This window comes from Gobio gobio (genome assembly GCF_949357685.1).
Source record: "Gobio gobio genome assembly, chromosome: 7".
Classification (NCBI taxonomy): Eukaryota; Metazoa; Chordata; class Actinopteri; order Cypriniformes; family Gobionidae; genus Gobio; species Gobio gobio.
The window spans coordinates 5629569-5773747 of NC_137103.1; the positions used below are offsets into that span (position 1 = coordinate 5629569).

The 144179-nt window shown below is 41.4% G+C and overlaps 3 protein-coding genes and 1 long non-coding RNA gene across 4 annotated transcripts; all 4 read left to right on the plus strand.

Annotated features, from left to right (window-relative positions):
- Positions 1–16516: 16516 nt before the first annotated feature.
- On the plus strand, positions 16517–66983 carry LOC307128683 (E3 ubiquitin/ISG15 ligase TRIM25-like). Its single transcript, XM_079820626.1, has 12 exons — positions 16517–17161; positions 18632–18727; positions 18814–19047; positions 27977–28142; positions 28296–28331; positions 28549–28802; positions 38119–38733; positions 39302–39397; positions 39484–39717; positions 65743–65908; positions 66062–66097; positions 66315–66983. The coding sequence occupies exons 1-12, from the start codon at positions 16589–16591 to the stop codon at positions 66863–66865; spliced, it is 3057 nt and encodes a 1018-aa protein (XP_079676752.1). The 5' UTR covers positions 16517–16588; the 3' UTR covers positions 66866–66983.
- Positions 66984–104236: 37253 nt separating this feature from the next.
- On the plus strand, positions 104237–115526 carry LOC307128967 (membrane-spanning 4-domains subfamily A member 4A-like). Its single transcript, XM_079821059.1, has 6 exons — positions 104237–104420; positions 105785–105910; positions 105999–106055; positions 106488–106628; positions 109143–109280; positions 115212–115526. Exons 1-6 carry the CDS (start codon positions 104256–104258, stop codon positions 115218–115220), a joined length of 636 nt encoding a protein of 211 aa, XP_079677185.1. The 5' UTR covers positions 104237–104255; the 3' UTR covers positions 115221–115526.
- A 19447-nt stretch (positions 115527–134973) lies between these two features.
- Positions 134974–144009, plus strand: ndufa4l2a (NDUFA4 mitochondrial complex associated like 2a). Its single transcript, XM_079821061.1, has 4 exons — positions 134974–135094; positions 135504–135589; positions 135958–136018; positions 142887–144009. Exons 1-4 carry the CDS (start codon positions 135053–135055, stop codon positions 142941–142943), a joined length of 246 nt encoding a protein of 81 aa, XP_079677187.1. The 5' UTR covers positions 134974–135052; the 3' UTR covers positions 142944–144009.
- On the plus strand, positions 137456–141027 carry LOC307128970. Its single transcript, XR_013816836.1, has 3 exons — positions 137456–138093; positions 138221–138500; positions 139456–141027. It is a non-coding gene; the product is annotated as an uncharacterized lncRNA (long non-coding RNA).
- Positions 144010–144179: the final 170 nt, after the last annotated feature.

Here is a 144179-nt window from a genome sequence, read left to right on the forward strand (position 1 = left end):
CTGTCCAGCTTCCCCAATTTGTCCACAGATCCGAAACTCTCTCCTTAGAGTCACCTCAGGCAGTGCAGGTGATGTCACTGTAATAGCTTTGGTCTCCTCCCTCAGCCGTTGTTCCATTGCAACAATCTCCTCCTCAAGTGACTGACGAGCTTGTGCTTGTTCCATCTGCAGTCTGGAATACTTGTCTTTCAACATGTCTAACTCATTAGTTTCATCTGGTGTAATGTTTGATGCAGCTCTGGTTGACTGTATCAGCGAGTCTATTAGCGACAATAGATCCTCCAGACATTGAAGAAACACCTCTTTATCCTCTGCTTCTTCAATATTATCCAGCGTTTTCTCCACCAAACTGATGAGAGCACGTCGTGTTTCTTTTTCAAACCCTCCAAACGGCTCATCACACTTTAGGTGTTTACAAACTGGAACGAGATCAGAGTTGTTCAACTTCAGTAGCACTACACTGATTTGATCACGCAGCTCATCTATGCTTGCCATTGTCCACCCCTCTGTTGTGTAGATTCGTCACTGGAGCTTACTCGTTGTAACTTGTAGGTCCTGGCTGGCTCGCCAAAATATGTAACACTTCCCAGTGTGCAGTCAATAAAACACACCGGATGGTTGCACATTTAAAGTAGATTTATTCTGTAAAACAGAGATTAGAGGGTTTCAGTTGCAGCGCAAACCACCACACTATAATTCGCGAGGAAATCTCTTTCAAACTCACGCGAGACTCACGCGAGAGCACAGTGTCATAACATTGCTTTTTAACATGCAAATATCCTCATTGCAGCATTAAATAATTGTAACAGTATCTGTTTTAGTCTCTTTAAACAACATTCGTGTTATAATGAACATCTAAACACACAGTTAAACTCAAATAAACGCATAGCACGGTTAAGAGAACACATACATGGTTAACATTCTATGCAAACGCTTCAGGAAAATACATACGATAACAACATAAACATTCATACACCAGTCTCACACCAGCCTACCTGTAAAACAGAGATTAGAGGGTTTCAGTTGCAGCGCAAACCACCACACTATAATTCGCGAGGAAATCTCTTTCAAACTCACGCGAGAGCACAGTGTCATCACCCCTCCATGCAGCATTGCCGCCACCTACTGGCGTTCTATGAGACTAACATTTTAACACTACAGTTAACTATAGAGCTATGGTATGGTCTTTAAAGGCTCATATCACTGGAGTGCAATATTCAATATATCAATTTATCATTGCGCTACACTGGTGAATGAATCGCCAGTGCTCAGATACCTACAATTAAATATACAAATATTATTGTATCAAAAATACTACAATATCACAGCTATAATTATAGCACACCAACTCCCTGTAAACCGTGTGTGTGTGTGCGCGCGGACCCTAGACATACTGCCAGTCTCTGTTCAGGATTGGAAATTGGTGGTCTTCTTTTTAATATGTGGCTCCAGTATCGCTAGCAAAGCATCAAACGGAGCCACTGACATTCAACTTTGAATTGGTCTGGATAATCCCGCAGCTACTTGATAAGGATGTGGAAGACGGCATTTTGTGTTGTTTTGCGTTTTTTTTTCATAACGCATTCATAAATACGCATCGGACTCAGTGTGCAAGGTCTCTGTGCGTGACAAATTTTTCGGATCACGAATACGAAAAAACGCATGCGAAAATTTCGGGCTCAGTGTGCAAAGGCCTTTAAAGTCCCTATTATCAGTGATTTCCCTGAGCCGCAGCCCCGCCCCTCCCCCTCCCGCTCAGCGGAGTTACAGCAGAGCCAGGGCCGGATTAACAATTTCCTGTGCCCTGGGCAACAAGACTCAAGGGCCCTCCCTGCCCCTGCCCCAAAGCAACAATTGCAAAGTCGCTATCACCAAGAGCATAGAGCCTATACTTCTATACTAACAAATCAGGCTTCTGCAATGCTCAGTGGAGATGTATGTAATAGCCTCAGCATAAAGTGCTTTCAAGAGACAGAACACTAATGATGCACTAATGTTTAACATAACTTTTTACAATTAATCTTTCACAGAACTTGGTGGCTACAGAGTAATTATTAAATGTTTCAATATAGCCAATCAATTATCTTTTGACTGCAACAGTGAAATAAAGCAGACAGCTAGGGAAGCCTTAACTTAAAACCAGAGATTTTTTATTTCTAAAATGCTACAATGTGAAATTGTGGCTATTTTTGGAATTTGTTTCATAATGTCAACTAATTTCAATTCCTTTTCTCTTTTAAATGTTCTTTTAGCGCTCCTGCTTAAATTTCAGACAGTGTTGCCAGATTGGGTTGACGATTTCCAGCCCAAAAGCTCACTAAAACCCACCCAATTCAAGAAAAAAACGCCCAAAATTTGAACTGCCAAAATAATGTGATATAATTGTATTGCCATGTCAATCAAAGCTGATTAGCACCATTTTATCTCCTTAAAACAAAATAACGATGTCAAAAAAACAAAAAAAAATTCCCAGGAAAATTGATCAAAAAAGGGGAAAATCATTCATGCATGACTAAAATGTCAAAGTGGAAACTGTCAAAATCACAAAATTAACCGATGATTTTAACCCATAGAAAAATACATGCATCATTTTCAAATGTCAACAGTAAGAATAAACTTATTTAAGTGCAAAAAGTGCCCAATATAATCGGAATAAACAATGTAATTAGCAGGCATTACACACACATTACTGCACACACCACAGCCAAAATGTGTCATTCACTGATACTGCTGATAGTCCTACAACAAAAAATGAACAACGAGAATGCGTTTACCTTTGTGTCGTGCTTTAACTTCAGATAGAACTACAGTAACGTTATATCTTTCGTGAAGTACATATTTATAGAACACAACGTAGAACTTAACACAGTCCAAATGGATTAATCGTTGATTCAACCCTCTTTCAGCAGCTGTTGGGACGAGTACAGCGCAGTCTGGACGGTTTAAAAGGTACAGATCTCCTGGTCAGGCCAGTGTCCACATGATGATGGACAGGAGTCATATATTCGATTTAAATTCAAGTCATTCAATAAAGAGTCTTTGAGTCACAGGTGTAATCCACGTTTTGGAAGTTGGTTCACTCTCCCACTCATTAATGTAGATAACTTTCTTTATATTTATGCATAGCGATCATTTGATATCCAGCTACAATTTCGCGCTGAAAACCTGTCATGAATGAGCGCGAGTCGCGACTCCATGCTGATCGCTGATTGGCTGAAAGTGTGTGCTCGTCGGTGACGTCAACACCAACGCCAGCTGACTCTACGCTGAACGCTGAGCCAGTGTGTGTCATGATGCACACTTGAGTTTGTTATTAACCAATTATTCTATAAAATTTAGATGTTTGAAAACCACCAAACTGACTCCAAACCAGCCCAAACCCATTTTTAACCGCACAATCAAATTCAAAACCGCCCAATCTGGCAACACTGATTTCAGAGCGTCAATCACGTGATTCGACCTGACAGCTCGTCCTTGCTGTAGGAAGCTACAGACACTGTTTTTGACGTGATTTAACATTATGGGCCCTATTTTAACGATCTGAAACGCAAGTGTAAAAACGCGAAGCGCAAGTAACTTTGTGGGCGGGTCTCGGCGCTGTTGCTATTTTCCCGGCGGGATAAATGGCTCTTGCGCCCGGCGCAAATCTAAAATGGGTTGGTCTGAAGTAGCTTCATTATTCATAGGTGTGGTTTGGGCGTAACGTGAATAAACCAATCCGAGCGTCATCCAACATTCCCTTTAAAAGCAGGTGCGCAAGTTCCATAATGGATTGCTATTATTATGGCGTATTTACCAGGCGCACGCCAGGAGTGGTTCACAGCCGAGGAGACTGATGTGCTTGTTAGAGCAGTGAAAGACAGAGAAGTGAAGTTGTAATGTTGTACATTATGGTAAAGGTGATTTCACAGTCTTTTTTTTTTCAGTCTTTCAGTTTTTTCAGTAGGCTGTAAGCTAGATTTATGCCTATTTTTTCACATCTTCGTGGCACACCACAATGATTTCCGTCATGTGTTAATATTTTTTTAGTGTAACAATTTATGATTTGCAAAAATAACTGTTGCATCTGTGTAGATTACATGAGCAAAGTGTATGCGCGTTGTGCACGCTACACATTATGGTCAAGCATGCGCCCTTAAAATAGCATAATGAACAACGCGCAACGCGCCACTGACTTTAGACTAGGTTTTTTCTGGTCAGTGGCGCAATTGTTTAATGGAACAGCAAAATAGCACCAGGGATTGTTTGCGCCGGAACACGCCTCCTTTTTTGCGCTGAACCGCCCAGGTAGCGCAAGTTCATTCACTAGTTTAGCGACGTGCTTCTGTGGAGGGAAAAGCGCGCTTTGCGCGGGTGCAAAATAGGAATGACACATGCGTCGGTGTACAAAGTCAATTGCGCTGGGTGCAAGATAGGGCCCAATATGTTGATCGAACGGGTTGCAAAAATCTGCATATAATTAGGAAAGTGAGGATTGCGTTTATGCGTGATCTAACATAATATTTGATGGTGCCCAGGGCCCCTTAGATGTCATGAGCCCCTGGGCAAGTGACCAGTTGCCCTAATGGTTAATCCGGCCCTGACGGTTGCTAAGGGGCGGAAAACGAATGTTGTGGGAGGAGCCTATTTTACTAAAATGGCTATAACTGAACAACAAAATGAGAGTGTATCTTTACCAAACTTGGTACACATGTGTATGGGCTGAGTCTTTGGTCACAATAAAAAAAATTGCGACGATTGAACACTTGGTGGCGCTATAACACGAAAAATATTACATCCTTTCTATGGAGATGTCCCTAGCCTTTACAGAATTATTACACGTGAAAAACACTTTAGGGTTACAATTTCTTCATATTTTAAAATGAAACCATATGTTATTTGAACGATTCAGAAATAAATACAATGACATTTGTGAATAAAACAAATCCACAAATGTTTTTATGTCACAAACACAACTCTTCATTTGTGAATGGCTTCTTCTGCATTGGTGGATCTCTTCTTGCACATTTGTAAATCGTAGCACGTGGATTTTGAAACATTTCTAGCGTCTACACCATAGACAGTAAAATAAATGGACACAGCGACCCCATAGACTTCACGGAGAACAATTGAAGTCAGGTAGAAGCATCACTTCCTGATGGCTGAGCAGCCTCAGACTGAGCTTGAGGACGTAGATGTGACGTGATCAGCTTGTCTGACAGTTGTAAGTCTTCTAGTAGTTGTGCAGCGTAAAATCTGAATCACGTTGTTGAAATATTTTGTCCCGTTGCTTCTGGCTCTCTATAGGCTTCTCCTCATGCTTCTCCCTTGACTTTATCAGACTTTACGCCTCCACGTCCCCCCGATCGCCTCATAGACAGTAAAAGATTGCCTGTGAGCTTCTCCTCGGGTCTATACGGTAATTTCTCTACTATGCGACGAGAGACGTGTGGTTATGACGCAATCGTAGCCTATTTTTTACAAAAACGGCTTCTATGGGGCGATAGTGTCAGATACAAGGGCTGCGTCCCAATTCGCCTACTTATACTACGTCCTAAAAGTATGTGCTCTTTTTGTGAAGAAAAAGTACATACTTTTGAGTGTGTAGCAGAAGAGTATGTAAGCTTTGGGACATACTACTTTGTCATCTTTAACGGACTCTGTTACGTGCGTCCCGTCACCGTTTAAACTGTCAATCATCGTCACAGTTAAAATCCCCCACTTTAAATTTAATTTCCTACCGTATCGGAGAGAAATGTAGTCGCTCGTTGATCTGCCTTTCGTGGGTCTTTAGACTCCTCTCGTGTGTTTGCAAAGTTAATGGCCAAACGTATCATTACAAAAGTTCTCAATGCTGCTGCAGGTGAAATATAATGTGGATAATATTGAATAAATATATTTTCGTCAGGTTAAATACTGATAATTGCTCACTCAAACCACTTTATCTAACCCTCTCCACTTAACCGCCAGACTAGCGTAACCGTCATATTTGTAGTTTTTTAACACTTTTTATCCGCGTTTGTAGTTCTAATTGAATCCTCGTCCATCTCGCAATGGGTTGTGGGCAATATCAGCCGTTAGAGTGCGCATCGATCTGCACTTCGGATTCTGACCGGAAATAGTAGACCATCCGGGAATCTTTGGAATACTCTTTTCAACATACTACGATTTGGGACATACTAATTCTTTTTTCGAATACTATTTAGCACGGATAGTATGCGAATTGGGACGCAGCAAAGGTAATGGAGCCTTTTATATGCTGTTGTGTTTGTTTAGAAATAAAATATATAAATTAAACGTATTATTATTATTATTATTATTATTAACACAACTGAAGATGCATTTTAGATTTCATTTGTCTATTGACCAATTTAGGATTGTTTGTGTTGGATGAAACACAAAATAACAAGTCCGCTATCAAAGTATACACATCAACCTTTTGATATATATTTACTTTTTTCACATAAATGACAGATCTAACATTAAATGTGGATGTTACAGGGACTGATGAACACACACACAGCCTTATCCAGTGGAGAGTGGCTAATGAAGCTTTCTTCACTGGAAAGAGAAATGCTGCAATAAAAGGCTTCGAGTAAGTATACCATAGAAAAGAATAGAATTTATTACAGCACTTTTTGATTCTTGATCTCTCCTCACTTGTTGCAGAGCTTTTGTGGTGGAGCAGGGCCTGAAGGGAAAAGTAGTGGCCACATTTGTAAAAACAAAAATGGGGAAACCTAAAACAGAAAAATAAAGTATAATGTTTTTGTTACTACTAATGCAACAGTTAATGACGTAATGGTGTAATTAAAATGAGTGACTTTGTATTGTGTTTGAACATTTCTGCAGGATCTGAAATGTCCACAGACAGGGCTGAGCACTGAGGGTGGAGAGAAGCCCACAGAAGCTCCTGGAAGTGGTTCAGTGCCATGGATGAGGCAGTTGGGGCAGACCCTCCATCACTCCTCCTGCCCTAATTGCCTCATCTGGCCCGGATGTTGCTGTGGCCTCTTCATCCTCTGAGCCCTGAGCCAGTGAGGGGGGTAAAGAGAAAAAGAGGAGCTAATCCGGGAGATGGAGGAAAGGGAGGCTGAGAGAGAGAGAGAGAGAGAGAGAGAGAGAGAGAGAGACCGACCAGGGAAAGGGATAAACAATATCCTGCCCTTCTTGATTTAATTGCAAAAAAAATTTCTTTTTAATACATTTTTTTTTTAATGGAAAGCATCCTCAAATCAATCGCACACATATCTGTAGAAAACAAGCATTCATACTCCAAAAAAGTATTTATACTTTTTTTTATAGTCAACATACAATTATAATAATTAAATATATCTCAGAACAAACAACATATTTTATTTGTATGCATTCCAGACATTTGATATATTTGCTGATATTTTCTTGAGGTTGATATAAGTTAATTGAATTGATTATCTGATCATGACTGTTGTAAGACACCAAACACTTCAAACATAAGCAGAGCATTATTATCTTCTATTATCTCACCACTAAATGTATATAGAATGCGAACACAGCTCAGGGATACCCAAGTCTGATCCTAAAATAACTTGATGACATGTTCAGGTGTGTTTGATTAGGACAGGTTCAGGCAATCGTCTCTCCTCTCTCTCTGTTGCTTCTTGCTCTCTCTCAGCCTCCCTCTCCTCCATCTCCAGGATTAGGTCCTTCAGCTTTCTCAGACGCAATGCTGATGTTTTCCAGCTGCTGTTTGAGAGCTGCCGGTTTAACACTGTGATACACGACCTGGAACAACAGTTGCAAAACGCCTGCTCTCATCATGTGTTCATTACCGATTCCAAACCGCTTTCACACTTGAAATGTTACAAGGAAAGATCACCCAAAAATGAAAATCATTTTTTATTTACCATATAAAAAATATGGTAATAGAATGGATAATTAGTGTAAGATTTTTGCCCATCTTTTGGAAAATACAGTTTTAAAATAAAAAATAAAAGGATTTTTACCAGTAAATGGCTGCAGAGCTCCACTATTTGCTATGTGCTATTTGACTGACTGAAAGACATCTTTTCACAAGTATTTTTCAGTTGGATTGATATCTAAATGTTAGGAAATCACAATTATAACAATTAAAATTAATTAATTTTGTCAAAGTGTATCATTTTTTTGTACTGAAATCTTTTTTTTTTCAATGTTATTTTATGATTTGAATCAAACCTGAACAAGAGAAAAGTTGGAGTCTTTAGAGTTTTTTCTGATTTCATCTGTTTTTCTTATAATCTACAAATGTAATCTACACTTCAGTGACTAACTGTAACAGAACAAAAATGAACAGAAATGAACAGTTAAATTACATATTGAGTAAAAAAATACACAACATGAACTTCAAAATGCAATGAACTGAACAGCAATAATAATCAATAACGTGTGTGTGTGTGTGTGTGTGTGTGTGTGTGTGTGTGTGTGTGTGTGTGTGTGTGTGTGTGTGTGTGTGTGTGTGTGTGTGTGTGTGTGTGTGTGTGTGTGTGAGAGAGAACAGTGTAAAATTCCATCCATTAGCCCAAAAACCGAAAACTAATGACTTGGTCAAAAGGAATTCTGATTGTAAGCCTTTTCAGCCTTTCGGTGAAGTTTTCTGACTTTATTGATATCTCATTTTAAATCTGACTCCATTAATAATTTTATCTGACTCCAATTCTAAGTGACTCCATAAAGTGTGCTACATTTAGAGTTTATCAGCTGATTTTATGATTAGTTGTGATTTAATTTAGATCGTTGATTTTCTTTGTATCTTCCTAGTTTTTATATTCGTTCATCGAGAGACCCTAAATCGCAGAGAGACAGACGCGTCCGGTTCGCGCGCTCACGGGCACAAAATGGTTACTTCTGTGATTAGTCAGAGGATGTAGGGTGAATATTTTACCTTTTAAGTGGTTGCACATGCTCACTCAACAAAAAGTGTAATTTTAGTAATATCTACGGACTACAACTTGCTAACCCAGCGATAGTCAGAAATCGGAATATCGCGCACGCTGCGCTCCATGCTTCAGTCGTGGCGTCATCGGTTTGATCTATCATAACCCTAGATATTTCGGTAATAAAGGACTCTACATCGATCCATACTAGAATAATGATTTCGGAACCAAACAAGAGAAATCAAGGTTAACATTTATTTTGGCCAGACAGGAAAAGTAAATACGTAAACAAGAATCCATGGTACACAACTGATCAGCGTAAAAACATAAAACACAATTGCAAAGCAATATGAAAATAATTTAAAAGAGTCATCATGTCTGGCACATCTACATGCAGTTTGCACGGGGGGTCTGACTACAGAATATTCCCCCAGAGAGTTAGAACATCCAGCCTTAAATACTCCAACTAGAACAAAAGGGCTGTAAATATTTGCAACACCCCCACCTGGTTTTGGGGGAGTGGATCAGATATCTTTGAAGAGACTACTCAAAGGAGAACTGAATTCTCATTAGTTTTCCAATCTTTCTAATACTACCAGTGACTGCAGTAAAAACTGAGACCATTTTACCATTCGCACTGAGACCTTTAGAAAGACATCAAACATGAAAGGGATAAAACAATAGATTTACAAAATACATCATCACTGATATATCTGCATTTGGTGACTTGAAACCAGGACAAGGAGAAGGCAAAATGGGGAGGGGGGAGGAAAGTTTGTCAGGGTGTTGTCACAGTTTCTGTGAGATCTTTTCCTCAAGATTAGTGACTTTTATTGTTCAATTACTGAGGTGTGTAGCTCAGCTTTTGTCTTAGCACCAAAACCGACTCTTACAACAGGATCATTTTACATTGTGGATGTTTTATGCATTGTTGGAAGTGTGCCACTTAATTTCTGTATGCGTGTTCTGTGTTGTTTCTGTTTTTGAGGAGGAATTTTGTCCATTTTCTTTTGTCCAGACCCTGAGTGTGACTTTTTTGTCACACAAACATAAAAACAGATTGTTGACAACCGTACAAAGTCTCATGCCATTTGGACAAAGGGAACATGTTTTTTATTTGAGCAAACGTGCTTTGGGGTCAGAAAAGGGTTAACACTGGGGATTTTACTGTGTAACCATATGATTTTTTTTTTTATAATTCTTTAAATAATTTATTTAAAAAGTAATTTATTAAAATTAATTTGGAAAATTGTCCTTGTCTTTAAATACGAAAACGTAGTTAGAAAAAGTAACTTGATTTGTAACTGTAACAGTTTTGGGTCTTGTTTGTGTTCATGTCTTTGTAATTATGCTCCTTGTCATGTTTCCTGGTTTTGTCATGTGTTATTGTTTGTCATGGTTTTATGTCTGTTCAAGTCAAGTCATCGTTTGTGTTGCATCTGTTCACTCTGTTCATGTTTTGGATTCACTGTAAATAAACTGCACTTGGGTTCATCACAACTTGCCTCCAGTGGACTAACGTCACAGAATACTCGACCATCTGCAATGAACCAATGAGAACATAACACATGAAGACAAGGGAATCACATGACAATGATCACATGACAAACAGGAACACATGACAAAACCAGAAAACATGAAAAGGAGCATAATTACAAAGACATGAACATAAACAAGACCCAAAAAACTGTTACAGTAACACATTCACAAGTTTTGCTGTGGTCTTGCTGGGATGATACCAACACTCAAAAGACAACATATGCTGGTCCACCAACACTCCAGCATCCCATGCTGCTCCCAACATGCAAAACAAACCTTATACTGGAGACCAGCAATGCTGGAAGAGCCCTCACAGCTGACTCAACTTCTGATGATAACACCTGTCAAACATTCATTATCCTCAATGGAATATCCGTCTGTTCCCTTTCGAAAGGGAACTCGTGCTGCGTCTCCTAGGGGTTATTATGGGGAATGCCTCCGACATGACGGTGTCTGAAGCATGAGTCCAAACCTGACAATGAACTTGACATTGACACCTGTGAAATACGTTATCCAGGGACGGACTGGGACTAAAAAATGGCCCTGGACTTTGACTAGGCCCGGCCCAAAGCAATCGGCGCGCCGAAACTCAACAACAAAAACATTAGCTACTGCATGTGGCATTTTACAGCTACATTTTTTAAGTTTAGCTGCTTTAACTACTGTAATCATTAAATGCTGCTTTGAAACAATGTGTATTGTGAAAAGCGCTATACAAATAAATTTGAATTTGAATTAAAAATGTAGCAACCTGAATATCACTTCCTTACATCATCCCTAGCAAGTAACTGTCTTTCTACTCTCATGTTCCATACTTACTTGCCCTGGATCTGCCTGTGGAACCAGCTCATCTTTCTGTCCCTCATCATCATCACTGATGGCATGTTGCTGCATAGCTGTCTCACTTCTTCACTGCTGCTAATATTTAACTGCGAGGTGCTGATGCTGGCTGTGCTGCTAAATGTAGTTTGCGACATTTAGCGGCTTCAGTATCTAAATTCCGCAATTTTTTTTTCTCTCGCCTTCTCAGCCCCACCCTTTTCTTTCCGTTTTTTACCCCCGGCTGCGTTATGCATATTGTTTGTTTGTTTCTATGCTTCTTCTATCTCAGTGTTTCCCAACCTTTTTTCAGTCATGGCACCCTTTGAAAATTCTCCATTTTGTGGCACCCCCTATCTTACGTTACGCTATAGGGGTATAACGGTACAGATTGCGCACGGTTCCGTTTGTATCACGGTTTAAGTTCACGGTTTCGGTACGGTTCAGTATTTGCGATGTTCAGGGAAAAAAGGACTAATGTCAAATAAAAAGAAAGAAAATAATAAGAACAAATAATTTAAATACAAGCAGCAGCACAAATAAATACCATTGAGCAAAGATACTAATAAAATAAACTATGCTTTTCAGGTTTTTCAGGTACGTCTAACATTAGTTTTCAGGTACAGAAATTGATCAAATGTAAAATAACATTGCATATTTGACTGTATAAATTAAAGATTAATCCTATTAAACTTACAAAAGCTATTCAATCAAAGGCAGTGAGTGATGTCCTTGTCTTTTGTTGTTTGACATTAAACAGACAGCAGTAAAGGCTACTGCCCCTTTAAGACCTAATGCTACTGCCCCTTTAAGACCTAATGCTACTGCCCCTTTAAAACCTAATGCTACTGCCCCTTTAAGACCTAATGCTACTGCCCCTTTAAGACCTAATGCTACTGCCGCTTTAAGACCTAATGCTCGGATATGCTTCGTCTTTCTTGACTGTATAAAGTTTACTTAAGGCATATACAGACTATGTCTGCTAGAATACTCATCAAGATGGACATGTTGACATACTTTTTGTGTGAGTTTGTCCGTTCAAGAGCGAGACTTGAAAGAGAACTCAATATTTGTGCGCTGAGAGACGTGTGCGCACTTTTGGATGAGCGCACAGAGACACATTTTCTCACAGCGCGTGCGACTTCTCATTCGCGTCTTCTGGCGCTACACCCGGGTGATGACGGCGAAAATGACTGGTCATATTCGAACATACGGCGAAACTCGAACAAAGTTTACAAAGAGAGAATGATTTGAAAAATTTTAATATATATATATACACACTGTATTTATTTGAAGGACTTTTACACGGCACCCTTGCTCTCGTCAGACGGCACCCTGGGCACCCCGGTTGGGAAACACTGTTCTATCTAACGTCTTTGCTGTTGGTTTCTTCCGTCTCGTCCACTTCTTCTTCTCCTTACTTGGTGGCCACGGCCAGTGCAGCTGGCCGTACTGGAGGACCGGACGTTCTGTGATTCTCCAGATCACACAGATGGCCAGTCCGCCCCTGACGTCATCCTCTTCTTGTTTTCAGGAGACTGTTTGGTTTGTACATGAGGGAGTTTAAAGCCCTATTCGGACGTGATTAATTTTACAAGATTAGATGGAGTAAAGTAATTTCACCACAGGATGTCTGTAATATTAATGGCCAATTCACACAGGATAAGAAATCTCAGAAAAACCTGCAGAAGTGGGAGGGGTAACTCAATTTACACACTGCTGTCACCTCCCTGTCATCGTGTACGTATTAAGTTGCATATGATCTATATACAACCTATATTTAACAGGTCCTATTGAACGATTTATTAATTCTATTAATTCAATTTTGATTGGATTCTTTTGGTAAAAGTCACTTACCTAAAGCTAAAAGAAGTTTTGTGCTTTCTAACAAGTGCCTTCGACCTTTTTGAGCTTTTTTTTTATTTATTTGAATGGTAAGCAGAAGAATAAGCAGAGTTTTGCCACACACTTGCCCCACTGCCGCAACTGAATGCTCCGTATTTGAAAAACCGTGGAAAACTACTTTTAAACAAAAAAATGACGGAATATTTACGTACATATTTACAGCGGGTCTATTCAGACGGGATAAGTATTACCCGAGGTAATTTTTCAGGACCTCAGGACCAGTAGTATTTACTGCCATTGTCCGTAATGATTATTGAGATGGCACATTTGGACGGTACTAAAATCACTGAGAAGCTCTGGTAATAATTACCCCACCTCTCCATGTCAAACTAATCCCGTCCGAATAGGGCTTAAGACACTCATAGCGACGCATTTGTGTCTGTTCTCGTGTGATTCCTTTCAGAGTTAGAAATTAGAAAGTTGAACTAATGCGGTTGATTAGAGGGGGTTAAAATGCACACTTTTTCATGATGCAGTCGCAGAAATTGTTCCACCTGGGCTTGAATCTCTCCTGAGGGATGAGAGTTGAGGGATGAGAGTTGAGTGCCTGCACTCCACAGCTTGGGTCCTGTGGCCGCCATTATGACGAGGCGGGATTGAGCGTGGGCTTGGTAGGCAGAGCAGAGACGAGTCAAACAGGATTTTTTTTTCACCTCCTCTTGTTGCCTCAAATATTAATATTGTTAACTATGTATGTTTCTATTCCTGAGGAATTAGAAAACTGTAGTAATTGTTGTTGTTGTTATTATTATTAATAATATTATTATTATATAATTTAGGAGTTATGGAAAGTTATGAGAACGACTTTATGGAAAATATTTTATTCTGGTCATAACTGCCCTGCTCCTGTGAATAACAGAGCTCCGCTTGGATAGCAGTATCCAGACGTTAGGCTTTTTCTGTAAGCCTCCTTGTTAAGCTGTCCTGAGCGTTGGCCGTTGTTAGGTCTCCTCTGGCTTTAGAGAGTTGTGCTGATGTCTCCGTCCTCAGTGCTCCGCTAGGCAGTATGCTAGGTTGCTCTGTGAGCCTCTTTGGCTATAAACTGGCGTTATAGAAGGTCATTCTTCTGAGGCTCCCGCTCCCTGGAGCTCCATCCAGACAGCAAGTTTGAGTTGTTAGGATTTGAGAAGCCTCCTTGGTAAGCTGTTGTGAGCGTAGGATGACGTTAGGCCGCCTCTCGCTTGAGAGAGTCGTCATGCTGAGGTCTCTGTCCTCAGAGCTCAGCTAGGCAGAACGCTAGGTTGTTAGGCTCTCTGTGAGCCTCTTTAGCTTCTGAATTTACAAAAGTGGAGAGTTGTCAGGCATCCTCTCATTATAGAGAGTCACTCTTTTAAGGCCTCTGCTCCCTAGAGCTCTGCCTGAATAACTGTTCCCCTTGGGCTTTGCAAAGCCTCCTTGGTTAGCTGTTTTGATTGTAGGACCCCAACAGGCCTCCTCTCACTTCAGAGAGTTGCCATATTCAGGCCTCCATCCCCAGAGCTCGGCAAGCAGTAGTGCTGAGTTTGGGCTCTTTGTGAGCCTCCTTGGTCACTGCTCTTGAACTGGAGCGTTGTTAGGCCTCCTCTAACTATAGAGAGTTGTTCTATTAGAGGCCTTCGCTCCTCTGAGCCCCACCCATTATTGTATCAAGCTGCTTGCCCTGTTATGTCGCTTCCTTGACAGGCGTAGGACTTGGTGTATTCAGCCATAGGCGTTGCTAGGCTTCCTCTCGCTAGAGAGAGTGATCTTACTGAGGTCTCCACTTCCCAGAGCTCCGCTAGGACAGCATTATGAGTTGTAGGCTCTTTGTGAGTCTCCTTGTAAGATGTCCTGAGTGTGGGGCATTGTTAGGTCTCCTCCTGATTTAGAGAATTGTCATGTTAAGGCCTCAGCTCCAAGAGCTCGGCTAGGCAGTTTGATAAGTTGTTAGGCTTTTTGTGAGCCTCCTTGGCTGCTTGGGCTTCATTGCTAGGCCTCCTCTCACTAGAGAGTTTTCTTATTGAGGCGTCCGCTCCCCAGCGCTCCGCTAGATAGCAATTGTGACTCTGAGCAGCACGAGTTCCCTTTCGAAAGGTTATGCATATAACCATGGTTCCCTGAGAATGGGGAACGAGACGCTGCGTCCCTTTGCCATGCTTTCGTTATTTCTACACACGTCTCCTTCAGACAAGAAGTGGATGATGTATTTCACAGGTGTGCTTTTATACTCATGGTCGCACCAGAGGTGGCGTTATAGGCTGCCGTCTGCCAATGTCAAGTTCATTGTCATGTTCATGTTCATGTTCATGTCATTCTTCATTTTACAATAATGGTCCAGGTCACTAGTAGTTCCTGCAGAGTGACTAAGTAATGCTTGTAATTAGTGATGCACTTTATGACTTTGAGATTAAAAAAAGACAATTTCTCACATCTCAAACACGTCAATGTTGTGATTAGTAATTCATTAGTAATTCTTTATAATTTGTTATAGTTATCTATTAGTTTTTAGTGATGCCAATCCCATTCAGTAATTATTGATTACCTAATAATGAACTATCTTAGTCCTAAATTTGATATTACTTACTGATTAGTTAAGCTTCTTTCTATATTAGTTAATAGTAGTAGCTGAAGTGTTGATGTAGTTCTACTCATTAGTCTGCATTACTTCCTCTATAGTTACCTATTAATGGCAGACCATTATTCTAAAGCGTTAATGCTTGTTGTTGTCTACAAATCCATCTTGGAAGTAGCAATTATAAAAAATGTTTGCATCAAATACAATACATATACAGTTTAATGTCTACAGTGGATAGTGTCTGGAGCTCATGCTGTAGTTTATCAGGGTTTCTGTAAGAAATAATGTTGTTAATAACACATCACCTTTACAATCAGAGATTAGACACTAGATGAGATCAGTGAATCAACCGCTAAATGATGTTTATGTTACAAATTAACCTTTCAACAAAACATACATATACAATTTAAATATGGAAAACAGAAGCTCAAGGGCCAATCAAGTCAATTGACCTTTATTTCTATAGCGCTTTATACAATACAGATTGTTTCAACACAGCTTTACAGAGATAAAACAGTAAAATAATGATCAATGATGCAAACAAGTCCATTCTGCGGTAAAGCTGCTCTATAAAGAAAATAGTGTCATTGTTCAGCTGAAGTCAGTTCAGAGTTCATTCAGTTCAGTTCAGTAACTGTGTCTATAAAGTAGATCTGGAGGTTTGTTCAACAGAGTTTAGTTCCAGTTGTAACTGAACACACCTTATTTAACTAATAAAGGTTTTTGCATTTGCTATTGTAGAATCTGAACTCAGCATGAATGAGGCTTTATGACGCTTTATAGACTTGCAGATAAACCGGTTCTGCACACGTCACTCAAACACAGAACCAGGAAGCAGAAATCACATGACTTCAGGGAAAGAGAAACTGAAGTGTAGTCGAGCTGGTGTGTGTTTGTGTCTCTGTGTTCATTCAGTAAAATGGCAGAAGCCAGATTTTCTCAGGATGAGTTCATGTGTTCAGTGTGTCTGGATCTCCTGAAGGATCCAGTGACCATCTCGTGTGGACACAGTTACTGTAAGAGCTGTATTACAGGCTGCTGGGATCAGGAGGATCAGATGAGAGTCTACAGCTGCCCTCAGTGCAGACAGACCTTCAGTCCAAGACCTGCTTTAGCTAAAAACACCATGATGGCTGAAGTGGTGGAGAAACTGAAGAAGACTAAACTTCCTGCTGACTGTTACGCTGGAGCTGGAGATGTGCAGTGTGACGTCTGTACTGGAAGAAAACACAAAGCCGTCAAGTCCTGTCTGGTGTGTCTGGAGTCTTACTGTCAAACTCATTTTGACCGTCATGAGGACTATCACTCCCGTAAGCCACATAAAGTGACCGATGCCACTGGGCGACTGCAGGAGATGATCTGCCAAACTCATGATAAACTCCTGGAGGTTTTCTGCCGCACTGACCAGAAGTTTATATGTCTGCTGTGTACGATGGACGAACATAAAAACCACGACACTGTATCAGCCGCAGCCCAGAGGACAGAGAAACAGGTATGAAATCACACACTGATCAAATAATGCTGACACTATTTATACTGGCACCATATGATCAGGAAACATCATTCACACTGCAGACGTCAGCAGAAGTCAACAGGAGCTGGAAGTGGACTTTCACCGCTGAGCGTACAGATGTTAAGAGAAGACTTTGTTTGTGTCACTTTAAGCAGTAAAAGACTCATAAGATGTAGTTCAAGACTGTGCAGATCTGAAGGAAACAATGTCAAGATATGAGACATGAGAAAGTTAAAGATATGAAACTATGAGATATATAATCTATAATAACTTAAGGGGTTAGTTTACCCAAAAATGAAAATTCTGTCATTAATTACTCACCCTCATGTCGTTGGACACCCGTAAGACCTCCGTTCATATTCGGAACACAAATGAAGATATTTTAGTGTAAAGCTGATGCTGAGAAAGGCTTCAGATAGGCCTCCATTGGCATTCAGCACATTTACACTCACAAGACCCATAAAAGGCTCTTAAAACGTCGTTACAAAGTCCATCTCACCACAGTGACTCTACAATAATTTTACGAAGCGACGACAATAGTTTTTGTGCGCAAAAAAAATCAAAATAACGACTTTATTCAACTTGTTCTCGTCTTCCGTGTGTGCCTCCACGACGCATGCGTGAGAATATGACGTAGCGCCGGCGTTCGGGAATCCATGAAATGCACACTTTAGTCCCATTTTGAGAACTACGCCGAGACCTAAAGCACGATCAATGTAGAATTCAACAGCTTAGACACGCGCGTCTTCCTCTGCTTGTACACAAATCTCTTCTGGGTCATGTGTCCGAACGCCGGCGCTACGTCATATTCTCGCGCATGCGTCGTGGAGGCACACACGGAAGACAAGAACAAGTTGGTTAAAGGTGTTATTTAGATTTTATTTGCACACAAAAACTATTGTCGTCGCATCGTAAAATTATTGTAGAGTCACTGTGGTGAGATGGACTTTGTGACGACGTTTTAAGTGCCTTTTATGGGTCTTGTGAGTGTAAATGTACTGAATGCCAATGGAGGCCTATCTGAAGCCTTTCTCAGCATCAGCTTTACACTAAAATATCTTCATCTGTGTTCCGAATATGAACGGAGGTCTGACGGGTGTCCAACGACATGAGGGTGAGGAATTAATGACAGAATTTTCATTTTTGGGTGAACTAACCCTTTAAGTGGATAAAATGATCTTCATTGTGTGTTATAAATCATCATAATCTTAATAGTTATAACCACACATAGGTAAGTATTATTACTGTTGTTCTGATTATTCATGAGATGACACAACACATTATAAGGTTGTTTATAAGGCATTATGCATGTGTTATAATGCACTAAGAATATCCTTATAATGGATTATAAACACAAGCTTCATAGAAAGTGTTAGCAAGCAAAAGCTCCCATGATGCTCTAGTGTGCGCAGTATAAAGTGGCGTCTCTGTCATTGGTTTGTGCTGCAGAAGCGGCTGAAGGAGACGCAGAGGTCGTTCCAGCAGAGAATCCAGCAGAGAGAGAAAGATCTTCAGCAGCTGAGAGAGGCTGTGGAGGCTCATAAGGTGAGTCTGGAGAAGAAGAGAAGTTTGAGAAGTGTCAGTCAGGACTCACTGAAGCCACTGTGTGATTGTGATGTGTGTCCTAACAGCGCTCTGCACAGACAGCAGTGGAGGACAGTGAGAGGATCTTCACTGAGCTCATCCGCTCCATTGAGAGAAGCCGCTCTGAGGCCACACAGCGGATCAGAGATCAGGAAAAGACTGCAGTGAGTCGAGCTGAAGGACGACTGGAGCGACTGGAGCAGGAGATCAATGATCTGAGGAGGAGAGACGCTGAGCTGGAGCAGCTTTCACACACACAGGATCACGTCCATTTCCTGCAGGTAACAGAGATCTAGAAGAACAAGAGACTCACAGAGAAACATTTCATGAGAGCAGAATGTACGGTGGCTGAGAGAGCTCAACGCGCTGCAAATGAAGAAAACACATGCAAATAGAAAAAACACCAGCAAATAAAGAAAACATCTTCATCAGTTTTACAACATATGCGCTGCAAAAGTTCACAACATGCAAATACAAAAACGCAGCTGCAAATAGGCCTGCTCATAATGCACATACGATCAGAATGTTAAAATAAACAAACACCTTTCAGGTGCAGCCCACCGAAGACTAATGGACGTCAATTGCTGGTGTTCCCTTATAACACTTTCGTTTTGGTATGCCAGTCCCGGCGCCAGGACAAACGATTTGGGGTATTATTTTGTGTTAAAAAATATTATTCATAAATTATTAATAATTAATAATATATATTTTTTATAATTTACTTGATTTTATGACTCAAATCCCAATTAATTATTCACTGCAGAAAGTGAAACTAAAAGTCAGCGATGAGAGCTCTTCTTCAACATGTTCTGATAACACTATTTAACCTAAATTTATGTATTATTATTTCCCTTGTGGCCCGTAGTTAAAAGAAATGAGAACAGATAGGTGTTATACAAGTTTTTTTTTGTTTTTTTTTTAATGAGGAGTTAGCTAATCTTATTACAGCACGTCAGTTATTATAGTATTTGCATGTGTTGTGGACTTTTGCAGCGCGTTTCTCTATTCGCATGTGTTTTCTTCATTTGCAGCGCGTTGAGCTGTCTCGGCCACCGTAAGAATGAGCCGTTGATCTGTGTGTTGGGTTATTATATAATCATCCGTCAGACGCTCATCTGATCGTCTTCTTTTGAAAGAGACGCACTTACAGATGCAGTTCAGCTCTGGAAATCTCTTAACCGCTTCACTGTCACACCCTTCTTGAGAATAGACGTGAAAATGCACTATCCAAACTTCAATGCCTGTAATTCACTTCAAAAAATGAAAGTATGAAAAAGTTGTGGAAGTTTAATTCGACTGTAAATTAAATATACTGGACTAAATGTTATTTTATATAAAATATATATTTTATCAAAACATTTTTACTCCAAAATTGTTAAAAATCGAAGCCATATGAGTTGTTCCAAATTAGAAGTTGGTGTCACAAAAATTGAAGCTCCCATGAGATTTTGTTTAGGCGTTGTACCAGAAATAGCCACCAGGTGTCGTCCACATTCTCCTGTAACAAATCAATACATTTCTGCCCAAATATCACTTCAATCACAAAACAGTCACCAAATATGAACCTTTGTGCCTCAGACCTTTCCGATGACATGTGTTTTGTCAAGATTAGAAAAAGGTTTTGATTTATAAAGCAGTTGAAATAAATTGTGTAATATGAAACCTGACACCGCCCACTAGGGGAGGAGCCGCTAGAAGAATTTAAAGTGCCGTTTCCATGGTAACACAACATCCAATTTCACAGGATGAATTTTGAGTTTGTAAGCTTTGAAATGATAAATTTATGATCATTACTAATTAAAAAAAGAGCGCTAAGTGTCCCGCTGCTTGAGTCTCAGTCGCGCAGTCCCACGTCTCTGGACTAATTTGCCTAATCTTCACGGTTCTTTAGACCGCAGTGGAAACTAGGGCTGAAACCATTCATCGAGTTACTCGATTAACTCGATTACAAAAATTCCTCAAGGCAAAAACTCTGCCTCGAAGCCTCGTTAAACTCCTATGACGCGCTCTATACGTGCAGGAATCTGATTCACACGGACCTGTTCAATGTTCAGGAAGCACACCATAGCGCGAGATACATTTTGAATTTAGTTGGCGCGATGGCGGAGAGTAAAGATGTCCATAAACGGCAGAGAATGTCTAAAGTTTGGGATCATTACATTCTTAAAAAAGAAGAGAACAAGGTGCAATGTGTCTACTGCAAAGTAGACCTGGCGTTCCACAGCAGTGCGACTTCAATGGTAATGTAGCCTAAGCCTATACATTGATGTTCGCTGATTTTAATCCCATACTGTATTTGCAGCGATGTCGTGATGCGGTTTGACTAGATATGATGTTTAGCTTTGATGTTTTTAAGTAGTAAACGTATTCACGTTCAACTGCAAGAGAGTATAGCCTAAAAAAAGAACCCCTTCACACACACACACACACACACACACACACACACACACATGTTTGTTTTTGTGAAATGTGAGGACATTCCATAGGCGTAATGGTTTTTATACCGTACAAACCGTATTTTCTATCCCCTTACACTGCCCCTGCCCCTAAACCTAACCCTCACAGGAGACTATGCAGTTTACTTTCTGTGAAAAAAACCTTGTTCTGTGTGATTTATAAGCATTTTGAAAAGTGAGGACATGGGGAACGTCCTCATATTTCACCCTCTTTTTGTAATACCTATGTCATACCCATGTCATTATACACATTTGTGTCCTGATATTTCACGAAAACATGCCCACACACACACACACACACACACACACACACACACACACACACACACACACACACACACACACACACACAAGTTTACCATAGCAAATAGGCTCACCCCAGAAATGATATATTATTTGTTAGTAGCCTAATGGTAAATGCTGCAGGTGTAGAAATCTACATAAACAGATATTTACTTTGATGTCAGGGCTAGATTACAGCATGAAACCAGTTGTGCATATTAATAAATTAAATTGCTTTTCCTCTTCATTTTCGTTATGCATTATTTGTTTTGGTTGTTTAAAAACACACACACACACAACATTTTTTGTATCCGATTAATCGATCGATTAAGTGCTAGATTAATCGATTACAATAATAATCAGTGGTGGGCTGTCAGGGTCTTCTCTGCTGGCCCTGTCAAAATCAAAAATATATATATTTTTTCATAATTAAATGAATGTGTCTGAACGAGTCTAAATTCAATTGCTCTCTATTTCAGTACGTTACAATTATATTTCCAGAAAGAATGTGGTTATTTTTTGTGAGGCTGAGCTGTATTTTTCATCTAAACGCATCACAGCTCTGTGGACCAGCACTAGTGGAATAGCGAGCCTTCAGTTGAAGCTGCCATTTTTCATTGGGTCATAACTTTGACTGACGTGGGTCATCAGCCAATCAAATGTTGATGTGTAGTGATAGAACGCCCCAGAGGCCCAGCGATGTGTCTGCGCTACCCCCGCTGATGTCATCAGCTGTTTGAACTTTTCTCAGGTTGTGAGGGATCTATGTGAAATAAGCTATGGCCGCTGCGGATGACGGGCTGCGTGAGCTTCGTGTGCATCCTGATGTAAAGCTGGTAATGTTAGCTGACACGCTGTGTTTATCTGCGTCTCTTTTGATGTTCTTGTTGGTCTGTGTTTTTGTTTGTTTGTTTAAGAGTGTTTGTGCCAGTGAGTTGATTTTGATTCATTTCACCAGTTGCCTAAACGGTATTTATTCTATACAGTGATTAGCACTGCAATATACTTTATTATTATGACAATACTGTAAGGTGGAAAATAATCAAAGATATTTGAAATGGAACAAAATCATCTGCTTTGCTCTTAACTGCCATCGTCCTGATCATGATATTGAAATTGACTCAACCCCCTCCCCCTTAACGCCATCAGAAGGGCCAGTTGGAGTTTCTAAGAACAAAAGAATGACTGGCCGGCTGGCCAAAAGGTTAACACCTTTGATACAATGGGGGAAGTTTTGTCTGATTGGTTACTTTCAAATGTCTCACGGTTTGGTCTGATTGGTCAGTTTTACAAGAGTCAGATTTGAATTTGGTGACTTCAGGGAAGAGGATAAAAGAGGATTTCATCTGTAGCTCGCTCTTTTTGGTTTCTCTGGCTTTTCTCTGGAGAGAGCTGTTCTTTAGCTCTCTCCCTTTTTCTCTCTCTCTCTCTTTCTCTCTCTCTCTCTCTTTCTCTCTCTCTCACAGGTAACATTCTAGGCAGAGGCCTACAGAGCATAATTAATGGTTTATGTTTTACATCTATTTGAAACTATTTAGAGTGTAACCATAACTAGAATTTGTGTTTCCTTTTAGAAGAGATTTATGTCTATGATGTAATTGACATTTTACATTTACTTGATTGTTAATAAATTGTTACATTTTGATCCTTTCTGAATTAATCTGTAATTATTAACTATCTGCAATGTGGAACGTTATAATTGCAACAAAGGGTTAAAACGGAACGATCAAATGTATGATTAACTATCAAATATAGATGACCAAACAACCGGTTGGGATTCTCTTCTAAATGCGACCACTATGATAAATGGAGTCAGATAAAGAATATTATAATCAAATCCATTCTTCCAGCTGAGACACTGAACGCGTAAGGCCTTCACCGCGGTTCGCTACCGATCATTGGAGCGAATTCATGCGGTCCTACAATACCGAGAAGACTTCAAGAACTCAAATACACCATATATTGTCTCAGACGTGTGTTTATTGTCTTATATATATTTATTTGTTCTTGATTTTGCATAAGTCCCTTACAAAAATTAAGAAATTGATATCACAGATTTTCATAATAATAATAATATATTTTGTAATGAAAATATATTATTTTTAGCCACAGGCTGTCTGCATGTTAACAGGTTTAACTGCATTTTTTTTGTAAAATTATTTATTTATTTATATATAATTATATATATATTATTATTATATTGTTATATTTATTCTTAAATACTCAATTTTTATAATAATGAAAATTTTATTGTAATAGTAATATTTCTTATTTTGTTAAATATTATTAAATATATTATTAGCAATAATAAAAAATAATAATAATAATGATTATTATTAGTCATATATAAGCACAAAATATATATATATATAATTACACATTTTAAATTGAAATTTTAACAAGAATAATCGTAATTTGATATTTTCCCCAAATCCTAACAGGATCCAGATCTGAACTCATTTATAGTAAATTGATTGTCTGGTTTCCTTTCTATTGAGATTCTAGTTTGTCGTTTCTCTCTCCTCATCACTCGCTGCCCGATCACTAATAAAAAACCTCGCTCTGTTTTCACTCTGTGCTTTTAAATAATGACAATCTCTAGACACGCGACGCATTCAACCAACAATAAATGGACAAAGCTTAGAATAAAATGAGAAATGTTATAATATTTCCTTTAATAATACAACAGTATTGCTCCTTCACTTTCAATAATGCAACAGTAGCCGATTATTATTCAATAAAACTTAAAGAGCTTTATTAACAGTGAAACATGAGAAGAATGAAGCTGATGCTGTGAAAGTGCTGGATTGAGGAGAGTCACTAACACTGCATGAAAAGTGGGATTTTCGTCAGTATGTGACACTGTAGATTGCCGTGAAACTTCAGGTTTACGACTGTGCACGGCAATTTGCAGGCAACACCGAAAACTGCCGTAAATTGTCGGAAATTGACGTGGGCCTTGCTTGGCAGTTTTCCCCCCATGACCCCCCCTCCCCTTAATTCTAGGGGAGGCTTTATCATGTAAATGAACATGCTGTGAGCTACACATATGCAAATCAGAGTAGCAGCAGGGGGAGTTTTATCTAGGTTCTGAATTTTTTTGACTAAAACAAGTTTAAAGTTTAAGTTAAAATGTTAACTTAAATTTAAGTTAAATGTACTCGTTTTAGTACACATTACTACATTTTTAGGGCAACCAGTTTGCTCCAATTTTTTAAGTAGATTCAACTTGTCCGGGCTCACAGTGTAGATTAATTACTCTGTATGTCATTAGCAATAACCAATGTTATGTAAAAAAAATAAAAAAATACAGGACAGCAGTTCATGTCTTCAACCTTTAGAGAGGTTATGTGATGCAACAAGACAATGAACCAAAGCACACAAATAAATCAAGTAAAGCATACAGTTTACATACCAACATTAATTTTTCCACCCTGCACTGTGAATGATTTTTTAAATGGCTATTAATCATAAATGTGAAAAGTACAAGTTTGTGTGTTTATAGTTAAGTCAGATTGTGTTTTTCTGTAATTGTCATTTAAATTGAGCTCACACCACATTTTATGAATTATCAATGCAGATTTTCAAGAGGTGGTTTCCTGGACAGGGTTTAAATTATGCCAAGAGTAGGCCTTAATCTATTTAATGGTGAGTTAAAAAATTGTTGCCTGGAACAAAGATTAAGCACAGATTACTAACACCTGGACTATGAGTCCTGAACTAAAATAAACTGGATTCATTTACAGTTTTATCTAATTGCTTACACACAATTTCTGAAAATATGGCTCCATTTCTTGTAACTCTACACACAAAACATCAGACATCTCTTGCAAAAGCAACACTTTGTGCAAAACTATTTTAACTATTTCCAAAAATGTTGTTTTTGCATATATCTAACTACACACAAATATGCACAACTGAGGAATTTACAGTTGAACTGAAATCAACTGAACTGAATCAACACTGAAGTCACTTGAGCTGAATATTGACACTATATTGGCTTGTTAGAGCCGGTTTACAGCAGAATTTGTTTTGAACTTGTTACTGAAGCTGCTATGAAACAATATATTTTGTTGTATGCATATTCTTTCTTTCTCAAACCTTAGTTTTGATTTCTAAGTGATCAATTTATGTATGTGTTTTCACACATGATCATTGGCTGTATGGGTCCTCAGTAAATGAATGTGGCATTTAAATGGCAAAAGTTATTATTGTCTCTATAACTTATGGCTTCCTAAAGACACGTTTATGGGTAAATAAAATATTAATAATATAAATAAAATGAATATCAAAACATATTTTAAATATAATGAAGTCATTTTATTATAGCACTCATCAGATGTTCCTGGAAACAAAACAGAGACAGAACAGTATAAACAAACTATACAACAAACTAAACACCAAATTACAAAAACATTATTATGTGAAAGTGAATAAAGTTGTGTGTGTTTTCAGTTATAAATATGTGCTGTGTAAATTAGCCTATACTTTTAGAAATTATATATAGCCTAACTTTAAAAAACAAACAATAACCCATATAGATAAATTATAATAATTGTATAATATTAAGCATTTACTTAATATACATTGTAACATTAGGCTACTTTACTCTAGCACAGTAGTCAGTTAAGCAATTAATTAATATCTTATATTAATATGTATGTAGCCTAGGCTATATCTAAAGGTAAGTCTGCTTTAAAAAAAAAAATATTACACTTCGACATGTACAGAATGTGCGCGTTAAGAAACACGTTCAAATGTGTCTTCTTAACATGTTAAAACTGTGCGTGAAGCGGAAAACAGGGCGTGTTGAAGGTTGAAACGATCATAAGTCACGCGTTTCGTATAAAGAGATTTGGCCCCGGGCGCGTTCCATATCAGAGCCCTAGTCCAATGAGGTGCGAGGTCGAGGTCATGGCCATGACGCGTAGAAGACGAGCTTTAAACTATTTTTTTAATGTTTTTTGCTGCTTTCCTTTTTCGTGATCAACAATGACAGGACACCGTCTTCAACTCAATCTCTGCATGGACGCGACGAACTTTTTGGACTCATTTTCAGGAGGCTGTCTTCGTCTTCATAACTCTGAGGCAAACTGCAGGCGCTATGAACCACAGCATGGGTAATGTAACATTACGATTTAAAGAATATGCTTTTATTCAGCTGTATAAGGAAATGGATGCGTTAATAGATCCGAGCTTAAAACTGCACATTTTGTTTACACAGACTATCCTCGCCTCCTAACGAAGCCGTGAGCTCTTATCTGCTTGGAGCGATTTCCACGAGTCCAGATTTAACCGCTGATCATGACGAAATTGTGTGTAAGTAACTTCTAATGTGTTTCTCATTCCTTGTTTAATTTTACCGTGACTGTTTTTATTAATACCAGTCTCATGTAATTGTTTTCCAGCTGCCTGTAAGACGTATTATGAATCGACACGCCGGAGCTTCAGATACAAACAACCTGAAACTGCGAAGTTTAGCTCGGAGTCGATCAAGAAGAAAAAGGGTAAGATTTATTATATTAGATCCGTTTTTTGTCAATGTGAGTATTTTTCAGGTTGCTTATTGTCTTTATGGATTGTATTACAGTTGCTGGAAGCAAGAGTGTGCTGGATGAGGTGGACGTTTGGAAGTGCGCGACCATTGAACTCATGTTTGACGAGGAAGACGGCTTTGTTGACGGGGTGTCTGGATGGATTGTGCGGCCACCGCGCTCTCGCAGCCTGGAGCTCGCCGAACTTTACGTTACGAGACATTACTGCTGCACTGTACATAGTTGTGTGTTTAACAATAAAGCTCTTTCTTTGAGTAAACCGCTGTGTTTTATAAATGAAGCCCTTTCTTTGAATGAACAGCTGTATGCTTATAAATGAAGCCCCTTGTTTGAATAAACGGCACGGTCCGTATAATTTTCCCATATATTCCTTGATGGTATGAATACTTCATAGCACAATAACATTAATATAAAACAAATTATTACAACATAAATTATATATGTATTATTATTATTGGGGTTTACATTTATAATGAGCCAGGGGGACCAATAATGATTGGTTTGCAGTGATCTGCCAACCAATCACGAGGGATTTTTCTTTTTTAAATGTAGTGGCTTCAGCCAATACTGAGTGAGTAAATTCAAGTCTGGCCGTTGACTCTCTGGTTTCGCTGCTATTCATATGCAAATTAGAGGTGTCGCACCTCCGCGCGGTCTCTCAGCGGGGGGCTCTCCACCTACGTCATGGTTCGTTTACGACAATTTGTGGCACAGACGAACGCGACGTTCGCTGCCTCTAAATTGTCGAAAACTGCCGAAAATTAGGGAGATTTCCAGGAGTATACAGGCGTTTACGGGGTCGAAAATCCCACTTTTCATGCAGTGTAAAGATCAACAAGAGCCGCTCAAATCTGACAGTAGTGCAGGTTATTGGCTGAAGTGTGGAGGTGATGAGCTTTGATTTCTGTTTTCTGTAGAGTTTCCAGTCTCTCTCAGCTCCTCCTGAATCTACAGACGTCAATGACAATCCCTTCAGTTCTCTCTCCTCTTTTGATGGCGTGAGAGAATCTGTCCGTCAGCTGAGAGACAAACTGGAGGATTTCTGCAAAGAGGAGCTGAAGAAGAAGAAGATCTCTGACAGAGGTAAAGTCCTGGAGATTCATCTGCTCTCAGAAATCATCCTCCATCATCTCATATCATGTAGAAGATCATATTAGAAATGTCTTAGGAACGGATGCAGGGATCATTTTCTCTTGACATGATAATCACACTCTTCATGTCTGTTGATTTCCACAGTCATTGTTCCCAGGACCAGGAACGACTTCCTACAATGTAAGTCACTGAGAAAACAAGCAGAAAAACTCACTGAGTGTGTTCATGTTCTTCCTGGAGAAGGAGAAAGAAAACATGACAGAAGAGTTTTAGAGTTGATCATGTGATCTCTGGTAAACTGTACTGAGACACTGCTGATATATTGAACATGAAGAGTTCAGCTCCATTAAAAGATCAGACAGATTCATCATCCCTGATTCTGTTTTATCTCCGTCAGATTCCCGTCCGCTGACTCTGGATATGAACACAGCGAATAAACTCCTCCGTCTGTCTGAGAGGAACAGAGAGATTACTGACACTGGCACAGTCCAGCCGTATCCTGATCATCCAGACAGATTTGATGTGTATCCTCAGGTGTTGTGTAGAGAGAGTGTGTGTGGAGAGAGTGTGTGTGGAGAGAGTGTGTGTGGAGAGAGTGTGTGGAGAGAGTGTGTGTGGAGAGAGTGTGTGTGGACGCTGTTACTGGGAGATTGAGTGGAGTGGTGTTGTGTGTATATCAGTGTCATATAAGAGCATCAGCAGGAAGGGATTGGGTAATGAGTGTTGGTTTGGATCTAATGATCAGTCCTGGAGTTTGTTCTGCTCTTCCTCCAGTTACTCATTCAGACACAATAACATACAGACTGAACTCCCTGTAAAGCCCATCAGTGGTAGAATAGGAGTGTATGTGGATCACAGTGCAGGAACTCTGTCCTTCTACAGCGTCTCTGACACAATGAGCCTCATACACACAGTCCAGACCACATTCACACACACACTCTATCCTGGGTTTGGGTTTAGGGTTTGGTCTGGATCATCAGTGAAACTGTGTTGATGAATCAGAATAGACTGTAGAGAGATTCTACCCATAATGCTTTGAGCTGCATGATAAATCATAAACACTGAGATGTCTCTGACTTTCTCTTCATGACATTAATAGGTCACTCTTTATTTGAAGGTGTCGTTGTTACAGTGTAATTATATATATTTATTATTCATTAACAACATGTTCTTACTATAGGGTTCGGGTAGGATTAGGGTTTGGTTGAGGGTTAGTTCCATGTAATTATGCATCCTAAACTGTTGTTATTATTATGGTAAATATAAAATATGTCAAATATATAACAAGGACACTGTAAAATAAAGTGTTAGCCATTAATACTATAGCTGAGCTTCTGTTAGAGCCGGTGTGGTTGAGTAACGCCGGTTTCACACCGCACGCGTTAGCAGGGCGTAAGCAGCACAGGAGCGGAGCGTATGGAAGGCGGGAGCCGCGCGCACATTTTGTGCTTTCACACTGGCAGCGTTTGTCACGCGCAGCTGAACTGCAGCTTGTATATTGCAAATCCAGACGAATATCGTCCATTGTCACCTTTCCCGGTGTTCTCCCCCGACCCCTGTCTGTCTCGTGCTTTGATTTATGATGGGCAGCATGCTTCCTCCACGTCTAAAATAAGTAAATAAATATATAATATATATATATATATATATATATATATATATATATATATATATATATATATATATATATATATATATATATAATAAATAATAATATATATATATATATATATATATATATATATATATATATATATATATATATATTATACATATATATATATATATATATATATTTATATATATATATATTATATATATATTTTTTATATATATTATATTTATTTTATATATATATATTATTTATATGTATATATATATATATATATATATATATATATATATATATATATATATACATATATATATATATATATATATATATATGTATATATATATATGTATATATATATATATATATATATATATATATATATATATATATATATATATATATATATATATATGTATATATATGTATATATATATATATATATATATATATAATAGATATAATATATATAAAATACATATAATATATATAAAAAATATATATATAAAAAAAAAAAAAAAATATATATATATATATATATATATATATATATATATATATATATATATAAATATGTAGTTTACATGATAAAAGTAACCTTTAAAATTAAGATAAGCCTCTAGTTTTAATCATTTAAACAGACCTTTCAAGTTTGGGCATAAACTTCTGGCAGTGTTGTGTTTTCGTGTATTTTATAAATTTTTTCACAGCGCTGGATGTCATTTGGTGATCGTGAAACACACGGGACACTTCACTACATGATTTCAGGGTGAAATGTGTTATTTTCCATGTTAATCAGGTCAGTTTGGATGGCTACAACTGTTGTGAGCACTGTCATTTTTGCTACAATGTCAATAAAAAAATAAAAGTACCTGATTACACAACATGCTGTTTTTATTTTTGTATTTAAAACCCAAATAGAGGAAACAATATATTATAAAACTGTAGATAGTGGACTAAATATTAATATTAATACATATAAAAATGAATTTAATTATTATATTAATAATTCATTAATTACATAGATCTTGCCTCCGCATTAACCCCCGTCCACTTTAAAATTCTGACCAATCACACAATAGTTCTCGGACACACACAAGAAAAACGTTCTGCTCAGACGATGTGTCGAGAACGAGCTGCGAGAACTCCCAAACCAGGCCCTGGGAGCGAGAACTTTTTTCTCTCTTCTTGCGGAGTATGTAGCGGCCTTTACTATGCCACAAGCATGTTAAAAGAAGTGACAACTGATGTAAGGCAAATATGAACAAATTTTGAAAACACAAAAAAACAAGAGATTATTAAAACTCATATGTACTACTGGACAGGACTTTCCGACTGCAACTGAAAGAGAGGAAAGTGAAATTGAGGTCAACAGCTGCATGACCCAAGACATAAAAGCCCGTGTTACCAAAATACAGGAAACAAGTGAGTAATACAGCATATAAATTGCAAGTTATGGTGTAAATTAAGTTTGATGGTTTGCTATTACGATAATGTTTATGTTTTAAGAACCCTGCATCCACAAATCAAACTAATGCAGTGGGTCCAGTGTGACCTGTGCAACAAATGGTTACACACAGATTGCGCTGGAATTAACCCTATAGCAATTCTTAAAGAGACACCCTTCAGCTGTGGATGTGATCGAGAACAGCCATATTCTTTTCAAAGGTTAGCAACAGAACCATAACACAAGCAAAAGCTCACTTAACTACTTTTAATGCATATGTCTATTTTACAGCACACACACAGCATTGAGACAGGGGCTTTTGGTCAACGCAGTGAAGGATGAAGAAATTGTGGTCATTGTTATGAAAACCGTTAAATAAATTGGCACAAAAACATACGAGACATGTACTAACATCAAGATTAACATATAACATTTATAAATAGTAATATTGTGCTGAAAAACAACTTTTTTTCTTTTGTAGAAACTGCATAATGACATCACATCTGGTGCTGTAAAATCCCACAGGATGTTTTTACATAAGCACCAAATTATGCACCAAACTGAAAAATCTGTGCAACCTACGGATCTCTATTTTTAATCAAGAACAGGTACAAAAAAACATACCAAATTTTACTTATTTTTGTAGATTCATGTTACACCACTGGAATGTAATGAAATGATTCTTAGATGCTGAATTTCTTTGAAACACTGATAAGTTAAATATTTTGTTGGTAGAGAAGGCTTTATACTCGCAGCTCAACAGCGGCTGAGACTGGATGCCACTGATCAGCGAGAGGAGCCGCGTGCAGGAGCCGCAAACGGAGACGTGAAGTCGGACACTTTCTGCTTCCCGCAGTGACGCTCGCGCTGTGTTTGCACACTTTATCAGCTGAAGTGAAATAAATGCAATATTTGGCAATACACAGATGTTTCAGAGACATTGTTGTCATGTAATACTTTATGTACTGCTTAATACAGCGTGTGTTTGTACAAGAATAAAGTTTTTATAGCATAACATAACTCACTAAAACTAAACTTATTTAAAAAACGAACACTTGAAATGAAATCATCGTAATAAAAACTGCCTAAAATGACAGAAACCATCTTTAGGAAACAATTATTTGAAGTGTAATTGAATTGTTTAGTGTGTCTCGCGTCCATTCTAATACATGGAGAGGTGGGGTTTAGGAGCTGTACTGGGACCAGCCACCAGGGGGCGATCGTGGCGCGGAAGCTTCAGTTTCTGACAGGAGCACTACAGGCTTGATACGTCACTGTCACGTGGCGTCGCCGCTGCCTCAAGTCGGACAACATTTCTAACCTGCATGCACTGCCTCAAGTCAGCCGCCGATCGGTCTGAGCATCGCTGGGTGAAGTCGAACAAGCCTACAGACTGGCAGCTTGCCACCACCCACTGACAGGTCACATGATCTCCCAGTGGCGGCTCCTCCCAGCCAGTTGAAGATTGAACCCCTGCTGCAAAATCGCTTACTTTTATGAGTGATTTTATTAGTTTTAAGCAGGGCTCTGAACCGGTTCAAGGAACGAAAACGAAAACCGGAAACAAACTAAATTTTAAGAGGAACAAAAACGAAAACGAAATCAAAATCAATTTGAATCGTTCTGAACAGAAACGTTAATTTGAAATGACCATTAACCGGTTAATAACGTTATTTTATCATTCTCTTTAATATTTTAATTTGGCAGTGACCAATAATGAATAGAGTAGTAGCTACAGCATGTGACATTGACGGATCAAGCGTGAGTGAAATGCGCGCGCACCATCATCTATGAATCTACCGGTAACGCAAGTCAGTGTGAGCGCGCATTTTCATGCCTTAGGTACATTTCTTTCCCCGCTGAGGTCATCAATGAAAGCGCAGGTATTGGAGGACATTCCTTTCGTATGTTTAAATAAGCAGTACGGACTTTAAGCTCAAATAGACTGATTTAGGCTAGTTTATGGATTCCGTTTAAGCCTATCCAAGTAGGCTACTAGCATCTATCAAACATTTTTCCTATAGTCTTTCAGATTGCCAATACAGCTCAATGTTTTCTATATAGACGGTTGATGCTTCGCATTAAATGGTATGTTAGATTGCATTAAATGATCAAGCTTTATTAGCTGACTGAATTTGATTATGGGATGCAAGGACGTGTTGCGCAGTGTTTGCTTTGAAAGTACCAGTTGACGGTGCATTAAAAGAGCAATGGTTATCCAGTTTATTTATTCTTTATTCATGCAATTTTTAAAACAAGTCGTGTTGAAAAAAAAGTTATGTACAAAGAATGTTATCACTCTTCTGAAAAGAATTAGGCATATAGAGGCCACTTTCCGCTCCATTAAAACAGGTCAATATTTGTCCCGCTGTTTATGCTTTGTAATTAATGCATGTATTTCTGTTGTGGTTTTAACAATGTTATGAAATAAATATTCAAGTTTAATTATCATGCGTTACATTATTATTGAGTGAAAATAAGTCTTTATTTATACATATTTGTTTAAAGTATAGGCTAAATTAAAATAACGTTATTAACCGTTATTTTTTCAAATCAAACCGTTTTCGGAACAGTAATGTTTAATGAGGAACGCAAAAACGGAAACGTTAAAATATCGATTCTGCTCGGAGTGAACCGATTGATATTTTTTTCCGTTTTTAAGCCCTGGTTTGAAGTGTTTTCTCCTACTTTGCGTTCTGCTGTTCCCTCTCATATTAGGGACTTTAAGCAACAGCTGCGAATGGAACGGCAACGGTGTTCTGACGTTGTATTGCGCATGCGCGACTTAAACTGCCACTCGCCGTAGCCGAGAACGTAAAAATCACTAAGCAAACGTAAACAAGACAGAGCAACGCAGATTTCATTCATTGAGCTGCAAAAAAAGTCATTCAAAAAGGCAAGAGAAGGGTTGCTTTTGGCATTAAATAATAATCTATTGTCAGAAGAAGAGTTTTTACTCTTGTATGATGTGAATAAGTCTAAAAACCTAGATTTACCTTGTAAGCAATACTTGCCTTTTAACCTTAATAACATGGAAGACGACGAATGCCTAAATGAATTTCGCGTCAGAAAATGTGACCTACCAATTCTGGCTGATGTTCTCGGGATTCCCAACGAGATCGATTGTGATCAGAGAAGTGTTGTGGGAGGAGTTGAGGCGCTGTGTGTGCTGCTTAAAAGGCTGATATACCCATGCCGGTATAGTGATATGATGCAAAGATTTGGTCAATGACAAGTTCCAGTCCTGTGCATGGCCACAAATGTGTGTGTGTGTATGCTTTTTTTTTTTTTTTTAAATATATATATATATTTTTAAATTACATTTTAACAGAGGGAAAGAAGCATGACTCAGGAATGCTGGTAGAATCTGGTCTATTGACACTGCTGGAACATCATGCCATGTCTGTAGATGGTCATCCAATGTGTGTGTACGGCGACCCAGCATACCCACTGCGTGTGCATGCTGAACGCTGAGCCGGTGTGTGTCATGATGCTCACTTGAGTTTGTTATTAACCAATTAGACTATAAAATTTTGATGTTTGAAAACCACCAAACTGACTCCAAACCAGCCCAAACCCATTTTTAACCGCACAATCAAATTCAAAACCGCCCAATCTGGCAACACTGATTTCAGAGCGTCAATCACGTGATTCGACCTGACAGCTCGTCCTCGCTGTAGGAAGCTACAGACACTGTTTTTGACGTGATTTAACATAATATGTTGATCGAACGGGTTGCAAAAATCTGCATATAATTAGGAAAGTGAGGATTGCGTTTATAACGGGATCTAACATAATATTTGATGGTGCCCAGGGCCCCTTAGATGTCATGTGCCCCTGGGCAAGTGACCAGTTGCCCTAATGGTTAATCCGGCCCTGACGGTTGCTAAGGGGCGGAAAACGAATGTTGTGGGAGGAGCCTATTTTACTAAAATGGCTATAACTGAACAACAAAATGAGATATATTTACCAAACTTGGTACACATGTTTATGGGCTGAGTCTTTGGTCACAATAAAAAAAAAATCGCGACGATTGAACACTTGGTGGCGCTATAACACGAAAAATATTACATAAGTCCTTTCTATGGAAATGTCCCTAGCCTTTACAGAATTATTACACGTGAAAAGCACTTTAGGGTTACAATTTCTTCATATTTTAAAATTAAACCATATTTGAACCTTCAAATCACACGGATGACATCTCTTGACCTTCTTCTATGAGGGTAGATTTGTTACGTTATTCCAAACAAATAGATTGTTATCCACAAATAAATGTAAAGAGATTCACAAAAAATAAATAAATTCACAAATAAATAGAATGAGATCCACAAATGTATGCAGGAGTTTCACAAAAATGAATGATTCAGAAAAAAATACAATGACATTTGTGAATAAAACAAATCCACAAATGTTTTTATGTCACAAACACAACTCTTCATTTGTGAATGGCTTCTTCTGCATTGGTGGATCTCTTCTTGCATATTTGTAAATCGCAGCTCGTGGATTTTGAAGCATTTCTAGCGTCTACACCATAGACAGTAAAAGAAATGGACACAGCGACACATAGACTTCACGGAGAAAAATTGAAGTCAGTTAGAAGCATCACTTCCTGATGGCTGATGTACTGCAGCCTCACCCTTACGAAAATTAACCATGGTTTTATTATAGTAAAAATGTAGTTAACCATGGTTTTTGGCTAATTGATTACCATTTATATAACCACAGTTTAACCACAAATACCATAGTTAAACGGTTAGAGTTGCAAAACCATGGTTAATTTGTGGTTACCATGGTTTAACTATAATAACCATGTTTTTTTGGTTTTATTTGTAGTAAAGCCTTCTCCCTTAACTTTATCGGACTTTTTATTTTTTACAAAAACGGCTTCAATGGGGCGATAGTGTCAGATACAAGGTAATGGAGCCTTTTATACGCTGTTGTGTTTGTTTAGAAATAAACAATGGACGAATGGAGTCTTTAAACGTCTCAGATGTAAAGTTATTCGCTGTCAAAGTGAGGCCAAAATGAATGGGAGTCAATGGGATGCTAACAGCAGGTGATGGCTTGGTTAGCAATGGCCGCCCCTATGGATGGTACGCTTTCCGGAGGCTGGACTTCCCCCTTGGTTTTGGGTGAACTTGATGACATGTTCAGGTGTGTTTGATTAGGACAGGTTCAGGCAATCGTCTCTCCTCTCTCTCTGTTGCTTCTTGCTCTCTCTCAGCCTCCCTCTCCTCCATCTCCAGGATTAGGTCCTTCAGCTTTCTCAAAATGAATGGGACTTGATGACATGAACTTGATGACATGTTCAGGTGTGTTTGATTAGGACAGGTTCAGGCAATCGTCTCTCCTCTCTCTCTGTTGCTTCTTGCTCTCTCTCAGCCTCCCTCTCCTCCATCTCCAGGATTAGGTCCTTCAGCTTTCCCAAAATGAATGGGAGTCAATGGGATGCTAACAGCAGGTGATGGCTTGGTTAGCAATGGCCGCCCCTATGGATGGTACGCTTTCCGGAGGCTGGACTTCCCCCTTGGTTTTGGGTGAACTTGATGACATGTTCAGGTGTGTTTGATTAGGACAGGTTCAGGCAATCGTCTCTCCTCTCTCTCTGTTGCTTCTTGCTCTCTCTCAGCCTCCCTCTCCTCCATCTCCAGGATTAGGTCCTTCAGCTTTCTCAGACGCAATGCTGATGTTTTCCAGCTGCTGTTTGAGAGCTGCCGGTTTAACACTGTGATACACGACCTGGAACAACAGTTGCAAAACGCCTGCTCTCATCATGTGTTCATTACCGATTCCAAACCGCTTTCACACTTGAAATGTTACAAGGAGAGATCACCCAAAAATGAAAATCATTTTTTATTTACCATATAAAAAATATGGTAATAGAATGGATAATTAGTGTAAGATTTTTGCCCATCGTTTGGAAAATACAGTTTTAAAATAAAAAATAAAAAGACTTTTACCAGTAAATAAATTAAATTTATTCATGGAAAGCCCCTTGAGATGCAGCATCTCTTTTTCAAGGGGGACCAAGAACATACAACAGATACAGTGCACTCAATACAATACAAAACAAACAAAACATTACAAGACAAATCTGCTCAAAGATCCCCCCTACCCTCCCAGGACCATTTCAGAGTCTGCAGAGTATACAAATGTTTACAAAGACAGTTGTTTCAGGAACCATAACAATTACAAAAACTGACTTTCAGTTTTTAAGAACAAGATATTTCAAGAAACCATTACAATTTAAAGCATTTACAATCAGTTTTCAAATAGTTTAACAAAGAAGTTCTAAAGGAGCTTAAAGTAGTATTAGATCTCACAGATGGAGGCAGATTATTCCAGTCTGAAGGAGCATTATAACAAAAGGACCTCCGACCGACTACTTTGCACATAACAGGGACAGTAAAAGTCAGACATTGAGAATGTCGAAGAAAATAAGTTGGAGTATATTGTACAAAAAAACTTTTCAGATATGGTGGTAAGTTCAAATAGATGCATTTAAAGATAAGTTGAAATGGCTGCAGAGCTCCACTATTTGCTATGTGCTATTTGACTGTATTTGATTTTGAAGTATTTTTCAGTTGGATTGATATCTAAATGTTAGGAAATCACAATTAAAATGTTAATGTGCAATTAAGTGTTCATTCAGTTCAGTTCAGTAACTGTGTCTATAAAGTAGATCTGGAGGTTTGTTCAACAGAGTTTAGTTCCAGCTGTAACTGAACACACCTTATTTAACTAATAAAGGTTTTTGCATTTGCTATTGTAGAATCTGAACTCAGCAGGAATGAGGCTTTATGACGCTTTATAGACTTGCAGATAAACCGGTTCTGCACACGTCACTCAAACACAGAACCAGGAAGCAGAAATCACATGACTTCAGTGAAAGAGAGACTGAAGTGTAGTCGAGCTGGTGTGTGTTTGTGTCTCTGTGTTCATTCAGTAAAATGGCAGAAGCCAGATTCTCTCAGGATGAGTTGATGTGTTCAGTGTGTCTGGATCTCCTGAAGGATCCAGTGACCATCTCGTGTGGACACAGTTACTGTAAGAGCTGTATTACAGGCTGCTGGGATCAGGAGGATCAGATGAGAGTCTACAGCTGCCCTCAGTGCAGACAGACCTTCAGTCCAAGACCTGCTTTAGCTAAAAACACCATGATGGCTGAACTGGTGGAGAAACTGAAGAAGACTAAACTTCCTGCTGACTGTTACGCTGGAGCTGGAGATGTGCAGTGTGACGTCTGTACTGGAAGAAAACACAAAGCCGTCAAGTCCTGTCTGGTGTGTCTGGAGTCTTACTGTCAAACTCATTTTGACCGTCATGAGGACTATCACTCCCGTAAGCCACATAAAGTGACCGATGCCACTGGACGACTGCAGGAGATGATCTGCCAAACACATGATAAACTCCTGGAGGTTTTCTGCCGCACTGACCAGAAGTTTATATGTCTGCTGTGTTTGATGGACGAACATAAAAACCACGACACTGTATCAGCCGCAGCACAGAGGACAGAGAAACAGGTATGAAATCACACACTGATCAAATAATGCTGACACTATTAATACTGGCACCATATGATCAGGAAACATCATTCACACTGCAGACGTCAGCAGAAGTCAACAGGAGCTGGAAGTGGACTTTCACCGCTGAGCGTACAGATGTTAAGAGAAGACTTCGTGTCACTTTAAGCAGTAAAAGACTCATAAGATGTAGTTTGAGACTGTGCAGATCTGAAGGAAACAATATGAGACTTGAGAAAGTTAAAGATATAAAACTATGGCATATATAATCCATTATAATTTAAGTGGATAAAATTATCTTCATTGTGTGTCATAAATCATTATAATCTTAATAGTTATAACCACACATAGGTAAGTATTATTACTGTTGTTCTGATTATTCATGAGATGACACAACACATTATAAGGTTGTTTATAAGGCATTATGCATGTGTTATAATGCACTAAGAATATCCTTATAATGGATTATAAACACAAGCTTCATAGAAAGTGTTAGCAAACAAAAGCTCCCATGATGCTCTAGTGTGCCAGTATAAAGTGGCGTCTCTGTCATTGGTTTGTGCTGCAGAAGCGGCTGAAGGAGACGCAGAGGTCGTTCCAGCAGAGAATCCAGCAGAGAGAGAAAGATCTTCAGCAGCTGAGAGAGGCTGTGGAGGCTCATAAGGTGAGTCTGGAGAAGAAGAGAAGTTTGAGAAGTGTCAGTCAGGACTCACTGAAGCCACTGTGTGATTGTGATGTGTGTCCTAACAGCGCTCTGCACAGACAGCAGTGGAGGACAGTGAGAGGATCTTCACTGAGCTCATCCGCTCCATTGAGAGAAGCCGCTCTGAGGCCACACAGCGGATCAGAGATCAGGAAAAGACTGCAGTGAGTCGAGCTGAAGGACGACTGGAGCGACTGGAGCAGGAGATCAATGATCTGAGGAGGAGAGACGCTGAGCTGGAGCAGCTTTCACACACACAGGATCATGTCCATTTCCTGCAGGTAACAGATCTAGAAGAACAAGAGACTCACAGAGAAACATTTCATGAGAGCAGAATAGAGTTGTTCCGATTCCGATACTAGTATCGGAAATATCCCCGATACCACAACAAATTCTGGCATCGGTATCGGCGAGTACTTGAACCCATGTACCGATCCGATACCATTTTCTGAAACAAGACCTAGTTATTATGACCGCTAGCTTCACCTAACCACTGCGCGGTTCTTCTTCGCTGCTCAGAATGCATTGCAAACACAGGAAGTTGTGCTGTGTTGCCACAAGCAACCACTGTTTAGAGCAGCGAAGAAGAAGAAATGAAAACGCGTTAGCAGCAGCTTACTGTCTATGGTCACTATATGAGGACACGAACACATAAACTGTCACTTCATGAGAATTTAACGTTTCATTTGTGAAAACTGTCATATAAGGGACACAGACACTCAAATATCTTCACGGCATCCCGTCAAAATAAAAGTTTGTTTTAAATTTTTTCAAATTGACAGAATATATTAGGCTACTGTTGTACAGTAGATTTAGCTACGTCTCTATGTAAAAATAATACGTCTCTACTAATAATAATAATAATGCCTAGAAGGTTGCTTATTTTTCACTTGCTTTGTTGTAAAGAGATTATTTTCTGATTAATATACTGTATATATTTTTATATTCCTACATTTATTTGTTGCACTGTTTTTTATACAGTTATATTGTAAAACTAAAATATCTTTTTCAGTTTGCGGTGTTAGATTTGTGGCTGCTTTTGAAGTTCTTTTTTGCTAATAATAATAATAAATATTACTGTCAAATGCATGTCAGATAATAAAAATACTGTAATAAATATAGTAGGTCACTGTATGTATTTGTTCATGTTTTATTAAGGGATAAGTCTGAAGCACACCATAAAATAATTCTAGCAGTTCATACAGGGCTAGTAGTGTATATACAGCTGTATATACAGATCCACACCCAGATATCGGATCAGTTCTCGGTTGATACCCTGAGCCCAGGTATCGGATCAGAATAAAATAAAATACCCCCATGGACATTCGTTTGAATTATTGCATTTCCATTCCATCAAGTTATCACTCCATTAGTTATTCTACATCTAAATGAACGTCTCGGTTACGGATGTAACCCTCGTTCCCTGAGGAGGGAACGGAGACGTAACGTTAGTGACTAACGAATGGGGGTTTCGCTTAGAAGCCTGTCAACTTCGAGTTTAGAGAAAACGCCCAATGGCGTGCCAATGCCATGGGGCATGCGGAATTTGCATACGTAACTCCGCCTCACCGCGTGAGTATATAAGGAAGTACGTGGCAATATCGCATTATGTTACCTGCTTGAGGAGCCAAGACTGAACTCCTGCGTTCCAGGTAGCACAACTGATGTGGCAAGGGGACGTTACGTCTCCGTTCCCTCCTCAGGGAACGAGGGTTACATCCGTAACCGAGACGTTCCCTTTCGTTCAGTCACTACGACGTAACGTTAGTGACTAACGAATGGGGGTCCCAATATAATCCCGCCACTCAGCTGTCTTCCAGTGCCCTGCGTAAGTGTGAGTACCCTGTCGTAAGACTAGTACGGACGAAGGACTCCCACTTAACACAGGAATACCAAGGTACACTGGGAAGCATATCCCAGTGAGGGAATGCCAAAAATGCCTACCCGTGGGGAGGACTTAAGAGACACATATGACCCGCTGAGGGTTGCATATGGAAGATCTCTAGGGTACCAGCCGAAGGTGGATTTTTAACCCTAGGGGTGGCGGGGACACGCCAAGGGAAGAAACCCGCTCACTGCGGAGACTTACGGTGAAATACACATGTGGGGGTCGCCGGAGGGAACCATGCACATGGGGCACCTGGCCGGACATGAGGGTCTGGGCTCGAAAGGGCAGACTGAACTGATGTCGGCGTCGACAGTGCGGGAGGAGCTCAGGGCTCTCGGGGAGCTCACCTGAGGAAAATATCGCACGTATCCAGTCCGTGGAGTGGAGTGGCGAGCAAGCGAAGACACCTGAGCCTGGCCCATCACCGGCCCCTCGGGGGGGCGAGTACATAGTCGGACACTGGCTCCACTCGGAGATAGTAGAATCTGGCGAATGTGTTGGGTGTCGCCCAGCCTGCAGCTCTGCAGATGTCTGCTAGCGAGGCGCCATGCGCTAGAGCCCAAGAGGAGGCCACACTCCGGGTGGAGTGTGCCCTCACACCAAGGGGACATGGTCGGCCTTGCTGCTGGTAAGCCAAAGCAATGGTGTCCACTATCCAGTGAGACAGCCTTTGCTTTGAGAGAGCACTTCCCTTCCGCTCTCCACCATAACAGACAAAGAGCTGGTCTGAGGTCCTGAAACACTGCGTCATGTCTACGTAGGCGCGGAGGGCGCGTACTGGACAGAGCAATGCCAAGGCTGGGTCTGCCTCCTCCAAAGGCAGCGCTTGCAGGTTCACCACCTGGTCCTTAAACGGAGTGGTGGGAACCTTGGGCACATATCCAAGCCGGGGTCTCAGGATCACGTGAGAGTTAGCCGGCCCGAATTCCAGGCACGCTTCGTCAACCGAAAATGCCTGCAGGTCCCCGACCCTCTTGACTGAGGCCAATGCGGTCAGCAGAGCCGTCTTCATAGACAGAAACTTAATATCAACCGACCGCAAAGGCTCAAAGGGAGGTCTCTGCAGAGCAGTTAACACTACTGCGAGGTCCCAAGAGGGTACGAGAGGAGAGCGAGGAGGATTCAGTCTCCTGGCTCCCCTCAGAAACCTGATGACCAGGTCGTGCTGACTTACCTTCTTGTTCTCCAGGAGATCGTGGTGGGCAGATATTGCGGCCACATATACTTTGAGGGTGGAGGGAGACAGCCTTCGCTCCAGCCCCTCTTGGAGAAACTCAAGCACGGACCCGATCGGGCATTTCCAGGGGTCTTCTAGGCGGGAAGAGCACCAGGTGACGAAGAGGTTCCACTTCAACGCATAGGCATGCAGAGTGGACTCTGCCCTAGCGGAAGTGATGGTGGCGACCACCGTAGGTGGTAGGCCACTCAAACCTGCCACGTCCCGTCTAGGAGCCACACGTGGAGGCTCCAGAGGTCGGGACGCGGGTGCCAAAGGGTGCCCCGTCTCTGAGTAAGGAGGTCCGGTCTCAGAGGAATAGGCCAGGGAGGAGCTGTCGCAAGGAGTATGAGTTCGGGGAACCAGGTCCGGCCGTGCCAGTACGGGGCGACCAAAAGGACCTTCTCCTTGCCCTCCCTGATCTTGCACAGGAGCTGTGCGAGTAGGCTCACTGGGGGGAACGCATATTTGCGTAAGCCCCGCGGCCAGCTGTGCGCCAGTGCATCCGTGCCGAGCGTGCCCTCGGTCAGGGAATAATACAGGCTGCAGTGGGAAGAGTCGTGGGAGGCAAACAGATCTACCTGTGCGTCGCCGAACTGTTCCCAAATCAGCTGAACCGTCCGGGGATGGAGTCTCCATTCTCCCGGGAGAGGCTGAAACCGCGAGAGCTCGTCGGCTGCGTGGTTCAAGACTCCCGGAATATGGACAGCACGAAGGGACCTCAGGCGCTTCTGACTCCATAGGATGAGATGGCGGGCGAGTTGAGACATACGGCGGGAGCGTAGACCGCCCGAGTGGTTGATGTACGCTACTACGGCCGTGTTGTCTGTCCGGACAAGCACATGTTGACCCTTCAGCAGCGCTCGGAAGCGGTGCAGGGCGAACCGTACTGCCAGCAACTCGAGGCAATAGACATGCAGGAGGCGCTGGGGTCCTGTCCAGGAGCCCGCGGCTGCTTGTCCATTGCACATGGCACCCCAGCCCGTGGCAGAGGCATCCGTCGATACGACAACATGCCTGGAAACTCGTCCTAAGGGCACACCGGCCCGTAGAAAACTGAGGTTCGACCACGGGGTGAGCGTCTGTAAGCAGGCCCGAGTCACTTGGACCCGGAGCGTGCCAGACTGCCATGCCCATCTCAGGACTCGATCGCGAAGCCAGTGCTGAAGCGGTCTCATATGAAGCAATCCGAGCAGTGTTACCACGGCTGCAGATGCCATATGCCCCAGGAGCCTCTGAAATAGTTTCAGTGGAACCGCACTCTTGCTCTCGATTTGTCGGAGGCAAGTCAGCAGAGACTGCGCGCGCTCGCTTTCTCGAAAGCTGCGCGTACATGGCGACCGAGTCGATCTCCATACCGAGAAAAGAGATCCTCTGCACGGGGCAAAGTTTGCTCTTCTCCCAGTTGACCCGAAGGCCCAGACGGGCTAAGTGGTGGAGAACCAGATCTCTGTGTCCGCAAACCTGCTCTCGAGAGTGGCCTAGTATAAGCCAGTCGTCGAGGTAGTTCAGGATGCGGACCCCGTGCTGCCGAAGGGGCGCAAGGGCTGCCTCGGCGATCTTCGTGAAGACGCGAGGGGACAGAGATAACCCGAATGGGAGAACCGCGTACTGGTATGCCCGCCCCTCGAAAGCAAACCGTAGGAACGGTCTGTGTCGAGGAAGGATGGAGACATGGAAGTAGGCGTCCTTCAGGTCGATCGCTGCAAACCAATCGTACGGACAAACGCATTCGAAAAGGCGTTTCGCAGTCAACATCTTGAACGGAAGCCGGTGAAGGGATCGGTTCAAGATGCGAAGGTCCAGGATTGGTCGTAACCCACCGGTTTTCTTGGGTACAATGAAGTAGGGGCTGTAGAACCCCGACCTCATTTCGGCTGGAGGGACAGGCTCGATCGCACCCTTCGCCAGTAGAGTGGCAATCTCCGCACGCATGACGGGGGCATGGGCCCCGGTCACGGTATAGCGGACTCCCCAGTAACGGGGAGGAGCCTGCGCGAACTGAATCGCGTAGCCGAGCCTGATGGTCCGGGCAACCCAGCGGGACAGCCCCGGAAGCTGAAGCCAGGCTTCCAGAGACTGCACCAACGGGGTCATACGGACGACAGACGTACCCTGGGTGGGGCAGCGAGGCAGCGTTACCGGCGCGGACAAGGGAGGCTGTTGGGCGTCCCGGGGTCGGAGCACGGTTAACGGCTGCGCCCTGACAGAGGAGACCAGGGAAGGACTCGGGTTCCACTGGGGTCTGCTCTGCCAGGGGGCTGGCGACAGAGAGGGATGCGAGTGGCGAGACCCGAGGGTGGCGCGCACTGTCATCACCGGTCTCTGGGTGCTCAGAGACAGGAACATGAGTTCTTGCCAAGCGCTGCTAGCCCGGGGGCCAGCAGCGGAAGGATTTTCCCCCGGCCCTCCACCGGGGGAAGGAGAGGCCCTGCTACCATCCCCTGGGAAGAATTGGAACCCATCTCTGAGTTGTCCACCTCCATCCTGGCGTTTAACCAGTCTGGGGAGCGGACTGGGCGACATCCTCAACCACCTCCACGGCGCGGCCCAGGTGAAGGCTGCTGCTGGGGCCGGGCGGGAAGAGGGAGGGCGCCCTCGGCGGCGAGCGGACTGAGGCGACTGGGCCGGCGGCTGGTGCAGCAGCTGGCCGCCGGGGCAGTACGTGTTACAGCCTCAGTCTGCTCTGGGGCGGCCGAGAACTGTTGGGCGCAGTTCTCAGCCGCGCCGCCGAAGAGGCCAGCCTGGGATATGGGTGAGTTGAGGAGGCGGGCCCGCTCAACGTCCTCCACATCACCAGGTAAGGCCCGGTGTTCTCCCGGACCACAGCTGTGGACATCGCCCGACCCAGGGAGCGTGTGGCCACCTTCACCGCCCGGGGGCGGGGTCAGTTGCGGCACGCAGCTCAATGAAGAGCCCTGGGTCGGCTCCACCCTTGTGCATGTGCAAAGGGGCGGCGGCCTGCCCGTAGCTCTGCGGGACCACGCCACCGAAGTAGACGAGCCCACAGGCTTTGGGGGGGGTGCTTAGGACAGCCACACCACGCCACGTCAAAGCCCTCTGTGGACACCGTAGTGCGCAACAGAGAGTTCAACAGTGGGGGGGAGGGGGCCCCAGTGTACCCTAGGCCGCGGCCCCATCAAGGGCAGAGAAGGCGGAGGAGGCCACCAAACGGTCACGGGAAGCACGGGGACTTCCGGGACCGCGTGATCTCCTCATGCACCTCGGGAGCGAAAGGCATTGGGGGCGGGGCCCAACAGCTGTCGGGTGCCGCCCCCAAAAACCAATCGCGCAACCACGAGCACCCGCGACTGGGCGGAGTTCCACACCAGCGCGAGACCCGCGGCTGCCCGAGATAACATGGCTGTCAACTTTAGGTCAGATCAGGCAGTGCTAACACACCCGGAGGCGGAGCACAACCTAATCGTCATCCCCAAAGGACTCCAGCCCACCTTGGGATGCGGCGATCGACATCTCACTGCTATCCGGAGCGTGAACCGAACGAACGGGGCGTCAGAGACGGGCCGTAGATTCAATCCAACACTCACGGAAGCGATGTATAAGAGGGGGGCGTGGCCCGAGGAATGAACGTCGGGGTTCTTAATACCATAGCACCGCCCTCAGGTCACCCTGGCCACCAGCCAAAGTACCATCTCACTCGGGGACGGTAGATTGGGGTGTGGCAGAGGGGACTCTCTCTCCTCACGGAGATCATTGAGTCTCGACCGCGACATCGCGATGGTCACGCCCCCGCAATGGAAACGTGACACATCCGCAAACACTGCCCGAACGTGCTGAAGCCCAAACACGCTCGAGCAGTGAATGCGTCCACAGACAGCAGCGGAAAATCGATCGCACCCGGAAGTGCACGGGCGAGCCGTCTTGAAAAAGACGTGCCACGCGCAAGCTCTTTTTGTGAGAGGAAAGCCTCGCAGTCGATGCCGAAGCGCCCAGGGAAACACACACCAGCTGTCAAACGGACCACTGCGCAGATCAGCAGGCAGGAAGTATGCGATCACTGGAACGCGCCGTCACACCAACACCGACTGGAAAGCTGCTCGTCTCGAAGAAGCTGACAGAGTCTCAGAAGGCTGTAGGAGTGAAGAGGTAGGTACTCTTGGCTCCGAAAGCAGAACATAATGCGATATTGCCACGTACTTCCTTATATACTCACGCGGTGAGGCGGAGTTACGTATGCAAATTCCGCATGCCCCATGGCATTGGCACGCCATTGGGCGTTTTCTCTAAACTCGAAGTTGATAGGCTTCTAAGCGAAACCCCCATTCGTTAGTCACTAACGTTACGTCGTAGTGACTGAACGAAAGGGAACTTTCCTTCATTCTAGTAGCCTATACCTCGGCAACCTCATCCCGCCCCGCCATCGGTCTACATGAAAAACTCCCTGATGTAGGCTATACATCCAAAAAATATCATCATTAAAAAAATTTACCTTAAAATCCATACATGAATACAAAAGATGACTACTTTTACTACGGGTTATGGCTAATGATTTTAAAGCCTGACACACTGGAGGTAGGCTACGTTGAGCATTTCTGAATGCATTTTTTGGAAATGTAATCTTAATTTTATTCCCCGATTTATGCCGTCCTACAGCGGCTATTTTTGGCTAGAGAGACAACGTTGCCATCGGACCAATGTTTGCTGGGATGCCATATTGATATTAATAATATTTATAACCGCTATGAAGAGCTGTGCGCTCGCAGAGACAGGCTACCACTGACTTGCCGCTTTCCGTGTGTCATTCTTTAAAAATGAACTAGAGACTTGTGATCGGCCGATATTTATTTTTTAGAACTAATACCGATAATTTTTGTTTTTATGTGCCCGATAACCGATATACAGAACTGATATTTATTTACGGTTATTCTTCTGTTTTTGACACGATTACAACAGCACTGAACTGAACAAACCATTTTATTTATAACAATCACTCCCTCCTTGAATAGAAAACAAAACAAATCTTATTTATACACCAATAAATAGAGGGATCCGAATGTGCAAAAAATATAAAAAGTGCACTGGTATTTTTTGTGGTTTTAGATTTTGACCCCATGCTCACATTCATTTGGCATTATTTGCAAACTGCCAGCCCTGGCAATGACTGAGTGAAGTAAGTCCATACTTCACTTTGGTTTTTCCTCCTTTCAGTCATCTTAATAAAAGTGTTGAAAATTAGTAGTCTTTCATGTTAATTTGAATCTTCATGTTACAAAAATAATTGTATTTATAAAAAGCATCAGCAGCAACACTAATGTTAACAATGAGCAAAATAAATGTAGAATGTGTAATGTTTTCAAATGGAGAAAATATCAGCTTTGCAGAAATGTAATACTTAATTTTAAACTACAGTTTTAGTAGATTTATAAACTGTTTAATAGGTTAAAGAGTGAAGAATAATTTGCTGGATAATGTTAAATAACTGAATAATATTCTCTGGAATATTGGAATATAACAAACAAAACATCATATTTTATTGCATTTCTCAAATGGTATGTTTGTAACGGATTCATCCACTGGAGGCAAGTAGTTGGACCCAAATGCAGCTTTATTCCGAATTAAACATAAATCTCAACATAACTTAAAACAAAGACTTGGCAAAACATAAAACAAAGTCATGGCTAAACAAAACTCACCAACAGCGGGTTACAACATTCAATACTTGACAAAGACACATGGCAAACATGAGGGCTTAAATACACACACAGACTAATGACAAGACAAGTGACACCTGTGAACAGTGATGAGACAATGAACCAATGACAGGACAAGACACAAGACCACATGAGGGCATGGGATTCACATGACAAAACCAGGAAGTGCATGACAAGACTGAACATGACACTAAAACAAAGCAAGAACATGATAAACTAAAACATGAACAAGGAACAATGAACATGAACCAACACCATGTGACAGATCCCCCCCTCTATGGGCGGCCCCTGACGCCCAAACAACACCAACACTTCAATGGCCTAATAAAGAGTCCAAACAAAAAAAAAAAAGTCTTGGGGGGCGGTCTTGGGGGAGGGATGGTGGGCCAGGCCCGTGCAGGGGCACCGGACCCAGACATGACATGGCTGGGCCTGGGAGCGTGGGCGGACCTGGACCCTGCGGCGTGGGCGGACCTGGACCCTGTGGCGTGGGCGGACCAGGACCCTGCGGCGTGGGCGGACCTGGACCCTGTGGCGTGGGAGGACCTGGACCCTGTGGCGTGGGCGGACCAGGACCCTGCGGCGTGGGCGGACCTGGACCCTGCGGCGTGGGCGGACCAGGACCCTGCGGCGTGGGCGGACCAGGACCCTGCGGCGTGGGCGGACCAGGACCCTGTGGCGTGGGCGGACCAGGACCCTGCGGCGTGGGCGGACCTGGACCCTGCGGCGTGGGCGGACCAGGACCCTGTGGCGTGGGCAGACCTGGACCCTGCGGCGTGGGCGGACCTGGACCCTGCGGCGTGGGCGGACCAGGACCCTGCGGCGTGGGCGGACCAGGACCCTGTGGCGTGGGCGGACCTGGACCCTGCGGCGTGGGCGGACCAGGACCCTGCGGCGTGGGCGGACCAGGACCCTGCGGCGTGGGCGGACCAGGACCCTGTGGCGTGGGCGGACCAGGACCCTGTGGCGTGGGTGGACCTGGACCCTGTGGCGTGGGCGGACCTGGACCCTGTGGCGTGGGCGGACCTGGACCCTGTGGCGTGGGCGGACCTGGACCCTCAGGCGTGGGAGGACCTGGACCCTCAGGCGTGGGAGGCCATGGCGGCAACGGCAGTTCTACAGGCCATGGCGGCAACGGCAGTTCTACAGGCCATGGCGGTAATGGCGGTTCAGGGGGCCACAGAGGCGTGGCCTTCATGGCCTCCATGTACCCCTTGCCCCCCCCCAAAATTTTCTTGGGCGGGACAGCGGGGCCGTGGGCTGGAGCCTGGACGGGGCCGTGGGCTGGAGCCTGGACGGGGCCTTGGGCTGGAGCCTGGACGGGGCCTTGGGCTGGAGCCTGGACGGGGCCTTGGGCTGGAGCCTGGACGGGGCCGTGGGCTGGAGCCTGGACGGGGCCTTGGGCTGGAGCCTGGACGGGGCCTTGGGCTGGAGCCTGGACGGGGCCTTGGGCTGGAGCCTGGACGGGGCCTTGGGGCTGGAGCAGATGATTCTGGCTGGGTTGTGGTGGGTACTGTGGGGTTGTGGGGCCCCTCCTCCACAGTCCCCACCGTAAAAGATGACCCACCCAACTGCAGTGCAAAGTCAATATATCTGGTCAGAGTCCATGGCACAGTGCTCTCAGGCATTAAATAACTTAAAATGTCATTGAGTCCATGGTGAAAAATGCCCTTGAGAGCAGCATCATTAAAATCAACCTTGTGACAGAGCCCACAAAATTCCTCCACATAGTTCTCTATGGATCGCTGGCCTTGGCGTAGGCGAAACATGGAAACTGCTGGGTCCATTGTTGGCGGTCAAGTATTCTGTAACGGATTCATCCACTCTAACAGCGGGTTACAACATTCAATACTTGACAAAGACACATGGCAAACATGAGGGCTTAAATACACACACAGACTAATGACAAGACAAGTGACACCTGTGAACAGTGATGAGACAATGAACCAATGACATGACAAGACACAAGACCACATGAGGCATGGGATTCACATAACACTGAAACATGACAAAACCAGGAAGTGCATGACAAGACTGTGAACATGACACAAGGGCTGTGTTCGAAACCGCATACTTCCCTACTATATAGTATGTAAAAAGCAGTAGGCGAGCGAATAGTATGTCCGAATCCTCAGTATTCATAAAAGAGTAGGCGAGAATTTCCGGGCGGATGAACTAATTCTCGCGAGATTCGGACGCGCGTGTACTTAAATTGCGTCCGAATATGCCTACACACCTAATATATAGTAGGAGAAAACAGTACGTGAATGGAGTAGTATGTCCGAAACCTCAGTATTTATAAAACAGTATAGGCGAGAAATCCCCGGATGGCCTACTGCGTCCGCCCAGATACTGAAGTGTGCATCCGATGGACACTTTAATATCCCATGAGGCCATGGGGGAATCATCATTTACGAACATGTCGGAGGACGGAGACGCAGCTGTTTTCAAGTGTAAGTACAACAAACTGAACCGCTGTTAATTGTATTTAAATTTCACATATTTAACAACTGACGAGGAAACTGTTGGTTTTAAGACATTAATATATATTAAATATTGATATATTAAAGGTATTAAATAGCTGTAAAACATTTCATTTTCATATAGCTGACGCACCAGTCGTGCTTCATTAAGCACACATACTTCTGAAGATCTGTTAATCATCGTTTTCTTGAAAGCATTACTTTAACTGTGTACAAGAACCCGATAAACTTTTGTTTAAAGAAAAGGTGTGAATGCACTCTTAACCATATGCAATATAGACGTTTCCTAAATGTGCGTTTAACATTTGACGGGACATTTTCGATAAGTATTGCAGATGACATCACAGCATGAAATAGACATCTGATCAGAGTGATGTGTGTGTGCTATAATGTAGAGTTCACTGTGGTCAACACTGCTTACCTTACATGAACGTCAGTAATGTTAATAAATCTACATAAAGTAACTAAACATAAGTTATATTTTTTATTTGTCCATTAGTACTGTTGATGAATTGAGGAACATTAACACATCAGCAACTACCTCAACATTTAAATGTAGTATTGAGCACACAAACGTGTATGCTTTTATCAAGGTGTTGTTTAAGATCCAGGTAACGTCTAAGGTTACGTATGTAACCTCTGTTCCCTGAGAACAGGGAACGAGCGCTGCGTCTAGCTGATGCTATGGGGGGACGCCCTCGGCGTGACTGGTGTCTGAAGCTACTATCGAATCACGGCAAAGTCTTTGACCGACGTCAGCCCATGACGTCATCAACGTGCCACGCGCGTCCGAATCTCGCGAGAATTAGTTCATCCGCCCGGAAATTCTCGCCTACTCTTTTATGAATACTGAGGATTCGGACATACTATTCGCTCGCCTACTGCTTTTTACATACTATATAGTAGGGAAGTATGCGGTTTCGAACACAGCCCTTGTGTCATGTTCACAGTCTTGTCATGCACTTCCTGGTTTTGTCATGTTTCAGTGTTATGTGAATCCCATGCCTCATGTGGTCTTGTGTCTTGTCATGTCATTGGTTCATTGTCTCATCAAGGTGTTGTTTAAGATCCAGGTAACGTCTAAGGTTACGTATGTAACCTCTGTTCCCTGAGAACAGGGAACGAGCGCTGCGTCTAGCTGATGCTATGGGGGGACGCCCTCGGCGTGACTGGTGTCTGAAGCTACTATCGAATCACGGCAAAGTCTTTGACCGACGTCAGCCCATGACGTCATCAACGTGCGACCCGGAAGTATAAAAGGGCGCCGTGCCAACACATACACATCTTCTCGTCTGAAGGGACTGTATGGCAGATAGGCCCTGAAGCATGGCAACGCGACGCAGCGCTCGTTCCCTGTTCTCAGGGAACAGAGGTTACATACGTAACCTTAGACGTTCCCTTTCGAAAGGTAACTCTCGCTGCGTCTAGCTGACGCTATGGGGAACGATATACCAACGCCGCCATGCTGAGGGGAGTGTCTGCCATTGGCAGTGACAACTGTCAACTCAAGTAATTCATAGAAAAACCTGAGCGATTCCCCCTCAGGTCCTGGGCTGACAGTGACAGCACTCCCTACGGTCATAGCCCAAGCTATACAACTAAACGGAACCCTAACGCACTGCGTGGAGTTCGGGACCACTACTTCCAAAGAAGGGGTCCCTTCAAGGGAATGTGGCTAGGGGACCCGAAGGAACCCCAGCCAGTCACTACTCGGGAAATGTTCTCCCGAGTGCCACCAGGGAGGCCTGACCTGGTGCCCTAAGTGTTATGGACACTTCGGTTTAGCCAACCCTGTCTGTTCAAACAGAGCCTCTGGATGGTGCCCAAGGGGCGTCCAAGCTAAGGGACTGAAACACAGGCAGTCTTACTTAGCCCGGAACTCAGAGACGGGTTATCCAAGAGAGCAACACTCAGCGTAGTGCTTTTCAACCCTTGCTATCGAGGGGAGTCTGCCTGCTCAAATCAAGGATCTACCAGGTGCTTGTGTTTCAAAGCAGTAGGGAGGCCGAAAGGGCCTTAATGACTGATCTAACAGGGAGGCCTCATGAGAGGCCTACGACCGTCTGACCAGGCTCAGGCGGCTGAGCACTCATAGACGACCCTCATTGAAGGGAGCAGCTGAGCCTGCCTGGCGAGTAACCTCCAGCTGTAGGCCCAACTACCACAAGTTCTCACAGAGAACTGGTAATTAAAGTGCCTAGCTCAGGAACTTCAACTTCAAGGAGGCCCTGTGGGCCTACTACTTGATAGCGGGTATTCCAGGGAGGCCTATAGAGGCCTACTACCTAACCGCAAGCCATGCTGGAAACCCAAGCATCCAGGCTCGGGACTCCGTCCTCAGGGAGGCCTTAGTGAGGCCTACTACCTGACAGCAATACCGCCTGCTGAGGTTACCCTTGTTTTCTCAAGGAGGCCTAATGGAGGCCTACTACTTGACAGTCAAGCTACGCAGGCTAGTTGGGCATCCTGTTTAAGGAACCCGTCCTCAAGGGAGGCCTATTAAGGCCTACTACCTGATAACCAGCCTTTAGGGAGGCCTGGAGAGGCCTACTACCTGATTGCAATACGTGCCAAATGACTGGGTCCCAGGAACACCTCAGGGAGGCCTGATGGGGCCTACTACCTCGTTCGAGTGACCACCATCTGGGACTCGACAGTCAAGCTACGCAGGCTTTTCGAGCATCCTGATTAAGGAACTCGCCCTCAAGGGAGGCCTATTAAGGCCTACTACCTGATAAGCAGCCTTCAGGGAGGCCTGGAGAGGCCTGCTACCTGTATGCAATGCGTGCTAACTGTTTTCAGATGACTGGACCCCAGGAACACCTTAGGGAGGCCTGATGGGGCCTACTACCTTGTTCGAGTCAGGGAGGCCTATTAAGGCCTAGAATTAACAGCAGGCTCTCAGGGAGGCCTGATGAGGCCTACAACCTGCCTCTGAGAGTGACCACAATCCGGGAACTCACCCTCAGGAAAGCCTAGTAAGGTCTTAGAGTTAACAGCAGGCCTTTCAGGGAGGCCTGATGAGGCCTACAACCTGCTTCTGGTAGTGATCACAACCTGAGAGCTCACCCTCAAGGAGGCCTAGTAAGGCCTTACACCTACCAGCGGGCCTTCGGGGAGGCCTGATGAGGCCTACAACCTGATAGCCTCCAGGCTAGCTGTCCTGATGCGCACATCGGTACATACCTCCAGTGAGGCCTGTTTGAGGCCTTCCAACTGATAATGCGCCTTGTTCAAGAGGCCTACTGAGGCCTACAATTGACAGCCGACCTTCAGGAGAGCGTATTCACCCCTATTCAACCTGATAGCCAGCTAGGCTAGTAGTACCTTGATGCTTAAGCATTGTCACCTGCCTTACTAGAGGCCTGATAAGGCCTACCACTATCACCGTTATTCTTGAGAACGGTGCAATCCTTCCTGCTAACTGGGACAGCCATGTTTGAAAAATGTGGGTTGTAGTAATATTAGACCCAACGGCTCGTTTTCATGGAGGCCTGCTGAGCCCTAACACATGATAGCTACCCATTACAATGGGGACCCGTTCCAGGGAGGCTTGTAGAAGCCTACAAGCTGTACGAGTTTCGCAAAAACGAGAAATAACTGCCAGACAAACAAACTGACTGCTATTAAACCCAACGACTCTCAATGAGAGGAGGCCTCTGATCTAAGTACAACAAAAAAGGTGACGGTGCCTCAGCAACGCGCCTCCTTTACCCACATACCAACTGACGCCGTAGCGCTCAGTCGTAACAGAGACAAACTAATCCAACCTGCAGTGGCTTAGGGGACCGAAGACACATAATAACCCTAGGCGGTAGACAACCACTACATTCTAACAGAAAAGTGTGCTACCGCCTAGTAATCCGCAAACATTTCAAAGAAAAGAGCGGCGGCCTAACAATACTCTCAAATGAGAGGAGGCCCATCTTCTGATAACCATAAGCGGTGGCCTATCTGGCGCCATCTTGACCAACCAGGGAAAGCCAACACACGCTCACACACATAGCCCAGATAATGGTGCTGTGTTCAAGCCTAACTAAGCAGGGGAAAGACAGTTCTCTCTGATGAATACCCAACTCTATACAGGAACCTGGGGTCTGTAAGAAATACATATTTTTAGTATAACATACAAAAAAGACCACTCTCACCTGCGGCATGCTGAGCGAAGACTCATTGTGCAGTTCTCACCACCATGTTCTACCGCCCATGAATGCCTGAAAGGGGCGTTCTCACTTTCCGGGCGGGCCATCAGAACATAGTACTACTCATCATAGGCCCGCCTCAGGCCTGATGTAAGAAGCGCCTGGGTAAAAAGTCATAAAAAGACATAGAAAGGAAAGAGGAGAGGGCTATGATGTAACCGCCCTCAAGGGAAGTGACCCATTACCAACGCCTTCGTTGGGAACGTTTGTCCTGGATCACCTCCCTTAAATCCTTTTTCCCCCCGTGGGAGTCCCGTCTCCTCTGTGCCCTGCTCCTCCAAGGAGGGGGGGCACGAGAGGAGACGCTAGCCCTCTGGTCCTGCCTACGGTCCTCAGACCGTGAAGGACCAGGTCCCGCCTGCCTGGGTGGGGGCGCGGATCTCAGCGGTATGCATGTTTTAAATGCCGCTGAGCGCGCCTTCGCCTCCCTGAACTTTCCAACCACCGCCTCCACGGAGGTGCCGAAAAGCTCAGTAGGCGAAACCGGTGAATCGAGGAGAAAACCCTTTTCTTTCTCCCCGATATCAGCCAGGCCCAACCACAGATGCCTCTCCGTAACCACCATAGCCTCCATAGAGCGGCAGATAGCAGCAGCAGTCTGCTTGGTGGCCCGGAGAGACAGATCTGTGGTGCGGCGCAGCTCAGCCACCGCCTCAGGGGACAGCCCGGCCCCCTGGTCGAGATCCTCCAGCAGGTCCGCCTGGTACGCCTGCAACACCGCCATCGTGTGCAGGGTCGCACCAGCCTGACCTGCTGCCGCGTATGCCCTGCCATTCAACCGCGAGGTAGTTTTCAGCGGTTTGGATGGCAGAGATGGAGCTCTCAGTGTCGACACCTGCCCAGAGACGAGATAGTTCGCAAACGTCTCGTCTATGGGAGGCATCGACACATACCTGTGCTTACCCACTCCCTCGACATCAGCAAAGCTTGCCCGCTGATGTCGGTGAATGCGGGCAGAGAACGGGTTCTTCCATGCCGCCTGGACCTCAGTATGGAGGTCCGGTAGGAATGGAAGGCTCATCTGAGGTGCTGGTGTATGACCGGGGAGAAATCGATCGTCGAGCCGTCCACGAGCGACCTCTCCCCCAGCGCGCCGCCAGGGCAGCCTCAGCCTGTCCGTGGCGCGCTCCATAGCATCCAGCAACTCGGCATACGCGGGACAGGGTGGCTGAGAGGGTCCAGGCAGGTCCTGGTCGCTCTCATCATCCTCCTCAGCCATCTCCTGCCCGTCCCGAAGAGCACCCGCTGCAGGTCTCGGCGGAACATCGACCTGCAGGTCACTCTCGTCAGCCGTTTGATCGTCCGAGAGTACCACACCTCTCTCCAGACGATCAGCGAGCTCCATCTGGGAACCCCATGAAGTGCGCCGCCGCTCCGCCTCAGCGAGAGCGGAACTCACATCAGCAGCCCCAGATGTTGCACCCTCTTCCCTCGAGAAGAGGGCCAGACGAGAACGGAGCGTTCTAACTGGAAATTGCTCACAGTTTGCACAGGCAGCTCCCTCGAGAACTGCCTGTGCATGCTCTTCGCCCAGGCAATAAACGCACAGAGAATGTGTGTCTCCCGGTGTCAGAAATCTCTGACACGGGTCAACACACTTCCTAAAGCTCTGCCTCTTCTCTGTGCGTTTCATCCTTTTCCTAGTTTAGTAATACTTTACCAGATCTGCAGATACCGCTTCAAACAAACAGTCCCTGAAGACGAAAAAGATGTGTATGTGTTGGCACGGCGCCCTTTTATACTTCCGGGTCGCACGTTGATGACGTCATGGGCTGACGTCGGTCAAAGACTTTGCCGTGATTCGATAGTAGCTTCAGACACCAGTCACGCCGAGGGCGTCCCCCCATAGCGTCAGCTAGACGCAGCGAGAGTTCCCTTTCGAAAGGGAACGTGAATGTTGTCTGATGTTACAGGGGCAGAAGAGCACGTGTGTGTGTGTGTGTGTGTGTGTGTGTGTGTGTGTGTTTATCTGGTGGAGACTGGAGAGAGGCTGATGAAAGGCTGTCATCAAAGGCTTTGAGTATACTACAGAAACGAATAAAACATCAATTTAAATCTTAAGTTGTATTTTATTTTAATTTCAAACAGTTATTTCAGCACTTTTCTGATTCTTGATGTATGTGCATTTGCTGCAGAGCTCCTGTGGATGAGCCTTGCTCAAGGAAACCTTCTGCTTATCAGTTCAGTGTTTAGCCCACTACACCACAAAAGTCATAAAGCTACAATACAAATAGCATGTAATTGTAAAAATATTACATTAAATATGGCAAGAAATGGGATGCTGACAGCATGAATTGTAAAGGTTTTCAGTAGTCATGCTGATGGAGAGCAGGCACAGGGATGTTTGGAGCAGACACATCAGCAGTCAGAGATTGTCTCGCACATGTTCTCACACACTTGCTTCAGGGTTGTGGGGTTCAGGAGGGACATGATGGACGGCTGGGACAGGCGAAGGTGTTCACGGTGCTCAACTGCTTCATCAATATAAAGCCAGAGAATTGGCACAGCTGTGTTGAGATGGAAGCAGATGTGGGCTTCACCGCCTGTAAATGTGTGATGGTTTGTTAGAACAATACGTTTGAATAAAGCTTTGTTTCATGTGTTGGTGACTTATTCATTTGTGATGTTTACTTTTATTCATTCTTTTACTCATTAATTAATGTTTCCTATTGTTGTCCGTAAATAAAATATTTTATTAACTCATGCATTTATTCATTGCTTGACTGAAAATTGGTATTCATTTGTCTAGTGTATATTCATGCATCGCTATGTCATATGACAAGTTGCATTTTGCTTGTTTTACTAAAACAATATAATTTTCAGTAAAAAAAATTAAGAAAAAGTAATATAATTAAGTATTGGTCAGCATTTGTCATTATTATTGTAAGTGTTTTAGTGGGCTAGCAATGCAATTCATTCTGGGGTAATCTTAGTATTGAATAGTGAACTTACATTTTAAGAGTATAAAATCAACAGTTCCCTTTCGAGGGAACTCCCACTGCATCGGTAACGACGAATTTGGAGACACTCCCTAAGCAACAGCGCGTCTGAAGTATGAATGAAATCAGGCCAATCCTGATTGGTGTTGCGTCATGACGTAACTATGACGGCGTACCCGGAAGGTACATATAGGGCAGCCCAGGCATAGTAATGGCAGTTATCGCTCTTCAGCATAGCGCTCTGTGTGAAATCTGTCTGTCTATTTATTGTTGTTTGTCAAAAAGTGAAAGTGTGTGTGAAATGGCGACTGGAAAGTGAGAGAGTTTAAGCAGTGTGTGCATCCGTGTCCCCGTTACATGTCGGGCTCGGATGCACACCTGCTGTGTGTGCAGTGTCTGGGTGTTCAGCATACTCGGGCGGCTCTCGAGGGAGCCGCTTACGAGCGTTATGAAAGCTGACACTCAGGCTGCTCCGCTCTCGGCTGGCCGTGTTCAGTGAGACCAGCCAGCCTCGTGAGCCCTGTGGATCGGTCCCGCATCCGCCGAGGCGGTGCGGCGAGGCCGGTCATGGGGCTCACGGATGGACTGTCAGCGGGACTTGGGACTGCTGAGGCATCTTCCCAGTCTTTGTCTGACAGTTCAGATGTTCTCCTTCCCCGTGTGGAAGCCCGCGCTGCGGCTTCTTCCCCCGGGGCGGAGGACCCGATGCTTCAGCGGTCTGATTCTGAGGAATTAGACGCGCTCAGCATCGAGGCAGTCAAAGTCATGAAGCACTCCTTATATATGCAATTAAAGTGAACACACGCGATCGGTGTGCATGAGATACTGGATGGCTGCATTTAAATCTGAGGATTTAAATGAAATATGAGCTGACTCTGAGGAGTTAGATATTCAGCCTGTCATTCAGACCATGTTTCACCGTATTGTTTGAAACTGTTTGGCTTTTTTTCTCGAGGGATGAAAGCCAATTGTATTATGACGGCTTGAACCACGTTGCTGAGGCAACGCGGGGTTTATGAGTCCATATAATACAAATAAACAGTTCGTCTGATGATTACGGCCACATTTAATTCTGAGGAATTAAATAAAATATAATCTGACTTTGAGGAGTTAGATATTCAGCCTATCATTCAGACTTTGTTTCACCTTATTGTGGCTGCATTTAATTCTGAGGAATTAAATTAAAATATTATCTGACTTTGAGGAGTTAGATGTATTTTAATGCAGCCTGTCATTCAGTTCAGTTGGCACGGGGTTGGTGATTATGATGGCATTTAATTCCAAGGAATTGAGTGTCGTATTATCCGACTTTGATAAATTGGATACTTTAATTCTGTCACCCAAGCGTGTTTAACTTGTGAACTGGATATTCATCTAAGATGGAGCCCTCCTGAAGTGATGTCGTTCTCGCCGCCTTGTGGCCTGCGGGACACATCAGGTTTAGGCAAGGGCTAATCGCAGTGTCCGTCCCTTAGATGAGGCCCCTGCTGGCCAGCCCCCTCTCCCGGGTAGGAGCGACGAGGTCGTTTTCCCCCAGGAGCTCTCGGGAAATCAGTGCTGTGTTCCCGCCGTCAAAGACGCTTCGGGCCTCACTGATTTCCCGCGCACGCACGCCGCCGTCGTCGCCTCCAGTAGGACTTGCGACTGGGCAGCGAACGTGTGCGCCAACCGAAAAACGTTCTCGACTGCTCCCTGCCGGTTAGCCGCTTCAGGGGGTCGGGAATGAGTTTCGGTTGACACCCGAGGCCAGCCTCGAGAGGCTGGTTCCCTTAGTAGATTATCTCGGCGCATGGTCATGCCTTCCGAGTGTGTCTACGTGGGTCCTGCAGACTGTAGAGCTGGGTTACAGGCTTCAGTTCGGTTCTCCTCCCCCGAAGTTCAACGGGGTGGTCCGGACTGTGGTCGGCCCAGGGCAGGTTCGGGTTATGGAACAAGAAGTACAGCCCTGTTAGCCAAGGAGGCCATAGAACGGGTCCCTCTGGCAGACAGGAAGTCCGGATTCTAATGCCGGTACTTCATAGTTCCTAAGAGGGATGGCGAGTTGTGTCCAACTTTAGACCTGAGGTACTTGAATCGTTCTCTGAGGAGATTCAGATTCAAGATGCTTAGCAATTCCTCCATTGTGATTCAGATCCAGTCTGAGGACTGGTCTGTCACGATGGGTCTGAAGAGGACGCATACTTCCCTGTATCCATCCTTCTGTGCCACAGGAAGTTCCTGAGGTTCGCTTTGGGGGCAAAGCGTACCAATATCGGGTTCTTCCAGGCGGCCTAGCCCTTTGAGACTCTACACGCAGTAGCGTGTTGACGCCTTCTCAGAGAACTGTGTTCCTGGGAGTCGTATGGGATTCTCTACGTTGGGGGCACAATTGTCTCCCGCACGTATCGAGTCCATACGGGCGGTGGTCTCTAGAAGGAAGCTAGGCCACAGCATCACTGTGAAGCAGTTTAAGGACTGCTGGGGCTCATTGCGGCTGTGTCCAACAGAATATCTCTTGGCCTGCTGCATGAGATCCTTACAGTGATGGCTGGGAATCAAGGGGTTTTCCTCGAGGGGAAAACCATTCTGTATGATCAGGGTAATGCGCAGATGCCTTCGTTCCCTAGTCATATGGAAGAACCTTGGTTTCTGTCCCAAGGGCCAGTGTTAGGAGCGTCCTGTTGCCGGGATTCCGTTTCAACAGACGCCTCCCTCACTGGCTGGGACGTGGTCATGGCAGCCGCTTGCGAGAGGTCTGTGGGAGACCCGGCATTTCTCCTGGCACATCTATTGCCTGGAAATGCTGGCGGTCTACAAAGCTCTGAGGAGCTTTTTCCCGGACCTCCGCGGCCACCATGTCCTGATACGGAAGTAAACCAGGTGGCTTTCCTTAAGGGGAAATCTATTCTGTATGATCAGGGTAACGCGCAGTGGCCTTCGTTCCCTAGTCAAATGGAAGTAGCCTTGGTTTCTGTCCCAGGTGCCAGTGTTGGGAGCGTCCTGTTGCCGGGAATCCGTTTCAACAGACGCCTCCCTCACTGGCTGGGACGGGGTCATGGCGGCCGCCTTGCGAGAGGTCTGTGGGAGACCCGGCATTTCTCCTGGCACATCTTTTGCCTGGAAATGCTGGCGGTCTACAAAGCTCTGAAGAGCTTTTTCCCGGGCCTCCGCGGCCACCATGCCCTATACGAAGTAAACCAGGTGGCTTTCCTTAAGGGGAAATCCATTCTGTATGATCAGGGTAACGCGCAGTGGCCTTCGTTCCCTAGTCATATGGAAGAAACCTTGGTTTCTGTCCCAGGTGCCAGTGTTGGGAGCGTCCTGTTGCCGGAAAATCCGTTTCAACAGACGCCTCCCTCACTGGTTGGGGCACGGCATCAGGGGGTTGAGGTCGCGCCCTCTATGCAGACTGGCGCATCACATCCTCCTGTGGTCCCAAGGGAAACTGTTGTCCATCAGGGCAATGTATGTCCCGGGGGTCCAAAATCAGGGAGCAGACATCCTGTCGAGGCAGGGGCTGAGGCCCGGGGAATGGCGACTCCACCCGGAGGTGGTGGAGGCCATGTGCGAGAGATTTGGCCCAGTGGAAGTGGATTTATTCGCGTCTCGAGAGACGACCCACTTTCCACTGTGGTTTTCTCTCACGCATCCGGCCCCTCTGGGGCTGGATGCCATGGTGCAGACATGGCCGAGGCTACGTCTGTATGCATTTCCCCCGATCGCTCTGCTCCCGGGAGTCCTGGAGCGGGTCCGTCGACAAGGCGCCAACCTGCTTCTGGTGGCGCCACGTTGGCCGACTCGGGTTTGGTTCTCGGACATCATATCTCTGCTGGCAGGTCAACCCTGGGAGATTCCTCTGAGGAGGGATCTCCTGTCTCAGGCAGGGGGCACGATATTTCACCCCCGGCCCGAGTTATGGAACCTTTGGGTCTGGCCCCTGAGGGGGCCAGATACCTAGAGGCTGGCCTGCCGGCCGATGTGATCGAGACCTTACTCAGTTCCAGGGCTCCATCTACAAGGAGACTGTACAGCCTCAAGTGGAATGTGTTTTCCACTTGGTGTAGAGAGCGTGAGGTGGACCCAGTTAACTGCCCAGTGGCTTCAGTGCTGGAGTTCCTCCAAGATCGTTTCTCTGCAGGGCTTACCCCGTCCACACTCAAGGTGTACGTGGCTGCCATTGGGGCTTTCCACACACCGTTGGGTGATGGGCCTTTGGGTAGGCACCAGTTGGTTGTACGGTTCCTCCGTGGGGCTCGGAGGATGAGGCCTGCGGCTCGGTCCAGAGTCCCAACCTGGGACCTGGCAGTGGTTCTCGAGGGATTGGCTGAGGCCCCCTTCGAGCCACTAGAGTCAGCAGACCCAAAGAGCTTGACCCTTAAGATGGCCTTTCTCTTAGCCATCACTTCTCTGAGGAGGGTGGGGGACCTTCAGGCCTTGGCGCTTACGCCGACTTGCCTGGAGTTTGCCCCTGGCGAAGTGAAGGCCATCTTACACCCTAGGGCCGGATATGTGCCCAAGGTGCCATCAAACGTGGTCAGGCCTTTGGTTCTTCAGGCATTTCATCCTCCGCCTCACGTGACGGCGGAAGAAGGGAGGCTTCACCTGCTCTGCCCGGTCAGAGCCCTTAAATTATATGTGGAGAAGTCTGCGCAGTGGAGGAAGCTGAGCAGCTATTAGTGTGTTTTGGTTCATCTAAGAAGGGGCTGCCTGCGTCAACCCAGACTATTAGTAACTGGATTGTCCAGGCAATAGCCACGGCCAATCAGGTGCGCAACCTGCTTTCACCTATGGCCGTGAGGGCACATTCCACCAGGGGCATGGCCTCTTCGGTGGCCCTCCTTTCTGGGGTCCCCTTGCAGGACATTTGCGAGGCGGCCGGATGGGCTACTCCACACACCTTTATTAGGTTTTATAGTCTGCACCTCCCTGCGACGCCCGGTGCTAGGGTACTCCAGTCCTAGCTGTGCCCGGTTTCCGGCTTCACACTAGGACTGGTGCTACCATCGGTGTGGCCTAGTGGGTACTCGTTCCCCAAATTCGTCGTTACCGATGCAGTGGGAGTTCCCTCGAAAGGGAACGGCTCGGGTTATGTATATAACCCTTGTTCCCTGAGAAAGGGAACGAGCACTGCATCTCGTCGCCACACCTCGGCAGGCCTGGAGCGCATGCTTCATCGCGATAACTGCCATTACTATGCCTGGGCTGCCCTATATGTACCTTCCGGGTACGCCGTCATAGTTACGTCATGACGCAACACCAGTCAGGATTGGCCTGATTTCATTCATACTTCAGACGCGCTGTTGCTTAGGGAGTGTCTCCAAATTCGTCGTTACCGATGCAGTGCTCGTTCCCTTTCTCAGGGAACAAGGGTTATATACATAACCCGAGCCGTTTTCTCCAAAGGCGAGATCTTCGAGCAGCTGAAAGACGTCTCTGTGCAGACACTGAGGGAAACCGCACAGGTCAGGCTGTGGAGTTACTGATGCTTTGAGCTGTTACTGCACCTGTCACTCATATCTTTTATTTTATAATTACATGGTTGTATCTTTAACAATCATAATGATAAAACAAAACAAATATCATGGGTTTGCATACATTATATACAAAGAAAAAAAAACAATAATAAGGTTAGATATCTTTGAATAATTCATCATAATGGAATAAAAAAAAGGAAAATATAAACGAGATTTAGGCCAATTTTGCTTGTGGATGAAATTTTTTGCATATAAAATAAAGAAATGAACAACATATTCAAGAGATCACGGTTTTGGTAAGGCTAAAACTGGGTCAGATGGGTTAATATCACAAAATAAATGGGCAGCTGTTTCTTCAACAAGACCACAAAATTAGCAAGTTTAATCAATATTAAGATATTTATAGATCGATTAATTAAACCTGTCACTCGTCTTTCAAGTCGTTGCGCTTGAGATAACGTTGTAGGTCACATGATAACGTCAACATGGCGCATAAAGTGAGGCTCGCATTCATACTTAACGAGATCAGGCAATATAGTACCTACTCTTTTAGAGCTCGTTAAGTAAGTACTTATTGAAAATGAGTACCTACTCAATGAGTATGCGGTTTCGAACGCAGCCTAAAACAAAGCAAGAACATGATAAACTAAAACATGAACAAGGAACAATGAACATGAACCAACACCAAAACACCATGTGACAATGTTAAGTTATATCAGAATTATTAATGTTTTTGTCGTTCTAGATTATGAAATATCTGCTGACAAACTGATGTTTATCTATGCATTTACACAGAACTACTCAAACTACGATCGTTCGCGGAGATAATAAATAATTAGTTGTTTACTTCGATGTTTATTAGCGAATTATTGGTTAAGTAAATGTTTATATAATTAATTACAGTGTTTTAAACAAGTGAATCTTGTAAAAGTTAAATGCGGTGGCCGTGGAGCATTTCCTGAGCATCAACCTGAAATACAGACGACTTCACGAGACTAATGATGAGCATAGACAACAGAGAGAGAATTAAATTCAGCGCTTTTATTTCCAACATGTGCTCATTCATGGCTGTATTATTGAATTCATGCAAAGTTGCATCTGTATTTGGACAGGACTTGACAGATTATTCACTCTAAGAGAGATGAGCTCACGGAGGCATGTAAAATAATCCGTCAAATCCTGAATAAACTAGCTAGATTTCAGGCATTTATGTAACATATAATTTGTGTATTAATGACTTATGTTAAATAAAGTTTACTAATTACAGCCAAGCAGGCAAGTATACTTTACTTTGTCTCGTCTCGCCTCAGATGCGCTGTAATGGCGATCCTGCGTGCAATTCTCAAAATCTTACCGTTTATCAGTAAATCTGATATTACAAAACCGATATCCGATTATATAATAATTATTATTAGTCATATATATGCACAAAATGTTATATATATATATATATATATATATATATATATATATTAGGGCTGTCAAAAGATTAATCTCGATTAATCGCATCCAAAATAAAAGTTTGTGTTTACATAATATATGTGTGTGTACTCTGTTAATTATTATTTATATATAAATACACACACATTCATGTATATATTTAAGAAATATTTGCATGTTTATACTGTATATACATTTATATAATGTATAATATATATAAATATAAATGTTTTATATATAAAAAATAATATTTTTTTCTTAAATATATACATGCTTGTGTGTTTTTATATATAAACAATAATTAACAGAGTACACACACACATATATTATGTAAACACAAACTTTTATTTTGGATGAGATTAATCTTTTGACAGCCCTAATTTATATATAATTACACTTTTTAAATCGCAATTTTAACAAGAATAATCGTAATTTGATATTTTCCCCAAATCCTAACAGGATCCAGATCTGAACTCATTTATAGTAAATTGATTGTCTGGTTTCCTTTCTATTGAGATTCTAGTTTGTCGTTTCTCTCTCCTCATCACTCGCTGCCCGATCACTAATAAAAAACCTCGCTCTGTTTTCACTCTGTGCTTTTAAATAATGACAATCTCTAGACACGCGACGCATTCAACCAACAATAAATGGACAATGATTAGAATAAAATGAGAAATGTTATAATATTTCCTTTAATAATACAACAGTATTGCTCCTTCACTTTCAATAATGCAACAGTAGCCGATTATTATTCAATAGATTGTCAACCTTGATCTGTCACATATAGTGTGCAGATGTTTGATTAGAAACGTCACATATAGTGTAAGTGTCAAACGCTAGCACTTGTAGCTCTAATGAGATATAATGAATATGAGAAGAATGAAGCTGATGCTGTGAAAGTGCTGGATTGAGGAGAGTCACTAAAGATCAACAAGAGCCGCTCAAATCTGACAGTAGTGCAGGTTATTGGCTGAAGTGTGGAGGTGATGAGCTTTGATTTCTGTTTTCTGTAGAGTTTCCAGTCTCTCTCAGCTCCTCCTGAATCTACAGACGTCAATGACAATCCCTTCAGTTCTCTCTCCTCTTTTGATGGCGTGAGAGAATCTGTCCGTCAGCTGAGAGACAAACTGGAGGATTTCTGCAAAGAGGAGCTGAAGAAGAAGAAGATCTCTGACAGAGGTAAAGTCCTGGAGATTCATCTGCTCTCAGAAATCATCCTCCATCATCTCATATCATGTAGAAGATCATATTAGAAATGTCTTAGGAACGGATGCAGGGATCATTTTCTCTTGACATGATAATCTCACTCTTCATGTCTGTTGATTTCCACAGTCATTGTTCCCAGGACCAGGAACGACTTCCTACAATGTAAGTCACTGAGAAAACAAGCAGAAAAACTCACTGAGTGTGTTCATGTTCTTCCTGGAGAAGGAGAAAGAAAACATGACAGAAGAGTTTTAGAGTTGATCATGTGATCTCTGGTAAACTGTACTGAGACACTGCTGATATATTGAACATGAAGAGTTCAGCTCCATTAAAAGATCAGACAGATTCATCATCCCTGATTCTGTTTTATCTCCGTCAGATTCCCGTCCGCTGACTCTGGATATGAACACAGCGAATAAACGCCTCCGTCTGTCTGAGAGGAACAGAGAGATTACTAACACTTACCCAGTCCAGCCGTATCCTGATCATCCAGACAGATTTGATGTGTGGCCTCAGGTGTTGTGTGGAGAGAGTGTGTGTGGAGAGAGTGTGTGTGGAGAGAGTGTGTGTGGACGCTGTTACTGGGAGATTGAGTGGAGTGGTGGATATGTGTATATATCAGTGTCATATAAGAGCATCAGCAGGAAGGGATCGGGTAATGAGTGTGCGTTTGGATCTAATGATCAGTCCTGGAGTTTGATCTGCTCTTCCTCCAGTTACTCATTCAGACACAATAACATACAGACTGAACTCCCTGTAAAGTCCATCAGAGGTAGAATAGGAGTGTATGTGGATCACAGTGCAGGAACTCTGTCCTTCTACAGCGTCTCTGACACAATGAGCCTCATACACACAGTCCAGACCACATTCACACACACACTCTATCCTGGGTTTATTGTTTGTTCTGGATCATCAGTGAAACTGTGTTGATGAATCAGAATAGACTGTAGAGAGATTCTACCCATAATGCTTTGAGCTGCATGATAAATCATAAACACTGAGATGTCTCTGACTTTCTCTTCATGACATTAATAGGTCACACTTTATTTGAAGGTGTCGTTGTTACAGTGTAATTATATATATTTATTATTCATTAACAACATGTTCTTACTATAGGGTTCGGGTAGGATTAGGGTTTGGTTGAGGGTTAGTTCCATGTAATTATGCATCCTAAACTGTTGTTATTATTATGGTAAATATAAAATATGTCAAATATATAACAAGGACACTGTAAAATAAAGTGTTAGCCATTAATACTATAGCTGAGCTTCTGTTAGAGCCGGTGTGGTTGAGTAAGAGATGAGCTTGAAGCTGATATAATATACTCACTAAACTCAATAACTATATTGTCTCATTATCTCTGATGTGTGTGTGTGTGTGTGTGTGTGTGTGTGTGTGTGTGTGTGTGTGTGTGTGTGTGTGTGTGTGTGTGTGTGTGTGTGTGTACTTACTTATATCACTTTTGGGTACATTCACCAGGATACACACCAGTAAACTGAGGACCACCTAAAAAATTGGGGATATTTTGTATGTCGCCATCATGGGTGTTGGAAGCAAAAAAATGTGGGTGGGTCCTCAGAATTTTTTTACTGGAGTAGATGCCAATTACATTAAGTACAAATATACCGCTCTGCTAGCTAAACGTATAGTTCGGAAAGACAAAATTACGTAAATCGCCATATCAGTGAGAGCGGCAGTAGTGTAGGGGTAAGATGCACAGCATCTAGTTTTGACACAAATCGACCCGCGGTTCGAGTCCGCCTTTCGCCGAGCTCAATCTTCTCCCTTTTCCCATCACATATCAGATCGGAAAGGCATTTATTTTCAATAAAAATGAAGAAAATATTAGAAAAGTGGAAATAAAGCGTCTAACGTGTTTAATAATAAGTGTTTATCGATTAGGGTTAGGTAAACAGACATGTGCTGAATATTAGAGATGATAAAAGTGAGTGAGTGCAATATCATTGATCGTAAAAAGTGGGCGGGTCTTGTCCCGCACACATACAATGGTTCCGACGCCCATGGTCCTCATTTGTTTGACCATATAGTGGCATTCAGCTTGCTCTAAAATGGTGTCTGGGCTTAAAATCTCACTTGTCCCAAAAAATTAGTTTTAAGTGATTTGTGTACTAAAGTGTGTATGCCCTCCCACTAAAGTGTGTATAACACAGCGCCCTCTAGGAGAACTGCACTTCCTGAAAAGATACACACTTCGGGTGACCTGACCAATCAGAGACCATTACGTCATTAATAAAGATGGCGGAAGCACGATTGAGAATGAATTGACAGCAGTCAAATGAGCGTGATCATGATCATGGGTGCTTACTGACGCTTGGGCTCATTTCAGCACAGCCGCTGTTGCCTCCCTTTCCAAGAATATTGTTCTAATTTGTATGGGTACTGTCGCTGGTTGTGAAGATTTTACGATTTATGTAGTGTAGATGCAGAAAAAATGCCTATGAAAACATGAAGGATCCCGCAATAACATGAATCTTTCTCACTGCCTTGAGTTTTGCACATGCTATTACACCTAAGCAGACTGTCAATACACTCTCGACAGGTAAATGATTTATTTCTGAAAATGACTATACATTTTAACTTTAAACATTGTTACTGGTTTTCTAACAATCATGTCCTTTTCTCTTTTTAGTTTAAAAATGTGAGCGACTTTTTAATAAGGATTCCTTCTCTTCTCTACAAAGCAAGTAACAGAGAAATTGAATTTATGATCCATAATGTTAGATTTTTTTAAATGATTACTTTTTGCCTAAACATACCCAGTCACAAAAACATTAAAGCTATCCCATGACTTTGTCACTTTTTCCTTTTAACACGTTAAAGGGCTCACATAAGGTTCATTATTTGGCCTGCGTAAACATAATTGTTTTAGATAATCTAATGTACAGACAAACTGTAACTCTAAACTCAATTGTAGTTTGCTGTCAAGACCCATAACCTCATCATCTGCAGAGAATAACTGCCACTCAGAATACACATATAACGAAGGACATAAAGACACATAGAGGACTGTAAAGATATTTTACTGGAACTTGGTCTTTATTAAATATCATGTTCAGTGTTGATGTTATTAGTTTATGTATTATAGCTACAACTGTTGTGAGCACTGTCATTTTTGCTACAATGTCAATAAAAAAAAAGTACCTGATTACAACATGCTGTTTTTATTTTTTTTATTTAAAACCCAAATAGAGGCAACAATATATTATAAAACTGTTGAGAGTTGTAACGTATTCCACTGAAGGCAAGTTGAAGAACCCAAGTGCAGTTTTATTCCAAAATATAAACATAAATCTTAACATAAATCAAAACATAAAACAAGGGCTGTGTTCGAAACCGCATACTTCCCTACTATATAGTATGTAAAAAGCAGTAGGCGAGCGAATAGTATGTCCGAATCTTCATTATTTATAAAAGAGTAGGCGAGAATTACCGGGCGGATGAACTAATTCTCGCGAGATTCAGATGTGCGTATACTACTGTTGCACTCGAATATGCCTACATACCTACTATATAGTAGGGATGGGCGATATGGACAAAAAAATTATCCCGATATTTTCTAGTATTTATTGCGATAACGATATCAATGACGATAAATGTAGTATCATTCCCCATGTTTTTGGATTCAAGTGAGAGCTGCATGCATTCTTGAGAGACTCAGAAAAACAAACAATGATCTAGTAAAACGTACCTGTCATCAAATAGGCTCCTATAATACATAATATATTATTTATATATATATATATATATATATATATATATATATATATATATATATATATATATATATATATATATATATATATATATAATTTTTTTTTTTTTTTTTTTTTTTTGTAGAATTCCACACCAGCCTTTTCAGAAATGGAAAAGTTGCAGATATAATTGTCTTCTGTAAAAGTGCAGGTAATGTTTAAATAGTGCAACTGTGCTGAAAAACATCACAATACAAACAATAATAATTAAAAATCAATGACAAGTTTTAAATGTAAACCGATTCTGTATTTATTCATACACTCATGGTGCAAACAGTGGTAAAAATAGCAGAAACAGCTAAAGTAATTATCCCAAAAATGTCTTCAGATTACATAAAAGTTGAAAATAATGATTTAATGATAGAACTTCAGTAATTTGAGTTAATAATACCACGAATTCTTCTACTAATAAAAATAAACTGGACTAAGGAATAATGAGCTTCTGGGTTCATGAATATTAATCATGTTGTCAGCGCTCATTCAAACTGATTTGCTGAAATCAAAACACAGTAGGTGCTCGCCAGCCAATGAGATTCCCGTTTGTGCATTCGTTTCTTCCTGTTCATGAAAGGCTGAATAATTCCAAATAAACGCCATTATTATACACTGAGCGCTCTCAGTCGCGCGCCTCACACTAGAGTTTAATGTGTGTCAAATACACTGCGCATTCATTGAGTTGAACAGAAATAGTGTGCTTTACCGATCGATTGAGAAAGAGCGAATCTCTTAAGCGCTCAGTCCAAATGCTCAGCGAGTGAAAATACATCTGTATGGTTCAGATTGCCCTCAGGTAGTCCCTCGTTTAGCTATGAACTCTTCCGCAGCTTCCACCATAGTTGTTTTCGCTCTGCACGTGAGATGCGGATTCAGTGCCGTCCCATCACGCGCTGCGCGTAGGACACCAAGTGCTGCGGGGGGGCACCACAAGAAAATTCTCTCTCCAACCCCCGTTCAGCTGTACAAAGTGACGAACGCAGCCACCCGGCCATTATAAAGTAATAACGCTTAGGGCATCAAGACGGCCAGCGGCGGCACTGTGCGGATGGGTCGCGCCATCAACTAGGCTTTATCGTTATTATCGCGGGAAGACAAATTCTTATCGTGGGGAGAATTTTTACCGGTATATCGCAAACGATAAGATATCGCCCATCCCTACAATATAGTAGGAGAAAACAGTACGTGAATGGAGTAGTATGTCCGAAACCTCAGTATTTATAAAACAGTATAGGCGAGAAATCCCCGGATGGCCTACTGCGTCCGCCCAGATACTGAAGTGTGCATCCGATGGACACTTTAATATCCCATGAGGCCATGGGGGAATCATCATTTACGAACATGTCGGAGGACGGAGACGCAGCTGTTTTCAAGTGTAAGTACAACAAACTGAACCGCTGTTAATTGTATTTAAATTTCACATATTTAACAACCGACGAGGAAACTGTTGGTGATTAATATATATTAAATATTGATATATTAAAGATATTAAATAAAATGTCATTTTCATATAGCTGACGCACCAGTCGTGCTTCATTAAGCACACATACTTCTGAAGATTTGTTAATCATCGTTTTCTTGAAAGCATTACTTTAACTGTGTACAAGAACCCGATAAACGTTTGTTTAAAGAAAAGGTGTGAATGCACTCTTAACCATATGCAATATAGACGTTTCCTAAATGTGCGTTTAACATTTGACAGGGACATTTTCGATAAGTATTGCAGATGACATCACAGCATGAAATAGACATCTGATCAGAGTGATGTGTGTGTGCTATAATGTAGAGTTCCCTGTGGTCAACACTGCTTACTTTACATGAACGTCAGTAATGTTAATAGATCTACATAAAGTAACTAAACATAAGTTATATTTTTTATTTGTCCATTAGTACTGTTGATGAATTGAGGAACATTAACACATCAGCAACTACCTCAACATTTAAATGTAGTATTGAGCACACAAACGTGTATGCTTTTATCAAGGTGTTGTTTAAGATCCAGGTAACGTGAATGTTGTCTGATGTTACAGGGGCAGAAGAGCACGTGTGTGTGTGTGTGTGTGTGTGTGTGTGTGTGTGTGTGTGTTTATCTGGTGGAGACTGGAGAGAGGGTGATGAAGGAAGGCTGTCATCAAAGGCTTTGAGTATACTACAGAAATGAACAAAACATCAATTTAAATCATAAGTTGTATTTTATTTTAATTTCAAACAGTTATTTCAGCACTTTTCTGATTCTTGATGTCTGTGCATTTGCTGCAGAGCTCCTGTGGATGAGCCTTGCTCAAGGAAACCTTCTGCTTATCAGTTCAGTGTTTAGCCCACTACACCACAAAAGTCATAAAGCTACAATACAAATAGCATGTATTTGTACAAATATTACATTAAATATGGCAAGAAATGGGATGCTGACAACATGAATAAAGCGTTTTCAGTAGTCATGCTGATGGAGAGCAGGCACAGGGATGTTTGGAGCAGACACATCAGCAGTCAGAGATTGTCCCGCACATGTTCTCACTCTTGCTTCAGGGTTGTGGGGTTCTGGAGGACATGATGGACGGCTGGGACAGGTGAAGGTGTTCACGGTGGTCAACTGCTTCATCAATATAAAGCCACAGAAGCACAGCTGTGTTGAGATGGAAGCAGATGTGGGCTTCACCGCCTGTAAATGTGTGATGGTTTGTTAGAACAATACGTTTGAATAAAGCTTTGTTTCATGTGTTGGTGACTTATTCATTTGTGATCTTTACTTTTATTCATTCTTTTACTCATTAATTCATGTTTCCTATTGTTGTCAGTGAATAAAATATTTTATTAACTCATGCATTTATTCATTGCTTGACTGAAAATTGGTATTCACATCGGCTGCATTTGTTCTAGTGTGTATTCATGCATCGCTATGTCATATGACAACAAGTTGCATTTTGCTTGTTTTACTAAAACAATATAATTTTCAGTTAAAAAAAAAGTTTGTTGTGTATTGGTCAGCATTTGTCATTATTGTAAGTGTTTTAGTGGGCTAGCAATGCAATTCATTCTGGGGTGATCTTAATTTGTAATAGTGATACTTGCATTTTTCGAGCATATAATCATCAGTTTTCTGATGGCCTTGACGAAGGCGTAGGAGGGCAACTGCTGGGTCCATTGTTGGCGGTCTGTTATTCTGTAACGTATTCCACTGAAGGCAAGTTGAAGAACCCAAGTGCAGTTTTATTCCAAAATATAAACATAAATCTTAACATAAATCAAAACATAAAACAAGGACTTGGCATTAACTATAACGAAACTCACTAACAGCGGGTTACAACATTCAATAACAGACAAGGACACACAGCAAACATGAGGGCTTAAATACACAGACTAAAGACAAGTGACACCTGTGAACAGTGATGAGACAATTAGCCAATGACATGACACAACACATGAGGGCATGGGAATCACATGACAAAACCAGGAAGTGCATGACAAGACTGTGAACATGACACTCAAACACAACATGAACATGATAAACTAAAAACATAACCAAGAACAATGAACATGAACCAACACCAAAACACCCTGTGACAATAGTGGACTAAATATTAATATTAATACATATAAAAATGATATTAATTATTATATTATTATTATATTAATAATTCATTAATTATATAGATCTTGCCTCTATTGTTAACTCAGCTTCAGCAGAGCAAATTAATAGAGAGCTTTCAACCAGCAGGTACTTCCTCTGCCAGTTGAAGGACATTCACTACATGCTCGCCTTGCGGCTGAATTTCCATCTGCACAACCAGCGGATCAACACTAAATTCTTGGAGGACATTAAAAAAATGTCCAATGCAGATGTGCACCTAGGGCGACATGGACACCTATTAATAGGTGTGGATGAGGAAACAGACAAAGGTAATGTAGTTCATTAAATAAAAGTTAATGTAGAACTACAAATGTTTTTAACATAAACTTTTCGTTTTGTCTCAATACTATGTTATATTATTGCAGAGATGTACAGAAGAAAATCCGTGAAGTCTGACACGCCAGCAGAAGCAGACAAAGTTGAGAAAGATCTGGGGAGTTTCACTGTGTCGTTGTTTCCTATAAGTGAACAAAATAAGGTACAGACTGACTTTTGTATGTGTTACACTTCCAAGGAATAGTTCATAGTAACCAAAACAACACCTGTAATATTTTCAGCTTCATTAACATGTAATGAATGGGTTCTGTTTTTTAGGACAAGCTGAAACAACTTTACATTTCCTGGAGGAGAGAGAGAGAAATAATACACAGATTTTCGCCGTATGCAACACTATATATTGCAGACCTGAGAAGTGTTTGCCCCTCTTCTCTTTTAGACGAAGGCCCAAACAAGACCCTGCCTTGGTTAAGTGACAATGTAAGTGTGCTTTCAATGTTCTTATGTTTAATTTACAAATATTTATTATCAAGACACTGCACACAATTCACATAATATAAGCACTAAATTCATACTACACTCATTTCATTTTCTGTATACTTAAGTCTGTTTGATTATTTAAAGGCTGTGAACTGTCGTCAGAAACTCCAAATATAAGTAACTGGCTATTCAATTGTCTTTGTAGATATGTAATTGCCTCATGAGAAGTCATATTGCTCTGTGGATGTTAAAAATGTAGTATAATTAATTTCAGTTCACTTCATGTGCAGGTTGTTGCCTTGAACACGGATGTGTACATTTTGTGGTACAGAGAGTGGACCCAAAACAAAGCCATTTCAAGGTCACTTGTGCAAATTCCTCAGGTATACTTTACATGTATAACAATAGAAGCGTTTCACATATATCATATATACATACATATATATCCATATAACGTGTGTGTGTTTCCCCTGTAGAATGCTGAAAAGATCCTGCTCCCAAGAATCGTTGGGGTGACACACCAGAACTAGGAAACCACTTTATACTCTGGGTAAGGTCTGCAGGGAACTGATTAGTGCTGTAACATATGATGTTTTATGAACAAGGTTCGGGAGGAGCACGTTCAGATAATTGACACAGGTGGAGAGCACTCAGCTAATCAACAATAGAGGTATATATACACGCAGCAGTCTTACCTCCATTCATTGACAGTTTTCCAGCATGGAGGGCATTTCCGGCAGTTCGCCCCGCCCGCCCACGCTGTCTGCATGGCTCGAAGCAACTCTACAATACTAAAATATTTTCATTAAAAATGTATAAGCTATCTAAAAACCCCTTTCGGCCGCTTCCATCAGAATTCACGAGCCAACCGCGAGAGCAGTGCTCGGACAGTGTAAAGGAGTGCACACAGCAGACTTGGAATAGGGAGAACTACAACAGTTCCTGTCTTAAGATAAAGTATTACAGCTCTTTTACTTTTCTTGCGATCTTTCCGCCTCTGTGTACTACAGTACAGACAGATACTTTTCGCACAGGAGAAATGCGTTCATCATGTACGCGCACGCGGTCGCCGTGGTGATGAACGATCAATCTACTTACTGCTGGTAAAGCGAGCGAACGTATTGTGAGGCTAAATCACTAAAATGCTGTCAATGCAACAGGGCATATTATGCCAAACAATCAGCTACTAGTTGGAATCAGCTGATAAATCACCGCCTTGATTCAATACTTCTCAACTTGACGCTCACATAAGCTCACAGGGCTCAACACAGTGCGACCATACTAGCATTTGTGACTATAAATAGATGTGTGCGAACTGAACAATGTATTTGGGAGCACACGCTTTCTTAAATGTATGTAACATCAATACCTTATAGTAGGGCAGGCTATTGTATAACAAGCGTATCAATGAGTGTTATACCATCATATATATATATATATATAATTATGAAACAGAAAAAAATTCAAAGGCTATGATTTCATTGAATTAATGTGAGCGATCACGTTTCTGAATGTGGCACCGTTGTGCGTTTCTACTGGCTTGAACAAAGCTTCAGAATGCTTCAGTTCAGAGCATTTCACAATCAATGAATAGCATACATTTATGCAAAGCGAATTCATATCAACAATGACAACATATGATATAAATCACAGTAAAGAAATGATGTATACAGTTGTAAGACTGTATTTTCTCTGTGGCTGCGCCATGCCTCTGGAATAGCCTCCCTCTGCATATCAGATCTTGTGAATCCTTAGGATGTTTTAAATCTGTGTCGAAAACACATCTCTTCTCTCTTGCTTACAACTGCCCATAAGGACTGGGAGTTTGAGATGTGTGTTTGTGTTTTGTGTGTTTATATCGGGGCGTTTTGTCAATGTTTTATTAATACTGTTGAGAGAGTAAAGCACTTTGGTCAACTTATGTTGTTTTTAACGTGCTATAGAAATAAAGGTTGTTGTTGTTGTTTTATATGTTTCATATGATTTTGAATGAGCATCCTGCAATAATAAGACATAAACACTTCAAAATAAGAGTCCATTCGGTTACACAATGTGTTTCTCCATTTGTCCGTCTAATTTTTTCTCCTTTTTCTCCCACAGGAGCTTTTGTTTCTCTGGCTAATTTTCTCCTACTACAGCAGTGCTGTTCCCTCTGCTCCCACAGGAGCTTTTGTTTCTCTGGCTAATTTTCTCCTACTACAGCAGTGCTGTTCCCTCAGCTCCCACAGGAGCTTTGTTTTTCTAACTAATTTTCTCCTACTACAGCAGTGCTGTTCCCTCTGCTCCCACAGGAGCTTTGTTTTTCTAACTAATTTTCTCCTACTACAGCAGTGCTGTTCCCTCTGCTCCCACAGGAGCTTCGTTTCTCTGGCTAATTTTCTCCTACTACAGCAGTGCTGTTCCCTCTGCTCCCACAGGAGCTTTGCTTCTCTGGCTAATTTTCTCCTACTACAGCAGTGTTGTTCCCTCAGCTCCCACAGGAGCTTCGTTTCTCTGGCTAATTTTCTCCTACTACAGCAGTGCTGTTCCCTCTGCTCCCACAGGAGCTTTGCTTCTCTGGCTAATTTTCTCCTACTACAGCAGTGCTGTTCCCTCTGCTCCCACAGGAGCTTTGTTTCTCTGGCTAATTTTCTCCTACTACAGCAGTGCTGTTCCCTCAGCTCCCACAGGAGCTTTGTTTTTCTAACTAATTTTCTCCTACTACAGCAGTGCTGTTCCCTCTGCTCCCACAGGAGCTTTGTTTTTCTAACTAATTTTCTCCTACTACAGCAGTGCTGTTCCCTCGGCTCCCACAGGAGCTTTGTTTTTCTAACTAATTTTCTCCTACTACAGCAGTGCTGTTCCCTCTGCTCCCACAGGAGCTTCGTTTCTCTGGCTAATTTTCTCCTACTACAGCAGTGCTGTTCCCTCGGCTCCCACAGGAGCTTTGTTTCTCTGGCTAATTTTCTCCTACTACAGCAGTGCTGTTCCCTCTGCTCCCACAGGAGCTTCGTTTCTCTGGCTAATTTTCTCCTACTACAGCAGTGCTGTTCCCTCTGCTCCCACAGGAGCTTTGTTTCTCTGGCTAATTTTCTCCTACTACAGCAGTGTTGTTCCCTCTGCTCCCACAGGAGCTTTGTTTCTCTGGCTAATTTTCTCCTACTACAGCAGTGTTGTTCCCTCGGCTCCCACAGGAGCTTTGTTTCTCTGGCTAATTTTCTCCTACTACAGCAGTGCTGTTCCCTCTGCTCCCACAGGAGCTTCGTTTCTCTGGCTAATTTTCTCCTACTACAGCAGTGCTGTTCCCTCTGCTCCCACAGGAGCTTTGTTTCTCTGGCTAATTTTCTCCTACTACAGCAGTGTTGTTCCCTCTGCTCCCACAGGAGCTTTGTTTCTCTGGCTAATTTTCTCCTACTACAGCAGTGCTGTTCCCTCTGCTCCCACAGGAGCTTTGTTTCTCTGGCTAATTTTCTCCTACTACAGCAGTGCTGTTCCCTCTGCTCCCACAGGAGCTTTGTTTCTCTAGCTAATTTTCTCCTACTACAGCAGTGCTGTTCCCTCTGCTCCCACAGGAGCTTTGTTTCTCTGGCTAATTTTCTCCTACTACAGCAGTGCTGTTCCCTCTGCTCCCACAGGAGCTTTGTTTCTCTGGCTAATTTTCTCCTACTACAGCAGTGCTGTTCCCTCTGCTCCCACAGGAGCTTTGTTTTTCTAACTAATTTTCTCCTACTACAGCAGTGCTGTTCCCTCTGCTCCCACAGGAGCTTTGCTTCTCTGGCTAATTTTCTCCTACTACAGCAGTGCTGTTCCCTCTGTTCCCACAGGAGCTTTGCTTCTCTGGCTAATTTTCTCCTACTACAGCAGTGCTGTTCCCTCTGCTCCCACAGGAGCTCAGTTTCTCTGGCTAATTTTCTCCTACTACAGCAGTGCTGTTCCCTCTGCTCACACAGGAGCTTTGTTTCTCTGGCTAATTTTCTCCTACTACAGCAGTGCTGTTCCCTCGGCTCCCACAGGAGCTTTGTTTCTCTGGCTAATTTTCTCCTACTACAGCAGTGCTGTTCCCTCTGCTCCCACAGGAGCTCAGTTTCTCTGGCTAATTTCTCCACTGCCACAGCAGTGCTGTTCCCTCGCCTCCCACAGGACCTTCGTTTCTCTGGCTAATTTTCTCCTACTACAGCAGTGCCGTTCTCTCTGCTCTCACAGGAGCTCAGTTTCTCCGGCTAATTTTCTCCACTACTACAGCAGTGCTGTCTCTTCTGCTCTCACAGGAGCTCAGTTTCTCTGGCTAATTTTCTCCACTGCCAAAGTAGTGATGTTCTTTCCCAGAAACCTCAATCCTACATGACGGCCTGGAGATGTTTAAAGCATTTCACTTCTCTTATAAACATACCGTTCCCCAATTTCTCTCCTTTCAATCACCTAATTTATTTTCTACCTTAATACATCAAAGGTTACTTGAGCTGCATCCAGTTTTCCAAAATTGATGTACGGCGATTCCGAGATAAACAATTCACCGACCTCTCTGTGATCAAAGGGATTCAAAGATCCCAGCCCACCCGTCCCGACACTAGACAACCTATAACGCTGGTATCCTCAAAGGTATTGACACCCTCCGCACAGACTACCAGCCCCTCAATACCACCCGAACACTCAACGCCATGTCCTCCTAGCCTTTTCTGGTTTCCTTAGATGCTTGGATTTCATCTACATTTTCAACCTCTCATCGCCAATCTAATCATATCAGTCAGAATCAAATTCTGCATTATTTTCCTGTTTAACACTGTGAAGCTGCTTTGAACCAATCGGCATCGTAAAAAAAAAAAAAAAAAAAAAAAAAAGCGCTATAAATAAAGGCGAGATGACTGACCAGTCAGTTCTGGCTTAATTTAAATGGAGAAGTTCTCCCCTGGAAGCCCAGTTTCAGATGAATCTAACAAACCTGTGACACGCTTTTGGTTCCAGAAACACCTCAAATCCGTTCTCCAACCATCAGGGGTCCCAGCAAAGAACTTTTCAAGCAACTCCTTCCGTATTGGGGCAGCAACCTCAGCAGCTCCAAAAGTCCTCTCCCAACAGCAGATTCAAGCTCTCGGGAGATGGTCCTCCGACGCTTTCCAAAGCTATATCAGGACCAATCGGTTCCACTTCAAAAAAGCCCACCAAACCCTTATTGACTAGTCCACAGTGAGAATCTCCTGATCAAACACTCATATTTCTCTCCTTTATGTTCTCAGGTTCCAGTAAGAAATGGAAAGTTTCCATGGACGCAGCACAGCGGGAAGTTCCTTACAGCTTGAAAGAGTTGGAAAGTTTCCACGCAGCACGAAAGAGTGGAAGTTTCCACGCAGCACGAAAGAGTGGAAGTTTCCACGCAGCACGAAAGAGTGGAAGTTTCCACGCAGCACGAAAGAGTGGAAGTTTCCACGCAGCACGAAAGAGTGGAAGTTCCACGCAGTACGAAAGAGTGGAAGTTCCACGCAGTACGAAAGAGTGGAAAGTTTCCACGCAGTACGAAAGAGTGGAAGTTTCCACGCAGCACGAAAGAGTGGAAGTTTCCACGCAGCACGAAAGAGTGGAAGTTTCCACGCAGTACGAAAGAGTGGAAGTTCCACGCAGTACGAAAGAGTGGAAAGTTTCCACGCAGTACGAAAGAGTGGAAAGTTTTCACGCAGCACGAAAGAGTGGAAGTTTCCACGCAGCACGAAAGAGTGGAAGTTTCCACGCAGCACGAAAGAGTGGAAGTTTCCACGCAGCACGAAAGAGTGGAAGTTTCCACGCAGCACGAAAGAGTGGAAGTTAACGCAGTACGAAAGAGTGGAAAGTTCACACAGTACGAAAGAGTGGAAAGTTCACGCAGTACGAAAGAGTGGAAAGTTCACGCAGTATGAAAGAGTGGAAAGTTCACGCAGTACGAAAGAGTGGAAATTTCACGCAGAACGAAAGAGTGGAAGTTCCACGCAGTACGAAAGAGTGGAAAGTTCACGCAGTATGAAAGAGTGTAAAGTTTCCATGCAGTATGAAAGAGTGGAAAGTTTCCACGTAGTACGAAGAGTTGATGTTTCCACGCAGAGTGGAAGGCTTCCACGCAGCAAGGAAATGTTTTAATAATATTTTTAATATTGTTGTCTCTCCCATGTTTCTCTTTTCCCGTTTTCTCTTGCAGGCAATTCCCCCGGCACGATGCGCCACAACCGCCCTCAGGGGCTTACCGGTCAAGCAACCAGGCCCTTTCCTGAATGCCAGCCCGCCACGCTCGGCACTTCTTGGGGGGCATTTAGCAAGGTGGCTGTCCTATGCTTTAGCATTTTTGGGGGGTACTCTGGGTTCGGGCCAAATTCCGAGCTCGAAGCCCTCCCCCCGGACAGCACGCCAAATACGCATTTAAATTACTCTTCATAAATTATATGTAAGTGTGAACTCGTGAATACCTTTATATGCTGACTATAACTTCTCATGGGATAATTTTACAGGTTTTTGATGTCCCTGTGAAACAAGATTCAATGAGGATTCTACAATTCTATAGAACATCATGACATGGACATTCTGAGGTAATTCATTTCTTATCTTTACCAGTGTAGTATAAACATTAAACACATTATATTAATTATTGAAAATGTGAAAGATGCATGACGTGATGAGCTCTGTTTTAATCTAAAATCTTTAAAGAGAGGCTTTCCAAAAACATGGGTCACTGGACGGCTGGACTGTGCAATCCAGAACAGTGGATTCAGCGAGATTGTGTGCACTGCGGGGTATTTGTTTGCACAGTAAGGTTTATTTCCGTCTTCACTATTAAAATGTTTTCAATGTAAGTGTGTTGTTTTGGGCTGTAAACAACTTTTTTTTTTTTAAGGCAGCAGAAACGGAAGCCAGAAATGTGACAATGTCGTCTGAGGTGCTCAAATGTGTCAGCTGGTACACCTACGGGTTTGCCATGCCACAAGCATGTTAAAAGAAGTGACAACTGATGTAAGGCAAATATGAACAAATTTTGAAAAAACAAAAAAACAAGAGATTATTAAAACTCATATGTACTACTGGACAGGACTTTCCGACTGCAACTGAATGAGAGGAAAGTGAAATTGAGGTCAACAGCTGCATGACCCAGGACATAAAAGCCTGTGTTTACCAAAATACAGGAAACAAGTCAAAAATACAGCATATGAATTGCAAGTTATGGTGTAGATTAAGTTTGATGGTTTGATATTACGATAATGTTTATGTTTTAAGAACCCTGCATCCACAAATCAAACTAATGCAGTGGGTCCAGTGTGACCTGTGCAACAAATGGTTACACACAGATTGCGCTGGAATTAACCCTATAGCAATTCTTAAAGAGACACCCTTCAGCTGTGGATGTGATCGAGAACAGCCATATTCTTTTCAAAGGTTAGCAACAGAACCATAACACAAGCAAAAGCTCACTTAACTACTTTTAATGCATATGTCTATTTTACAGCACACACACAGCATGGAGACAGGGGCTTTTGGTCAACGCAGTGAAGGATGAAGAAATTGTGGTCATTGTTATGAAAACCGTTAAATAAATTGGCACAAAAACATACGAGACATGTACTAACATCAAGATTAACATATAACATTAATAGATAGTAATATTGTGCTGTAAAACAACTTTTTTTCTTTTGTAGAAACTGCATAATGACATCACATCTGGTGCTGTAAAATCCCACAGGATGTTTTTACATAAGCACCAAATTATGCACCAAACTGAAAAATCTGTGCAACCTACGGATCTCTATTTTTAATCAAGAACAGGTACAAAAAAACATACCAAATTTTACTTATTTTTGTAGATTCATGTTACACCACTGGAATGTAATGAAATGATTCTTAGATGCTGAATTTCTTTGAAACACTGATAAGTTAAATATTTTGTTGTTTGTCATAGACTGAGGGAATCATTGACAGGGTATACAGTGTTTTGGCATTGAAAAAAAACTGATTTCTCAAGCCCTTCATATGCAATGGAAGTCATGACACCTGAGGTATATTAAGTTTTGTGAAGAACACAATAATAATTCAAGAGCTACTGATAGATCTTTTAAGTCTAAATGCAATTATATATGCAATGCAATTATATATTATATACAATTTATAATGTGTGCTAAAATGTGAATAACTTTTTTCCCCCTTGATTATAGATAACCATGTTGGAAAAATACACTCTTACCAGAATAATTATTTTAAGCTTGTGTGTATTTCAGTTAAAGCTGTTTAAGTTATAAAGCCACATTATGCGAATACCTCATTTAAGTTTCATTATATGACCACTAGGTGGAGCTCTAAGCGTACTTTGGCTATTCTTGTATTTTCACAGAAGAAGAGTTGTACATGTGGTTGAACAAGCAGTAAAGTGTGACGCACCTATTTTTGTTCTGTGCGTTTTTCCCAAGAAATAACTGCTCTGAGTCTTTATTAAAACCAAGAGGTTATGGGCCCAGAACCTGAACACTAGTGAAGCTGCTGAAAGGTTTATTTAAGATATTGAGTGACAGGGAATAAAAATGAGCTCGGAGTCCAAGACGGTGACGATTGTTCCATTGAACGGATCAAACTATCCTACGTGGAAAGTGCAATGTCGGATGGCATTGATGAGAGACAGACTATGGGACTTGGTAAATGGTACAGAGACTGCTCCACGATCTGATCCAAGTAAGTTAGCGAGTTTTACTGCTAAAAGTGATCCGTCATTGCTCTATTTGATTGGAGAGCCGGAAGATCCTACTGTTGTGTGGCAAAAGTTGCAGGATCAGTTTCAGAAGAGAACATGGGCAAATAAGCTTGCACTGAGGCGTAAACTGTATTCGTTGAAATTGAAAGATGGAGACTCAGTTCAAGAACACATCAAGGCGTTGACTGAAACGTTTGATGCACTGTCAGTTGTGAGAGATCATATCGATGAGGAAGATCGTGTGGTGCACCTGCTAGCCAGTTTACCCGATTCGTTCAACGTGTTAGTCACGGCTCTTGAAGCAAGTGCGGATGTACCTAGAATGGAGGTCGTCATGGAACGGTTATTGCAAAGCTTTGGCTGGAAAACAGTTTTTGAAAGGAAAAGGCCCAAAATGTCACTACTGCAAAAGGTATGGACATATCAAGCGTAACTGCAGAGAGTTCAACAAATCTGCTGCAAGCACAGACTTCAACAGAGAGAGTAAGAAGGTGGGCTATAAACACAAAGCAAACAAGGCACAAGTGAAAAGACAAGAAAGCGACTCAGATAGTGAAAGTGTTGGACTAATGGTGAGTCATGCACTATCAACAAGTTCTGATGAAAGAATGGATAGCTGGATTGTAGATTCAGGAGCAACCTGTCACATGTGTAATGACAAGAAACAGTTTGTTGAGTTTAAAAGCCTGGAACCCTCACAAGAAGTAACACTTGGAGATGGTTACGCTGTTGAAGCAACAGGACGTGGTGTTGTGCGGCTGAAAATGACATTGACTGATGGTAAGACAAAAGAATGCAAGCTGAATGATGCTTTGTATGTACCACAATTGTCATACAACTTACTGAGTGTGTCCAAGGTAGCTCAGTCTGGAAAAAAGGTCAAGTTCACAGAGAACAGATGCTTCATCACGGATGTATATCAAAAGCTGATTGCTATTGCAACAAAGGAAGGCAGTCTCTATTATGTGAACTGTAGAGAAAGTGATCAAGTACATGTAACAGAAAATGTGAATGTGCATAAAGAGACAAAGGAACAAACCTGGCACCGACGTTATGGTCATCTAGGTGTACACAATCTGAAGAAGTTGTTAAATGAGTGTCTAGTTGATGGCTTTGACTTTTATGTATCAAAAGACATTGACTTTTGTGATTCATGTGCTGAAGGAAAGCATCATCGCAGTAAGTTCACAGTCAGTGATCGCAAAAGAGCTGTTGAACCACTTGGCTTAGTGCACAGTGATGTATGCGGAAAAATGAATGCAAAATCCTTGAGTGGAGCTGAATACTTCCTGACATTCATTGATGAGAATACTCACTATGTATGGGTGTATGTTCTGAAGCGGAAAGATGAAGTTTTTCAGAAGTTTCTGGAATGGAAAGCCATGGCTGAAAAATCCACTGGAAGACAACTTGAAGTCTTACGCACAGATAATGGAGGAGAATATACCTCGTCTGAGTTTCAAGAATTCCTGAAAAAGGAAGGAGTCCGACATGAGTTCACAGTACCGAAGACACCTGAGCAAAATGGAGTAGCTGAACGAATGAACAAAACACTGATGGAGACTGTGAGATCAATGTTAGCTGATGAAAAGCTACCTCAAAAGTTCTGGGCAGAAGCACTGTCAACAGCTGTGTATCTAAGAAACAGAAGTCCAACGAAATCAGTGAAAGGAATGACTCCTTTTGAAGCCTGGACAGGTGAGAAACCAAAGGTTGATCATCTACGTGTATTTGGATGTACTGTATATGCGCATGTACCCAAAGATGAACGGAAGAAACTCGATCCCAAAGCAAAGAAATGTATCTTTCTGGGCTATGAAACAGAAACGAAAGGATATCGACTCTATGATACAAAACTCACAAAGGTGTTCTACAGTCGAGATGTGCTATTCAATGAGTCTGATCATGGAATTGAGAAGGAGCCTAATGCAAACGAGGAAGACAATGTGAAACAGTTTGTGGAGTTTGACTGTAGAGAATCTTACAGTGATGACTTGGCACAACAAGAGATCCAAAGAACAACAAGAGTGAGAAAACCACCTGACTATTACGGAGAGTGGGTAACAGTCACAAATAACCAGACAACTGAACCCAAAACTGTAGCGGATGTTTTCAGCAGTCCAGACAAGGTGAAATGGAAGGAAGCTATGGAGAAAGAGATGGAATCGCTGTATGCAAACAATGTATGGAACCTCATAGAACTACCAAAAGATCGAAAAGCAGTGGGCAGTAAATGGGTGTTCAAAGTCAAGGTTGATGCTGATGGAACATTTGAGAGACACAAAGCACGTCTAGTCGCACAAGGTTTTTCACAAAAGTTTGGATCAGACTATGATGAAACATTCAGTCCAGTAGTCAGATTTGAGTCAATCAGAACAATAATTGCTCTGGCTGTACAGCATGGACTAAAGCTGCATCAAATGGATGTCAAGACAGCTTTCCTGAATGGAGAACTTAAGGAGGAAGTGTACATGCAACAGCCTGAAGGTTTTGTTGTGAAAGGAAAGGAACATCTAGTGTGCAAACTAAATCGCAGCATCTATGGACTGAAGCAATCACCAAGATGTTGGAACATTGTCCTAGATGAACAGCTAAAGAAGATGGGTTTTGTACAAACTACAGCTGATCCCTGCATTTACACTGCAGCAACTGGTGAGATGTTCATTATTGCTGTGTATGTTGATGACATTCTCCTGGCTGGACAAAATGATAAACGGATGATGGAGGTGAAGAAAATGCTTGCAAAACACTTTGAGATAAAGGACATGGGTGAGCTAACTCATTTTCTTGGAGTGAAAATTGTCCAAAAACCAGAAACAGGAGAAATCTGGATGGGTCAGACAACATATGCAAAAAATGTGTTGGAGAAATTCGGAATGGAAAATTCAAAGCCAGTAAGCACACCAGTAGACATGAACTCGAAGCTCATCAAACACACTGATGACAAAGAAGGAGTCGATTCGACACAATATCTGCTGTTGGTAGTCTGCTTTATTTATCAACAAGAACAAGACCAGACATTGCTTATGCTGTGAATAACGTTGCAAGATTCTGTGCTAAACCCACAAAGCATCATTGGACTGCTGTTAAAAGAATCATGAGGTACCTGAACAGCACTTTGAATCTAGGTCTGCTGTATAGCAACGACAAGCCAAAAGAATGCATTGGATTTTCAGATGCAGATTGGGCTGGAGACCAAGATGATCGCAAAGCTGTATCAGGATACATGTTTCAAATCAGCGGAGCAGCTGTGAGTTGGAGAAGCAAGAAACAGACATGTGTAGCTCTCTCTACTGCTGAAGCTGAGTACATGGCATTGGCAAGTGCAGCTCAAGAAGCTGTATGGATGCGACAGTTGATGACAGATCTAAAGGTAAACCAAACAGGTCCAACATTGATGTTTGAGGATAATCAGTCTGCTATCTGTATGGCAAAGAACCCTACATTTCATGGACGTGCCAAACACATTGACATCAAGTACCACTTCATTCGAGAGCAAATTGCAAGTGGATTCATAGACTTGAAATACTGCAGCACTGAAGATATGATTGCTGATATATTCACTAAAGGACTGAGTGAAGAAAAGTTCATGAAGCTGAGACAGATGGCTGGAGTGAAACCAGTTAACTAATCATTCTGTTTGTGAGTGAGAAGGAGTGTTGGAAAAATACACTCTTACCAGAATAATTATTTTAAGCTTGTGTGTATTTCAGTTAAAGCTGTTTAAGTTATAAAGCCACATTATGCGAATACCTCATTTAAGTTTCATTATATGACCACTAGGTGGAGCTCTAAGCGTACTTTGGCTATTCTTGTATTTTCACAGAAGAAGAGTTGTACATGTGGTTGAACAAGCAGTAAAGTGTGACGCACCTATTTTTGTTCTGTGCGTTTTTCCCAAGAAATAACTGCTCTGAGTCTTTATTAAAACCAACAAGCCATTCTGATTCTCAGAAAGACAGAGAGGTTCCACAGATTCCAAGCGGAAATGGCCTTTGCTACTGCACACTGTGTAGAATAATAGTTTTAAGTACTACCATATAGGCTAGTTACTTTTTTTTGTAAATAGTTTGTGTCTTGAATTTGATATTTGAAATTGAAATATACCGATATAGTCTGTGTGCTCCACAGTTTAAGTTAGCTTTCTTTTATTAAATTATTAAAAAGACGTTTGCTAAAGTTTGTCCTGTTGTTGCTGAAAATACTCAAGGCAATGAGAAAGAGTCATGTTATTGGGATAATTCATGTTTTCGTAGGCAATTTTTTCTGCATCTACATTAGCCTATTACATTACATAAATCGTAAAATCGTCACAACCAGCGACAGTACCCATACAAATTAGAACAATATTCTTGGAAAGGGAGGCAACAGCGGCTGTGCTGAAATGAGCCCAAGCGTCAGTAAGCACCCATGATCATGATCACGCTCATTTGACTGCTTTAAATGTGAGAAACCCCCCTAAAACATCAATCATATAAAAGAACAGATTCATAAGATTATATTCACAATAATAAAATATTGTATTTCCGTGCAGTGAGAGTGATAGAGAAGGCTTTATACTTGCAGCTCAACAGCGGCTGAGACTGGATGCCACTGATCAGCGAGAGGAGCCGCGTGCAGGAGCTGCAAACGGAGACGTGAAGTCGGACACTTTCTGCTTCCCGCAGTGACGCTCGCGCTGTGTTTGCATACTTTATCAGCTGAAGTGAAATAAATGCAATATTTGGCAATACACAGATGTTTCGGAGACATTGTTGTCATGTAATACTTTATGTACTGCTTAATACAGCGTGTGTTTGTACAAGAATAAAGTTCAACATATAAGCCTACACTATCAATGAAGTGGGGTCTACATTTTTTATCAGTTTTATTTTGATAAACATGACAATATAACATTGCGACTACATGAAAAGAGGTTTTACTGTTATAAAAAACAGATTTGTACACATTTAGGTTTTAGAAGGTTTTAGAATAAACACAAAACACACGTGCTCGCTGTCATGCGGAGAATCTGGCCAATCGTGTCCGTGTAGCCTCGAGCAGCTGCTCTGGAGAAACTGCACCGGCTGTATTAGCGGCTGCTCTCGATTCACTTGCCCGGCGCTTTGTTGACATTCGTCACTGTCACGTGGCGTCGGCGCTGCCTCAAGTCGGACAACATTTCTAACCGGCATGCACTGCCTCAAGTCATCCGCCGATCGGTCTGAGCATCGCTGGGTGAAGTCGAACAAGCCTACAGACTGGCAGCTTGCCACCACCCACTGACAGGTCACATGATCTCCCAGTGGCGGCTCCTCCCAGCCAGTTGAAGATTGAACCCCTGCTGCAAAATCGCTTGCTTTTATGAGTGATTTTATTAGTTTGAAGTGTTTTCTCCTACTTTGCGTTCTGCTGTTCCCTCTCATATTAGGGACTTTAAGCAACAGCTGCGAATGGAACGGCAACGGTGTTCTGACGTTGTATTGCGCATGCGCGACTTAAACTGCCACTCGCCGTAGCCGAGAACGTAAAAATCACTAAGCAAACGTAAACAAGACAGAGCAACGCAGATTTCATTCATTGAACTACAAAAAATGTCATTCAAAAAAGCAAGAGAAGGGTTGCTTTTGACATTAAATAATAATCTATTGTCAGAAGAAGAGTTTTTACTCTTGTATGATGTGAATAAGTCTAAAAACCTAGATTTACCTTGTAAGCAATACTTGCCTTTTAACCTTGATAACATGGAAGACGACGAATGCCTAAATGAATTTCGCGTCAGAAAATGTGACCTACCAATTCTGGCTGATGTTCTCGGGATTCCCAACGAGATCGTTTGTGATCAGAGAAGTGTTGTGGGAGGAGTTGAGGCGCTGTGTGTGCTGCTTAAAAGGCTGATATACCCATGCCGGTATAGTGATATGATGCAAAGATTTGGTCAACGAAGTTCCAGTCCTGTGCAGAGTCACAAACGCTGTGCTGGACTACATATATTCTGCACATCATCAGAGGATAACTCAGTGGAATGACACCATACTGACCCCTGCAGCACTGGAAACATATGCTGACTGCATCCACCAAATAGGAGCCCCTCTTGACAACTGCTTTGGATTCATAGATGGCACTGTACGACCCATTGCCAGAACACAGAGGATCCTATATAATGGTCACAAACGAATTCACAGTTTAAAATATCAGGCAGTAGCCATTCCTAATGGTTTGATTGCCCATCTGTACGGCCCTGTAGGTCAGTCTGAATGCTTTGCCATCTTTAGAAACATTATCATTACCTTTAAAATATATATATATGTGTGTGTGTGTGTGTGTGTGTGTGTGTGTGTGTGTGTGTGTGTGTGTGTGTGTGTGTGTGTGTGTGTGTGTGTGTATTTAAAAAAAAAATATTTTTAAATTACATTTTAACAGAGGGAAAGAAGCATGACTCAGGAATGCTGGCAGAATCTGGTCTATTGACACTGCTGGAACATCATGCCATGTCTGTAGATGGTCATCCAATGTGTGTGTACGGCGGCCCAGCATACCCACTGCGTGTGCATCTGCAAGCCCCATTTGGTCATGTTCACCTCACCCCTCAGATGATGGAGCTCCACAAAAGAATGAGTGAAGTCAGAGTGTCTGTGGAATGGATGTTTGGGGACATAGCAAACTACTTCAAGTTCATGGACTTCAAAAAGAATTTAAAAATTGGTTTGAGTAGTGTTGGAGAAATGTCTGTTGTATCTGCTTTGTTAAGAAATGCACTTACTTGTCTGTATGGTAATCAGACATGGCAGTTTTTTAACTTGGATCCTCCACACATTCGTGACTATTTTTCATGAGGTAACACATGCACAGCTATACTGTGCTACGTATGCATGTATAATTAAATAAATGAACACATAATCAATAAATAAGGGTACACAACATAAACAGAATTTAAAAAGATTGAGACATTTTATAATATTTTATTATTTTGATATGAACAAAAAAATATTTATTTATATATAGTTAGTTTAGTACACAAACACACAATATACATAGCACAAAATTTTATTAAAAATGTGATATTTTATGTTAACTAATTGTATATTTTATTAACAAGCATATGTGTTAAAATGTTTTATGAATGAAATCACAAATACATGTTTTTGTCAAATTGCAAAAGACTGAAAGAATAAAATAATCACTATTTCTTTGACATGTTTTCAATGAGACTAAGTAATGCTTGCCCTTGCTGTTGCAGCATAGTCTGCATTTCCTGCATTTGCTGTTGCTGTTGTTGCATTAGTTGCATCATTTCACTCATCTGCCTTTGTGCCTGTTGTGCTGCTTTTGCTTGCTCTTCAACTTGTATTTTTTCCTTTTCCCTTAGAACCCTCTCAGTCTGGCTTCTCTCCCTCAAAAACTCAATAGTGTCATTCCCACTCCTTCTCCTACGTTTGTCGTTTCTCCAGTCCTCTCCCTCTTCACTAAGCCTCCTGTTGGTCTGGCTCACCCTCTCCATGGCCCTCTTCCTCGCCTCTTCTGCTTTGGCCCTGTCTGTCTCTAACTTCCTCGTATTCTCATCACTCCATTTGTTTTCCTCGGCTGCTCTTTCTTTTTCTGTTATTTCTTCAATGAGATCATCAAGCTCTGTTGTTTCTGTTGATGTGCCACTGCTCTTCTCATCTTTGTTATTTCTGGCCTTGTATTTCACCTGTATCAAGGTGAATCTCTCCCTCACTGACCTCTGCATGACCTTAAATTTAGGATCTTGAGAGCAATTCAGTGTGTCTGCTATTGTAGACCAGGCCTTGCCCTTGTCAACACTGCCCTTCTTGTACCTGTATGGTTCTGTGACTAGGATTTCTCTACAGAGAAGTACATCATGCTTCTCTGTCCACTCCATAGGGGCTCTAATCAACAAGAGACATGAAGTAGCTATAGCTCACTTTTGAAAAGTAAGTATAATTAACTGTCATGTAAGATAAGTAATAAAAATAACTAATAATTACTGTATTAATCTATTTCTAATCTGTTAATCTTCTTTCCCCAACATTAAAAAATATTTGTATTGCATAGTAAAACATTTAACATGTTTTTTTAGAGGATGTTTAAGCTATACTTACATTGTTTGCTTCACATCAGCTCTAACCTCAATGCTGCCTGAGGTGTTGTTGCCAACAGCAGACATATCTTTGTACAAACGGAAAAAAACTTTCAAATTAGCTTAAAGGGGTGGTAAAACACATTCTTTTGAAGGCTTGACTGTGTTTGTGGGGTGCACTGTAACGTGTTCATGCTTCGTTTAAAAAAAATTGCCTTATTTTTCATATATTTGACCTTTATTCTACACTGCTCTGTCCCTCCTTGTAAAACGGTCTGATGCTTTCCGGGTTGTATGAAGCCAGTCCCTCAAAAATACGCAGTGGGCTCTGATTGGTTAGCTGGCCCAGTGTGTTGTGATTCGCTAACCGCCTAGTGTACGTTTGTCGGAAACGTCACGCCCCTTCCCTTACCGGAGGCTGTGCTTTGGTCATAGAAACAACGGCGTCAATAAAACCATATGAGCCCCAATCAGACCCAGAACATTTGAGTGAAGATGATCGAGCAGAACCTGTTCAGTCCTCGAGAGTAAAGACTGCGGATCTATAATGATCGCTACTGAATGGCACTTTAACTTTTGTATTTTTAGAACGATTATAGCCAAATATCTGTCGCAAGAACTAACCCAAAACGAACACTAAGCACTGGCTTTAACTAGTAAGTTAGCCAAATCACACACAGAACCATGTTTAGCATGCCTGAAGATAAACAATACATAAAAGCTCTAATCAAAGAATCATTTACACTAATGTCAGGTTCGCTGTTGAGATTTTAACGTTAGTGTTTGTAACATTAGGTGTTCGTCGGATAACGTTAAGTATGAATAAGCATTTAACAGACTGGTTTGCAGAACAGCGTTGTCATCTGTTTACTTCCTTGCTACAACCTATTACAGGAAAACACATCGATGAAAAATAAATCAGACTTACAGGTTGTGGCCCGTAAACAGCTTCTGTTTGTAAATCCAGCTTTCAGGACAAGCCGTTGTGCATATCCTGCATTGAACTCGCGAAGTTTGTGGAAGTTTGTGTTGTCCTCCGTGAAATGTGCAGCGCGCGCGTCGTGCATCCACGCACCGGCAGTGTTTTTTTCACGCAGCTGACGTTGTGCAAATCTGGCATTGAAATCGCGAAGACGGTGGATGTTCTCCTCTGTTGTGCTGCAGGGAGCCCTGCGCGTGCCTGATTCCCCGCTGACTCAAACACACGTGCAACATGCTGTATGTTAAACACTCTGCAACGCACCCCCGTCCCTATGAAGGCTGAACAGAGCAAGTACCCCAGACCTGCAATCCGGATGAAAATAACAGCGTTTCCTTGGCATCGCGGCAACAACACTCCCGCCTTACTATACCACAACAGCGCCGCGATACAAAATGGCCTCACCCCCCCTTAGTTAATATTCTCGGAGGAGGGGTTTATGTAAATATTGGGCCTGGTGATGTCAGCAAGCCCTGGAGAAATGTCTGTAGTCGCCTGCTGGCCGTTTGCTGTAGTCCTTAGAAACTGATTTCTTTAAAAGCAAATATCTCCCTTTGCTTTAAACTTTGAACGTTGTAACTTTGCAGATGTTGTTTATGCTCAAGCAGCAACATTACACGCTAGCTAAAGTTAGAATAGTGAAATCGTGGTTTACCACCCCTTTAAGTTTAAAATATATCAACACAGATTAAATAAAAGACTAGTGGTACAATCATATACTGATGCAATTATAATGTCATATACCATAAAACAACATTTACTTACCTAATCTTTCACGTTGTGATCTCCCGTAGTAGACGGTTACAGTAGAACGTCACGAAGTGGCAGTTTAAGTCGCGCATGCGCAATTCAACGTCAGAACACCAGTGCCGTTCCATTCGCAACACATCCACTACATTTATATTATTATTATATTATATTACATTATATTAATTACAGTTTTTCTCAGTCATTTTGGTGCATTTCTCAAATCAAAACTAAATTTCTTGTTTTAAACTCCACATTATCACTTGTGCACATCATAAAAACAATTTCTCATTGTTTTGAACAAATTGCAAATGCTTTGGTACATTCATGCAATTGATTATAGCCTATAGCTACAAGTGTCAGCTGTTTCCTGAGTACACATACCCGGACACCGCGGCGGACTCGAAGTGTACCCGAAGCGGACGTCACCGGACATGATGGAACGGTACACAGAAGTCACTGTTCGGTTCAGACATCACGGTTCGGTACAGTGGAGGGAAAAGCAAAACAAAAATGCAGAAGGCTTGTGCATGTCTCAGGCTGTACCACCAAAGGAAAATAAAATTACTAAGCCTTTTATTTTTTTAAATAAGTTTTATTAATAAAGTAAAGGTATAGAACCAGTTTATTTGTAGTGCACTGACAATATTTTTATATAATTAGTTTATTAATTAAATTAATACAAAGACAAAAAGACCTTGAGATATGTTTGGTAACTGTACCTGAATAAATTGAAAATTAATTTGCTACATTTCAGATGAATTTGTTTTCCTTAATTTTAATTAACAGTAACGTTAACTTAAACAGTTTGCAGTTTGAACGATGTCCTGTATAAATAAAATGACGGAGTATGTTTTTATGTTTCCACTGTTCGCACCCGCGCCTCACACACACACACACACACACACACACACAAATATAAGTACACACTTTGCGACTTTTCGATCGCGCCAGCGTCTCCTCAAAGCTCAATTTCTATGTCCGGGCGGACTCCGTGTATTCGTACTCGGTGTCACACAATAGAATCCGCTTTAACAAGGCAGCTGGGATCTGCGTCAACTTACCGGGAAAATACGTTATACGCATGTGCGAGAATATGACGCAGATCCGGCGTTCGGACACATGACCCAGAAGAGATTTGTTTACAAGCAGAGGAAGACGCGCGTGTCTAAGCTTTTGGATTCTACATTGATCGTGCTTTAGGTCTCGGCGTAGTGCTCAAAATCAGGCTAAAGTGTGCATTTCATGGATTCCCGAACGCCGGATCTGCGTCATATTCTCGCACATGCGTCGTGGAGGCACACACGGAAGACAAGAACAAGTTGGATAAAGGTGTTATTTTGATTTTTTTTTTGCGCACAAAAACTATTGTCGTCGCATCGTAAAATTATTGTAGAGTCACTGTGGTGAGATGGACTTTGTAACGACGTTTTAAGTGCCTTTTATGCGTCTTGGGAGAGGAAATGTACAGAATGTTAATGGAGGCCTATCTGAAGCCTTTCTCAGCATCAGATTTACACAAAAATATCTTCATTTGTGTCTGAAGATGAACGGAGGTCTGACGGGTCTCGAACGACATGAGGGTGAGCAATTAATGACAGAATTTTCATTTTTGGGTGAACTAACCCTTTAAGCAGAACCAGTAATCACTTTTTTTGACAATTTTGAAATTCAAAAATGTTAAATTTTGTATTAATTATTTAAATTATGACTATATTATTATGTAATTATTTGTCCCATTTTTATCTAAAATTTTTTTCAAAAATGTCATAAACTTAATATGACAGGATTATTTACTAGGCCTATGTATGATTTATAGGCTATAGCCTAGCTAAATTATAAATTAATAATAATATTATTTAGGCTATAATCTATTAATTAACCAGTCTAATGTCTAAAAAATATACTAATTATGTCTGCCAAGCTCTGATAATGTATGGAATATTATATTAATGTATTATCCATTAGAGCACGGATGTGTCTGTCAGCGCTGCTGTTTTAAGTCAGTCAGTCTGAGACACTGAAATGCTTCTCATAAAGTGTGCAGTTCACCTGAGGTTCATCATGAGTTACTGGATAGACCCATTGATACCTTTGTTCTATTCAGCTCTATATCTGGAGATCCTCTTGCGTTCAAACGGTGGACGCAAGCTTGAAATGTTTTTTAAAAATCGCGCAAGTTTACAGCGCATGTTTTCGAGACTCCGTCACTATGGCAACAAAGCCACTAAAACGCAATCACATGCAAATGAGCTCCTGAACTACTTATTGTGAAATTGATTTCTTTGCTATTAGTATTCTCCACACTGCAAAATCCGTATGTGTTTATTGAACTATGTGTGGACCTATGTAAAATACGGGACAAATCGCTTCCCATATTGATTTGATACCACGTGTCATTGTGCCTGTAAATACGGGATGATTCCGTATTTCTCGAGACAGGTGGCAACCCTAGTTAAAATACCAGACATTGTGACAGATCTGAATGGGTACTCTTGACTAATATTCTGGGTAGTGGAACATTTCTTTGACTTCAGATCAACTTTCTTCATTGCATTCCTTGACTTCTTCAATTACATATCATTTGTTTATCACATAAAAATAAAGTATAATCACAGAGTTATGCCTTATTCACAGGAAGAAGATGAATTGAGGTCAATCACAGTGCTTCTTTCTCCTTTTTCTCTTAGGTAATTCCAAAACTGCAAAGCGGCGATTCTGCTGCTGAGACCCCAGATGTGTAATCTGATATTGATTTGCTTGATCATAGTGTCCAGTTAGTGAGAAATATATCCACTGATCATTTCCATGATTTCAGCTGACGGAATTATTTGAAAGATTAATTATCCAAAGATACACAAATAATTGCATTGTCTTACCAAAAGAAGGTCCAATGATCTTTGGTTCGAGATTTGTTTTTAAGTGTGCGATGCTGACGGATCACGTAAACTATTTACCATGAAAATAGTGCTGGGGGTGTGGTGGTCTCAGCTCATTACAGATAATGAAATGAGAAGGAAAAGACTGTACCTCTCCTTGGTTTCAAACGGATTACATAAACTGGGAATATTTGTTTTTTTATTTTACTTACTTCATTTAAAAATAGACATTCTGTAGACATATATCTTATGTTTTTGTGACAAGTATTCGCTAAGTTACAGTTCATTATCTGACGTGTTTCAGAATGGATTTCGCTGAAAGAGAGCAGAACACATCCAGTTTTATATACTTAGGGGAATATGGCAGGAGAGTGGCTGATGCCATGAGTGTGAGCTCTGAGAACCAAGCAGGTTGGGCCAGTGGGGCATATTTTCTTAGGCCCTGGGGCCAGTTATGTTTGGTGCTTGTTCATCCGTGCTGAGGGGAGCCTTGGTCAGGAAGTACCACAGAGCGCAATGTGAGGATTGGGCCAGTGGGGCATATTTTCTTAGACCCTAGGTGCCTCTGAAAATATTTCAATGAAAACCGCAGTCCTGCACTCGAGCAGTTCAGCACTGACTGAGCACTTGTTGTCAGACATGTTGTCATGGCGACAAAGTCCAACTCCACACCGAGAAAAGAGATGCTCAGGGGAGAGCTTGTCTTTTCCCAGTTAACCCCAAGTTCCAATTGGGCTATGTGCTGAAGGACCAGCTTCCTGTGTTCACATACCAACTCCCAAGACTCAGCTAGAATCAGCCAGTCATCGATGTAGCGTTCTTGGGTAAGATAAACCAGATTGGGTATGATGAGCCTCAGTTTGTTTCTTTATTGCCAAAAACAGCTGAGTCCTCGACAGAGTTGTCGAAGAGGCCGCCTTGCGCGATGGGGGCATCAAGAAAGCGAACATTCTCTGCATCCTTTATCTCCACAAGGTTTAGCCACAGGTGACGCTCCTGGACCACCAATGTGGACATCGCATGACCCAGGGCTCACGCCGTAACCTTCATAGACGGTTGCCGAACGCAGTTCCTGCAACAGCTGTGGGTCAGGACTACCCTTGTGCAGCTCTTTCAATGCTTTGGCCTGGTATACCTTGCGTGCAGGGCAGAGCCGGCCTGGTCAGCAGCATTGTAAGCCCTCGCCATCAGAGACGAGGTCAATTTACAAGTTTTGGACAGAAGCCAAAAGCGCTGCCATTGAGCTCCCTAGATCACCCTCAGTGCTCGCCGTCTAGGCCTCATAACCAGGGGATAGAAGGACCAAGACGAGAAGCAGCTGAGGAGGTAGGAGAGCACGGACTGAACACATCGATCGTGCCCATCACGAAATTGCCTGGATCTAGTTGGACACAGATGGAACGGCATCTTTAAAATGATGTGAGCTGCCATGTAAACTAACCCTACCAACAGGAAATGTAGGTGGGGGAGTGAATGAACAGCACTCTTCCACTCTCATTACCCATAACTGAAGTGCGCTTTCTTTCTCTTTAAAAGCCAAAGCAATGATAAAAGCAGTGTCTAAGTATTTTTTTTTACCAATATTTACAAAAAAAAGGAAATAAAACTGGATATGACTATAAAAATTGAGATCAGATGTTTTATCAGACTTTATTTATTTATATTTATTTATTTGTACATTTAAACATCTCCGTGTGTGGCACCTATAGAAGGAATTAAGCCTGGGAAAACAGGGGGTGCAGGATTTATCATTAAGAAAAGTATGGACTATTTATATTTTATTTTATAACTACTAAAACAATATAATAATGAAAACTCTCATCATGAGCACAAAACAAGTTAACTAGTTATTCCAAAGATTTCTGTCTTCCCTTGCCATCTCTAAATACATTTCCAATTCATAACACTGTTTGTTATGAAATGGCTTTAGTAACACTAAATGTATGGGGGGGGGGGGGGGGGGGTCAACATAACATTTCACAAACCTGGTTTAGTTAAACAGTCAGAGTCATCTGTATGAAAGATAAAAATAATTGTATTTATTGCATTTTAATTTTCTGCAGCATTTTAGCAAAGGTATCTATTTTGAAGCAACGCGCATGGAATGGAAAGTGCTTGAATGAAGCGCATTCGGCTCTTGATAAAAATATTAGAGGATGTAGCACTGAAAGAGCATTACCATAAACAGCCCTGAGTGCTTGTGGTGTGAACAAACCTCTATTGTTTTGACGTGCTGCTCACTTTAATCTATAGAAAATGTAAAATGGGTCTGGATGGAACCAAGCTGGGGTTCAGAACTGTAATGCGGTCTGTCATTTGCATACCACTTTGCGTCATTTTATACCTCTTACATGTTTTATTATGTAGAAACTGCATATTGTATCCCCTAACCTTACCCCTAAACCTGCCCATCACACAAAACTGTCTGTATTTTTATTTTATTTTTTTAAACATCACTTAGTGTATGATTTAGAAGCTGTTTTCCTCACAAGGTCCCCCAACATTACCAGGACCACACACACACACACACACACACACACACACACACACACACACACACACACACACACACACACACACACACACACACACACACACACACACACACACACACACACACACACACACACACACACACACACACACACACACACACACACACACTCTCTCTCTCTCTCTCTCTCTCTCTCTCTCTCTCTCTCTCACACACACACACACACACACACACACACACACACACCTGTCATTGTGTTTGTGGTTTGTGCTCAGTTTCTTCCTCTGCTCGTGTTCTCATTGTATTGATGTTGAAAATTCTGCTCAAGTTAAGGTTTTGTAAATAAATATCTTGCATTATAGCATTAACTAACATGTCTTATCTGTTAAATTCATTTCAAGGGATATTGTGAAGAAGAATAATTGTGCATATTTTGGAATTATTGGAAAATTGGCTTAATAATCTTCTGCATCATTCAAGATCCAATGTTTTGTTCTGTGTTTTCATTTCATATTTGACATGGGTCAAAGTTTGTTTTTGTTAACCAGGGTTTTGAATGAATATATACTGGACTTCTGTGATTAGTCTGTTGTGATACAGTGGAGCAAGCACGCACGCACGCACGCACGCACGCGCGTATGGGGCGCCGTTTGTAAAGCGACTCACGCTGAAAATAACAGCAACATTTTGACACATTTAGCTTCAAACAATGTTTAAAAAACTGGTATGAATTTTTGGCGGTCACTTTTTTAGCACATTTACAACAATATTTATTAAACTTAGAGATATTTTAAATAGTTAAATCTAAATGTTAAATCTAAATGTTAAATCTAAATCAAAATGTTAAATCTAAATCTAAATGTTAAATCTAAATGTTAAATCTAAATCTAAATGCTAAATCTAAATGTTAAATCTAAATCTAAATGTTAAATCTAAATCTAAATCTAAATGTTGAATCTAAATCTAAATGCTAAATCTAAATGTTAAATCTAAACGTTAAATCTAAATGTTACATCTAAATCTAAATGTTAAATCTAAATGTTAAATCTAAATGTTAAATCTAAATACAAAATCTAAATCTAAATGTTAAATCTAAATATAAATGTTGAATCTAAATGTTTCGGGTGAAACTAAATATTTAACTAATATGCAAATTCAGAATGCAGATAACCGGTTTTAACATTTAGATTTAACATTTAGATTTTACATTTAGATTTAGATGTAACATTTAGATTTAACGTTTAGATTTAACATTTAGATTTAGCATTTAGATTTAGATTTAACATTTAGATTTAGATTTAACATTTAGATTTAGATTTAACATTTAGATTTAGATTTAGCATTTAGATTTAGCATTTAGATTTAACATTTAGATTTAGATTTAACATTTAGATTTAGATTTAACATTTAGATATAACATTTAGATTTAGATTTAACATTTAACATTTAGATTTAGATTTAACATTTAGATTTAACAATTAACATTTAGATTTAACATTTAACATTTAGATTTAACTATTTAAAATATCTCTAAGTTGACAAATATTGTTGTAAATGTGCTAAAAAAGTGACCGCCAAAAATTCATACCAGTTTTTTAAACATTGTTTGAAGCTAAATGTGTCAAAATGTTGCTGTTATTTTCAGCGTGAGTCGCTTTACAAACGGCGCCCCATACGCGCACACACACACACACACACACACACACACACACACACACACACACACACACACACACACACACACACACACACACACACACACACACACACAGAGTTCTGTTCTAATTATTTTTTTTTGCTTTGATGTAAAACTGAAACCAGGATAAAGTTTAACGGACAAGAATCTGTCCCTGTGCATGACATTGGTAAATGTTTGTGGTCGATTAATTCTCTGCATCTGGTCTCAGTATCTGTAAAACCTCCTGCATCTACTGAGCAATGCTTCACTAAACACACTGAATGGTTTTGGTAGCGGTGTTGTGACAACCACAATGGCAGGCAATGTTTTTTATGTTATAGTTTGCTCATGCAGTGCAACCTAAAATTTCTGGATTACAAGTTTTATGTGACTGCAGTGCTTATGTTAGAGATAAATCAATGATTCATTTGCGATTAATTAATCGCCACATTGTGTAATTAATTAGATTAAAAAATGTAATCGCTTGACAGCCCTAATATATATACATGTGCTGGTCATATAATTAGAATATCATCAAAAAAGTTGATTTATTTTACTAATTCCATTCAAAAAGTGAAACTTGTATTTTATATTCATTCATTACACACAGCCTGATCTATTTCAAATATTTATTTCTTTTAATTTTGATGATTATAACTGACAACTAAGGAAAATCCAAAATTCAGTATCTCAGAAAATTAGAATATTGTGAAAAGGTTCAATATTGAAGACACCTGGTGCCACACTCTAATCAGCGAATTAACTCAAAACACCTGCAAAGGCCTTTAAATGGTCTCTCAGTCTAGTTCTGTAGGCTACACAATCATGGGGAAGACTGCTGACTTGACAGTTGTCCAAAAGACGACCATTGACACCTTGCACAAGGAGGGCAAGACACAAAAGGTCATTGCAAAAGAGGCTGGCTGTTCACAGAGCTCTGTGTCCAAGCACATTAATAGAGAGGCGAAGGGAAGGAAAAGATGTGGTAGAAAAAAGTGTACAAGCAATAGGGATAACCACACCCTGGAGAGGATTGTGTAACAAAACCCATTTAAAAATGTGGGGGAGATTCACAAAGAGTGGACTGCAGCTGGAGTCAGTGCTTCAAGAACCACTACGCACAGACGTATGCAAGACATGGGTTTCAGCTGTCACACTCTTGAACAACAGACAGCGTCAGAAGTGTCTCGCCTGGGCTAAAGACAAAAAGGACTGAACTGCTGCTGAGTGGTCCAAAGTTATGTACTCTGATGAAAGTACATTTTGCATTTCCTTTGGAAATCAGGGTCCCAGAGTCTGGAGGAAGAGAGGAGAGGCACACAATCCACGTTGCTTGAGGTCCAGTGTAAAGTTTCCACAGTCAGTGATGGTTTGGGGTGCCATGTCATCTGCTGGTGTTGGTCCACTGTGTTTTCTGAGGTCCAAGGTCAACGCAGCCGTATACCAGGAAGTTTTAGAGCACTTCATGCTTCCTGCTGCTGACCAACTTTATGGAGATGCAGATTTAATTTTCCAACAGGACTTGGCATTTGCACACAGTGCCAAAGCAAGAGGAAGATGAGATATGCCAGACCCAACAATGCAGAAGAGCTGAAGGCCACTATCAGAGCAACCTGGGCTCTCATAACACCTGAGCAGAGCCACAGACTGATCTCCTCATGCCACGCCGCATTGCTGCAGTAATCCAGGCAAAAGGAGCCCCAACTGAAGCTTGGAACATACTTTGCAAGAACAAAGAAATTTGTTCGTTTTCTCGAGGTGGCAAGAACAAGAACAAAGTTCGTTCTGGCCAGGACATTACATACTTCACGAGAAAAGCAGGTGCCGAACATCTCCGTTTCTCCGCATTAACCCTGCTCACTTTAAAATTCTGACCAATCACACAATAGTTCTCGGACACCCAAAAGAAAAAAGTTCTGCTTAAACGATGTGTCGAGAACGAGCTGCGAGAACTCCCAAACCAGGGCTCCGAGAACAAAATGACGTAATTTTGTTCTCGCAGCCCTGGGAGCAAGAACTTTTTTCTCTGTTCTTGCGGAGTATGTTGCAGCCTTTAGTATTGAGTGCTGGACATGCTCATACTTTTCATGTTCATACTTTTCAGTTGGCCAAGATTTCTACAAATCCTTTCTTTGTATTGGTCTTAAGTAATATTCAAATTTTCTGAGATACTGAATTTGGGGTTTTCCTTAGTTGTCAGTTATAATCATCAAAATTAAAATAAATAAACATTTGAAATATATTAGTCTGTGTGTAATGAATGAATATAATATACAAGTTTCACTTTTTGAACGGAATTAGTGAAATAAACTTTTTGATGATATTCTAATGATATGACCAGCACCTATATATACACTGAACAAAATTATAAATGCAACACTTTTGTTTTTGCTCCCATTTTTCATGAGCTGAACTCAAAGATCTAACTGTGCGTTCACACCCGACACGACTTGCGTGAATAAATCGTGCTATTTGCGTAGTTGGACGCTTGAACATTTTGAGTTTACTCGCTTCATTCACCCTTGACATTCACTTCACAACAGACGTGAATTTGCGTCATGGGAGGGGCTTCTGCCAGCCGGCTCCAGTCTCGTTGCGAAATGGCTGACATGGAATGTTTTAAAATATGGTGAATAAGCTCAATTTGCCTTCTTTAGCTAGCTTGTAGCCTCAAATGTGTATATATATATATATATATATATAATCTCAAATTGAGTAAAGAGCGCTTTTTACAACTTACCATACTGTCCGAGCTCCTCACTCACTTTCTTCCATGCAAGATCCTTTTTATTCCTGTTTCTATAAAGTATGAAGATGTATCCTACAGCTCCGGGTATCCACATATGATTTTGTCCTCATTGTTGTCACTACTAGAGCAAGCTCCTGATTGGTTAACGCGGCGCAAATATCCGCCAAAGTTCAGATTTTTCAACTCGCGCGTCAAACATCCGAAACGTTCAATTCGCGCCGCCTCATTTGTGTGAATGTCTATTCACGTCTTTGCATTGACTAAACATGTAAATCACTCACACTTAACGTTTCATTCGCTTCTGGTGTGAACGCACCATAAGACTTTTTCTATGTACACAAAAGGCCTATTTCTCTCAAATATTGTTCACAAATCTGACTAAATCTGTGTTAGTGAGCACTTCTCCTTTGCAGAGATAATCCATCCACCTCACAGGTGTGGCATATCAAGATGCTGATTAGACAGCATGATTATTGCACAGGTGTGCCTTCGGCTGGCCACAATAAAAGGCCACTCTAAAATGTGCAGTTTTATCACACAGCTCTATGCCACAGATGTCGCAAGTTTTGAGGGAGTGTGCATTTGGCATGCTGACTGGAGGAATGTCCACTAGAGCTGTTGTCTGTGAATTGAAAGTTAATTTCTCTACCATAAGCGGCCTCCAAAGGTGTTTCAGAGAATTTGGCAGTACATCCATCCGGCCTCACAACCGCAGACCATGTGTAACCACACCAGCCCAGGACCTCCACATCCAGCATCTTCACCTCCAAGATCGCAAACAATATTTGAGAGAAATAGGCCTTTTGTGTACATTGAAAAAGTCTTAAATCTTTGGGTTCAGCTCATGAAAAATGGGGGCAAAAACAAAAGTGTTGTGTTTATAATTTTATTCAGTGTGTGTATGTGTATATTTTTGAACACAGACACATCTGCTGGTGCTTTTAATCACAGATATGGCCATGATTTGTGCTACTTTTTTATTTAAATGTAAAGCTCTTTGAATTTTAGGAGGAAAGACATCAACACAATCCTTAAACGTATAAAGTGAGCTCTTTTGCAGCAAGCTCCTCCTCGACGGCTCTTCACAGTCCACACACACACACACACACACACACACACACACACACACACACACACACACACACACACACACACACACACACACACACACACACACACACACACACACACACACCATAAGAGCCACCACACATCCACATCAACGACTCATTTCATTGCAGGTAAGATATTTTGTCAGTTCCAAAATGCCTATATTTATTTCCACACTTTGATACATTGATTACATTCTTTGTGATATTTCAAACCAGTGTTTGTTTTAATTGTTGCTCATTTATTAATATAATTGGCACATCAAATTCCATTGAAAAGTTTTGTGATTTGTTTGGATGTTTCCTCTGATTTTTCAGGAGAGGAGAAACTCCAAAGGCATCCTTATTAAAAATACACTTTAAAATCAGATGATTATGAAATGAGTGTATATTACCGAACATTTTTAGCTGTGCAGTAATCTTTACTTCTATGTTTTATTAAAGTGTAAGGTTATGTAGGCATTAGTAATGTTCTTGTTTAAGAAACCCTGGGTTTGGGCATCAGCTAATGTAACACTTGGTTTCGATGGTCCACTTTAGACATTCTACAAACTACAAGTAACTTTGTAACTACATATCAACTTGTTCTACTAACCCTAAACCTAACCTAACAGTCCGCTAACCGTCTACTAATAGAGTTAGCTGACGTGTAGTTGTAAAGTTACTTATAGTTAGTAGAGTGTCTAAAGTAGACCATTGAAATAAAGTCTAACCAAGTATAACTACTCTACTGAACATGAAAAGCAGAAAGAATCTATCTCAAGTGAATCTGATTAATTTCAGGTGAACACTTTGTCTAGAATGGAAACCAGCAAGGTCATCTCAACTGACCAAGGTCCAGTTGTCATCCAAGTTAATCCACAGGTGGCACAGAATGCTGTTATACGTGATTATGGACAGGCCAGAGGAGCGTATCGCAATACGGAGCTCACTACATTCTTCAAAGTACAACCACAGGCTTTGGGGGTAATGCTTTTAATTATCAACTTTAATTGTGTGTGATTTTTTTTTTGTGATCTCATTTACTTGTGATAAAATGAACAGAAAATAAAAAACTGTTGTCAAATGTTGTAGCAACTCATAATGTAATAATTTTCTCAAAATGTAATACATTCTTGAGCTTATAATGTATTATATTATAATGTATTATAATTTTTACGTTATGAGAAATTTACCTGCAAAAACCTGCAAAATTCAACATTTAAGTATTCATGCAATTATTATTATTATTACTACTGTTATTATATTATTATTACTATTACTATTATTAATTTTTACTCTTAATATTATTATTATTACTATTAATATAATTTGTATTACTATTATTATTATTACTGTTATTATATTATTATTACTATTATTACTATTATTATTACTGTTATTACTATTACTGTTATTATTATTATTACTAATACTATTATTTTTACTCTTACTATTATTATTATTATTACTATAAGTATTATTAATACTTTGACTCTTAATATTATTATTACTATTAATATTATTTGTATTACTATTATTATTATTATTACTACTACTGTTATTATATTATTATTATTACTACTATTATTATTGTTACTGTTTTTACTATTACTGTTATTATTATTGATATTATTACCTTTATTATTATTACTATTATTATTACTATTAATATTATTATTACTGTTGTTATTATTATTATTACTATTGCTATTACCGTTATTATTTTTATTACTATTACTGTTGTTATTATTATTATTATTACAATAACTATTACTATTAACATTACTACTATTATTACTATTATTATTGTTACTTTTACTGTTATTATTATTATTATTATTACTATTACTATTATTACTACTGTGTTAAGCACAAGTTAAGACTTAACATTCTAACATTTCTTCACTTTACAAGTCACAGCAAAACAATTCTGAATGTACGTCAGAGGTTATGATTGGATTTATATTTTTAAAAATGTACTGTAAAGGGATATTAATATATGTTTTATGTTTTAAAAGCTATGAAAATATGACAGTCGTATTTTGGTGAGTATAATGTAATTTCTCATAATGTACAAATTGTTACTACATTATGAGCTCAAGAATTTATTGTGTAATACATAATTATGTAACACTTATTACATTATGTGCAGGTATTACATGTTAACAATTAGAAGTTAAAATAAGTGTGTCGATCTGATTGCCTTTAGACTGTAATGCAAAAAAGATTAATATAGCTTATTTTGTGTGTGTGTGGGTGCGCGCGCGTGTGTGTGTGTGTGTCAAAACATGATGGATACGCACTTGTACAAAAAATATAAACACTTGACCCATATCTGCTCTCTCTAGACTGTCCAGATAATGATTGGAGTGATGGTTTTCTTATTTGGTATTGTACGCACCACCAACGTCTTCTATAACAATTTCCCAGCTATTTCTATCGTGAGTGGCATAACCTACTGGGGATCTTTCATTGTAAGTTTCATTTTTTTTTTGGTTTTGCTTTATTGGCTCTGATTTTAATTTCCAGAATGAACAGTGTAATGTCCTGTTTCTCTCTCAGAACATCAGTGCTGGGTCTCTGTCTGTTGCTGCGCAGAATAAACTTAATCCCTGTGTGGTACGTACATATAATGTGCTGAAATCTGTTGGTGATAGCTCTTCTTTTGTCCCATTGTTTCTAATACATATACTATTATACACATTCACAAGTGCGAGCACAAAGCGCTTTCAGTCATCTGTTCTTTGAGTAGAGACTGCATAGGGGTAAAGGCCTGTGAGGTAAAAGGCCACTGAGATTTTTTTTTCATCCCTAAACACTTAATAACAAAAAAACAACACAGCACTTTCCTATATCTACCTTTCTTTGGCTTTATTTTAAATGTTCATAATGAAAAATAAGCTTTTTTAGAGCAATGAGACATTCATCCTTTAAGGATGTGGAAAGGACATCTGACTCCTTATCAATTTACATATTTAAAACAATGAGTTCAGGACATTTAATAAGTGTACACTATTACTATTTCACCTTTGTCATCTTGTCTTCCTGTAGGTGAAAGCTTCTCTTATAATGAATGTGATCAGTGCCATAACCGCAGGACTTGCCTTTCTTCTGATGGCCATAGATATAGTTTTGATTTCCGTACATCATTGCTACTATGGCTATGGTAGTACTAACTGTTTCATTGTTCAGGTATTAAATGTACAATACCATTCTATATTAATGTTATCTGCTCAAATTTGTTTTGTTCACCAAAAAAAATGTCTATTGTATCATCATTTACTAATTGAAAATTATTTTAATCATAAAGATTGTGTGGTAACGCTTTAGATTACAGCCCGGAAAGTACTGTGTAAATAAAACAAATGTACAAATTTACAGCACAACTTTGAGTAATAATAGTGAATTATAGTACTTTCCAGGCCAAACTTGACATATTTTTCCCTTATACCTACACTATAATTACCAAAATAATTATATAGTAATTACATTATAATTACAGTTCTGCTTTAAATTTGTACTTTGCGGGCTGTAATCTAAAATGTTACCGATTGTGCTGGTCAATCTGTTTCATATGCAATTACAATGACTAGCAAATGGAAATTGTATGCTTCAAAATGACGCAATAGGCATTAAAAAAGTATTATAATTAGGGATGCACAGATACCAACACCAGTACTCGGGTCTCGGTCCGATACTGTTGTCAAGTACTCGTACTCGTAAAACTACCCCGATACAGCCGCACCCGATACCACTTTATGGCAACGCATCTTCGGATGCGGAGCCGCGTGGTACATAAGTCGGCATGCACACCCGCACACCGCGGCGCCAAGTGCAAAGGGGTCTCACGCTCTCAAAGCGCACAACAGCCATAGTTTGGCGTCATTTTTGCCGCGCGCACCCGATCGCTAGTGCGGACGCGGCAAGTATAAACCAAGCTTAACCGCCCGTGAGGCAGAGACCTCTCGGTAGTGAGCGCTGAAAGTGAAGGGCTGTTTAGTAGGGATATGTGCAATGACTAGCCTAACCCCGGTAGTATAACAAGCCTAAGCAAGCTTAACTGTTATACTAGTTTGACATGACATGGAAGAAAATGGAAAAGTTTTGTGTAAGCTTTCAAAATCCTCCCTCACCCGAGTGGAGATTTATCTGAAGCCGCCGCAAGCGCCAGAGAAAACCAACGCATACAAAACCTGAGGTCAAATTAAATGATTTTGTTTTGCTGCAGATATAAACTTTTCAAAATAATATATTAATTTCAAGATATAACATTAACACGACAGTAATTTAAACATAGCCTTTGTAAAAAATATATATTTAAAGCAAAAACCTTAAATACAAAAAAATGTAAACGACTAGTATTTTCCAAGTCGTCTTGCAGCAGCGCTAACGTTTAATCGACTAGTCTCGCACATCCTTAGCTCAGTGTCACACATTGTAGATGAAAACAGAAACAGGCTCACAGCTGATAATGCAGAGAAGCTTATTTTCATCTCCAAAAAGGGCTGTATGGCTATGGTAACATAGACTAATTTAATTCAGTTGTTCTGCTACTATGTTGTGTGGTACTGGAATCCACTGAATGTTACAGGTTACATTTATGTGAAATGGGCAGCAGTGCCATGTTTGTTTAGGAAAACAAAAGTTGAATGTTAAAGGTCACGTTTTTCGTGTTTTTTTGAAGCTTTGATTGTGTTTACAGTGTGCAATATAACATGTATTCATGTTTCATGAGTAAAAAAACACAGTTTTTTTCACACAATTTACTTATCTGTATACCGCTGTTTTCACTGTCCTCAAAACGGCCTGAGAATTTCCTCGTTCTATGAAGTCCCTCCTTCAGAAACACGTAACGTGTTCTGATTGTGCCAGCGGTTCCCGTGTTGTGATTCGACAGCAGCTTAGCACACGTTGCCCGGAAAGGTCACGCCTCTTACCATAACGGGGAGATGAACGCGCTCAAACTACAGCCCCTGAAGGCCAAACAAAGGTGATTTGACTGCGGGATGAAAATAACAGCGCCTGAACGACATGGCGACAAATGCAACCGAACCGAACCGAACGCAACACTTCCTCTTCTCCACGAGGGAGCAACAAGACCACGCCCCCTTTTTTCGCGTATTCTTGTGGGCGGAGGTTAGTCAACAAACTGTTCTACTGACGTAATTAAAGCAGGATGTACAGGGTTGTAGTCCAAACCGGCCGTTCGCTGTAGGCTTTGAAAGGGAACTTCTGTCAAATAAAATATCTCGCTTGGCATTGAACTTTTGAGCTTTATAATTTTACAGGTATTATTTATGCTCTAACAGCAACATTACACACTAACTAAAGTTTGAAAAATGGGATCACGAAGAACAGGACCTTTAAGATGTCAGCAACAGCATCAATTTGTGTATTTACTTTGTTACAGTCAGAAAGTGAAAAACATCTGATGAAAATAAAACATTGTTAGAAGAACTGTAATGGTATTATTAAGTACTCGTATCAGTACTTGGTATCAGCAAGAACCCAAATATAAGTACTTGTACTTGGTCTGAAAAAAAGTGGTATCGGTGCATCCCTAATTATAATAGTCACAAAGTAGTCCATGCCTTTTTATATATAGTTGCATATTTAGTTTTATATATATATAAATCCACTCAATGTAGTTGATGGGATATTATTTGTTAAACTACTTTCATATGATCATGTTGAATTTTTTTTTAGAGTTATGATCTTGGGATCACTGGAATATTGCTGGTGTTCTCCATCCTTCAGATGATCATCTCCATCTGTATCTCAGCGTTTGCCTGCAAAGCCACCTGCAACAATGACTCGAGAGTGGTCAATGTGCCACTAAACCAGGTAACAATTTACAACACTTCAATGTAAACTACAGCCTTTTTCCTACTGCTAGATTGTTTAAGTGGGTGACAGTAGGTTTTTCTACTTTTCCACCAAATTAGTGATCTGTGTTGGTTTCCCTTTCATTTCCATAGACTTTTAGTTTGTATGTTCCTGATTTTCTTTTCCTTTGGAAGTCTAGAAACTATGGTGGTAACCAGGGCCTGAAATTAACTTTTTTGACCACCAGCCACTTTGACTTTTTACCAGCCACTTTTTTTTTTCTCCTCAACATTAAGCCTGTTCACGTGCTTGTCCGATTTTTTTTTTGTGTGTTGTAAATATAATTTATTCTCAAGAAATATTCTCACCAGTGTTCAATCAGCTTTGACATATTAAAATCTGCATATCTTTGATATTTTTACCTTTTATAAAGGGCATTTTTTCCCCATAATCTTATTAAATATAGGCTATGCTTCAGCTTTCAGTTTATGTTCTTAAATTTGATGTATAAATTAAATTAGAATAATAAGACACTGTAGGGCTGTTACCAATAATTCAATAATTTGCACTGAAAAATTACAACTGCATTAAAAAATGTTATGAGATTGTTTTAAATATTTTTGAATATACAAAAAAGAAAAGTTGGAAAGAATGTTTAAACATGAAACTAAACTATCAGTAGGTGGCAGAAGGTGACCTTTTTAATGAGTGAGTCATTGAGTCGATTCGTTCAAACGGCTGATTCATTCAAGAATGAGGCAGTCGTTTATGAATAGGTCATTGAAACTTTGATACAAACGATTCATTCAAACACTGAATCATTCAGTAACATTGATTTCTCCTCGAGAGGCTGCGCGAGCGTCAACAGCGCAACATTGTTACGTCAGTTTATTATACATTAGGCTTGTCATGTAGTGTGTTGTCAAGAGGCCAGGAGGTTGATAGGAAGGCTCAGTACAACAAAGGGGCTAGTTTCCCAAATGCCAGACGTGATTTATTTACAGCATTTCAAAAATTGTGCAGTTCACTCAAAGTACAAAAAAAAAACACACAAAAAAACAAAGAAAACAAGTAAACTTAGTTTAACTTATACTTAAAGGGATAGTTCACACAAAAATGAAAATTAGCGCATAATTTACTCACCCTCAAGTCATCCTATAGGTGTATATGACATTCTTCTGTCAGACGAATAAAATCTGAGGTATATTACATAAGTCCAGGCTAATCCAAGCATTAGAATTTGATTCATAGTTGATCTGTTTTTGAAGTCCATAAAAAGTGCATCTGTCCGTCAAATAACTGCTCCACGCGGCTCTGGGGTGTTAATAAAGGCCTTCTGAAGCGAATCGATGCGTTTGTGTAAGAAAAATATTCATATCTAAAAATTATCGAGTAAACTTTCGGCCGACCGCCTTCCGTGGAAAAGTGTTGAATGTTGAAAAGTGAAAAGTGAAACTCAAGATGCGAACGTGACGTCATGACGAGCGGACAGGGCCAGCCCTGACCAATTTGCTGCCCTAGGCAAGATTTTACTTGGTGCCCCTTGTAAGGTTTAGCACTACATGTTATCAGTCTAAGTTGTGGAATTACTACTGTTTTATTTTTGTAATGCATTGATGTTTTTATTTTTATTTTTATTTACTTTGTTATTGTTTTATATGATGTCCAGTCCATTCTATCATTATGTTCATGATATTATTATTATTATTTTATTTTTTAAAAGGATGATAGTTAAACTATACAAAAATAGCACCTACGCCACATTACAGCCTAAACACACATAGCAAGAGTAATAGCATCCAGCATTCATGCATTGAGAACTAGCAAATGTGTTTGTTTTCCAGTAGATGGCAGCAATCTTCCACTAAACTATGCACATTCATGTTTTCACCATGAATTAAACTGAGAAATGTAGATATTTAATGTGAATTTTAAATAAAATGTTGCTATTTTAAATAAACTTGTATATAAATATCATTACTAATTTTGGCAAATACATTTTAAAATTGCCATATGTCCCCTTAAAACGGCACAACTGTAGAGTAAAAACATTAGGCTATTAAAAAAGTGATATTGCATGCGTTTTTATCTACAAAATCACACTGGCTGGCCTCTCGAGAACCCAGAACAGCTGTTTGCATAAAGTTTAAGGTAAAACTGGAATTAATTAACGAACATTAGTATTTTACTACTATGCAATTAAATAAACTGTACATTCATTAGCCTACATCACTTTACCTCACTTTACACTGCAAAAAAAATGCTCTTCTTATTTAGTATTTTTTCTTGTTTCCTGTCCAAATATCTAAAAATTCTTAAATCAAGATGTATTTACTAGTAAAATGACAGATATATTTAGATATTTTTCTTTTCTTGTTTTCTGGGGGGGAAAAACACTCAAATGAAGAGATTTTTTGCATAAAACAAGCTAAATTATCTGCCAAATGGGGTGAGAAAAATTATCTTGTTTCTGTTTGGGACAGAAACAAGAAACAAGATTTCAATCAGAAACTTATTTTTCTCACCCCATTGGCAGATAATTTAACTTGTTTTAAGCATAAACTCACTTAATTTTAATTTTATTTTCAAGAAAACATTTTACATTTTACTTATCTAGTAAATGCATCTTAATTTAAGAAGTTTTAGATATTTAGACTAGAAACAAGACAAAAATACTAAGTAAGAAGAGCATTTTTGCAGTGTTTCCCTTATCTTGCCTGCATCAGAGGGCTTCTGTCTTTTTTGACACTACAATTCGGCCATCCATCATAAATTATCAGGCAACTTTCACCGTGTCTACACCTGGCGCGAGCGGCCAAGCACCCTAAAAAATGAAAGCAATCCTGTCTACGTTGGATGCGGAGAGAGGCGACGCAACACAACAAATTCCCAACTTTAAAATGATTGCGCGTTATATTTCTGACGCACTTCAAGTAGCTCGGCGTGGGAGATTATTGAGGCGGACCGGGAAGATGTGGGGGACTTAGTTAAGTTAATATTTCAAATTAATATTAATAAAATAGTATCAGTAATACATTTTGGCGCCCCTATGGATGAGTGGCGCCCCTAGCATTTGCCTATTCCGCCTATGCCACGGGCCGGCCCTGCGAGCGGACCTGGTCGCGTTAGTCTTTCGATCGGCAGGGGAACTTTCAACAATTTTTCAATAAATTGAACAGGGAAGGCGGTCGGCCAAAAGTTTACTTGATAAAGTTTTAAATATGGATATTTTTCTTACACAAACGCGTCGATTCGCTTCAGAAGGCCTTTATTAACACCCCGGAGCCGTGTGGAGCAGTTATATGATGGACAGATGCACTTTTTATGGACTTCAAAAACAGAGCAACTATGAATCAAATTCTAATGCTTGGATTAGCCTGGACTTATGTAATATATCTCATATTTTATTCATCTGACAGAAGAATGTCATATACACCTAGGATGACTTGAGGGTGAGTAAATTATGCGCTAATTTTCATTTTTGGGTGAACTATCCCTTTAAGCTAAAAACAAAAGCAAAATGCTGTGAGCAGCAAAATCTGGCACTAAACAATGCCTAGCATATCAATCAGAGCAAACTTCATGTCTCACCTCAGACAAACATTCAAACACTTTGCACAGTATATAGAATGCAACCTCCCCAAACAAATTCAAACAATGGCTTAAATAGTCAAGTTTCCCGCCAATTGCAAAATTCACCCGCATTTGGCGCGTGGTCGGGTGTTAATTTCAGGCCCTGGTGTTAACTCTTTTGAACATTGGCCTGTCAATGCAGGAAGTAATGCAGACTAATGAGTAGTACTACACTAACACTTCAGCTACGACTATTAACTAATATAGAAAGAAGCTTAACTAATAAGTAAGTAATAGTAGCCTAAATTAAGGACTGAGATAGTTCTTTATTAGTTAATCAATAATTACTGAATGAGATTGGCCATTAATAACTATCAATTTACTATGACAGATTACAAGAAATTACCAATTAATTACTAATCACAGCATTATTGTGTGTCTGAGAAATAATAAATTGCCTTTTTGAGAGTGACTAGGTAACACTTGAGTAATTATTAATGGATTCATGACCATAATCAGTGTTTAAAAAGACAAGCGATTATGTCTCAGACACGTGATAATGTGTGTTGGGGAAAGTTACTTTGAAAAGTAATGCAACTCCCTTATAATGAAACTAATTGCGTTACTTAGTTACTTGTTATGAAAAGTAATGTGTTGCATTACTTTTGCGTTACTTTTTCCTCACTTGGGCTGGGCACCAAAATTGAAATAATAAGGCTGAAGGAAATGCACATTCACACGTGTACAGTAGAGTCTTCTCCAGCTCAAACTAACCTTTCAGCTGTGCTGTCATTCTGGATTGAAGAAGAACAGAACACAGGAGACGAAAGTTTAATTTACTTCATCAATAAAAACTAAAAAACTAGTCATTTTTGCGTATGGTTCTGTTGTGAACTTTTCTCTTCTAAAGTGTAGGAAACTCAGAAGTGGAGACCAGGAGACGTCGAGATTGCGTTCAAACAGAAGTTATTCTTTTAATGAGAACTCTCTGTGCTGCAGGTCGTCCGAAAACAGTCTAACTTAACTGTACAAAACAATGCAATTTATCTACATTTCGGGGGGAGGGATTATACAGCAGGGGAGGAGACATAGGAAAATAGGGACACACCCCAAACATTCCTGTCTCATCAGCCGTAATTCAATCAGCATAACAGTGTCATTCAAATGCATAGATGCTAATCCAATCACTCAAGCAGTATTGCTCTAAACTTGTCATGGTAAATAGTCAGGAAGTGCATAAAGACAAAAGACTTAATGTCTCAAACACTTACACAGCCTGACGTAATCTCTTTAGAATTTCCTCAAGTTTACTTCAAAATGTAAAACACAAATATAGATAATGTTTTCAGTTATATTCTATTACATTGGAACCTATATATAACAATGTATACATTTGTAATCTTACAGTTCGACTGAATCATCGATGGTCAGCAGCCAGCCCTTACGAAAGGAAAATATATTTACCAATATATTACTTGAAATATATTATAATATATTGTTAATATATTGATGGTACATATATACAATATATGTAATATATTGCAGTATATTGCAAAATATACAAATGATTGCCGCTTTCAATATATTGCAATATATTGGAAAATATTAATATTAAATCCCATATATGGGAATATATCGCCTAATGTATTACATGATATTTTCCAATATACTGCAATATATTTTTGTTTCGTAAGGGAGTACATTGGTCAATAAAGTGATATTATGATTAAATGCAAAACAAATACTTGTTTTATTTAACATATTTAATTATTGGTGGTTTTCGTAGTATTCTGTTTTTGCATTTCACTGATTTTATTCATTTTGAGGAATATTGAATCTGTTTCTGTGCAAGTGAGATTAGTAAAGGCCTGCTCACATTTAGGGTATATTTACATGACAACAACGTACTAAAAATAGACGACAACGTTGTAAAAAAGATCCCTGTTCACACGTTTCTGCTAACGTTGTCAAAAAGATCCCTGTTCACACGTATCTGCTAAAATTATTAAAATGGCTGTATTATACATGCAAGGCCAGTAGATGTCGTTTTGTCAAGAATGTTTTAGAGGTCTGAAAATGCAAGCTTTTGAAAACAACACCTTTACCGTCTTCCATATAAACAACAAAAACACCCTGCAAACATGTAATACGCATGCTCATGACGTCACCGTTTTCACAGATTGGTGTTTGTGTTGTTCACATGGAAGATGGTAAAGGTATCATTTTCAAAAGCATGCATTTTAAGGCCCCCAAACATCTGTGTAATGTAAATGAATGGCCCAAACCCATTGACATAAACAGTCAGTATGTGTGCTGTGTGGATTGAGTTAGTAAAATGAAAACTGATATGAACATATCTTGTCTGTTCCTTCTCAGGGATACTGAGTCACAGTGAGGAGATCCTACCAAGGTTGCAAGGAATTACAGTCTCATATTGTTGCTTCTAAGTGCAAGACAGAAGATGAGATCAAAACACCCTCAATAAAACAATAAAACTCTGGAGAGAGGATCTCAAAGACACCGCCTTGCCCAGACTTCTCTCCTGCTGTCAGGCGCATTTCTTACTCTTAGAATTATTCTTTGAGCAATTCATGTTATGTATTTATTATTTCTGAATTGGCTTATATTTGTTTAGTTGTGTAATTGGCATGATACATGTTTACCTGACAAATAAAATGTTATATTTGATTTATTCTGTATTCTTCTGAAATCATTATGACCAGTAGATTAAGTGGAGTCTAGTGTTTCCACAAATCTGCGTCAGGATAGATCAAACTAAAGGCCCAATAATAATAATAATAATACAATACATACTAGGGGTGTAACAGTACACAAAACTGACGGTTTGGTACGTACCTTGGTTTTGAAGTCGTGGTTTGGTATATCGGACCACATGGGCCAGCCTTCGCTCCCCATGTGCATCAATGAGCCTCGGCCGCCCATGACCCTGTGGCTGGTTCTCCACTGGTCCTCCATGACCCTGTGGCCGGTTCTCCACTGGTCCTCCATGACCCTGTGGCCGGTTCTCCACTGGTCCTCCATGACCCTGTGGCCGGTTCTCCACTGGTCCTCCATGACCCTGTGGCCGGTTCTCCACTGGTCCTCCATGACCCTGTGGCCGGTTCTCCACTGGTCCTTCATGACCCTGTGGCCGGTTCTCCACTGGTCCTTCATGACCCTGTGGCCGGTTCTCCACTGGTCCTTCATGACCCTGTGGTTCTCCACTGGTCCTCCATGACCCTGTGGCCGGTTCTCCACTGGTCCTCCATGACCCTGTGGCCGGTTCTCCACTGGTCCTCCATGACCCTGTGGCCGGTTCTCCACTGGTCCTCCATGACCCTGTGGCCGGTTCTCCACTGGTCCTCCATGACCCTGTGGCTGGTTCTCCACTGGTCCTTCATGACCCTGTGGCCGGTTCTCCACTGGTCCTTCATGACCCTGTGGCCGGTTCTCCACTGGTCCTCCATGACCCTGTGGCTGGTTCTCCACTGGTCCTTCATGACCCTGTGGCCGGTTCTCCACTGGTCCTTCATGACCCTGTGGCCGGTTCTCCACTGGTCCTCCATGACCCTGTGGCTGGTTCTCCACTGGTCCTCCATGACCCTGTGGCTGGTTCTCCACTGGTCCTTCATGACCCTGTGGCTGGTTCTCCACTGGTCCTCCATGACCCTGTGGCCGGTTCTCCACTGGTCCTTCATGACCCTGTGGCCGGTTCTCCACTGGTCCTTCATGACCCTGTGGCCGGTTCTCCACTGGTCCTTCATGACCCTGTGGCCGGTTCTCCACTGGTCCTTCATGACCCTGTGGCCGGTTCTCCACTGGTCCTTCATGACCCTGTGGCCGGTTCTCCACTGGTCCTTCATGACCCTGTGGTTCTCCACTGGTCCTCCATGACCCTGTGGCCGGTTCTCCACTGGTCCTCCATGACCCTGTGGCCGGTTCTCCACTGGTCCTCCATGACCCTGTGGCCGGTTCTCCACTGGTCCTCCATGACCCTGTGGCTGGTTCTCCACTGGTCCTCCATGACCCTGTGGCTGGTTCTCCACTGGTCCTCCATGACCCTGTGGCCGGTTCTCCACTGGTCCTTCATGACCCTGTGGCCGGTTCTCCACTGGTCCTTCATGACCCTGTGGCCGGTTCTCCACTGGTCCTTCATGACCCTGTGGCCGGTTCTCCACTGGTCCTTCATGACCCTGTGGCCGGTTCTCCACTGGTCCTTCATGACCCTGTGGCCGGTTCTCCACTGGTCCTTCATGACCCTGTGGCCGGTTCTCCACTGGTCCTTCCTCAGAGCACTTTTGATAGAGACTGACCACTGCAGACCGGGAACACCCCACAAGAGCTGCAGTTTTGGAGATGCTCTGATCCAGTCGTCTAGCCGTCACAATCTGGCCCTTGTCAAACTCGCTCAAATCCTTACGCTTGCCCATTTTTCCTGCTTCTAACACATCAACTCTGAGGACAAAATGTTCACTTGCTGCCTAATATATCCCACCCACTAACAGTTGATGAAGAGATAATCAGTGTTATTCACTTCATAAGAGTCATAAGGTCATAATGTTATGTCTGATCTGTGTATATGCTATAGCTATTTATGCTCATGCGGGGGCAACCTAAAACTTCTGGAGTGTACAAGTATATCATTACTGCAGTCTGATCATATCAGATACAGCAATCTTTCCACAGTACCGTTGACTAGAGTAAAGCTACAGTTTGCAGAATGGAAAGGAAATATAAATCAACCACAATGGTAACTGTCTGGCACCTCATTGCTGTGAAACTAGGGCGTTCCACTATAGTTTTCTACACGCATTCAAAACAAGACATCTAGTGTTTCCACAAATCTGCGTCAGGATAGATCAAACTAAAGGCCCAATAATAATAATAATAATACAATACATACTAGGGGTGTAACAGTACACAAAACTGACGGTTTGGTACGTACCTTGGTTTTGAAGTCGTGGTTTGGTATATCGGACCACATGGGCCAGCCTTCGCTCCCCATGTGCATCAATGAGCCTCGGCCGCCCATGACCCTGTGGCTGGTTCTCCACTGGTCCTCCATGACCCTGTGGCCGGTTCTCCACTGGTCCTCCATGACCCTGTGGCCGGTTCTCCACTGGTCCTCCATGACCCTGTGGCCGGTTCTCCACTGGTCCTCCATGACCCTGTGGCCGGTTCTCCACTGGTCCTTCATGACCCTGTGGCCGGTTCTCCACTGGTCCTTCATGACCCTGTGGCCGGTTCTCCACTGGTCCTTCATGACCCTGTGGCCGGTTCTCCACTGGTCCTTCATGACCCTGTGGTTCTCCACTGGTCCTCCATGACCCTGTGGCCGGTTCTCCACTGGTCCTCCATGACCCTGTGGCCGGTTCTCCACTGGTCCTCCATGACCCTGTGGCCGGTTCTCCACTGGTCCTCCATGACCCTGTGGCCGGTTCTCCACTGGTCCTCCATGACCCTGTGGCTGGTTCTCCACTGGTCCTCCATGACCCTGTGGCTGGTTCTCCACTGGTCCTCCATGACCCTGTGGCCGGTTCTCCACTGGTCCTTCATGACCCTGTGGCCGGTTCTCCACTGGTCCTTCATGACCCTGTGGCCGGTTCTCCACTGGTCCTTCATGACCCTGTGGCCGGTTCTCCACTGGTCCTTCATGACCCTGTGGCCGGTTCTCCACTGGTCCTTCATGACCCTGTGGCCGGTTCTCCACTGGTCCTTCATGACCCTGTGGCCGGTTCTCCACTGGTCCTTCCTCAGAGCACTTTTGATAGAGACTGACCACTGCAGACCGGGAACACCCCACAAGAGCTGCAGTTTTGGAGATGCTCTGATCCAGTCGTCTAGCCGTCACAATCTGGCCCTTGTCAAACTCGCTCAAATCCTTACGCTTGCCCATTTTTCCTGCTTCTAACACATCAACTCTGAGGACAAAATGTTCACTTGCTGCCTAATATATCCCACCCACTAACAGTTGATGAAGAGATGATCAGTGTTATTCACTTCATAAGAGTCATAAGGTCATAATGTTATGTCTGATCTGTGTATATGCTATAGCTATTTATGCTCATGCGGGGGCAACCTAAAACTTCTGGAGTGTACAAGTATATCATTACTGCAGTCTGATCATATCAGATACAGCAATCTTTCCACAGTACCGTTGACTAGAGTAAAGCTACAGTTTGCAGAATGGAAAGGAAATATAAATCAACCACAATGGTAACTGTCTGGCACCTCATTGCTGTGAAACTAGGGCGTTCCACTATAGTTTTCTACACGCATTCAAAACAAGACATCTAGTGTTTCCACAAATCTGCGTCAGGATAGATCAAACTAAAGGCCCAATAATAATAATAATAATACAATACATACTAGGGGTGTAACAGTACACAAAACTGACGGTTTGGTACGTGCCACAGGGTCATGGAGGACCAGTGGAGAACCACAGGGTCATGAAGGACCAGTGGAGAACCGGCCACAGGGTCATGAAGGACCAGTGGAGAACCGGCCACAGGGTCATGAAGACCTCGGTTGTAACGAGTGGTTATTTCAGTCAAAGTTGCTCTTCTATCAGCTTGAATCAGTCGGCCCATTCTCCTCTGACCTCTAGCATCAACAAGGCATTTTCTCCCACAGGACTGCCGCATACTGGATGTTTTTCCCTTTTCACACCATTCTTTGTAAACCCTAGAAATGGTTGTGCGTGAAAATCCCAGTAACTGAGCAGATTGTGAAATACTCAGACCGGCCCGTCTGGCACCAACAACCATGCCACGCTCAAAATTGCTTAAATCCCCTTTCTTTCCCATTCTGACATTCAGTGTGGAGTTCAGGAGATTGTCTTGACCAGGACCACACCCCTAAATGCATTGAAGCAACTGCCATGTGATTGGTTGATTATATAATTGCATTAATGAGAAATTGAACAGGTGTTCCTAATAATCCTTTAGGTGAGTGTATATATATATATATATATATATATATATATATATATATATATATATATATATATATATATATATATATATATATATATATATATATATATATATATCTTTTATAGTTATCTAAACATCACTGAAACCCAAACCACACACACATCTATTTAAACGGATGTGTGTTCCTTTGGTGTTCAGAGTTTGCATGCTACACTTGTGGTGGGTGTAACTGTAAATGTCTGTTTTGTTACCGTGCTGTGTCCATCATCTGTTATTTCCACCACTTAATCAAGCCACTCTTCTTTAAAACATGATGAGGTTTTATTCCACGTCTTTGCGTTTCTCGTTGCCTCTCATTTTGAGCTATTTGGACCGCAAACATGACTCCCTGCCGCTCACACGTGACATCATTGTCTTTCTATGAAACCTGTAAACCGCATCCACCGGTTCTAACACGATAGCGATACTAACTCTATAGTGTTAGAACAGAGCACTGCAATTATTTCTCATTTAAACTAAAATCAAATGGATTTCTCATTTTGTGTCTGTCTATCATCTGCGCAGCATTTTATTCTTTCTGCACGAGCACAGCTTAGAGGGAACATTGACTATAACATCCCGCTCATGTCCATCACCGTCATCATAACCTTCACATTCTTTCTGATTTGAGTGATCCATCTGAATCAAGCTAGTTAAATGTGTTATGTGTGAGTTCTGGCTAAAATGCAGTTATATAATGGGCCGTTGGCATGAATTGTACTCGTAATGGAGCGGTAGTGGATCGCTCTCGGAGCAAGGGAAAACCTGTCACAAACACCGGGGAAGATTCCACCATTGGCCACCGGAGGTCTCACTCACCTGAGTACTAATTCATCCCGTCTCCATTTCCCGAGCACCCACAGTCTGGGACCGATTACTGCACACCTGATCCCAATTACACTGACTATATATTAACTCATCACACACACACTCCACCACGTTTATTGCTCTGCCTTTGATATTGCTGTTCGCCCTGGTTTACCGACCCACGCCTGTTTGAGTTTGTGTTCTTTTAATAAACTGCACATGGGTCCCAATCTACCTGAGTCTGTGTTACAAAACCACAACACTCCGACTTTTAAAAAATCCACCGCTCACTCCACTCCAGTCCTCGCTCCGCTCCCATACTCTGGAGCCGGTCCCTCCAGCCGATATGAAGACCGGGTTTTACAGCCCGTACTTCATTGTACCCAAGAAAACCGGTGGGTTACGGCCAATCTTGGACCTGCGAGATTCTGAATCAGAGCCTTCACAAGCTACCGTTCAAGATGCTCACGCAAAACGCTTTTTCGAATACATTCGTCCCCGAGATTGGTTTGCCGGGATCGTCCACACAAATCATCATTATTCTAATGACATTAAGGCAATATAGTTGTATGATAAGGATAAGTATAATAATATGTCTGTATTATGTAACATACATTGCCTTAATCAAAAATAATAATTTAATAATATAAGTGATATAAGTCATCTTTATTTACATGTAACATCCTTGACTCAGGACAATGCTCCACCATGCCACATGAGGGCGCCGCCTCATGAGTATTAACACACATCAGACTCACATTTGGTCAACAAATACAGTGTATATGAGCCTAAGTCTATCCACCTTTTTCCTATGACACTTTCTATGAGCTATGGGAGTATCTTCTGTTAAACTGTAAACAATCAGTAAAAGGTTCCCTTTATGAACGCAATAAGCATTTCCAAACACTGAGCACAGCGAGATGACATTATTCTACTCACTCTTCAACCATTGAACATTAAAGGGAAACTTAAAAGTGCAAAAGCAATAAATACTACAACAGATGATTAATAAACTCAAATGTTTGATTATGTCTGCACAAATATTACTGATGTGTTTAATATCACTGTAGTAATACATGTCTGTGTTATGTAACATACATTGCTTTAATTAAACATGTTCATTAACACAGACCTTTAATAATACATTATTTCAAAGTGATATAAGCCATCTTTATTTTTATAGCTGCTGGACAGCTATAAAAAGCAGGAAATAAGGGGCAGTTTATATGACACCATTTTCAAATAAAAGGGAACAATTTTGATGCGTTTTGGCCGTTTATTTATATGACAATGGCGTTCTGGTGGCCTGAAAATGCACTGGCCTAGTTTATAACAGTCAACCATTTTCCTTATATATGACATTAATGATACTTTAATGGTGCTTATTTACCCCTTTTATGTTCATTTTTAAGTGATTTTGAGCCCATGAATGGTAATGGTTGCTGAAGTTCACAGGTTTGTATGTTATGTTGCGGTGGTCATGGATCTTTCACAGCAGTTATTGTGTATGTGAGCTGACACACAGTGCTTTCACCTGCTGGACGAGCCACAGACGTCTTTCATCATTCATTCAGTTCCAGCATCTGCTTCGGCTCAAAGCTCAGTGACAGGATCGTCTGGTGTTTTGTGCCCTGTAACCAGAATTAATTATGGCCATTTATTCCTGGAACAGCCGAAGAGATCGGGAGCCTGATGTCAGGCTGCTCTTTCAGCAAATGTAGCTTGGAGATATGAGGCACGATCCATCCCTCATGTACTTTCATCTGTACATCGATCACCATTCACTATGGAGGTCTGAAACTGGCAATTTATATATATATATATATATATATATATATATATATATATATATATATATATATATATATATATATATATATATATATATATATATATATATAATAAAAAAATTAATGATACGTAAACAAACAAAATACATTGTAAATTAAGGCTTTAAAGATGTCTTAAAATAGAGCAGAAAGACTTAGATTAATGAAGTCATGTCATTGATTGTTGCATTTAAACATTTTTAAACCAAGAAGCATTTACATGGGATGCAAATGTAATTAGTCTCAAAAGCCTGAATAAAATGATGTGAATTTATGTTTTAAACAAAAGCAAATGTCTGTCAATGAGTTATAAAACCTTCCCTTTGAAATAAGTAAATTTGCTGAGCTTTGATGGATGATATTTGTTATTGTTTTAATTATAAATTCACTTTATTTTTATCAATTTCAAGAATTCGTATTTTATGTCATTTTGTATCTCCAGTAAATGCATCTTGGTTTAGACACTTTTTTTGCAGTATGATCAGATCGTACTGTAAAAGTTATGTTTCTGTACTGTATGTACTGTAGGTTATGTTACTAGTTGTTTGGGGTTAAAATAAATTAAAAAGTAATGGATATCTATTGAAACTTTGAAGTTTTGCTAATAAAGCCCATCGTGTTTCTCCATAGTTATATATATATATATATATATATATATATATATATATATATATATATATATATATATATATATATATATATATGTAAATATATATAAATGCCCCTTACTTACTTACTAAATAGATAGACACAGACAGACATATATATATATATATATATATATATATATATATATATATATATATATATATATATATATATATATATATATATATATATATATATATATATATATAATGTCTGTCTGTGTCTATCTATTTAGTAAGTAAAAAAAAAATTGTATAGCACATTTAACACAGCTTGCACTGACCAAAGTGCTGTACATAGCGCATAAATCACAGAATAAAAAATAAGATAAGATAAATACACTCCTAGATCAATGATTTGGGCTAAAATGACATCAATAGACAAACACTTGGTTACAAACATAATAGGGTAGGACAATTAAAACACAGGGAAGGCCAATGTGAATAAGTGAGTTTTGAGCCTGGTTTTGAATATTGTAAGTGAAGGGGCATTTCTGATGTCAGCTGGCAGTTGGTTCCACAGCTGAGGGCCAGCAACAGAAAAAGGCTCTGTCACCTTTTTGCTTAAATGAAAATTCTGTCATTAATTACTCGCCCTCATGTCGTTCGACACCCGTCAGACCTCCGTTCATCTTCAGACACAAATGAAGATATTTTAGTGTAAATCTGATGCTCTGAAAGGCCTCCATTGGCACAATGCACTTTACACTCTCAAGACCCTTAAAAGGTACTAAAGACGTCGTTACAAAGTCCATCTCACTACAGTGGTTCTAAAATAACTTTATGAATCGGCGATAATAGTTTTTGTGCGCAAAAAAACCCTAAATAACGACTTACATAGTGATGACGATTTCAAAACACGGCCTCATGAAGCTTCAAAGCGTTATGAATCAGTGAGTCGAATCATGATTCGGATCGCGTGTCAAACCATCAAACTGCTGAAATTTGGCGATTCAAACTGCTGAATCGACTCACTGATTCATAACGCTTTGAAGCTTCATGAGGCCGTGTTTTGAAATCGTCATCACTATGTAAGTCGTTATTTAGGGTTCCCTTTCAGTCGGTCACGTTCGACGTACGTCGGAACTGACCGACGAATTGGGATCTGTTTCCAGAGACCGACCTACTTCGAGTGATTAAAACGAGCCAATGGACATTGGCATGCGGTTCACACATTCCACGCACCGCCCCGCAGCGCGGGTATAAATACGGAAGTGGAATACCGCATCATTGCTTTTTAACTTCGGAGCCGAACGGTTTGCTGTATCAAGCTGTTTCTACGAAGAGTGTTTAGACGAGTCTCGAGGAGGATCGCTCTCTTACCTGGGTGCTGGTGTGACGGCGCGAGTCAGCGAGTGGCCGCTGCAACATACACTTGTTCCTGTGTTGGTTGGCTGGGCGTTTCCGTTCTTTGAGTGCTCACATGCAGGCTTGCAATCGGACTGCTGTGAGCCGCGGCCATCTCCCTGAGTGCTTCAGCACTTCTAAAAGAGCATTTCCTTCTAAAAGAGCAACACGGTTTGACCTGCGTCTTTTTCAAGATGTCACTCAAACCGTGTGTTTCTGGATGCAGTTGTTTCCTGTCCTCATTTGACGGCCACGATCTCTCTCGCATATAAACATGTGAGATTGCTTTCGTGGGTGATCCATGCTCTCTCAGGAGCGTTGTTCGTCTCACCTTTCTCGTAAGGGCTGAGCGTTCAGCGCGCCGTGTGCCGTCTCGCGCCGGCTGATAGCGGGGGTTGTCACGGCAACCCAGCGTGTCACTCGGCGCTCTGATGCGCGGTCGAGACTATGAAACCTCAAACGGGGTTGAGTCCCTTCACTTATTCCCCGATCTAGTTTCTTTTCTGGGGCTCCAGAAAAGGATTACTTTGGCTAATAAGCGCTGGTGACCTGAGGATTACAGTGGGGCTTCCCCGCCGAGTACATCTCTTCGGGCCCCCACTCCTCTATCGCATCACGAGCGTGCTGAGACTTTGTTTGTGGGTGGTTCATGTTCTCTCACGAGAACATGACCACGTCGGTCTGACGGCCACGCTCATTGTCTCACATGCCTGCTGGTAGCTTACAGATGGGATTGCTGGTCCTTTTTAAAAAAAAAAAAAAAAGGGATCTAGCGTTTCATTTGGCGCTCTGGCGGAGGACAGATGTCAATTGCTGCATCGGAGAGAGGGCTGTTATGCGCTGGAAATGATATGCTGAGTTTCCCACTATAATGGTGTGTGCTCATGCTGAATCAGATTCAGAGTTGACAGCAATGCTTTCCGGGGTGGCTGCCCGGATGTGCATTGGAAAAATTTAACAGCATGGAACTATTTGGTGTCAAAATATGGAACACCAAAAGGGCCATAACCTGTATAAGTTTTTCCCTCTCTCACTGCCCTCTGTCCTGCATGCATGAGGGTAGTCCCGACCCAGGGGTTATGCAGGAACTGCGTGCGGTGATGGACCTCGCTCTCCGGAGTGACGAAAGTCACAGCACGCTCCCTGGGTCAGGCGATGTCCACACCAGTGGTCCAGGAAGCTGGGGCTAAACCTGGCAGATGTGCGTGAGCCCGACGAAGTTCGGTTCTTCATCGCCCCTGTCTGTCAGGCTGGCCTCTTCGGCGACGCCAACGAGAACTTCGCCCAGCAGTTCTTGGTGGCCCAGAAGCAGACGGAGGTGGCTAAAAAAAAAAAAAAAAAAAAAAAAAAAAAAACCTGCCCCGACGACCAGCTGCAGCCTACACCCAGTCGTCGGCCGCAGCACCTCCATCTGCTTGTCGCCGAGGGCGCCACCCTGCGTCCGCCTCCACCCAGGCAGCAGGTGGCCAGGCGCTAGGGAGGTGCCCAACCCGTCCAGGGTCCCGCGAGCCTGCTAGCAAGCACAAGGGCAAGCGACCCTGAAACGGGCAGCCCAGCGAGAGAGGAATTGCTCGGGGAGACGGTGTCCGCACCCCTCCCTCCCCCGGATGAGGACCGGGGGGAGAATATTTTTTTGGTTTCGGTCCTGCCGCTGGCTCCCCGGAGTCCAGCGGTACCCACATTCTCAGAGCAGTTCTTCCCTCCCTGAGCCCAGAGAGGGACAGGTTGGCAGTGTGCGACGCCCCCGGGCCTTGCCACTCCTTTCCCCCCCTCTCACCCCTCGCCAGGGGGCAGCAGATTGGGCACTGAGGACGCCCCCGGGCCTTCTCACCCACTCTCTGCCCCACCTGGAGTATTCAGGCAACACTCCGGGCCGCCTCCGGGCCTCCCGAGTCGGGTCTGAATACTCCACCTCACTGCCTCACCCCGGGTACGTCTGTGGTGCCGTTGATCCCGCTAGTTCGGTCTCTGGGGGCCTGGCTAGGTCTCCCCAGGCCGTCTCGCTGGCTCATCCGTACCATCAGACTCGGCTATGCGATTCAATTCGCACGCCGGCCTCCCAAGTACAGGGGCATCCTCTTCACCTCTGTGCGGAGCAGCGATGCCCATGTCTTGCGGTCCGAGATCGATGTCCTGCTGGCGAAGGGCGCGGTCGAGCCGGTTCCTCCTGCCGATATGAGGTCGGGGTTCTACAGCCCCTACTTCATTGTACCCAAGAAAGGTGGTGGGTTAAGGCCAATCTTGGACCTGCGCATTCTGAATCGGGCCCTGCACAAGCTTCCGTTCAAAATGTTAACGCAGAAACGCATTTTCCAATGCATCCGTCCCCAAGATTGTTTCGCAGCGATCGACCTGAAGGACGCGTACTTTCATGTCTCTATCCTTCCTCGACACAGACCGTTCCTGCGCTTTGCGTTCGAGGGGAGGGCATATCAGTACAAAGTCTTGCCCTTCGGGCTGTCCCTGTCGCCTCGCGTCTTCACGAAGGTCGTCGAGGCAGCCATTGTTCCGCTCAGAGAACGCGGCGTTCGCTTACTCAACTATCTCGACGACTGGCTCATACTCGCCCAGTCTCGGGAGCAGTTGTGCGAACACAGGGACATGGTGCTCAGTCACCTCAGCCTGTTGGGACTTCGGGTCAAACGGGAGAAGAGCAAACTCTGCCCCGCGCAGAGGATCTCTTATCTCGGTATGGAGCTGGATTCGGTCAGCCGGACAGCGCGCCTCACTCCAGAGCGCGTCCGGTCAGTGTTGAACTGCTTGAATACGTTCAAAGGCAGGACAGCGGTCCCACTGAAATTATTTCAGAGGCTCCTGGGGCATATGGCATCTGCAGCCGCGGTAACGCCGCTCGGATTGCTTCATATGAGACCGCTTCAACGCTGGTTGCACGACCGAGTCCTGAGATGGGCGTGGCAGAGCGGTCAGTACCGGGTCCTAGTTACTCCTTACTGTCGCCAAACCTTCAGTCCGTGGTCAGACCCCTCGTTTCTCCGGGCCGGAGTGTCCCTAGAACAGGTGTCGAGGCATGCTGTGGTCTTCACGGATGCCTCATCCACGGGCTGGGGGGCCACGTACAACGGGCACACAGCTTCGGGTCTGTGGACGGGGCCCCAACTGCGTTGGCATATCAATTGCCTAGAGTTACTGGCGGTACGTCTTGCCCTGGCCCGGTTCAAGAAACCGCTTCGGGGCAAGCACGTACTGGTCCGTTCGGACAGCACTGCGGCCGTTGCGTACATCAACCGTCAGGGTGGTCTACGCTCCCGTTGCATGCTCCGGCTCGCCCGCCATCTCCTCCTGTGGAGTCAGAAGTTTGTGAGGTCACTTTGTGCCATTCACATCCCAGGTGCGCTGAACCAGACAGCCGGCGAGCTCTCTCGCCAGTCGACACCTCCGGGCGAATGGCGACTCCACCCCCGGAGCGTCCAGCTGATATGGGACCACTTCGGAGTTGCACAGGTAGACCTGTTCGCTTCTCCGGACTCGACCCATTGCCAGTGGTACTCCTCCCTGACCGGAGGTACCTTAGGCATAGATGCACTGGCGCACAGCTGGCCCCCGGGACCTACGCAAGTATGCGTTCCCCCCAGTGAGCCTTCTCGCACAGACACTGTGCAAGGTCAGGGAGGACGAGGAGCAGGTCTTGTTAGTTGCGCCCTACTGGCCCAACCGGACCTAGTTCCCAGAACTCACACTCCTCGCGACAGCCCCTCCCTGGCCGATCCCCCTGAGGAAGGACCTGCTTTCTCAGGGGCGGGGCACTCTATGGCACCCGCGTCCAGACCTCTGGAATCTCCATGTCTGGTCCCTGGACGGGACGCGGAGGTTCTAGGTGGCCTACCACAAGCAGTGGTAGACACCATCGCTTCAGCTAGAGCCCCCTCTACGAGGCGCCTCTACTCTCTGAAGTGGAACCTGTTCGTCGAGTGGTGCTCTTCCCGCCGGGAAGACCCCCGAAAGTGTTCGATTAACGTTGTGCTTCCTTCCTGCAGGATGGGTTGGATCGAAGGCTGTCTCCCTCCATCCTCAAAGTGTACGTCGCAGCAATAGCGGCGTATCACGATGCAGTAGACGGTAAATCCTTAGGTAAGCACGACTTAATCGTCAGGTTCCTCAGCGGTGCGAGGAGACTAAATCCTCCTCATTCTACCGCGTTACCCTCTTGGAACTTAGCCCTGGTGCTCAGAGCACTTCAGGGTCCTCCATTTGAACCTTTGCAGTCTGTTGAGCTAAAAATCCTGTCCATGAAGACAGTTCTCCTGATTGCATTGGCTTCAATCAAGAGGGTAGGGGACCTGCATGCACTCTCGGTCGACGAATCGTGCCTAGAATTCGGGCCGGCCAACTCTCACGTTGTCCTGAGACCCCGGCCTGGACACGTGCCCAAGGTTCCTACCACTCCCTTTCGGGACCAGGTGGTGAACCTGCAAGCGCTGCCTTCGGAGGAGGCAGACCCAGCCCTAGCTTTGTTATGTCCCGTCCGCGCTCTTCGCGCTTACGTTGACCTGACTCAGAGCTTCAGATCCTCACAGCAGCTCTTCATCTGTTACGGAGGCCAGCAGAAGGGAAAGGCTGTCTCCAAGCAGAGGTTGGCCCACTGGATAGTGGATGCCATTGTCTTGGCTTCCCAAGACGTACCTTGCCCGTTCGGGTTGCGAGCACACTCAACAAGGAGTGTTGCTTCTTCCTGGGCGTTGGCTCAAGGCGCCTCGCTGACAGATATATGTAGAGCTGCGAGCTGGGCGACACCTAACACGTTCGCTAGATTTTATAGCCTCCGTGTAGAGCCGGTATCTTCCCGCATTCTCGCCCCCAGTGGCCAGCAGCGCTAAGTGCCCGTTCTAAGTGTCGGCTTGCATACGCCACTCCCGCCCTCTGGGCCGGATACGTGCGTCTATTTGCTCCAGTTGTGTTCCCCGAAAATCGGCTAACCCTGTGAGTTGCCAGGCCTGCACCCGTATGCTTGTGGAACGTGTGTGTAGGCTGGGTTCCATATGTTGCGGTCCCCTCTAGGCTACCCCATATGTGTATTTTCCACGGTACCAGCTACCCTACTCGGCTAGCCCCGTGTCTTTCCCTCGACAGAGCTTCCTCTGTCGTCTCTGGCTGTGTTCTTCCCCCCCTGGAACCAGGTTGGGTCCACCCCAGAGACTGCCATTTGTTGCACTACCCTGTTAGGTTAGTCCTTATGTGTATTCCACCTCTCCTTCCATTGATGGATGTGGTCCGCAGCATACCATCTCCTGAGACGGGCACGCTTTCCCAGCGTTATCCAATAGTCACGCTGAGTGGGTCTTGCAGGAACAGCTGTGACTGTCCTTCCCTGCCCGGAGCCCTGACTCCCACTCTAACATAGGAGTGGTCCAGCGAGCTCAGGCAGGACGCTGGAAGGGCCAGCCTCCTGGCGTGTTGGTAGGGATCCCAATTCGTCGGTCAGTTCCGACGTACGTCGAACGTGACCGACTGAAAGGGAACGTCTCGGTTACGTATGTAACCCTCGTTCCCTGAAGGAGGGAACGGAGACGTACGTCCCGTCGCCAGGTGCTGTGCTTCAGCTGAAGGCCGAGTCACTTATCTCGGCTCCTCAGTTGAAAAGCAATGATGCGGTATTCCACTTCCGTATTTATACCCGCGCTGCGGGGCGGTGCGTGGAATGTGTGAACCGCATGCCAATGTCCATTGGCTCGTTTTAATCACTCGAAGTAGGTCGGTCTCTGGAAACAGATCCCAATTCGTCGGTCAGTTCCGACGTACGTCTCCGTTCCTTCCTTCAGGGAACGAGGGTTACATACGTAACCGAGACGTTTTTTTGCGCACAAAAACTATTATCGCCGATTCATAAAGTTATTTTAGAACCACTGTAGTGAGATGGACTTTGTAACAACGTCTTTAGTACCTTTTAAGGGTCTTAAGAGTGAACCGTGCCATTGTGCCAATGGAGGCCTTTCAGAGCCATCAGATTTCAACTAAAATATTTTCATTTCTGTTCCGAAGATGAACGGAGGTCTGACGGGTGTCGAACGACATGAGGGGAAGTAATTAATGACAGAATTTTCATTTTTGGGTGAACTAACCCTTTAAGTCTAGACCGTGGGACATGGAGAAAAGCTTGAGTGGAGGATCTAAGGGACCTGGAGATTACATGGAGATGGATGATATCAGCTATGTAGCTGGGGGCCAGGGTGTGAAGAGCTTTAAAAACCATCAGCAGAATTTTTAATTGTATCATAAACGTGACTGGAAGCCAGTGCAATGAAGCCAGGACAGGTGTAATGTGTTCAAGCTTTTTTGTGTTTGTGAGCATCCTAGCTGCTGCATTTTGGACCATCTGAAGCCGTGCCACCATAGTTAGAGGGAGACCAAAGTAAAGCGAATTACAGTAGTCTAGGCGGGAATTTATGAAAGCATGAATTACTTTTTCCAGATCATTATATGACAAAACAGACTTAAGTTTGGAAATTATTCTTAACTGGTAACAACTGGTCTTTAAAACAGATGATATTTGTTTATCCATGTTAAGATTGGAGTCTAAAATGAAACTGAAACTTGTGGTTAGCTTGTATGGACCATTGCATGAAATAATAAAATGTTACCTGTACTGTAAAAGGATGGAAATCTGTGAAATGCTATGTTTAGTTAACACCAGGTAAGATTCTTACTAACCTATGGAGGACTGTGTCACTCATGTCACTGAAGAGCTGGCGATATGTGCCATAAACGGCTTTCAGAACAAATGTGTTCAGGGCGACAGGTTCATAATCTGATGAGCAGTTATGCATGCCTGCTCACATCTGTGCATCACCTACATGTCAGGAAGTCCAACTAATAATAACAAAACACTAAACAAAGAACTTAGTGGATGGATGAAATGATAGTTAGTCTATAAACAATGTAAAACATTCAGTTTAATAGTATATTAACCCGCATATGGTAAAACACGTATTGTTTTGACAAAGATTAGATGCTGAAATGTAATTCAGTGAAAGGGTGTAAGCTCCGTTTACCTGAGCCACCTCCTCACAGCACAAGTTCTCTCTTGGAGACAGTTTGGTGCAGTGACCACAAGTACACCTGTTGATAAATGATCAGCCGTTTATGAGTGAAATACTAATTGTGCTTGCAGAAGGGTTTTTGGTCTTCTCCCATCCGCGCTGCCTCTGGTTCGTCCATGTTTTCCTCCATAGTCACGGCAGGGGCTTAATTCAAATAGTTAGGGCAGAGGACCTGCACCGCTATCCAAAGTGTCTTCATTTAGCCCTGGGGATTCAGGAGAAGTCCTCCAACTCAGCAGAGCCCTGTGTAAACTTCACTGTCACTGCCCATCTTTATTATGGGTGTTCTGGGGGCGCGTAGATCTACGCTACGTACGGAACTTTTTAATTTTTTTGCGCAATTTCTTATTTTCAAATATATGCATTTATAGTGTGTATATAAACTAGTGCTGGGCAAATTAACGTGGGCGATTCTTTTTTTCCAGTTTAACGCATTAAAAATATTTAACGCAATTAACGTCCGTTTTTATATCCATTTTTGCCCAGCGTTACATTATATGATCACGCTCTTATTCATGTAATGCTTTTAAACCATCTAAGCGCGACAAGACACAAGAGAATGTGCTGGTTCCCTAGTTCCCTAGTTCAGAGGTCAGGGCATTGATCAGGGAGTCGCCACATTCATGTACACGATATACTGCTTCACCACCTAGGAAGCTGATAGAGGGACACCCTGACACACACACACACACACACACACACACACACACACACACACACACACACACACACACACACACACACACACACACACACACACACACACACACACTCTCATAATAGGAGTCTTAAAGTAGTTAAATAACCTCTTAAATTAACTTGAGAAAATGAGATGCACATGACAGCGCGTCAGATGTTCGGCAGCGGCTGATCTTAAAGTGACAGGAGCACTGATGAGTCATTAATGTTCATTAAAGAACAACGGGAACAGAGAAAATAGTATCTTTAATGATGATTAATCTAGATTTCATGTATTATTTATGCAGTTAAGAAAGGTGTTTGATAACTTTATTCAATTTCTGTGTAGACTATGTCTGACAGGGAAGACCATGGGTAAATATAACATTTACTATAATGTTTATATAATGGGTTAGGTAAAGGTTGATTAAAGTTCAATTAAATTAAAAGCCTAATAAATGTTGAAATTGGTAGCTTTCAGTTATAATGTAATGTAACGTCATCAATGTTTCATAGAGACATTAGTATCAGTGATACTGGCCTTCATTCATAAAAACATGCCATTATAACACATATTTAACATATACATAGCATACAATAGACTGTGCAGATTTGTTCTCGGATGTCCCTTTCTTACGCATCATTGCACAACGTATAACGCCCTAAATTGGCCATCTCTAAATATAAGAAGACAAATTCATTGGCTTCAACTAATATTCAAATGTATTCATTTCAATTATCCTTCTTATTTAAAACAGTTTTTTGTTCCAATTACTTCAAATTATCAACTGAGGCACTCTGTTCAGCTTTACTTTTCTGTCCCCTGTGTTAAGAAATCAGTTGGCAAGAGAGCTTTTATGTTTAAAGCTATTTTAGATTGGAATAACTTACCTTCTGATATTAGATCCGTCACTTCATTCGGGATGTTTAAGCATACCCTGTCTTCTTACCTTGTGATTGACTGCTCTTGTAATGTATGATGATGACACAGTGTATACTATACTTAAATTAATTGTATTATTATTTTGTAAACCACGTATATACATTATGAAATGTATTTGTCAGTTTGACCATATGGCGGTTGTAAGGTTCTATATATATATATATAGATTTATTTATTTATTTTTTGTATTTTTTTTTTTGTGCGTTTGTTGTCTGTCTAAATATTGCCATGTATAACTGTATTTTTGTTTATTTGATTATTGTTCTTTTGTGATGGTTGTGATGTATTTTAGGACCCCCTCGAAAACGAGATGGTGCATCTCAAGGGGTTTATCCTAATAAATAAATTTGAATAACACATATTTAACATATGCTGTCTTTAAATTGTTTCTTCAGTAATTTGGAGAGTAACAGAAATTATTGCAATATTAAAAACTCCAGTGTTTTTTAATTGTGATTAATCATGATTAATTACAGAACAAATTTGATTAATTAGTAATAAAAAATGTCATCGATTGACAGCACTAATATAAACATAATTATATATTTATAATGACAATAATAATTGTGTATGTGCATTTCTATGTTTTAAACAGAATTACGATTACTCTAATATATGTAGCAGGGCATTCAGTTACTTTTAAAAAGGCAAGTGTATTTTATTGGACTTTAATTTGCCAGCTTTAAAAATCCTGCATTTCTTTGCGTTTTACCGCTGGGCCACAGACAGATGACAGTTGCTCGCCCCTCTTTCTCCCCGGCCTTGATCTGCCACACCCACTCCCTCCGCTCTTCTCACGGACATCCACACCCAGTGAAGATGCATTTTTCACAAAGATTGTGAGGTGGACTTGAGCTGAAAGAGCGGGGTTTCATGACCCTTTAAATGTCTCTTCTTTAAATGTCAAGTTCTTCAATTGTATTGTATTTCAATTCTTCTGTGGTCTTCAATGTCTTTTTCTTCAATTGTATTGTTATACAATGAGTGAAAGAGTATTTAATTTAATTATTCATTACTCTAACAATACATGTTTATACATTGCCTTTATTGTAAAGAAGTACAGCCGGAGAAAAGTAGTTGTAAAGTTGGTTTTACATAAAAATTATACATTGAAGTGTTCAATCCAGTGGGTTTTGTGGGGTTTTACAATGATTGAGCAGTGTTATGATAGTCAACATGAGGAACACGTCCCTGCCAGCCCTATAGAAATGAATGAGTGGAACAGAACTCTTTTATTCGCGATCAACCTCTTTTTTTATTGTTCCTTGTGAATTCAACAAGGCTTTCGGTTCCTTTTAAGGAACAAAGGCTAAATAATTTGTTACAGTTGTTTTTTGTAATTGGTGTGGATGACAGCGGCATGTACAGTATTATTATATACAATAGAATATGAAGTGTTTCTTCCCTGAAACGTTTCATTTTGAGAGAGACCCAGTGAACATCAGCGAGGGAGATAGAGAAACCCAGCATGTCCAAGATAGAGAAAAGGAAAACTTATTTTCTTAATTTATGTTGCACGGCAACGCTGCAATTTCTTTGGCAATACAAATGTAAAATGTTGCGGGAATAAGAACAAGATTCTGTATTCATCATTTTACTTAAAATAAACACTAAACTCTATGCAAACCTGTAAGAAATAAATAAAACTGTTCCGAGGTTTATTGTAAACCTTGAAAATGTGCAATATAGGCCTATGGTTTTTTTTTTAAACTGTATTTCAATTTTATAGTGTTCTTTGTAATTTTTTTTATATTTAAAGCAATAGCCTACATTTTTAAAAACATATCTCTCTCTTGTCTTTCTCATCTCTCAATCTCTCCCTCTTCAAACAAACTCCCATTCCTCCCTCCCTCCCTTTCTTAGCAGCTGTAACACAGACACACACACTCGGTCACACACACACTCTCACACACTTCTGCTCTTATTCTCCAGTAAAGATGCTGCAGAAACTCAGAGATCAGGTCAAGAAACATCCTGGAGTGAGTATTTTACATTTCTACTTCGCTTTCTACCAGTTTTCAAATACAATTAGTTCTTCTCTCTAATAACAAGAATTAATAAGGAAATAAAACATAATCGGCTCGTTTGATAAGGTTGCTAAAGTAATGCTTAAATACATCCTGAAGTGTCAAGAAAAATCTGAAAAATGTATAAAATGTTGTATGCACTGTAGGAATAAACAATGACAGTGCATAGAACATTGTAACAATGAAATACCAATTACATGTTTTGGCATTAATGACTTCTGAGCCATTGAAAAAACTGCTATGGAGTAACAATGTAGAATCAGTACACTCATCTACTGTGAATGCTCTTCAAACATTTCAACATTAGATCTAATCTGATGGCACTGTACCTTTTATTTCCACACTTTTCCATCTTTCACAGCTCGTCCCTCAGTTCTTCTTCATCTGTCTGGGCATGGGTGGAGCGTTCCTTTATTTGTTTCGTCTTGCCAGAGGACCTCATGTCACGTAAGGAAATTATTAAATGCATTAAAATACATTAATGGGTAAAGCAAATGGCATTTAAATACTTGTTGAACTGATTTTTTTAGACATGGGAAAATTGGTTGGGCATTTTTAGATAATTAAATTGACCCTATTACCATAAAACCCCATAAAATGGCTATAGCATGTAATACATGTGTGATATGCAAAATAAGGTATTTTATCACCAGAGCATCATTTCTAGTAATGCTAGATTTAATTTTAATAATTATATTCATTAAACCTTAATTTATTTTTTACACCTGGCATTATTATTATAGTTTTACATCTGGCAAGTACTTAAGAAAGTCTGTCTTGTTTGAAATATTTCTTTATCTTTTGGCTCTTGACAGTTGGAACAAAAGCAGCAACCCTGAACCCTGGAATCAGCTCAGTCCCAGCTACCAGTACAAGGTGTGTGTCATCATTGTGTTTATACATATACATATATATATATATATATATATATATATATATATATGTATATGTATAAAGTCAGAATTGAGTGATATAAAGTCAGAATTGAGAGATATAAAGTCAGAATTGTGATATATAAAGTCAGAATTGAGTGATATAAAGTCAGAATTGAGAGATATAAAGTCAAAATTTAGAGATTTAAAGTCAGAATTGAGAGATATAAAGTCAAAATTAAGAGATATAAAGTCAGAATTGAGAGATATAAAGTCAGAATTGAGTGATATAAAGTCAGAATTTAGAGATATAAAGTCAGAATTGAGTGATATAATGTCAGAATTGAGAGATATAAAGTCAGAATTGAGTGATATAAAGTCAGAATTGTGAGATATAAAGTCAGAATTTTGAGATATAAAGTCAGAATTGAGTGATATAAAGTCAGAATTGAGAGATATAAAGTCAGAATTGAGAGATATAAAGTCAGAATTGAGTGATATAGTCAGAATTGAGAGATATAAAGTCAGAATTGTGAGATATAAAGTCAGAATTTTGAGATATAAAGTCAGAATTGAGTGATATAAAGTCAGAATTGAGAGATTTAAAGTCAGAATTTAGAGATATAAAGTCAGAATTGAGTGATATAATGTCAGAATTGAGAGATATAAAGTCAGAATTGAGTGATATAAAGTCAGAATTTAGAGATATAAAGTCAGAATTGAGTGATATAATGTCAGAATTGAGAGATATAAAGTCAGAATTGAGTGATATAAAGTCAGAATTGAGTGATATAAAGTCAGAATTGAGTGATATAAAGTCAGAATTGAGTGATATAAAGTCAGAATTTAGAGATATAAAGTCAGAATTGAGTGATATAAAGTCAGAATTGAGAGATATAAAGTCAGAATTTAGAGATATAAAGTCAGAATTGAGTGATATAGTCAGAATTGAGAGATCAGAATTGAGTGATATAAAGTCAGAATTGTGAGATATAAAGTCAGAATTGAGAGATGTATAGTCAGATTTGAGAGATATAAAGTCAGAATTGAGTGATATAAAGTCAGAATTGAGAGATATAAAGTCAATATTGAGAGATATAAAGTCAGAATTGAGTGATATAAAGTCAGAATTGAGAGATATAAAGTCAATATTGAGAGATATAAAGTCAGAATTTAGAGATATAAAGTCAGAATTGAGTGATATAATGTCAGAATTGAGAGATATAAAGTCAGAATTGAGTGATATAATGTCAGAATTGAGAGATATAAAGTCAGAATTGCGAGATATAAAGTCAGAATTAAGAGATATAAAGTCAGAATTGAGTGATATAATGTCAGAATTGAGAGATATAAAGTCAGAATTGCGAGATATAAAGTCAGAATTGCGAGATATAGTCAGAATTGAGTGATATAAAGTCAGAATTGAGTGATATAAAGTCAGAATTAAGAGATATAAAGTCAGAATTTAGAGATATAAAGTCAGAATTGAGAGATATATAAAGTCAGAATTGAGTGATATAAAGTCAGAATTGAGAGATATAAAATCTAAATTTAAAGATATAAAGTCAAAATTGAGTGATATAAAGTCAATATTGAGAGATATAAAGTCAGAATTTAGAGATATAAAGTCAGAATTGAGTGATATAAAGTCAGAATTGAGAGATATAAAGTCAGAATTTAGAGATATAAAGTCAGAATTGAGAGATATAAAATCTAAATTTAAAGATATAAAGTCAAAATTGAGAGATATAAAGTCAGAATTTAGAGATATAAAGTCAGAATTTAGAGATATAAAGTCAGAATTGAGTGATATAAAGTCAGAATTGAGTGATATAAAGTCAGAATTGAGTGATATAAAGTCAGAATTAAGAGATATAAAGTCAGAATTTAGAGATATAAAGTCAGAATTGAGAGATATAAAGTCAGAATTGAGTGATATAAAGTCAGAATTGAGAGATATAAAGTCATAATTGAGAGATATAAAGTCATAATTGAGAGATATAAAGTCAGAATTGAGTGATATAATGTCAGAATTGAGAGATATAAAGTCAGAATTGCGAGATATAAAGTCAGAATTGAGTGATATAAAGTCAGAATTGAGAGATATAAAGTCAGAATTGTGAGATATAAAGTCAGAATTGAGTGATATAAAGTCAGAATTGAGTGATATAAAGTCAGAATTAAGAGATATAAAGTCAGAATTTAGAGATATAAAGTCAGAATTGAGTGATATAATGTCAGAATTGAGAGATATAAAGTCAGAATTGAGTGATATAAAGTCAGAATTTAGAGATATAAAGTCAGAATTGAGTGATATAATGTCAGAATTGAGAGATATAAAGTCAGAATTGAGTGATATAAAGTCAGAATTGTGAGATATAAAGTCAGAATTTTGAGATATAAAGTCAGAATTGAGTGATATAAAGTCAGAATTGAGAGATATAAAGTCAGAATTGAGTGATATAGTCAGAATTGAGAGATATAAAGTCAAAATTTAGAGATTTAAAGTCAGAATTGTGAGATATAAAGTCAGAATTGAGTGATATAATGTCAGAATTGAGAGATATAAAGTCAGAATTGAGTGATATAAAGTCAGAATTTAGAGATATAAAGTCAGAATTGAGTGATATAATGTCAGAATTGAGAGATATAAAGTCAGAATTGAGTGATATAAAGTCAGAATTGAGTGATATAAAGTCAGAATTGAGAGATATAAAGTCAAAATTTAGAGATTTAAAGTCAGAATTGAGAGATATAAAGTCAAAATTAAGAGATATAAAGTCAGAATTTAGAGATATAAAGTCAGAATTGAGTGATATAATGTCAGAATTGAGAGATATAAAGTCAGAATTGAGTGATATAAAGTCAGAATTTAGAGATATAAAGTCAGAATTGAGTGATATAATGTCAGAATTGAGAGATATAAAGTCAGAATTGAGTGATATAAAGTCAGAATTGTGAGATATAAAGTCAGAATTTTGAGATATAAAGTCAGAATTGAGTGATATAAAGTCAGAATTGAGAGATATAAAGTCAGAATTGAGTGATATAGTCAGAATTGAGAGATATAAAGTCAAAATTTAGAGATTTAAAGTCAGAATTGTGAGATATAAAGTCAGAATTGAGTGATATAATGTCAGAATTGAGAGATATAAAGTCAGAATTGAGTGATATAAAGTCAGAATTTAGAGATATAAAGTCAGAATTGAGTGATATAATGTCAGAATTGAGAGATATAAAGTCAGAATTGAGTGATATAAAGTCAGAATTGAGTGATATAAAGTCAGAATTGAGTGATATAAAGTCAGAATTGAGTGATATAAAGTCAGAATTTAGAGATATAAAGTCAGAATTGAGTGATATAAAGTCAGAATTGAGAGATATAAAGTCAGAATTTAGAGATATAAAGTCAGAATTGAGTGATATAGTCAGAATTGAGAGATCAGAATTGAGTGATATAAAGTCAGAATTGTGAGATATAAAGTCAGAATTGAGAGACTAATAGTCAGAATTGCTAGCCTGACAAGCCAGAGCCACATCAAGATGTTGGGTCTGGAAACTCACCATTGGCAGGGCTCAATCCGAGGGGCGGGGTAAACGGTTGTCTTTCAAATTCCCTCTGCACGCAATTGGATAGCGCCATGAGCGCCACAACCAATCAGAGCGAAGAAGAAGGTGAAGCCGAGCTAACGTTAGTTGATAGACTTTCGCCGTATCCGGTCGGCAAAACTTTGAACATATCTTCTTTTCTTAAGAATGACTTCAGTGCCGTTCTTTGTTCTTTTCTCAAAGAAAAGCTTAACTCAAAGTCTTCCAGAGTCGCGGCCAAAGCCGATTCAAAAGACAGCTGTTCGTCAGCTTTGTTTACGAGTAGCACGCAGAACCTCCGCAACTCTGCCGTCATTATGTTAAGCCCGCCCACCGACTCTACACACGCTGTGATTGGCCTGACCAGAGTTTGGTTTTTCCAGCTCTGAGGTCTACCGAGAGTAGCTAGACTACACTCGCGGAAAAATAAATGTTCTGCCACTAGGGTGCGTCTAGATTTCTAAGCTACACAATTACCTTTTTTATTTTTTTATTCTCTGGAAACAAGCTTCCTTAGGTTTTAGTTTGAAATGTAATGAAATGTCTAGCTACGGTTGTTTTTGTCTGAAAAGTTATGTTTTATTAACAAATTTCGGGTGGAGCACGTTCAGATAATTAAACACGAGTGGAACACATTAAGCTAATCAATTTAATCTATGATAAGAGCTGTATATAAACAGCAGATTTACCTTCTTTCGTTGGCAGTTTTTATCCTAGCATCCCTCCACCACCCCATCTCCTCACTTTGACTTTAATAAACTCTTATGAGACGTCAACACAACCCATAATATAATACAGTCTAGTTCTAGACTCTATCACGGGGGGTATACTCTGGGTTCGGGACAAAATTCCTCCCCCGGACAGCACACCAAATACACATAATCTTTACTCCATTTAATTTGATGTAAGTGTGAACTCGTGAAACAGAAGTTGAGCTATTTTATAGCTGCCTTCGAATTGCTTATTTGCTCACAGTTGCATTGTGGGTTACTGTGCAGCTGATAGATGTGCGAGTTATTAAATATAGAAAGAGAAGCACAGGAAGAGACACATGATTTCTAAAGAATGATTGTGTTTTATCTGGATGTGTATTTTGAGAAAGATTCATCACTCAACCCGTGTCTTCATCAGTGTAGAACAGTGTGTTTGGTATTTCCTGTGGATCTCTTTTCCCTGATGAGAGAGAGAGAGAGCTGTAGGGAAAGTTCAGGCAGTTCATCTGATGTGAGCCGGGCTGACTGCGCTGTAGGTCATGGCTCTCACTCCTTCAGCACAAAATCAAAAGTTCAAATCAGATCTAAACGTTGGTCAGTAGGGCTGACATGCCTGTGTGGGAAATAAAGTCCTACCTGCCCAGAGACACGATTTAACACTCCAATGTCTCATAAAAGCGCTATAAAAATACAATTTAATTGAACTGTAGGTAAAGAAAAAAAAAACTGGAAATTTGAATTCCTATATCAAACCGGCTGTGGAAAAATCGGAATTATTTATTAGTTATTTTGATTCCTCGAAGTTTGACCAACACATTAATACAGTAATTAAGTCAAGCTCATTTTATTTAAGTTAAAACTTCTGTCTAGAGTAAAGTTATCCTTTAAGATCGTGAAAGAGTTATACATACCTTCGTCTTATCTGGGTTATTGTAATTCCATATATGTTGGAATATCTCAGTCCTCAATGTCAAGTCTTCAAATGGTTCATAACGCTGCAGCCAGAGTTCGTAAACAAGAACATATTACTCCCATTTTAATGACTCTTTAATTGTTTTCCAGTGAGTTTTTAAGTTTGTTTATTAGTGTTTTTAAATCCTTAAATGGTCTGGCACCTTCTTATTTGTCTGAACTTTTAAACTTGAATATGCCGGTCAGATACTTGACCGTGCATTTGGTGTAATATATATATATGTATATTAGGGGTGTAACGGTACACACAACTGACGGTTCGGCACAGTAGGGGAGAGAAAACTAAATATTAAATAGCTTATTTCTTTTTACGGAGTGTCTATTCACACCAAGTGCAAATAGTGTGCCTTGTTGGCAAGTGCTATTCACACTTCACTTCCTAACAATGCCTGGTTGGGCCAAACAAGATTTAAAAAAGCGCTAATATTTAATCATCTTCAGTAGCGCCATCAGTAAAGTGTATGGCTAATGGATCTTCATTTTAACGCGATTGAATGGGTTTGAATCCGCCTTGTGCAGAGTTTGTTCTTCTCTCTTTTCTCATCACAAATCACACCAGATATGCATTTACTTTCAATAAACATTAAGAAAATGTTCTAAATGTGGAAATAAAGTGCCTAATGAAATGTTCAATAATAATAAAATCATTTATTGGGTAGGGTTAGGGGTCGGTGTAGGGATGGCTTTTTTTCCCATTAAGGCATAATCCATTTAATAATTTTAATAAATATAATCTTTACACTCTGTTATTATTGCATCCTGTTAATGTACAACAATACTGAGGTGAAAATAGTATGTATCTGTCAAAATAAAGTATAAATTACATGTAATTACTATTTACACATATTGCAAATAACTGCTTATTTTATATGGTGTAAATAGAATATATCAATTTAGTATGCTATTTCACTGAGTGTAAATATTAGGGCTAGGTAAAAAAATATTGATTTCTCGATTTTAATCGATTCTCACTTATACAAAACAATATCGATTCTTAAAAGTTTTCAGTTATGAATGAAATAAACATTGTAGCACGCCTCCCATCCAATAAATCGCAATAATCTTTGTGCTTTATTACAATTGATATGAAACAAAGTCTCAGATTTCAAATTACGTCTATTTTTTTTTACGAAATAAAAATCTTCTCTTCTGCCTTATACAAGTAACAGCGCAAAATAAACATGAATGAGCTTCTGAAAGTGTGTTAAAAGATACAAGACAACTTACTGAAATCCATATCATGTCACAAAGAATAGCTCAGTCAGTGTTTCAATTCAACCGCAGAAAGATGTAGGTAAAACGGCTTGTAAACAATGTCATGTAATGTCACATTTTCCTCAGAAAAACCATCCAGTGTCCATAAACTCGTTAGTCAGCTAGAAAAATTAACTCTAGAGAGGAGCATTTTGTGGCCCTGCTAGTCTAAATACTGTGATGTGAAGCAAGCGTCATTCTTTCTGTCAGATGTAACTGAAGCCTAGAAACTTGCACAGAAAATAGGCATAGTAATAAAGATAAGGTTAAACTGCTCAATGTAACATGACTGTATGTCTCAACCTGCCATACAATCAATGCATGTTTTCTTTTCCCCATCTTTAGTTTGTGGCCATTAACACAGACTACAAAAACCTGAAGAAGGAAGGACCAGACTTCTGAGAGCGTCAACTTCACCATGAGATGCTCTTGTGCCTCACTAATGCATACAAACAATAATTACTAATGAGGAAAATAAAACGTTTGGGTGGGACAATATTTGCAATGAAGACTCGTTTAAAAAAAAAAATTACACTTTTATATATTCACAAAACTCTCTGACAGAACATCTAATGATCATGAGATAAAGAGCTGAAAAATCGACTGACTGGTGTTACTTTAGACATTAAGCTTGACAGAAATCCCTAAAATCGCAGAGATAACATGACCTCTCTCTAGTGAGCATGAGAAAGGGCGAAAGGAAGACGAGCAGATGTTTGTCCTTCTGTACACAGAACCTGAACAGCAGAGGCTCATGGGAAGGAGATGGAGCTCCCTCAGGCCTGCCCTTGGATTATTTGGGAAAGCAGATCTGAGTGACACAATGATACTCTATAGACATGTTTATCTCTCTCTCTCTCTCGCTATCTTTCCATCTGCACTTATTACAGTCTTCATTTTCATCATCATCACCGCCGTCCGACCATCATACAAACACAGGAAATAGGCGGCCATTAGACTTCCAGTGTTTACTCTTCAGACCCCCAGAGATTTGCAAAGAACACGTAGAAAGATGCATGCCTTGTGTCCTCAGCTACTGACAACAATCCCATCAACTGGGAATGAACTGAGGATTTTGTTTGTTTTCCGGTGTCTCTTTCCCTGAACTGACTGAACTCATGTCACAGTGTGCACAGTATTGATGATAATAATTTAGTGATGAGCAAATAAACTAATGTGTAAAAAGATTTTAAATCACAGTAATGTGAAGACAAAATATAATAGAAGAATTGAGAAACACTGTGATGACTTGAGCTAAAGGTTGAGCCAAATAAAATTTTAAACATTTTTGGGGGTAAAAAAGATACACAAAAATAGTCATAATTTCACACACTGTGAGAGGAAATGTATTCAGTTTCACATTGCTGGTTTTCATAGAGTTCAGTGTTTGTATTTCCTCTACATTTTCATGTAGTTTGGGAAATATATATTCTGTGGTTTGTGCAGAATGAATAAAGAGCACTGCTGCAAAAAACTACCTCTGTCCAGTGACTTTTTATAAATGCACAAACTGTATATTTCGTTAAGTTTCATCAGATTGCAAAACCAAATTCACATTACTGTGCTGCCTTTCCTGAAAAAAGAACTGAACGCCTTCGCTATAAACAATTAGTTTATTTACTCACCTTCAAGTCATTA

Excerpts from the sequence above, each read along its gene's own strand:
- LOC307128683 (XM_079820626.1), top strand. The coding sequence starts at position 16,589 with ATGGCAGAAGCCAGATTTTCTCAGGATGAGTTCATGTGTTCAGTGTGT. Across the intron at positions 38,734-39,301 it reads CACAGAGGACAGAGAAACAG|AAGCGGCTGAAGGAGACGCA; the intron begins GTATGAAATCAC and ends TTTGTGCTGCAG. Across the intron at positions 39,398-39,483 it reads AGGCTGTGGAGGCTCATAAG|CGCTCTGCACAGACAGCAGT; the intron begins GTGAGTCTGGAG and ends GTGTCCTAACAG.
- LOC307128967 (XM_079821059.1), top strand. The coding sequence starts at position 104,256 with ATGGAAACCAGCAAGGTCATCTCAACTGACCAAGGTCCAGTTGTCATC. Across the intron at positions 105,911-105,998 it reads CCTACTGGGGATCTTTCATT|AACATCAGTGCTGGGTCTCT; the intron begins GTAAGTTTCATT and ends TTTCTCTCTCAG. Across the intron at positions 106,056-106,487 it reads ATAAACTTAATCCCTGTGTG|GTGAAAGCTTCTCTTATAAT; the intron begins GTACGTACATAT and ends GTCTTCCTGTAG.
- ndufa4l2a (XM_079821061.1), top strand. The coding sequence starts at position 135,053 with ATGCTGCAGAAACTCAGAGATCAGGTCAAGAAACATCCTGGA. Across the intron at positions 135,095-135,503 it reads AGGTCAAGAAACATCCTGGA|CTCGTCCCTCAGTTCTTCTT; the intron begins GTGAGTATTTTA and ends CATCTTTCACAG. Across the intron at positions 135,590-135,957 it reads GCCAGAGGACCTCATGTCAC|TTGGAACAAAAGCAGCAACC; the intron begins GTAAGGAAATTA and ends GGCTCTTGACAG.